General features: G+C 41.8%; 6 protein-coding genes, 1 long non-coding RNA gene and 1 pseudogene across 28 annotated transcripts; 5 read left to right on the forward strand and 3 right to left on the reverse strand.

Moving 5' to 3' along the window:
• Positions 1–365: 365 nt before the first annotated feature.
• LOC133492398 (triple functional domain protein-like) lies at positions 366–14,622 on the forward strand. 16 transcript variants are annotated; one of them, XR_009794779.1, is made up of 15 exons: positions 1,902–1,938; positions 2,025–2,051; positions 3,431–3,534; positions 3,639–3,719; positions 3,841–3,907; positions 3,984–4,093; positions 4,434–4,503; positions 4,604–4,693; positions 4,785–4,877; positions 5,356–5,461; positions 5,547–5,737; positions 5,811–5,906; positions 6,316–6,424; positions 13,620–13,961; positions 14,512–14,622. XR_009794779.1 is itself a non-coding variant. In XM_061820293.1 (14 exons), exons 4-14 carry the CDS (start codon positions 3,649–3,651, stop codon positions 7,794–7,796), a joined length of 1,176 nt encoding a protein of 391 aa, XP_061676277.1. In that variant the 5' UTR covers positions 366–818; positions 1,902–2,051; positions 3,431–3,534; positions 3,617–3,648; the 3' UTR covers positions 7,797–8,096. The 16 variants fall into 16 exon arrangements, 15 of the variants coding, with proteins under 15 accessions (XP_061676277.1, XP_061677849.1, XP_061670326.1 ...); XM_061820293.1 differs by lacking the exons at positions 13,620–13,961; positions 14,512–14,622 and adding exons at positions 366–818; positions 7,624–8,096 and having other exon boundaries at positions 1,902–2,051; positions 3,617–3,719; XM_061821865.1 differs by lacking the exons at positions 13,620–13,961; positions 14,512–14,622 and adding exons at positions 366–818; positions 7,624–8,096 and having other exon boundaries at positions 1,902–2,051; positions 3,617–3,704.
• Positions 10,476–13,610, reverse strand: LOC133503429 (transcription factor 7-like 1). Of its 2 annotated transcripts, XM_061826241.1 has the most exons (8): positions 12,239–13,019; positions 11,883–11,932; positions 11,736–11,807; positions 11,501–11,654; positions 11,313–11,411; positions 11,141–11,213; positions 10,699–10,719; positions 10,476–10,668 (listed from the first exon to the last, which is right to left on the reverse strand). In XM_061826241.1, the coding sequence occupies exons 1-8, from the start codon at positions 12,296–12,298 to the stop codon at positions 10,517–10,519; spliced, it is 681 nt and encodes a 226-aa protein (XP_061682225.1). In that variant the 5' UTR covers positions 12,299–13,019; the 3' UTR covers positions 10,476–10,516. The 2 variants fall into 2 exon arrangements, with proteins under 2 accessions (XP_061682225.1, XP_061681426.1); XM_061825442.1 differs by having other exon boundaries at positions 10,476–10,719; positions 12,239–13,610.
• A 2,345-nt stretch (positions 14,623–16,967) lies between the features above and the next one.
• Positions 16,968–36,624, forward strand: LOC133504041 (protein OSCP1-like; annotated as a pseudogene).
• LOC133504562 (uncharacterized) lies at positions 17,854–21,181 on the forward strand. The gene is made up of 3 exons (XR_009796072.1): positions 17,854–18,090; positions 18,271–18,348; positions 18,436–21,181. It is a non-coding gene; the product is annotated as an uncharacterized LOC133504562 (long non-coding RNA).
• Positions 36,625–36,852: 228 nt separating the features above from the next.
• On the forward strand, positions 36,853–39,071 carry lsm10 (LSM10, U7 small nuclear RNA associated). Its single transcript, XM_061825000.1, has 2 exons — positions 36,853–37,002; positions 38,543–39,071. The coding sequence occupies exons 1-2, from the start codon at positions 36,997–36,999 to the stop codon at positions 38,954–38,956; spliced, it is 420 nt and encodes a 139-aa protein (XP_061680984.1). The 5' UTR covers positions 36,853–36,996; the 3' UTR covers positions 38,957–39,071.
• Positions 39,072–43,559: 4,488 nt separating this feature from the next.
• Positions 43,560–49,892, forward strand: eva1bb (eva-1 homolog Bb (C. elegans)). 3 transcript variants are annotated; one of them, XM_061830945.1, is made up of 3 exons: positions 43,560–43,980; positions 47,283–47,427; positions 47,614–49,892. In XM_061830945.1, the coding sequence occupies exons 2-3, from the start codon at positions 47,361–47,363 to the stop codon at positions 48,078–48,080; spliced, it is 534 nt and encodes a 177-aa protein (XP_061686929.1). In that variant the 5' UTR covers positions 43,560–43,980; positions 47,283–47,360; the 3' UTR covers positions 48,081–49,892. The 3 variants fall into 3 exon arrangements, with proteins under 3 accessions (XP_061686929.1, XP_061687657.1, XP_061688493.1); XM_061831673.1 differs by having other exon boundaries at positions 47,286–47,427; XM_061832509.1 differs by having other exon boundaries at positions 43,563–43,980; positions 47,617–49,892.
• A 527-nt stretch (positions 49,893–50,419) lies between these two features.
• thrap3b (thyroid hormone receptor associated protein 3b) lies at positions 50,420–61,911 on the reverse strand. Of its 3 annotated transcripts, none has more exons than XM_061828880.1 (12): positions 61,520–61,911; positions 59,354–59,422; positions 58,854–58,997; positions 56,621–57,325; positions 55,462–56,079; positions 54,575–54,741; positions 54,304–54,412; positions 54,137–54,212; positions 53,342–53,505; positions 52,996–53,242; positions 51,734–51,901; positions 50,420–51,167 (listed from the first exon to the last, which is right to left on the reverse strand). In XM_061828880.1, exons 3-12 carry the CDS (start codon positions 58,967–58,969, stop codon positions 50,946–50,948), a joined length of 2,592 nt encoding a protein of 863 aa, XP_061684864.1. In that variant the 5' UTR covers positions 58,970–58,997; positions 59,354–59,422; positions 61,520–61,911; the 3' UTR covers positions 50,420–50,945. The 3 variants fall into 3 exon arrangements, with proteins under 3 accessions (XP_061684864.1, XP_061685695.1, XP_061684140.1); XM_061829711.1 differs by having other exon boundaries at positions 59,335–59,422; XM_061828156.1 differs by lacking the exon at positions 59,354–59,422.
• A 6,184-nt stretch (positions 61,912–68,095) lies between these two features.
• Positions 68,096–105,214, reverse strand: LOC133507852 (MAP7 domain-containing protein 1-like). 2 transcript variants are annotated; one of them, XM_061833781.1, is made up of 17 exons: positions 104,866–105,214; positions 90,279–90,488; positions 85,843–85,911; positions 85,652–85,672; positions 83,100–83,263; positions 82,598–82,706; positions 77,890–78,009; positions 77,092–77,240; positions 75,001–75,143; positions 74,345–74,559; positions 73,277–73,589; positions 72,212–72,392; positions 69,492–69,596; positions 69,356–69,406; positions 69,221–69,275; positions 68,845–69,063; positions 68,096–68,703 (listed from the first exon to the last, which is right to left on the reverse strand). In XM_061833781.1, exons 1-17 carry the CDS (start codon positions 104,921–104,923, stop codon positions 68,693–68,695), a joined length of 2,193 nt encoding a protein of 730 aa, XP_061689765.1. In that variant the 5' UTR covers positions 104,924–105,214; the 3' UTR covers positions 68,096–68,692. The 2 variants fall into 2 exon arrangements, with proteins under 2 accessions (XP_061689765.1, XP_061690569.1); XM_061834585.1 differs by lacking the exon at positions 85,652–85,672 and having other exon boundaries at positions 104,866–105,213.
• Between the last annotated feature and the right edge of the window lie 4,308 nt (positions 105,215–109,522).

Here is a 109,522-nt window from a genome sequence, read left to right on the forward strand (position 1 = left end):
CCCCCGCCCATTCTTATTTGCTCTTGCATCTTACAAACAGAGGATGTATTTTTTTGATTAATCCTTTGATCTGGTGTTGCCAAATCTCATGGTTGCATGTGGAAGTGTCGATTTAACAATTACTTTGGGTTGTTTTGAGCTGGGGCGACATGGTGTATAAGATTGAAAAGAGTTGGCCTCCCAGTTCTGAGGTCCTGGGTTCAATCACACCTGTGTGGAGTTTGCATGTTCTCCCCGTGCCTGCGTGGGTTTCCTCTGGGCACCCCGGTTTCCTCCCATACCCCAAAAACATGCATTAGTGGGACACTCTAAATTGCCCCGAGGTGGGATTGTGAGTGCAACACTTTGTCTCGATGGTGTCTCTTCTCGGTAACTGACAATTATGAATTTTGCGATTAATTTTGGTACCTTTTTGAAGATGCTTCCGTACCTGCTCCATGTGCTGCGTTACATCTCTCGTCGATTCAGTCAGTATCACATGGAGCTGCTGTTCAACTCAATCGGGGGATCCGTTATATGCACATTTTTTTAAGTTAGAAAAAGAAGTCAAAGGCATATTATATCAACTATTTTATGTTTTTCTTTTTAGCACATGCTTCTTTTATTTTAAAGGTGGATGGAACAACAACCTCAAAGTAGAACCAACAAAGCCCATTTCCTGCCTGATCATGGTTCAGTTTGGTGTTGGACCAATTGGGTCAGGCAACGCGGCAGCGCAACAAGACTGTGCCCGTTCCTGTCTGCCCTCGAGATGTCACCTGCGGTAGCAGCAGAATAATCCGGCGAGCATCCGTCCGCTTGCCTACATATCTGTGATTGTGAGCAATCATCACTATCCTGCTTGCTCAGCAGTTTTACCATTTATAGGTTTCAAGGAATATCACTTTGAGAGCAGTGTGGCTGAATGTGTCAAAAGATGTGTTCAACAGTGTTATTTTGTGTATTTTTGTGCATTACAGCAGCATCAAATAAAAAATCAAAGTTGTTTATTTTTCAAACAATGTCCTAAACTACAGGAGATTGTGCTTTTGTATTTTGTTTTTTTTTTTGTCATTTTTGAGGTGTGTTTATTTGTCGTCCTTTGTATCTTCACTTCATTCACAGGTGGGGTTCATACGAGTAGTTTGGACACGTGGTGATGATATTAAGAGGCGTTCCTATTTACTCCAGTTACATTATAAAGCCATTTCGTCTGCAATGAGTGACCATGCAACAACGATGAGGTGGATGAAGTACAATAAAATAGATAAAGCGAGTGGTATTTTGAAGATTAATTGACAAAACTACACCACAATTCCAGCCTATTCGAATCCACCCATTTTGCCAGCCTTATGCTGTTTATCGCCTTTTGCATTCCGGCATCAAACTGCCTTGTCAAAGTCATGATCACCAATGTTATCCATAAAACTGAAATGAAGGATTTTGATGGGGTGTGACCTTTAAGTTACCTTTATTTGAGGATGTTACAGTATCCAAATGCCAGGCATTCCACACCAAGTTAACAGATATGACATGCAATATGCAAGATAATTTAGTCAATACACGTGGATCCCGAACCTCTCTGCAGACTTTTTCTGTGGGTGAAAAAAATTTAGAGCGCCCCCTTCTCCAGCGAGTTATGATTTTTATTTTATTTTGATTGCGCCCCAACGCCAAGTTCGAAATGCTGCCACTCGGCACGTTTTCTGTAAATCCAGGCTGCGTCTCGTCTTCTGTTGAAAATACTTTATCTCGAATGATATGGCCCAATTTCCAGGTGGAGTTTTGTTATGAGTACAATGATTTACATTTCTTAATCGGATTCACGAATAGCAGATACTGTACATACTGTATATTAAGCATAAAGAGGCGCCAGTTGTGACGTCACGATCGTCCGATTTTTTTTTTTTTCTTCTTCTCAGGGTTAAACAGCAGTCGAAGAAGATGCCAAGAGCGGAGGTGAGCAGTTGCGCACTCAGCAGGGAGCGGCAGGTGGAAAAGTCGAATTTCATCGAAAGACCCACGTTTACGACCGCAATTCACAGGTATCCTCTGCATCTGAGCAGCTGAAGGTGAGTTTGCTCTCTCTCTCGGATTAAATTTGAACTTTAGTTGGACTTTTAAAGTTTTGGGGGCAACTCAGCCGTTGCCGTTACTGTAACCTTTGACGGTTAACTGACTTTTGAAAATATGGCAGCCACTCGAGGGAAATATTTCCATCTATATTTTGTGTCATAAATCAAGTACAGTAGTTTGTTTCAGACATCATTTTGACTTGATCAATTTGTCTGCGTTTTAATTTTGTCCAGTAAAATCTGTCGATAAAATATAGGAGTCGGCAACCTGTGACAAAAGCTTTATTAACTTTCTCTTACTTTTTGGGTACTTTCCCAAACTTTTATTTCACCAGATGTGCGTTTTGTGTCGTGTTAGCTTGTGAAAAATTTCCATCGTCGATGTGGAGAATGTGGGGTCGCCATGTTGCAGCTGCCTGAATCGGGCAGCCATTACAAATTAACCGTTCGAGCTGAGTCCTCGTTGAAGGAGCGTTTTTACGTGCATCCGTGTTGCGACCATCTGAAATTCAGTTTCTCCCAAAATACATTTGGACGAATAATTCGCTAATTCCCATATGATTTGGGGCGAAAGGGCGACGACACCCTTGACTGGTCACCAGTCAGTTGGTGGCAGGTACAGACACGGACAACCACTCGGGCTCACATTCACATCGTCACCGAGTGGAAACGAAATCCACGCTTAGTGCATTCAAGTGGGGCAAGTCACGAGAAATCGACGTTCGTTTTACATTTCTCTCACTCAAATTTAACATTTCAAAAATTGTATTATGGCGAGTCATGAAGTTCAACGTGTTTAATTTAACAAGATATAACTTTGTCATGTATTTTCAGACTAGTTTTCACCAAGCGAATTTAAGATGTACATACCCGTTTCCTTGAAGTAGGACTGGTCGGAATCAAATTGCAGATATCCTAAACTGAAGTTACAGGTAGTCTCAGCTCCGTGTAATTAACGAGCAGAGCTCCGCAACTGAATTAAACATATCTGTAACGATTAACCAAACGCACAGAATGATAAAATTGACATCTTTTGTCCTCGGCAAAATTTACTTGCAGATAGGCCATCTCTCTTTCACAAATACACCATTTAAACATAAAACTTGGTTACTTTTGGGCTGACATTGAGATTTGGTAGAGGAATTTAAGTCCCATTAAAGTGGGAAACCTATGCCCCCCCCCCCCCAAAAAAAAAAAATCATAGAAGGGGGCAAATTCTTTTAAAGCACTTTATATACAAGATCCATCACCCAGTGTATACATGCTTTGAATTTGTGATCCACCAATTCCATCCACTTCTTACAAGACTGCAAAAATCATACAGAGTAAGATGGTCTCAAGAAAATAAATGACGTTTTCTTTCTCTTGTTTTTTAGGCTCTCCAAATGAACAACATGAACAACCACAGGTCAGCCGTCCGAATGAGGGATGCCAAACGCGAACTTGATGAGAGGAATCTGAAGTTTTCACGCAGACGCACGTATGTGACTAATTAAACCATTTGAGAAGTTAAAATGTAGTTCAAAGATAAAGGACTGATTTATTGATTAAAACTGTTCTAGTGGTCCATGTTTTGCTGAGTAGCCATTGGTGGATGAATACAAGTGGAGGTCAGAATCAGCTTTCATGGCCAAGTGTGGAACAACAAAAGGAAGTTTTCTCCTTGTCAGTGCAATGGCACATGCAATATATTTGCTGGATTTAAAGTGTCCTCCTTTGCATCTTCTTTGCTTGGTTACCTCAATAACAGCATTGAAAATCATCCCTTGTTTATGTTTTTGTTTAGGTTTATCATGAGAGAGCTGATGGAGACAGAAAAGGCCTACGTGCAAAACCTGCGGAAGTGCATGGATGTGAGTGTCACTTCTTTTTCATGCATTAAAAAAATGTACAAGGAACAGAATTTAATTTTTGTGTCGCCTCATGCAGACTTACCTGTTGGAGATGACTGGCGGCAAGGAGGTGACCCCTCCAGGAATCCTCAATAAGCAGCACGTCATCTTCGGGAACATGAAGGATCTTTATGAATTTCACAAGAAGTAAGCATCAGTTGTGTCTCTTGTTTTATCAGGAGCTGTTTCTTCTCAAAAAAACAAAGCAAACCAAAATGAGCCGTTGTTGCTCCTGGTATCCAGTTGCTCCTCCCTGTTTTCGTTTTGCTCTTGGACTAAAAAAAAAAATAAAGGTGCTCAACTGTTCTCCATTCTCACTTGTAAAAAAATGCCTGACATTACAGAAATGATCACAGAGTAGAATCAAAGTTTTGTTGCACTTGCTAATGTTCTTGAATGACAACATTTATCCTGCTTTTGACTGTAATTGTACACCATTCATATTTTGAAAAATATTCATTGCGTTTCATGTCCTCTCTTTCCGTAGCATCTTTCTCAAAGACCTCCAGAAACATGAACACGTGCCAGAAGAGATTGGCCATTGTTTTGTCAAATGGGTAGGTGTCCTTTTCATAATAGCCAACATCATACGGATCCATAAATGACTCAGAAAAAAAACATAATCATTTGTTTTTTTTTTTGTTGTTGTCCTTACAGGCTGACAAATTCCAGATGTATGTGGATTACTGCATGAACAATGCCGACTCCACTCAGCTCATTCTGGACCATGCTGTAGACTATTTTGATGTAAGTTAAATGTGAAGGTGATCATTATGAGAACACAAGAATTATATTTCATTGTTTTACATGATTTTTTTTCTCTTTGCGGGCTCAACAGAAAATACAGCAGATTCACGACTTGGAACAGCCAATCTTATCCTACCTTATTATGCCCGTGCAGCGAATCACAAAATATCAGCTCTTGCTCAAGGTAAGCCCCCCCAACCACCACCACCACCACAAAAAAACATAAATTAGGTGAAAATTACTCAGCGAACCCCCCCTTTATTTCGGGGATACTATACATTCCAGACCCACCCACGAGAGGTGTTATTTCACACTATAGAAAGATAACACAGATAAAACAAAACACACTCGAGGTTTTTGAATGACCTTGTAAATTGTACTTCGGGGATTGGTTTCAAAAGACATGACACATGTTTGAAGATAATTGCTGAAAACATCTGCTGAGCAAATATATTTCTATGGCCCAAATTCCATGGATTTGGTAAACACGCCCATGTTGTTTTAACGCAGAGACAACAGATTTATTTTTCAGGATTTTGAAGCCTCATTTGAAAAACTTTGTGGGGTTTTTTAATCAGTCAAGTTTGGCCAGTTTTTAAATTATGGGATGTTCTGGATTAAAAACCCAGCAAACTCTCTAAGTGTCCTCCTGCTTTATTTAGGAGCTGCTGAGTTCCAGTGATGAAGGCAAGGTCAAGGATGCCCTGGACGTGATGCTCAGCATTCCCAAGAGAGCCAACGACGCCATGCATCTCTCCATGCTGGAAGGTAACCGAACACAGACAAGAAGATGACACATTTGTTCATTGTTGTGTTGTGATTTGCTCACGTTTTCTCCTCTCACCTCCATCAGGTTTTGCTGAGAACGTTGAGTCTCAGGGCGACCTGATCTTTCAGGAGACCATCGAGGTGTGGGACTCAAAGTGGCTGTTTCACAGGGGTCAAACAGGCCACCTCTTCCTCTTTCAAAATTGTCTGGTACTGTGCAAGGAAGTCGTGGATGGCAGTCGCCAGAACAAATACATATTCAAGCGCAAACTATTTGTAAGTCATCCTTAACACACACTTCATCAATGTGACATTCCGTATAAAGATTATCGCTGCATTGTCTCCCTAGACGTCCGAGTTGGAGGTGGAAGACCACAAAAGAGACCCCTGCAAGTTTGTTGTTTGTGTGGGACACACACGGTCGTCGAAAAAGATTGTTCTGAAGGTAAGACGCTCTTCCTCTCCTCCTTTCCAATAAACACCTTTAAGGTTTGAACCATGTTGGAGAGCCACACATCATACTGCAATTAAAATGTTTTTGTTTATGCGAAGTATCCATGCTGGCCATTTGTGTCTACCGTATTTCTTTTTTTTTGTTGTTGTCATCCTTAACCATAATTATTCTCTCGATGTGTTTGTGTTTACTGTATTTGGTATTTTTAGCACAATTAAAAATAAAATATTGAGTATTTTAATTGCATACAAACACATATGTGAACTAAAACTCCAGCTGATAAAAGATGCTCATGTAGTTTGTTCAGACTTGTGAGATCGACAGACAGAAACGACAATTTGCAAAAGCAGTTGATGATTTGCAAGTGGCTCAAACCTTCGATTATGCTCGTTCTTCATAGGCATCCAGAAGACAGAATCAGGAGGACTGGGTCAACCGGATCAAGGAGGTGATCCGAGAGCGCTCGGCGTACCACCACAAGTGCCTTGTGAAGGCACCTGACAGCAAAGGTAACAATGAGCTCAAAAAGGTCTCAAGGCACTGCGAAATATTCCCTTACCTTGTGATATGATCGGCATCCATTCACGCACTTTCCGAGCTGTTTATCCTCACAAGGGTCGCGGGAGAGCGAGTCAATATGAAATGTAATTTGCCCATTATTGTGCACTTGAATGCAGCTTTCATCGGGCAAGGGGGGGGACACACACCCTGAAATGGTCACCAGCCAATCAATTGCAGAGAAAACAGGAACAAACAACTCACTCACAGTCACACCTCAGGATAATTTTGAGTCTGTAATTCATTCATGTTTCGGGGATATGGCAGGAAAATGGAGTGCTTGGAGAAAAGCCACGTAGGGATGGGGAGAACGTGCAACTTCCACACAGAATGGCCAGGATTCGAATCCCATCTTCAGAACTGTGAGGCAGACGCTCTCATCAGTCGTCCACTGTTCCACCATATTATAGTCTAATATCATAGGCGCAGGTGGAGGGGGCAGCTGGGAAGCGTGAAAGATGTTTACTTAAGAGTAGTGCACTTATTTAGATCTTCATCCATCCATCCATTTTCTGGGCTGCTTATCCTCACAAGACTCACGAGAATGCTGGATGGGCAGGAGGCGGTGTACACCCCAAACTGGTTGCCACCCAATCGCATCGCACAGACAAACAAACAATCATTCACACCTGGGGAAAATTTAGAGTCTTAATTAACCTCCCATGCATGTTTTTGGGATGGAAACTGGAGTGCCCACCCAGGCACAGGGAACATGCAAACTCCAAACATGCGGGGCTGGGATTTGAATCCCGGACCTCAGAACTGTTCAGAGGACACTCTCACCAGTTGCACCGTGCCGCCCTTTTTTTTTTACATCTTGAAGTGCTTATTAGCCACGCCGAATCTGCACTGAGTAACACATTTAATGTGGCTTCACTTCAACTAACATTTAAGTTATTGGTTCACGTTGATTATGTGGTTCTGTAACTTGTGTATCATGTATTACCAAGTAATGCGTACGGTTAAGCTTTTCGTACCATGGATAAGTGTCATTACTTGTACGTGATGAGTGATATTACTTCATCTGGTGGAACAAACTAAAATACTTATGTGTAATCTCACTGAGTCACTGTTGAAATCAGATGCCTGTAATCAGGAAAGTAATCAAGATACATATCAACTCGAGTAAAATAACTGTTTCTTTTTCAAGGTACCCATGGCAACACCGGCCACCACGACGCTGCAGCAAAGAGGAAGGGGAAGAGAGTCCCACGTCAGTGCCCCTTCCTCAACCAGGCAGAAATCGACATGGGAGGGGTGTCTGGCCAACTTGGGGGACCCTGGCTAAAGTGTTCCAACCGTGGCTTATCTGTATATTTGTAAATTTATAAAATATATTTTACAAAATAAACTGCCATTGGCAAGTATACACAATGTTTTTGTCCTTATTTTATCGTACGTATGTTTGTGTGGACATGGATTTAAAGAAATTAGGATTTGGCACAAGAGCTTTTATCATCTTGTGTTTCTGATGCATTTGGCAACTCCCTTCAGAGGTTTATATATGATCAAAAGAAGGATGACACTTTATAGCTCTTAATATTTTAGAATTGTCCAGGTTTTGATCTTCTTCAGGCATGAATTCATCTCATTTTTACTATTTTAAAGAATATCACCTTTATGAACTAGCAACATATTGCAATAAGCAACCATTTTTTGGTTCCAAAAACTATTTTTTAAGATGAGTGCTGAAACCATATGCAAAGACTTAATAACAGTACAGTTCTGAGTTGTTGAGACAATGTGGCAGTGCAGACTGCGAGTATCATTTTTGTCCACTTGGGGTCACCTTGCTCACACAAACAGTGTTCCTGTTTTTTTTTTTCTGTGAAAGGTTTCTTCCATGCAAGTACTGTTTATTTCTTCATCTCTCAGGAATATATTGCCACTTTGTTGAGCTTTGCCAAACACTGCGGAGAAAAATCACCCTACCACTCATTTTGAGTATTTCAATTTTCCAATGTGCAGTTTTGGTCAGGAAGTCGAGTGATGTCAAGCATTATGTTGGGCACATTCCATCCATTACCCAAAGCAAAATGATCTTTCATGCTTAGTTTAAAGATGGAATACACGGAATGCGGGAGCATGTCCTGACGTACTTGGGTCTTTGTCTCGGTGAAAATAAATTTCATCAACAAAGAAGCGCGGATGAACCCCAATGTGCAGGCACCGAGCCACCTGCTCAGCGCCTCCAGAGTGGAAGAGAGTCCAAACCTCTCAAGAGGACTGGGACCAGATCCCAAGCGGTGTGTGGAGGCGAGTGTGACTGTAAATAGTCGGAATTTCTCCACCTCACACACTAGCTCGGGCTCTTTCCCTGCCAGAGAGGTGATGTTCCACATCCCTCGAGGCAGCTTCTTCAGCCGGGGATCGGATCGCCTCGGTCCCTGCCTCCAGCCACCTCCAGCTCGCACTGCTCCAGTCACCCTCAGGCCCCTCCCACTGGTGGTCAATTATTTTCTGCCAGCCACCCAGAAGAATAAAACAATTTGCGCCCCCACCCCACCCCCGACGATAAATATTGACATTTGTCTATGAAATTGTTTTATGTACAGCTCTGCATCACATTGTATGCATTCGTGGGCAGCGTCCCATTTTTGGGACGAGATTTCTAAATTAGTAAATGTCTGATATCTCGTATAACCATAAACGAAAAAGAAGTGTTATTTCCTTGATTGTGGCCTGTTAGGAGACTTTTATCTCAATAAGGCAAAAAATAAAAATGCCACCCTGCCCACGAATGGGTTAAAGAAAACAAAAAATAAACTCGAAAGAAATATAGTTCAATTTACAGCAAATAATAACTTTATTAACACTGTTATTTAGTCTGTAACAGAAAATATTTTAATCACATCAATTTCCCTTAAATTAAAAAAAATCCTTGTTTAAACTAAATATTTTGACCGACACTTGATCGTGAAAAATAAAATCAATAAATAACTTCAAATTCAGTTCAGCAACATGAATTCGAAAGGACAATATATAAAAGACTTTAACGGACAACACAAAGATGAATAAATCTTCTTGTCGGCAACATTCGGCACGTTTTCGCTGAAAATAAATCCAGCGACTGGGGTGTTATGTCTTGAAGTGGCGCATGAATTTATTTGGCTTCATGCTGCCAACATATTTCGACAAGTAAATACACCCGTCTTTCCGGACCAGTTAATTCTCTTTCATTCTATTATAGATTGAAGTGCAATTCATAAATTCATCCATATTTCAATTTTCTTAGCCGTTTGTCATCACAAGGGTCGCGGGAGTGCCGGAGCCAATCCCAACGGGCAGTCGGCAGGGTATACCCCGGACTGGTTGCCAGATAGTTGCAGGGCACACGAAGACAGACAACAGTCGCACTCACAATCACACCTATGGGCAATTTGGAGTGTCCAAATAATGGAGTGAATTAATGGTGCATGTTTTTGGGATGTGGGAGGAGAAAAGCCATGCAGGTACTTGGAGAAGGTGCAAACTCCACACAAGCAGGGCCGCGACTGAACCCTGGACCCCAGAACTGTGAGGCCAACTCCTGACTGCAGCTTCACCGTGCCGCCAGTGATATTTATTTCTGAAAAATATGTTTTTTCTTTTCTTTTCGGGTAGTAAGGCTTTGTATCAGAGGTATATCCATGGGTGGATTTATGACAAGAATTTGTTGATGAAACAAGATACCTAGGGTCAATTTAGAGTGTCCAAATAATGTTGCATGTTTTTGTGGGATGTGGGAGGAAACCGGAGTGCCCGGAGTAAACCCACACAGGCACGGGGAGAACATGCAAACTCCTCACAGGCGGGGTCGGGATTCATCCCAGTTCATGCTTGACGTGTTCAAGTAACCACACCAATACCGCGAATTACTTTGCAAAATGACAACATTATTTGGGACAGAAAAAAAAGTGTTGGTTTTCGTGAGTAAACCTTTTTTTATCCAGTTACCATTTGCATCACAAGTTTGAGGAAACACACACAAAATAGAATAAATAAAATACACACGTGACGCAATTGATGAAAAAATACGTTTATTTTTAAAGTTTGAAAGAAAATTATGAGCTCGTACGGCCATCCGCAACAACTTCCTGCACCTCCACTGCCTCCACAAGCCCGAATAAGGCCGAGGTCACGTCAGTGCCAACCCGCGAGAAAAAAGTGGAAACAAAGTCCTCGTTGGGCCCTGTTGGGGTCACTGGGGCCGGTACAGCCAAGTCTGGGGGTACTGGAACCGGTCCAGCCAAGTGTGGCGCATTCACTGCAAACATAAAAATGGACGTCAGACGTGAGTTATGAAATTACTTTCAAAATGATAGGTTGTCATGCTCACTTTGCAGAGGGATGAACTGTGAGGGGCAGTCAAGAATTTGGTTCAGAATGTAAAGGTTGCAGTCCACTTTGCACTTAAAGGCGAAATTATAAAAAGAGGTATTGAGGAAAATTTGGGCCTGCTTGAAAATTTGACGACGTATTTTTGGTAATGCGGACCAAACGCTGACACCAGTCGTACAAACCGTGGGATCTTTTTTTTACCTATTAATGTTACCTATCTATTTTTATGCGTAACCCTTTATACCAGGGGACTCAAACTGGTGGCCCGCGGGCCATTTTCGGCCCTCGATATACTCTAGGTAGATTGATGGTGACTAAAAACAGGTACTCAGATAGAGTGTACTCACGGCTGAGATGATTTTCCCTCAGATGGTTTTGGCTGCTGACTGCACGGCACCACTTCCTCTTTGGCCTTCTCCTCTAAACAAAAACAACAAACAAAAAGTAGAAAAAAAAACATTGGAGTAATTGGCTCCCCTTGGCTCCACTGTATCACGAGTAAATAAATCTGGGACTCACATAGTTGTTCCAGTCCGGGTACATGGCGGCGTGGATCCGGCTGAGCTGCTCAGATTTAATATAATATTCCAGCTGCTCAGCCAGCGACAGCGACTCCCACTGTGGACACAATCAAAGAGTCAGCGCGCAATGGCAAAATGACAGCAGACGAGCTCGGACGAGGACGTCATGGTGGCAAACACACTCACCATCTGACCCAGGAGGGTGTTGATGGTGGCGCTGTCTTCCCCTTCCGCAGAAGCCATGACAACAGGTCGCTGCTCTTTCATGAAGAGCGTGAAGGCGTTGGGCGGCTTCCTGATGTCAGGCCCGGCTCTTGCGGGGGCTTTTTTCGTTTTGGGCCTAAAAAATAAAACAAAGCTTCAGTACGTCGCGTCTGAGTATGGGCCGGGAAAGACGATTTAAAAAGAATACGCGACTTACTTGGAGATCGCTGGCTCAACCACAGGAGGAACGACACCCACGGGGACCAGTTTGTAGAAGGTCTGCCCGATGCTGAAGCGGGAAAAGAGCCAAGACGTCAAAACACGACACGAACAAGATGGAGACACCTGCGTGTGTGTGACTTACATGACTCCGAAAGAGACGTCAACGGTCGCAACTGGCGGTGCGCTGCTGACCTGGGGAACAAAAAAAGTTACAATTTAGTAATAACCAGTGACTATAATCCTTCAACGGCAATAATAACGGGATCGCGCAGTCAGATAATGAAGTAATCGAAATACATTGTCAGAAACGAAGTTTGATGCAATGCCTTTCTTGAACCGAAGCGTCGCGTGATCGCCCCCCCCCCCAAAAAAAAAAAAAACGGTTACTTGAGTGTATGAATTACGATGGATTATTACTGTATGTAAAAACGGTTTGCTTATGTTCCAATATTTTGCTACGTGCGCATTTTAGAGTCACGAAAGCGTCGTCTGCCTTACCTGCTGTTGTTGGTTGTCGACCAAATTCGGGCTCATCGTCTGCCAAGCTTGGTTGTCCATCTTCGTCTTCGTCTGCTCGAGGAATGTTCACGGATTTTTTCTTGATTCCGATTTATTAGGATTACTGGGACCGCCCTCATATGTCAATCCGCCAATCACGTCGAACCCTTTTGGTGACGTCAGTCGTCAACCTGCTGGAGCGATCCTTAAGCTAACTCGCCAGCTAACTAACTGCAGGGCGTTTTTTTTTTGTCGCTGACAAACCCCAGAAAAATAAAAAGGCCTCTTTATAGCCGAAAGCGACTGCATTTAAAATAGCAGCCAGATCGGGGTAGTGTCACAAGACAGTTTGTGTCCAACTTTTTCTCGAGATCGAAGCCTCCGAATGGAACCTGGATGCGTGGCCGACTTGGACCAGTCCTCGGCCTGATTCGAGCACCTTGAGGCACCGAAAGTGGAAGGAAGCTGCCGCGGGTGGGCGTAGTAGACTATAAGTTTCTTTCACATTTTAAAAATAAACCCGTGTTTTTTTTTCATCATTTGCTAAGTTTTTCTTCTCTCGATGAGTGTTTTTACAAGTGCATTTTATTCATTATATTTTGTGTGTTGCGATGCAAATGGCAACTGCATAGATAAAAATAGGTGACAACAAACGCACTTTTTTCTTCTGTTTCTTCATTTTGCAAAAGTAATTTTTGGGGTATCTACTTTTAACACGTGAGGCGCATTGCGATACCTTTGACAGCAGCGAACGTACCTGTAAGCCACTTCAAGACAAGTTCTATTCATTCCCACATGGGGGCACGGCTACCCGATTGGACCTGGAACGAGAACCAGCAAGAGGTCAATGTTTGCTCAATCTATTCAAGCCATTATCTGGTCCAATTTTGTGTGATATAAAGATCCCACGACTCGAAATGAAAACTTTCCAATATATCTCCACCTATATCGCCACAGTCGGTCAAATGCATCGCAACACAGCCAGTTTGATTAGTCTGGTGAGGTTCATACAGCAAGAATAAAATGTATACCTAATTCAAATAAATTAAACTTTGCAAAAACACCATGCTGCTTCATATCAAACAGCTTTAAAAGCACAGAAAGTCAAATCCTTTTTTTTTTACAAATGCATTATTAAGAAAATTCTAAATTTATCATCTTGAACAATACAAATATTAGTTCACAGTCAAGAAACTCATCAACATTTAAGATCAATGATGGTGTATACAGATGACAGAATTGATAAAAGACATTTGTAAACACATTTATAGAGGCTATTCACGTGTGGAAAATTGTAAAACATTTATAAAAAGGCAACGCATAGGTTATGAACAATTTGTAAAAACCTTTGAAATAGAAATTAATTTATATTTTCCAGCCAGAATCAGGGTGGCGAGGAGGATGCCTCAGCCGCTTCAACCGCATCCCAGGCAAGCCTTTCAGCTCCATGACTAGGGCAGAGGTCAGGGCCACCTCGGGGTCCCGCATCCAGTCCAGCGCTCCATGTTGATGAGCAAGAGGACCTCACCTGCGCAGATCAGGGCCCATCATGCAGGACAGAAGTGCCTGTTGAGGAGGAGAGGAAGGACCCCTCGGCTGCCTCCAAATGCTTCTCACTGCCCGAACGAGGCAGAGGTCGTCGTGTGAATGACTTTGGGACTCACGTAGTCAAGGTCCAGTCAAAATAATCCGGCTGAGCCTCCATCGCGGACATCATCAAAGTGTCAGTGCACATATGGAGAACAATGCCAGACAAGCTAAGCGAAAAAAAACCTACAAACACATTAAGACACAGTTATTGAACAACATGAAGTGTGTGAAAATGCAAATATTTAAGGCATCATACACATTATATGATATTTATATATAGTCATATTATTCTTAATTAAATGTACTCTGACTTGAAATACATTTTTGCTTCTCTAGCTACCCCTCCATTTCCTTCATCAGTCACTCTGATTTTTATACAGCGGTAACGGCAAATATGTAAAAAGGCGGCCAGCTAAATCCTTGAAAAAAATCTTGAAAACTTGGGCTAAACACAAGACATGTACCGCCATTTGGCATTTGCTCCAATTTCACAATATGTTTGAATGTAATACTGCTGTGAGATGAATTGAACTAATTTGTGTTTATCAAAAAGAAAAAACAACTCAAAACGCTACAATTAAGAGTCTCACGGAAGGTCTTTTTTTCCAAGCCAAATCTTCCTCTTGTTTCTACTCTGGCAAGTTTTTTGTACACTCGTTTTGAACATTGTGTCTCTGAAAAAGGCGTCCACGTCGCAAGCCCATGCGAGAAGACTCACCATATTGTGATGTCGCCAGAAGGTAAAAAGATGCCTTTTTTCTCAATGTGTTTCCCTCGAAGTGTACTGGACAAAATGTCGGTCATGGTCGTTGTCAGTTAGCTTAGCTCGCGCGTTAGCTTCGCCATTGCTGCTCCTCTCGCTAGAGGAATGACGTCACCCAGAGCAGCTCTTCACCGTGAGATGTTTTGGCGAGTGGAACCGAACTTTAATAGTAACGGGATAATGCAAGTCGATTCATACATCAATCTAAAAATGTGCACATGGAGTATTTTAGAACATGTCATCAACAACATCGTTTTAAGTCTTTACACAAAGCTTTGTTTCCGTCTTTTTCATTCTTCGATAAATCCACAAGGTGCTCATTTTACACCTGCATTTGCTCTTTGGGCGGAGCTGCCATTTTAGAACGTTTTTCATTTGGATAAAAGGACAGAGACAATTCATGTAAAATGTTAAATACTGAAAACCTTGTACATTTCAGGTCATTTATTTTGATTTAAAATGCATAAGAAGGGGGGGGGGACTTCATTTTGGTTCCACGTGTACGCTTAGTTGTTGGAGGAAACAGTTGATTGAAACACTTCAGGAGCTGAGTTCGCGAGTACTGTACTCAGAAGAGAAAAACAGTTTTTTTTTTCATAATATTGTGAAACTTTATTCCCTTTGGCTCAATGTGGCCAAGCAATGAGGTAAATATTTTGATAGCTGCTTTCATAAATCTTTCGTTGACAGTCCACATTTGTGCGCTACTTGAGTTGCATGGTTCTGAGGGCATTGTTGGAGCAATATTTGGACAGATAAAGCCATATTTATTTGCAGGACTGGATGTGCATTGAACCCTAGGAACGATTTTAGCCTTGATTGAACTCGAAAAGAATAACATTGGGTTTAAAAGATCCAATCATAAAATAATGGTGTTTCTTATTTTGCATTTGAGGAATTATAGTTACCCATTATTACTAGTTATAAAATTGTGGTTTTAGGTGATTAAGGTGTGTGTGGAGGGGGGGGGGGCAGATCACCAGTGCACTGTTCATGATGAGCATCAACCACCTTCCTGTTTGAGTGATGTAACACAATTGTATACAACTTGTGACGTAGAAAATATCAAATGGAAGTATTTTTTTTTTAAATCCTTGAATGTTTGCTTTTGGCACACTTTTTCAACATGTGTCTCTTTCTGTTTGTAGAATAGTGAAGACCTGCTCGTGCGTGGAGGTGTCCATCCTCATCAACAGTCACTGGCAAATTCAAAGTATTCTCTGTAAAATGTCTTTCCTGGCACAGCCACGCAGAGGTGACACACCGATGCTTAGTTTTCCAGTTTGACCAAAAATGAAAAAATACCTTTTAAAAAAATCCCCCAAACGCCCTCATGGTGTTCATGAAGGAGCAACAGCTTGTTGTTACGGCCGCTGTGCTGCGCCAAGACATCTCCATGGTGAAAAAAGTCCTGGGGCAGATGGTGTGTTTGCCACAAATACGTCCCTGTCGCAGGTCTGTTGTCATTTTGCAATTGTGCGCTGACACTTTGATGACGTCCACAGTGGAAGTCACTGATGCCCAGCGAGCAGCACGGACACTTCCTCAAATCTGAGCTGCTCAGCCGGATCCACGCCACCAAGTACCCAGACTGGACCTGCAGAGTCAACTACGTGAGTCCCAGAGTCCTTTAGTTATGATACAGTGGAGCGATAAGAGTCAACAATAATTTCACAGATGTTTTTGTGTGCGAAGAGACAATGATTTGCAGACAGTTTTGGTCATTTTGACGTTTGCAGAGTTCTCTTACATGTTTCTAGCAATGAGGTGCTTGTAAGTATGTTGGCATCTGCATTTTAATTAGAATTGGGATTTTGATAAATATCGACAAACATGTTTGTGAATATGTAGTGACAAGAGATGTTGCAAATTTGTCTTGTCTAGCCTTGGGTTTTTACTCATTTTTTCAATTTTCTCAACAATAAATGAGGTCACTGTATTATCTTTGACTTTGCTTAATCTATTTGGTGCATGATTTTATAAGAGACAATGCTAGTCATGCGCAATTTATCCCAATGAAAATTTCTCCCTTCCAGGCTCAGTGCATCGCATGAGGCCATATCCCAGATATGACGTCATTGTGAGGTTGAGTGTGACTGTGGCTGATTCTTATCCTGACCACCTGTTGCATCTTAGTGTTTTCTGCAGAGGCATGCTTGAGAGGAGCAAGGAAACAAGCCGCAAAACATGCCCTTACAAAAAAAAGGATGACAACTTTCGAGAAGTGGAATTGTCTCTGGACCGTGTCATATTCCAGGATGTCAATGAAAACTCTCCCCCTGGTTTTGATTAACCTCAGAGGGGAGATGCTTTACATACTGGACCGACGCCTTCAAGCTCACAGCACTTCTGAGGGCAAGTCTGAAAAAGGTAAGATGAAAACTTGTCTCTTCCACTCATACAGTGCAAAAAACATTCTAAATCGAAACATTTGCTTGTACTTTTGAATGTTTAACAACTGTTTCCTATTTTTACTTTTTTTTGGGAACGCTGCAGAAGTGTAGTCTGAAAATGACAGAAAAAGAGGTACAGGCAGTATGCTAAAGCAGGTGCTCTCTAATCTTAGGTTGGGCGTCTATAAAATTATTAAGTGCAGACCTGCATGTAGACATGGAGTTCGCCAGAACTTCAAAGATTGCCACAGGAATCCTGCTCCACTCCATTTTCATATCATTGCTCCATGCCCAAGAAGGTTCAGGCAGTGCTGCAAAAACAATGGTAGCCACAAAAAATACAATATTGCTGTTTTGTGGACAATTTTAACATTTTCAGCTCTGGGTGTATTCACCTTTGTTGCCATTGGCTTAGACATAAATGGCTGTGTGTTGAGTTATTTTGACAGATCAGGAAATTTTCATTGTTGTACATACCGTACACTGACTACTTTACACTGTAGCTAAGTGTCATTTCTTTCACTGTTGAACCATTATTTACAAAAATGTGAAGCATGAACTCACTTTTGTGCCATAGTATTTGGGACGAGTCACTATATTTTGCTGTCGCTTCCCGTTGATAGTGATGAACGACGTTGTCAGGACCATGTTCAGTAAAGCCTTCATGGACAAACTTTTGAAACCTCAACTGCTATATTCGCACATGACAATGAAAGTTTTACTGACTTGCTTGGCGCACGTCTTGATCATGAAGCTGAACGCAGTCAGCATGGGGATGGTATCAATGACATGAGAAATCGTTCTCCGTATGGAGAACATACGTTCATGATTAAACATACTATTCAATGAATACCTCTATGAAAGTAAGTCAAAACTGACTGCGAGAACAAACCAGTAGCATAAAACTGGCAAAATTTCCCAGGTTGAACATATGTTCTGTCTGTTCTCAAACAGCTCTATAAGCTGATGATCATGGCTTTCAAGTATCAAGTCTTCCACTGTCCGCGCCCTCAGGACCTGCTGTTCATCTCATACAATCACGTCGACGCCATCAGGGAATTTGTGAAGGACAAAGTGGATGAAACTCAGATCATAAGATCATTGAGGTAGACCTGATCCACAATGCATGAACCCCGTGTTTATCACAAAAGTTTTGGTCACATGCTCACAATGGCTGACAACCCACAATCTACTGAGACCTCATACAGTATATAGGCAATTCGAACCTTAAAGATTGTCCAAAGCTGCCATTTTACAGTACATTCATGACATTTTTTTCACTACAGGGAAATCGTCTATGACTGCAGGTGAATTTCAGCTTCTCCGACAAACGCTGGTTACATTCTTGCAGGACACACATCCGTGTGAGTTCCTTGCTGTCTAAGTGAACGCTTTTGTCAGATGAAATAATCAGAGTCAGAGTCGTTTCTCCACTGCGCTTTCTCATTCAGGTGTCAGTTTTCCTCAAAAACAAAATCCAGAATCCCAATGGACGGTTCGCCCTGTCAACCACAGGCCCGGTGCCTCATGGAATGGATGTTCCTGGGATAATTCGGTGAGAAGATCATCGTTTTACAGAAGAATTTATGTTATTTATCCCAAACGACCATCACGTCTTTCAGGACATTTGACAATAAGGGGGCGAGAAATGCAGCAGAGCAGGTTCTCCTCAGGTGTTACAGCCTCCTCATAAAAGATGCATCAATCGGCGGCCTACATGGAGACAGAGTCATCAAACTGGGCGTGAACATGTCGTGCACCTAAAACCACGTTTTATTTTTATTTTTAAATCACGCTACATGTGTGGCTAACCCTTCTTTTCCTGTGTTTCTTCCAAATAAAGGTACAGTGTACATTTTGGAGGCAAATCATCCAAGGTTCCCACAGTGAAGGGAATCTGACAGTAAAACTCTACACACTGGTTTTGTTATCTTCAGTGCTTGAGGAATGTCAAATGTGATCACATTTAAAGCATATAAATGTAAATTCAAGGTAGCGCTACACCAAAAGCACAGTTTTGTATGTACCTTGTTGCTGAACAGCCTGGGAGATGCTGTTCAAATGCTGCTGGATGCTCGTGTTGTTGTCCCTTTATTTATTCATTTATGTATTTATTTTTTAATTTGTTTATTTATTTATTTTTTCATTTAGGAAAAGTGCGCTTGTCCCCAATTTTAAGAACAAAGGCGATGTTCAGAACTGTGGGAATTATAGAGGAATAAAGTTGATTAGCCACACAATGAAGTTATGGGAAAGAGTAGTGGTGGCTAGACTCAGGACAGAAGTAAGTTTCAGCGAGCAACAGTATGGTTTCATGCCTAGAAAGAGTACCACAGATGCATTATTTGTCTTGAGGATGCTCGTGGAAAAATACAGAGAAGGTCAGAAGGAGCTACATTGTATCTTTGTAGATCTACAAGAAAGCCTATGACAAAGAACCAAGAGAGGAACTGTGGTACTGCATGCGCAAGTCCGGTGTGTCGGAGAAATATGTTAGAATAGTACAGTACATGTATGAGGGCAGCAGAAAAGTGGTGACACGTGCTGTTGGTGTGTGAGAAGAATTTAAGGTAGAGGTGGGACTGCATCAGGGTTCCGCGCTGAGTCCCTTCCTGTTTGCGATAGTAATGGATAGGTGACAGACGAGGTTAGACTGGATTCCCCTTTGACCATGGTGTTTGCAGATGATATTGTGATCTGCAGTGAAAGCAGGGAGCAGGTGGAGGAACAATTAGAAAGATGGAGGTACGCACTGGAAAGGAGAGGAATGAAGATTAGCCGAAGTAAAACAATCCAGACCCACGGAGAGTGTGGTAAGGAAGTGAAGAAACGGGTCCAAGCGGGTTGGAACAGTTGGCGGGAGGTGTCTGGTGTTTTATGTGACAGAAAAGTATCCTCCAGGATGAAGGGCAACATTTATAAAACAGTGGTGACGCCGCCCATGATGTACGGATTAGAGACATTGGCGCTGAAGAAACAACAGGAAGCAGAACTTGAGGTAGCAGAAATGAAGATGTTGAGGTTCTCGCTCGGAGTGAGCAGGTTGGATAGAATTAGGAATGAGCTCATTAGAGGGACAGCCAAAGTTGGATGTTTTGGAGACAAGGTTAGAGAGAGCAGACTTCGATGGTTTGGACATGTTCAGAGGCGACAGAGTGAGTATATTGGTAGAAGGATGCTGAGGATGGAGCTCCCAGGCAAAAGAGCGAGAGGAAGATGAGGTTTATGGATGTGGTGAGGGAAGACATGAGGGCAGTTGGGGTTAGAGAGGAGGATGCACGAGATGGGCTTCAATGGAAAAAGATGACACGCTGTGGCGACCCCTAACGGGACAAGCCGAAAGAAAAAGAAGAAAGACTGCAGTGATACTCATGATTGCCTGATGCTGTTTAAAGTAACTAAACATCACGTAACTAAACGTAATGTAACTTAAAGTAACTAAACATAACGTAACTTAACACAAAGCATATAGCAAGTCATGATACCCACTACAGAAGCTGAGCTGCACTGCGTTTGTTCACAGAATATGGCTGTGGGTTGAGTGCCAGGTCGTCCCGTGAACATTCTTTGTGGGAACCCCAATAATTGCCTCAGCACACAATGGAACATAATTAGTCCTGCCTTTGATAAATATCATTTCTATTGTTCGTTACGAGGTGAAAAAATTGTGGCAAGCTTTCATATTGTGAGGGCCAGATAACTTTTTATAGTTATTGTGTTCCGCCATGACTGCTCATATTTTCTGTCATTGTGTATGTTTCTTTCAGCTTGTCCCTTTCAGGGTTTCCCCAGTGGATATGAACCCACAACCCTGATTAACCAAACCAGTGCTCTAACCACTGAGCTACGGGGCCTCACTCATAATTGTGTCACTCCAGTTCTAATTTCGGGATTTTTTCCATCAACTGTACAGTATGTAACAGTGATGAAAGTCCTCCGGATTTTTGTCTGATGTTCCTGTTGCAAATGTTTTGTGAGGATTAACAGCGAGATATGAATAGTTTAAGCAAAAATAACTTACAGAAAGCTTTTTGTAACATTAATGGAAACTCGAGGCTTGCAACAGAAATCAAATTATACAGCTATGATTAGTTTTTTTGTGTTTTGGATGCATGTTCCATGTGACCAATAATACTGTAGTCACTATGAAACTAGTAATTAAAAGTGGGTTAATAATTGTTCTGTTTTGTTTTTTGCCTGCAGGTCAGTGGTGCACCACAAATGGTGAGTGTGAGCTAACGTGCTATGATGCAAATAACACACATAAATATCATGTAATGTGGATGATGCCTTCTCATCTTCACACACTTCATGTTGTTGAATAACTGTGTCTTAATGTGTTTGTAGTTTTTTTTTTTTTTTGTGTAGCTTGTCTGGTGTTGTTCTCCATATGTGCACTGACACTTTGATGATGTCCACTATTGTAGGAATAATTGTGATCACAATTATCATACATTTGCTTCCAATAAATAAATGCTTTGCTCTGGCTGAGATAACGTGGCAGCCTCCTAGCAGGAGATAGCAAGAACAAAAACATCTAATCATCAGAAGTGTTAGAACTGCTGCCTGTTAAAGAAATGATGACCACACATGTATTCAGCAATCTTCCACACATGCACACGCACATGAACAAACATGTACACCTTGTTTCAAACTGTTTTGCTTGTTGTCTCCTTTTTGTAACATCCATGTAAATAAGGGGCGTCTTAAAACTAAATAAATAGAGGTGCCGAGGAGAGGATAATCAGAGAGTGCAGTGGTGAATTGTACGAGACAGTTCCTCTCCTCTCTCCTCGCGAGACTTGAACTGGTGTCTTTGCTTCCTTTTTTGTCCTGTTTAATGAATGTCTGATTGGTGAACCTGACATTTACTTGGTCCTTCGAGCCGGATCTCAAGATACCTGAGTTTTCCAGGGGCCGAGTCGACGTCCAGGCAAAGACCGTGGCCACAGCACTGGAGACCCTTTCCGGGACTGGGCCTCGACTTTGCGCCTGGAGGCTGAGGGTTGACGAGAAGCCGAAGGAAGTGAAGACATCTCTGGTGAGTAGGAAACTCCCACACTCATGAGGAATGAGTGAATGCGCGTCTGGGTGACTGCGGCAGAACCAAACCTCGAGAATACTAGTCAGTGAGTGGAGGTTCGCTACCTCATTTGAACAGGAAATTGAGTGACAACAGTTTGAGAATGCAGAGGTAAGAATTCTCCGCCACTTGTGGAAGAAGCTTGAGAATTACCTCAAACGGAACATAATTGTCACCCTGTTCAGGGGGAAGTCAGTATAGTCACCCTAGGTGAACCACTGACTCCAACAGGGGAAAAACAAATAGCAAAATAGTTGATAGCAAAATAGTTGAAACACAACATCTGAAAAAAATAATAATAATGATGATGTGTAAGGACTACAAGTTTGTAGAAAGCAAATGTCCTACTAAAACAAAACATCTAAATTTGTGGATAACACAATATGACTTTGCTGGCCAGCTCATCATACACACAAAAAATATATATAGTTAACCTGCAGGATAAAATAAGAGAAACACAAACACACACGCAAAAAAAAAGAAAAAAAAAAAGGCTGGACTCAATATGATGTGAAAACGGCCATAAAAGGTATCACATCTCATAAAGTTGATGTAACATAATTCAGGGAACGCAAGACTTGAGAAAATCTTACCACTTAAATGGTGTGGAAGTACAATAAATTTGGATGACAGCAAAGTACTTTCTCACAGCAGCAGGGAGTTTGAGGGTTAATATCGCACACCTCTGCTAGATTTAGAAAAAAAAAAAATTGTTCTGCTATTGGAAGAGCAAAATAAAATAACAATGAACCATTTGAAGAATATATAATTGGAATGACTTCATGTTTTAAAGCAAACAGAGGCATTCCCGCAGATCACACTCCAGGGAGTGTGTATCAAGGGCAATTAAAAAAAATGCTCTTCATGCTAATTCAAATAATCCTACGAAACAATGGATTGAAAAACATTGGGGTGACAAACCGACTGGCAGCCTGTAACATTACGTTAACCAAGCACTACACGCAGAAAGAGTGCTACAAAATAAAAAAGAGAAAGTTGAAGGAGAAATTTATAGCGCTTTATGCGAAATATTTAATAATTGTGGCCACAGATGAGGAAGAGAGCAGCCATCTCCCCATCAAAAATGTCACAACTAATGCTCCCAAAATGCAACGCTTTAATTTGCCCCGTACATTTTTTGGGAAGAGATGGCTTGCTGAAACTGGGACTGGGCTTAATTCCCTCTCTGACGGGAAAAATAGAAGTAAAAAAAAAAAGGAATTACTGGGAGGACAGTTAAATATCTTACAACATAGGAATCCAGGGCTCTATTATTACACCTTAGATATTCCAAACAAACCTCCCACAAGAACAGGAGATTTCTTGCTGCAAACAGCTCAAGACGTGATTGAACAACCACAAAATGACGTAGGAAGTGACTCATTGCACGTGACTATGTAGTATAAGATACTGTAAACTTATAACAACCCATACCAGAAAAAAATCACGATTATCTGTACTCAGATGGTATATCAGTTGTGGTGACAGGAACAAGACTGACTGACAAACTAAATGCACTACACAAGGAATGGACACCACCACACAGGTCATTACAACAGGAGTGGAAGAGTTTGGGACAATTTGTTTTGGTAGTACAAAATGTTCCTGATTGGACAGAAAAAGAACCAGATTTGGATTGGGACGACTGAACTGTACAGACAATATCTTATTGGACAGTCTTAAACAATCTGTTTGCACAGATCCAGAGATAACACCAATGCCATTAATTGATAACGAATGCAAAAAAAAATAAAAATAAGAAAGTTGGGGGATTCTGTGTATCCATTAACTTTGTTTGAAAAACAAAAAAAATGTTTTCTAATGGCGTCTCACTAGGAAATTTCACATGCATCAATTTAATAGGACTAGAAACAAATTGGGAATTTTATCAGCATTGATGTGTAAAGCCATTTTTGTGCCATTGTCATGGTGGTGCGGCAGTAACTGTCTTTTTAATTTTTTTACGCCGTATGCCTTTCCTGATGCAACCCTTCTGCATTTATTCGGAGAGAGAGCTGGAGCTAATCCCAGCTAACTTCGGGCAGCGGCAGACTACACCCCGAACTGGTCGCCAGCCAGTCGCAGTGCAGATGTCGACACCATCACTGAGCGGGAATCGATCTCACACTGCCTTCAGTTGAAATGTCCCTCTGAGGGACACCCGAATTACAACGTGGCCCTCAAGAGAAATGAGTTCGACATCCCTGCACTACACAAAAAAAAAAAAGTAACAAGTTACTGTGCTTTAATAACCTTATTACTACCATTTTTTTATTCATCCTATGTCTGTTTATGAATTAACATCTACTGTACATGCAGTTTTATCCGAACACTGGCATAAACTGAGCAAGAGCTGAATGACATGGACAAAATAGCAGAAAGAAACCTTACACACTGTAAAAGGTCATCTCAGCTGAGTCACCCAAGGGGAAAGGTGAGCAAAGACCAGCATACGGTGGGTGCAGATTTATAGTATCTGAAAATACCTGAAGGCTGGTGAAGATTTAAAAGACACTTGACTCATTTAGGGGTGACTTGGTCGACATGACTTCAAAATGGCTAAATAATACGATAGCATGTTGGGCTGCAACATTGATAGCCGGAATGATATTTTAGTTCATATGCTACTTTTGGACACCTGTAAAGCTGACAAAAATACATAACAACAGAACCAATAATTATACTCACTCAAATATGCTTACCTCACATAAGATAAAGAAGCGCAACCTCATTTCAAATAACATTGGTAAACAACTATGCAGGAGTCACCGAGGCATGAGAGGAGGACTCCAAGTGTGCCTCCCAGTGAATCAGTTCAGCACTTTTTCAATTCCTTGGCAGAGTCTAATTGCTGGGGATTCCATCTATGGGCTTATGCTAAAGGAAACCCCCACTTTCTTCTCACCATTTGCCAATTTAATGCTACCTTAAACCCAAATGACATACAAAAGAGTATGTATACTATGGAGGGAGTATTTTAAACGAAAAAGCCTGAGGAACATTTTTTCATTATTATGATTATCTTTTTTTACAAATAGGAAACAAAACTGGTTGTTATTAATGTAGAATGCAGCTAACAAGGTTAACTATAGTTACATCACATGCATGGGCCCTAGGCCACTAATGCGTGTCATTCCAACAGAAATCCCAACACAATGTACCCTGGAGGTAATGACTAAAACAACTCCTAACACCACTTGTCAGAAATGGAAAAGTGTTTTTCCAACAACTAAGGCAGTAAATGATAAACTGATATTTTCTACTAATGTTGCATTGGCTAATTTCTCCTGTGTTAGCTTTACAAGGACAGATTTTAAGGTGGGAAGTCTCAACAAAACATGGTGTCATGATATCCATCTGCAAACTGCCCCACTGCTCCCATGCAGCGATTTGTTGTGGTGGTGTGTTGGTCAAAAGTTGTATGACACACTGATAAATGCATCAGGAACGTGTGGACTGGTATCACTGCTCTTATCTGTGACTGTGTTTCCATCAAAAGCAGAGGATATACAATTGGCCAGATCCGTCTTTCGACCTCCCCTTGGGTTCTCCGTAAGGCGAAGGTCCTCTTGGAAAGATGGAGATCTGACATACATTGATGCAAATGGCATCCCAACGGCATACCAGATGAGTATAAGTTCGTCAACGAGATTGCTGCAGGATGGGAATCTATCTTGTTATGGATAACCCAGAAAAAAAATGTTGACAGAATCAACTGCATACATTACAATGTACAGAAACTAGGTAATTATACGGAAGCAGGCTTTATTGCCATAAGGGAACAACCAGCTGCAACCTCACTCGTGACACATAGCGGTCGACATGCTCCTGGTCGAGAAGGGTGGTGACCGATCAATGTTCGGTGACCAGTGTTGTTTATTCCAAATATAGCACCTGATGGGTCATGCACAAGGGCCATTCAAGGCCTCCGCACCCTGAACCACTAGATGAAGGCGCACTCTGGTGTAAATACATCAGCCAGGTCTGAGTGGTGGAAAAAAAAAAAAAAAAAAACTTTGGCAAATCTAAAAATTTGGTGTTCTCTGTCCTAGTTTCTATAGCTGTTTGCGGCTATTCTTGCATTGTGTGGATGTTGTTGTATTCCCTGCATGAAGGCATCACTTAACTAACTTATAACCACTGCTATTGCCCCGACAAATTCAAAATTGGCACATATATATCCATTATTGGCACAACAGAGTAAAGACAGTGATATTGTTGACCACGATGATGACGTAATGACTTCTCTTCCAGACCTGTTCTCTGATCCAGAAGATTACAAGTAATTAGTGCTATATTTTCCTCCGACTGTAAGCCGAAAGGGTGATCTATTAGATGATTTAAGGATTTGAGCAAATGTAGGATAAACAGAAGGATAATGTAGAAATAATTGTAAATAGTATTAAGTAACATGCTTCTGCCTGTAATGAAGAAATGCTTTGCTCTGCTCCAATTCAGTTACTGTTTCTGCCTGCAATGAAGAAATGCTTTGCATGGACCTGGCCTCGGGCTTATTCGACCACCTTGAGGCACTGGAGGCTGAGGAAGCTGGCGCGGGTGGCCACTAGACAATGAAATTTCCAACACATTTTCAAAATAAACCTATATTTTTTCATCAATTGCTTCATCTTTCTTTTCATTTCTCTCTCACTGAATGTTTTCACAAGTGTATTTTCTTCATTCTATTTTGTGTGCGTTTCCTCAAACTTGCAATGCAAATGCCATCTGAATAAAAGTAGGTTTACTACAAAAACAAACACACTTTTTTTCTTCTGTCCCAAATAATGTTGTCATTCTGTAAAGTAATTAGTGGTATTGGGTGATTACTTTTAACACGTGAGGCACACTGACACTGTGGGCCACTCCAAGACAAGTTGTTTTCCTTCCCACAGCATCAGACCTTATCCAACTTGCGGCCATGGCAGACTAGCAACTCGCAGCTTTCCAGATCTGGTGGAAACTTTAGGGGAAGCGTCCTGACAGCCCAGCTCGTGAATTTTTTGTGTGTCTTCGCGGTGCTACGTGGCGAAATCCAACTGCCCCACTTGAGAAAGATAAAAAAAAAAAAAAATCTCTTGAGCCATGCAGCATAAATCCAGCCATTTCGTTTTTTACCACCTTGGAACACCCTCCCTGGTCATGCCAAAAAATCTGGTATCTCAAGTCATCTTTTTCCATTGAAATGAATAGAAATCTATACCAAAACATGCAGGATTAAAATGGAATAGATCTCATATTGTTAAAAATGGAGAGTAATCCCCACTTTTAGAACGTACAGAATTAAAAAGTTGCAGCTCACATTTTTAAGGCACACCATGCAGCATTTTAGAAACTGAGTGCGAACGCGAACAGGTTAAACCACCCACCCATCCATTTTCTGCTTATCCTCACAAGGGTTGCGGGAGTGCTGGAGCCTATCCCAGCTGTCATCGGACAAAAGGCAGAGTATACCCCAACTGGTTGCCAGCCAATCGCAGGGTATATGGAGACAAACAGCCACACTCACAATCAGACCTAGGGGCAATTTAGAGTGTCTAATTAATGTTGCATGTGTTTGGGATGTAGGAGGAAACCGGAGTGCCCAGAGAAACCCCACGCAGGCACAAGGAGAACATGCAAGGAGAACATGCAAACTCCACACAGGTGGGGCAGATCAGACAGATCACGCAAGTTTCCACTTAGATTGTTCAATAAGTTGTAAAAAGGGAAAAAATACTGTCCCTGTTGTCTGATTTATTGTTTGAATTAGTGGAAAAAAATGAAGTTTTATACATTCCTTACTTGCTTCGGGCTGACATCATATGTCAGGCAAGTTCTCCTCATTTAAATGCCATAAATCCATCCGTGGATATACACGCCTCTGATAGAAAGTCTTACTACCCTGCTCCAAAAAAATCTTTCATTTTCAGAAATAAAATGCACTGGCGGCACGGTGGGGCTGCTGTTGGCCTCACTGATTTGAGATCCAATCCCAGCCCGCCTGTGTGGAGTTTGCATGTTCTCCAGATAACTGTGTGGGTTTTCTCCTCCCACATTCCAAAAATATGCAACATTAATTGGACACTCCATATTGCTCCGAGGTGTGAATGTGAGTGCGACTGTTGTCTGTCTCCACGTGCCCTGCGATTGACAAGCAACCAGTTCAAGGTTTAACCCGCCTCCTGCCCGTTGACAGCTGGGATTGGCTACAGCACTCCCGCAACCCCTGTAAGGATATGCGACTAAGAAAATGGCTGGATGGATAAATTGCCCTTCATTCAGCAATGAAAGAGAATTAACTTGTCCGGAGAACCGAACTGCTGACCACCTGCAAGGCCGAAACATCAGATCTCATCTTGGGTGGATCTGTGGCGACATCTAGTGTTAAAATGAAGACATTGTAGACTATGGACTTGTGTAGATTGTGGACTTGGAGAAGGCAACTGTGTCCCTCGAGGAGTCCTGTCGGGGTTTCTTCGGGAATATGGGGTACCGAACCTCCTAATACAAGCTGTTTGGTCCCTGTCCGACCACTGTCAGAGTTTTGTCCGCATTGCCAGCAATAAGTCAGACTTGTTACCGGTGAGAGTTGGACTCCGGCAAGGCTGCCCTTTGTCACCGATTTTATTCATAACTTTTATGGACAGAATTACTCAGCGCAGCCGAGGTGTAGAGGGTGTTCGGTTTGGTGGCCTCAGCATCATATCCCTGCACTTGATGCACAGATGATGTGGTTCTGTTGGCTTCATCAAGCCGTGATCTCCAGCTCTCACTGGAGCGATTCGCAGCCGAATGTGAAGCGGCTGGGATGAGAATCAGCATCTCCAAATCTGAGACTATGGTCCTCAGTCGGAAATGAGTGGCGTGCCCTCTCCAGGTAGGGGATGAGATCCTTCCCCAAGTGGAGGAGTTCAAGTATCTTGGGGTCTTGTTCACAAGTGAGGGAGGAATGCAGCGGGAGATCAACAGATGGATCAGTGCAGCGTCTGCAGTGATGCGGATTTTGTATCGGTCCGTTGTGGTAAAGAGGGAGCTAAGTCGAAAGGCGAACCTCTCAAATTACCATTCAATCTACCTTCCTACCCTTACCTATGGGCACGAGCTGGGCTGTGACCGAAAGAACAAAAGCCCAGATACAAGCGACCGAAATGAGTTTCCTTCGCAGGGTGTCCAGGCTCTCCCTTAGAGATAGGATGAGAAGCTCGGTCATCCAAGAGTGGCTCAGTGTCGAGGCGCTACTCCTCCACATTGGGAGGAGCCAGATGAGGTGGCTGGGGCATCTGATTCGGATGTCTCCTGGACGCCTCCCTGGTGAAGTGTTCCGGGCATGTCCCACCGGAAAGAGACCCCGAGGACGACGCAGGACACGCTGAAGAGACTATGTCTCTCGGCTGGCTTGAGAAAGCCTGGGGATCCCTCCGGAAGAGCTGGAAGAAATGGCTGGGGAAAGGGAAGTCTGGGTTTCCCTACTGAAGTTTCTTCCCCCGCGACCCAAGCCGGAAAAGGGTTAGATAATGGATGGATGAATGTAGATATTTAAAGTCATAATAGTTATTATTGCATATATACTCCACAAAAAAGTGGATTCTATCTTAACGCAGATGAAAAACTCATAATATAAACATTCAAAGTATTTTTTTAAACATAGGTGGTGTTAGGAACTTGAATTAGAGCCAGGAATATCCACAGTTGGGATGGAATTGTGACATTTTAATGAGGAAAGTGGATCTGATATTGCTGATGTCAACCTGAAGCCTCAACTTTAAAATTTTTCGCAGTTTGTATTTTTTCACAGATCTTTACAATTGCTCAGACTACACCTTAACCGTTCAAACCTGTTTCACCACAAACTTAGCATTATATAACCATTGCAAAGAAAGAATTTTGCACTAGTGACAAATCAATTAGTAGTCTCATGACTCACATCTCAGAACTGACAGATGTTTTCAGAATTATCTTTATTTGCAGAATATTTTCAGACTTGAGTTTTTGAGTTTCATGATAGTAACAGTGAAGTTCAACTCAAGATCGGCAATCAAACCAGAAAGGACGACACGTGTCCACACACAGTCTGATATCAGGCTTCGCAGTTCAATCAAAGTGAGTTGGGACAACAACTTTAGACTAACAAATACTGCCCACAGTAACTCGAGGGTTAGAGTGCATCCTTGTGCAACCAGATTTATTTTATTAAACTGAGGTCAAGGATTTCCAGCTGCTCCACCATGCCGTCAACTTGAGTCATATTATTCTTCATTAAATGTAGTCTTCAAATACATTTTTGGCATCTCTCGCCACCCCTCCATTTCCTGAATCAGTCACTCAGATTTTTATGCAGCGGTAATTGCAAATATAAAAAGGCAGCCAACTGAATACTTGACAAATCTTGAAAACCTGGCCTAAACACAGGAAATGTACTGCCATTTATTGAGCAATTGCGCCAATTTCACAATATGTTTAAATGTAATACTTCTGTGAGATGAATTGTACTAATTTGTGTTTATAAAAAAAAAAAAAAAAACGATAACACAACACTAAGAATGTCACCGAACGTCTTTTTTCCAAGCTAAATATCTCTCTTGTTTCGACTCGAGCAAGTTTTTAGTACACTCATTTTTAGATTGGGTCTCCTCAAATGGCGTCCACATCGCAAGCCCATGCGAGGAGACTCACCATATTGTGAACTCGCCAGAAGGTAAAAAGATGCCTTTTTTCTAACCCTATTTCCCTCTGAGTGTACAGGACAAAATGTCGGTCATAGCCATCATCAGTTAGCTAGCTCCCTCGTTAGCTCCACCATTGCTTCTCCTCAACGATTGACGAATGACGTCACCCAGAGCGCCTCTTCACCGTGAGATGTGATGGTGAGTGTAACCGAACTTTGATAGTAAAGTTATGATGAAAGTCGATTCATACATTAATCTAAAATCTGCACATAGAGAATCTTAGAACATGCCATCAACAACATAGTTTAAGTCTTTACACATATATTTGTTTCTATGTCTTTTTCGTTCTTTAATAAATCCACAAGGTGCTCATGTTACACCTGCATTTGCTCTTTGGGCGGAGCTCTCATTTTTGAACGTTTTTGATTTGGATAAAAAGACAGAGACATTTCATGTAAAATGTTAAATCCTGAAAACCTTGTACATTTCAGGTAATTTATTTGGATAAAAATGCATCGGAAAGGAGGGGAACTTATTTTTGATTCCACGCATACGCTTAGTTGTTAGAGGAAACAGTTGATTGAAACACTTCAAGGAGCCGAGTTCGCCTGTACTGTACTCAGAAGATAAAAACAATTTTTTTTATAACATTATGAAACTCTATTCCTTTGGGGTAATGAGGTAAATATTTTTAGATCTGCTTTAATAAATCTTTCGTTTACAGCCTCCACATTTGTGTGCTACTTGAGTTATATGCCAGTATTTTCCTAGTTCTGACGGCATTGTTAGAGCAATGATTGGACATGTAAAGCCATATTGGCAACATTAGAACAATTTTAATCTAGATTGAACTCGAAAAGAATAAAATTGGGTTTAAAAGATCCAATAATAAAATAATGGTTTTTCTTATTTTGCTTGTGAGTCATTATAGTTACTCGTGATTACTAGATATAAAATTGAAATTTTAGTTTGTTAAAGTGTGTGTGCATGTGTGCGTGTAAGCGTGCGTGTGTGCGCGTGTGTGGCAGACCTCCAGTGCACCATCAATCACCTTCCTGTTGGTGTGATGGAACACAATTGTATACAACTTCTGACAAAATATCAAATGTAAATAATTTATTGAAAATGTTTGAATGTTTGGTTTTGGCACACTTTTTCAACATGTGTCTCTTAATGTCTGTAGATTAGTGAAGACCTTCTACGAGCTGGTGCCTGGATGTGTCCATCCTCATCAACAGTCGCTGGCAAATTCAAAGTATTCTCTGTAAAATGTCTTTCCTGGCACAGGCACACAGAGGTGACACACCGATGCTTTGTTTTCCTGTTAGACCAAAAATGAAAAAAATACCTTTTATAAAGAAGCCCCCCAAACGCCCTCATGGTGTCCATGAAGGAGCAACAGCTTGTTGTCAGGGCCGCTGTGCTGCGCCAAGACATCTCCATGGTCAAAAAAGTCCTGGGGCAGATGGTGTGTTTGCCACAAATACTTGCTCGTCCCTTGTCTGTTTGCAATTGTGCGCTGACACTTTGATGATGTCCACAGTGGAAGTCACTGATGCCCAGCGAGCAGCACGGACACTTCCTCAAATCTGAGCTGCTCAGCCGGATCCACGCCACCAAGTACCCAGACTGGACCTGCAGAGTCAACTTCGTGAGTCCCAGAGTCCTTTAGTTATGATACAGTGGAGCGATAAGAGTCAACAATGATTTACCATCTCCCTACAGGCTCATTGGATCGCATGAGGCCATATCCCGGATATGACGTCATTGTGCACCGGCCAGTGAGCTGGAGCGTGACTGTGGCTGATCCTTATCCTGACCACCTGTTGCATCTTAGTGTTTTCTGCAGAGGCATGCTTAGAGAAGAGCAAGGAAACAATCCACAAAACGTGCCCTGACAAAAAAAAAAAAAATGATGATGGCAATTCTAACGTTCAAGAAGTTAAATTGTCTCTAGACCGTATTCCAGGATGTCAATGAAAACTCTCCCCTTGGTTTTGATTAACCTCGGAGGGGAGATGCTTTACATACTGGACCAACGCCTGCAAGCTCACAGCACTTCTGAGGGCAAGTCTGAAAAAGGTAAGTTGAAAACTTGCCTCTGCCACTCATACAGTGCAAAAAACATTTTAAATAGAAACATTTGCTTGTACTTTTGAATGTTTAACAAATGTTTCCTATTTTTGTTTTTTTGGGGGGGGGCGTTGCAGAAGTATGGTCTGAAAATGACAGAAAAAGAGGTACAGGCTAAGGGTGTATTCACTTTTGTTGCAATTGTCTTAGACATAAATGCCTGTGTGTTGAGCTATATGGACGCATCGGGAAATTTTCATTGTTGTACATACTGTACACTGACAACTTTACACTGTAGCTAAGTGTCATTTCTTTCACTGTTGTACCATTATTTACAAAAATGTGAAGCATGAACTCACTTTTGTGCCATAGTATATGGGACCAATCACTATATTTTTCTGTCGCTTCCCGTTGACAGTGATGAACGACATTGTCGGGACCATGTTCAGTAAAGCCTTCATGGACGAACTTTTGAAACCTCAACTGCTATATTCGCACAGGACAATGAAAGTCGTACTGACTCGCTTGGCGCACGTCTCGATCATGAAGCTGAACACAGTCAGCATGGAGAAGGTAACAATGACATGAGAAATCGTTCTCCGTATGGAAAACATAGGCTAATGATGAACATACTATTCAATGAATGCTTCTAAGAAAGTAAGTCAAAACTGACCGTGAGAACGAACCAGCAACAGAAAATTGGCAAAATCGCGCCCATTACCCAGATTGAACATATTGTATGTTCTGTCTGTTCTCAAACAGCTCTACGAGCTGATGATCATGGCCTTCAAGTATCAAGTCTTCCACTGTCCACGCCCTAAGGACCTGCTGCTCATCTCATACAATCACATTGACACCATTAGGGAATTCGTGAAGGACACTCCAGCCGTTGTGAACAAAGTGGATGAAACTCATAGGAAGCTCATTGAGGTAGACCTGATCCAGAATACATGAACCCCGTGTTCATCACAAAAGTTTTGGTCACTGGTTCACAGTGGCTCACAACCCACAATCTAATGCAGGGATGCTTAATGCATTGATCGCGATGCAGTCTTGGTCAATCGTGTGGCAAAAAAAGCCCATCAACCAATGGTCCCTCTAAACTGCGTGCGTGCCCAATTGTGCACTGCTGACGCAGTCTCTTCGCAGATATTCTGCATTGCGCACAGAAAAAATGAAATGCAAATTGAAAGTATAACATACAGCTATTCAATTTCTGGCATTTTTCATTGTGATTCAATGAGTGAGGGATGACTGGTTGCTACATCCAATGGCACAATTCACGTACATACTGTAAAAAATGAAAAGACGCCACTAGTTTCTTTTAGGCAGCACACGGCACTTTCTCTAACAACAACTGCTGCTCCGCCGTCGTCTCTTTTCCTAGTTTAACTTACACCCGCCCATCCCCCCTTTTCAAGACGTATACTCACAATTAGAAGTGTTACAGTACTTATGCAGCCCATCAATATGTTTTATAGTGGATGAGATTTTCTCTTTTCCGAGTGGGAAATTTCTGGTCTGAAGCCAAAGTAGAAAGTGCAGGATGAGATGGTGTGTAATTTTAAAATTCTAACTTGGCACAGCCTGATCCAGGATGAAAGCACAGACAATACAACGCACAAAAAGCTAAGTCTGTATTTTAAATATAGGAGGCAAGATAACATTAACCTTAAAAGGGTTTGGGAGCATTATCATCATCATCAATCTCCCCCACACCTCCCACCCCGTTGTCCGAAGCTCCCGAGAGGCTGGCTGCTTGAAAAGTAGATTTGAGGTAAAAAAGTCTGGCCACCCCTGATCTAATGAGACGTTATATAACATATATTTAAAGACATCTTAATCTAATAAAACATTTTTAAGTATTCCTCAGTGTCTGTTCTCACAGTTTTGCAAATAAGTGACAGTGTGCTTGTCTTATGCTCTTAATATTGTCACTCCCAGTTAATATATACTGTAAAAGTGGAGCATAAAACAAAAGAATTGCACAAGAAATTGTTTGACCAAACCGTATAATTTCACCAACTGAAAGGACACTGGCTAAATGTTATCATATAATCTTGAGTGATATTCTTTTTGAGTGACATATAGGCAATTATCAATATAAAGTATGTCTATAGCTGCCATTTTACAGTACATTCATGGCAAATTTGTTTTCACTGCAGGTATACTCGTCTATGACTTCCAACTTCTCCGACAAACGCTACTTACATTCTTTAGCAGGACACACACATCCGGGTGAGTTCCTTGCTTTCTAAGTGAGCGCTGATGTTAGATGAAATAAAAACACGGCGTCATTTCTCCACTGCGCTTTCTCATTCAGGTGTCAGTTTTCCTCAAAAACGAAATCCAGAATCCCAATGGACGGTTCGCCCTGTCAACCACAGGCCCGGTGACTCATGGAATGGATGTTCCCGGGATAATTCGGTGAGAGCATATCATTTTACAGAAGAATTTGTTATTTATCCCAAACGACCGTCATGTCTTTCAGGATATTTGACAATAAGGGGCGAGAAATGCAGCAGAGCAGGTTCTCCTCGGGTGTTACAGCCTCCCCATAAAAGGTGCATCATTCGGCCTACACGGAGACAGAGTCATCAAACTGGGCGTGAACATGTCGTGCACCTAAAACCATTTTTTATTTTAACTTTTAAACGACGCTACATGTGTGGCTAACCCTTCTTTTCCTGTGTTTCTTCCAAATAAAGGTACAGTGTACATTTTGGAGGCGAATCATCCAAGGTTCCCTCAGTGAAGGTAATTTGACAGGAAAACTGTACACACTGGTTATGTCGTCTTCAGTACATGAGGAATGTCAAATGTTATAACATTTAAAGCATATAAAGGGAAATGCCAAACATTTAAAGCACATAAAGGGTACGCCAAAAAGCACAGTTTAGTACGTACCTTTTTTTTTTTGTACTGCGGTGATATTCATGATTGCTTGATGCTGTTTAAAATAAGTAAAGAAGTTTAACTAAGAGCCAAACCATATAGCAAGTCACGGCACCTGCTACAGATGCCGAGCTGCACTCCGTTTGTTCACAGAATATGCGTGTTGGTTGAGTGCCAGGTAGTTCCATGAACATTCTTTGTGGGAACCCTAATAATCGCCTCATCTCACAATGGAACATAATTACTCCTGCCATTGATAAATATCATTTCTATCATTAGTTATGGGGGAAAAATATCAAAGGACAAATTGTGGCAAGCTTTCATATATGGGCCTTAAATCTGCATGCAGCATACTCTTTGGACACGACTTTCTGCTACAGTATAACCACTACAACCTTTTATCTCCACCATGCCACAGACTGAAACCTCTCCCAACCCACTTGCTAAAGAAGAGCTCAACCTCCTGGCCCGTCTGATGGGCACTGTTGAGCTTGAGGATGTCTCCGCCTATCAAACCGGCTTTCATATCAACCTGTTAAATTTGGACCAAGAGGAGGAGGAGGAGGAGGGGTAAACGTTTTAGTTCTTATCTGGCATCTTTACCATGATGTGGGTGTTTAATTTGTAACTTATTTTGTTAAATAGAGGAGCTTCAGGTGGCCCCAAGGAGTCATTTGGAGTGATAAATATACAAGCCCTGCAGGTAATCGCATGCATCCATCGCGTGTTTCTGTACATCCGGCATGACAGAAATGTTTAATATTTCAGGATGAACATTCAGCAACTCAGCTGGCTCAAATCACCGGCCTTTTTGCAGAATGTGAGGAGATGCCAGAGGATGTGAACAGCAACAAAGGAGATGACCTGCTGGCCATGATGGATGACCTCTGACTTTTGTGATATGTTAATATTCAAATCGTGTCTTCAAACCACTTTTCACTCTCCTGCAGTTTATCTCCTCTAAATAAAATTTTAAAGATTATTCTAAAAAAGTTTGAATTCATTTATCGCCATTATTGATACACAGAATCAAATATGAATTGGCGATTATTGCTCTTTTAGAAAATAATAGTCCCAAAGAACAAATCTTTTACAACAGAACCTCAGCTTGGAAAATGGATAGAAGTGCAATTCCAATTGAACGAGCCCCTGCAAGTTTTCCAGTAGCCTGCAGGGAGCGATGTTGTGCTAGTGGACCAGAAGTTGATGACGTTTAAATACGCGACACGTCACTTGATCTGTATCCGGAAGTTTGGCATTCTCCCGCTAAGGCGTATTTTGTGCGTATCTTTCCAAATGGATTTAAGTGCAAACTAATGCAGGTAAATGTTGCATGTTATGTATACATGGACAAAATTGTGTTTTATTTTTCTAGTTGTCGTTGCATCGGTTAAATATGAGTCACCGCTACCTCATGTATAAGAAAGAGTCAATTGAAATGCTAATGAAGAGGAAGTTAGTAAACTTAAAAAATATTTCACCAAAAATCAGCAGCGTTCTGCTTTATTTGTACAGCTTGTTCCAATTTGAAATAGGTGTGTTTGTTCTCTTACTGGTAAACACCTGGAAAAACGTTTTTTTTACTCTATGACCCTTACACATGTACTACTCACAGAAAAAGTTAATGATTAATATATTTTCAGATTCAGTTGCAGGATTAACCTATAATACACACGTATTAGCGGTGCCTGAACTAAGTACCACCTAAAAAAGAGATTACAAAAAACGTAGCTCTCCCAGTACCACTATCATCACCAACATGAAAATACAAGTGTCGTAGTTTTGTGTTCATCTAACACGAGACAGTTTCTTTTAATCCTTGAAAAAGTATTTCAATTTATTACAAGTCATTGCAACATTATGCAGTTTGAACAATGAAACCGTGCTCAAATATAGGAAAAATGATTAATTTAAATTGTATAGCACGTACGTTGAAAATAAATACATCCATCCATCCATTTTCTTCGCCGCTTATCCTCACAAGGGTCACGGGGCGTGGCGGAGCCTATCCCAGCCGTCAACGGGCAGGAGGCGAGGTACACCCTGGTTGCCAGCCAATTGCAGGGCACATGGAGACAGACAACAGTCTCACTCACAAACACACTAAAGGGCAATTAAGTGTCCAATTAATAATGCATGTTTTTGGGATGTGGGAGGGAACCGGGGTGCCCGGAAGAAACCCACGTGGTCACGGGGAGAACATGCAAACTCCACACAGGTGGGTCCAGGATCAAACCCGGGACCTCAGAACTGTGAGGCCAACATTAGGCCAGCTGAGACACTGTGCTGCTAAAATAAATACATACTGTACCTAAATAAAAGTTTTAAAAAACTGTTTAAAGATTAAATGCAAATGTACTAACAGAACTGTATTGGCAGTGACTATTTCACGTACCACCATAGCGAGCTTATACAGCACTTGTGGTACAAGCACGCATTAAGAATCACTGCACTATAACCTAAACATGTGAACTTAATTTCACAATGCGCATTTTCAACTATTCAATGTTTCAGTATTTTTTGCACAACTTGGTGTTTTCTACCAAACAGTGGAATCGAAAAATTCCTGACAGATGTTTGATCTTGGGGATTTAGTCCAGGCTTATACCCTGGACTTGTCAAAAGCCAATATTAGAATTTAGATGGTAAATATAGATGAGTGCTTCTGAAAGTGTTCTGTGTGCACAGTGCTGCTAACCACTATGCCCACTGTGCTGCCCATGTTTGAAACAACGTCAAGAGCCGACTGTGCCATTGCTGGTTACATTTGCAGTGAAACCTCCCTTGTTTGGCTAAAGAAGTGTTTACACATCTCACTGGTATTAAATTAAAGAGCGCAGCTAACCTTGAGGCTTCTCGCAGGAGGCCATGGAGTCAGAGAGGATTGACGCCCCGCTGTTGAGCCAAACAGAGAGTTTCAACTCCATCCGGGAGCGCACCATCGCAGAGAACAGCATGGTGGTCCTGCTGCAGGGCCTGCGCGGGGAGGTGACCACCGTGGACCTGCGGAACGAGAGCACGGCATGTGGCCGGGTGGTCAACGTGGACGCGTTCATGAACATACGCCTAGAGGAGGTCCTTTACCGTGACCCCAAGGGGCGCTTTACTCACTTGCAGGACCTCTTCGTCACTGGCAGAAATATCCGCTATGTCCACGTCCCAGACCACATGGACATCATGAAGACAATACACGGTCAACTGGCGAAGATCCACCGTGTCCGCAACTTCGGCAGAGAGGGAGGAGGCAGAAAGGAGTTTGCCAAGAAAACAAACTGAATGAACTGAACTTTTTTTGTTTTTTAAACACCAAGTAGATCACATCTTGATTTCAGGGTTCCATTTTATTTTTTCCCTTTGTTTAAATATTGACAATAAAACCTTACTAACAATGGAGGCCAATATTTTCATTTTACTCAAATCATTGATTCTTCCCCCCCATCTTAAAGTTCATGGGTAACAAATTATTCCAGTTTACTTTAAAAGTCTAGATTTAGGCTTAGATTTTACAATATACAGTGAAGAAAATGAGTATTTGAACACCCTGCTATATCGTAAGTTCTCCCAATTAAAAATCATGGAGGGGTCTGAAATTTTCATCGTAGGTCTGTGTCCACTGAGAGAGAGCGAGAGAATCTAAAACTAAAAATCCAGAAATCACAAAGTATTATTTTTTTACAATTTATTTATGTGGTACAGGTGCAAATAAGTATTTGAACAGCTGAGAAAACCAATGTTAATATTTGGTACAGTAGCCTTTGTTTGCAATTACAGAGCTCAAATGTTTCCTGTAGTTGTTGACCAGGTTTTCACACATTGCAGGAGGGATTTTGGCTCACTCCTCCACATAGATCTTCTCTAAATCAGACAGGTTTCTGGGCTGTCGCTGAAAAACAGTTTCAGCTCCCTCCAAAGATTTTTTTATTGGGTTTGGTCTGGAGACTGTCTAGGCCACGCCAGAACCTTCAAACGGTACTTACAGAGCCAGTCATTGGTTTTCCTCGCTGTGGGCTTCATTGTCATGTTGAAAGACCCAGCCACGACCCATCTTCAAGACTCTGACTGAGGGAAAGAGGTTGTTCCCAAAATCTCACAATTCATGGCCGCGGTCATCCTCTCCTTAATACAGTGCAGTCGTCCTTTCCCATGTGCAGAAAAACACCCCCAAAGCGTGATGCTACTACCCCCATGCTTCACAGTAGGGATGGTGTTCTTGGGATGGAACTCATCATTCATCTTCCTCCAAACAAGGTTAGTGGAATTATAGCCAAAAAGTTCAATTTTGATCTCTTCTGACCACAAAACCTTCTCCAATGACTCCTCTGTATCATCCAAATGGTCATTGGCAAACTTAAGACGGGCCTTGACATGCGGTGGTTTAAGCAGGGGAACCTTCCGTGCCGTGCATGATTTCAAACCATGATGTCTTCGTGTATTACCAACAGTCAAAATTGGAAACCGTGGTCCTGGCTCTTTTCAGGTCATTGACCAAGTGCTGTCGTGTAGTCCTGGGCTGATTCCTCACCTTTCTATGGATCATTGAGACCCCACCAGGTGATATCTTGCATGGGGCTCCACTCTGAATGAGAATGACCATCATGTTTAACTTCTTCCATTTTCTAATGATTGCTCCAACAGTGGACCTTTTTTCAACAAGCAGCTTGACAATTTCTCCGTAGCCCTTTCCAGCCTTGTGGAGTTGTACGCTTTTGTCTTTGGACAGCGCTTTGGTCTTGGCCATGTTACAAATTTGAGTCTTACTGATTGTATGGTTTGGACAGGTGTCTTTGTGCAGCTAATGACCTCACACAGGTGCATCTGATTCAGGACAATACATGGAGTGGAGGTGGACTTTTAAAGGCGGACTAACAGGTCTTTCAGGGTCAGAATTGTAACTGATAGACGGGTGTTCAAATACCTATTTGCAGCTGTATCACACAAATAAATCGTTAAAAAAAATCAGACATTGTGCTTTCTGGATTTTTCTTTTTAGATTATCTCTCTCATGGTGGACATGCACCTACGATGAAAATTTCAGCCCCCTCCATGATTTCTAAGTGTGAGAACTTGCAATAAAGCAGGGTGTTCAAATACTTCTTTTCTTCACTGTTGAAGTTTAATAAAATAAAAAAAACAGTCCTATTACAGAACAAAAACCCTTTGTAGATACAAAGTGGAACCATTACAATGATGCGAAAGGACGGGTGTGTCCAGTACTTGCTCTCGTTTATGGGCATTGAGTGTTGCTGGCGTACGCCACAGAGCCCGTTTGTCTGTGAAATCAGTTTGCGAGTGCTAGTACACCAAGGAAAACATTCGTCACGGTGGTTACCACACTGATGCGGGCCAAAAAAAAACAAACCTGCAGTTCTGCCTCACCAACATTCCTCCCCGATGGATCGGCAAGTTGTCAATCACCGCTGCTGCATCCACTAGACGGGATGGGGGTTGCGTTAAAATGAGCAGGAGCCGGTGAAAAGGAAGAAAGTGTTTCCCTTGGAAAGTGCTGTGCCAGTGTTCAAGTTTGAACGGGAATTTGAGGAATTTGCAAGAAGGGCGATGTTATTCTTACTGGGTGTCAGGAAGAGGGCAAGCCTGATAAAACACAGATGCAGCTGGGAAAGATCAACCCTCAAAGGATGTCATTCCAAACCCGGACTTAAATCGAGAGGATTATGCCTCAAAACCTTTGGGAATGTCCCTTGGATCACTTGGATCATTGATTTGGATGTGGTCTCGGTGTGTGTTTTTAACCACGTTTTTTTTCTCTCTCTCTCTCCTGGTTGTATTTTCCTGCGAGCCAACCTTGAGATTGTGCGATTGACAACAGGCCACATAATGAATGCTTACGGTCAATGCCGCGCCACATCATCGCCGCTGCTCAACTCGGAATAGAACTTGACACGGATTCAGTCGCGTAAAGAATACTTTCACAATTCCACAGTCTTCCCATGTGTTTTCCAAATGGAAATACGTAGACACGTTCATCTGTGTTATAAATTGGTCTACTTGAATGTAATCTGACATTAATTGTTCTAAAATGGTGAATACACGCAAATAGAAAATTAGCCAATTGGTGTCTCTTAGCAGCATCAAAATGTTTGAGATTCAGTTGGGGGATATTTATTTTTATTGATTTTGTGTGTGAGTGATGTAATTTCACAAGATTCCATTTCCTCACTGGCTTTCACATTCCTGTGAATGTGCTGGCCTTTGAGTACACAGTGACATCATCGCCACTGTGGAGGAAGGCGTAAAGATGGCCTTCAAATAGCGTTCAAAAAAGTCTTTCACTCGGGTAAATGTCTATCCAGTTGTAGAAGGACTAAGCAATGGATTTATTTTCCTGAACAATGGACTAATTGGTCTGTATCACTGTCCTCCCGCCGCTGCGACACACACAAGGAAGGATGGACAACCCTGGAGTTGAAAACCCATATATTCGTTATATTATGTCTCATCATTTGCCCCCCTGCTATGTTTTTAATTGACAGTTTATCTACAGATTTTTTAGATTTCTCGCATGTGGGAAAGGAGACCAGCTGCTACATGTCATTCAGGCGTTCACTATTAGTGGGGCAAACGATCTGACACCGGGTGAATTGTGCCTCACAATGATAGCAGGACCCCATATTGAAGGAACATTTTGCTGTGAACACTCAGTCGCCGAAATATTGTCAAGAGCCAATCAGGACAAAGCTGGTTTCTAGATTTAAATTGAGATGAGCAAATCCAACGAGTGCAAAGTTAATTTACATTTCTAGTATTAATTAGATTTCAGGCGGCACGGTGAATCAGCTGGTAAAGCGTTGGTCTCACAGTTCTGAGGACCCGAGTTTGATCCGGCCCAGCCTGTGTGGAGTTTGCATGTTCTCCCCGTGCCTGCGTGGGTTTCCTCCGGGCACTCCGGTTTCCTCCCACATCCCAAAACAATGCAACATTAATTGGACACTCAAAATTGCCCCGAGGTGTGATTGTGAGTGCGGCTGTTTGTCTCGATGTGCCCTGCGATTGGCTGCCAATCAGTTCAGGATGTGCCCCGCCTCTTTCCCGTTGACAGCTGGGATAGGCTCCAGCACTCCCAATGACCCTCGTGAGGGTAAGCGGCAAAGAACATGGATGGATGGATAAATATTAATTGCCAGTTTAAAAACAAAAACCAAATACAATAGCTTGATGAAGGACATTCTGGCCATTTCAACCCAAATTACCATGGAAACCAATAAAGGACATTCAAAAGATGATCCAAAAAAATATATGAAATGGGACCTTTAAAGCACGTGGGAAGAGTAAAACTTGAAGTTATTTTTATATAGGTTGTCTTTATCACGGCTTATGTGTGTCTGGAATATATCCCCTGCAATACTAACATAACACAATGGTATATCCATCCATTCTCTTATCTCTCCTAAAAACTACTCTGAGATATTTAAACTATGCACATTTGTTTCTTTCATAACAAATGAGTACTATTGTCTTTGTAAAGGCAGAATAGTGGATCCCACTTGTATTAGATGTCATTTTTATGTCGGTGTCACCAAAAGAGAATCTGGTGAATCAGTTGGCAAGTTTAACTTGAGTTTGGAACCAAGAGTGCAGGAAGTGTGAAACAGCACAAAGTAATTTAAAATACGGTTCTATTTCAGGGCCCTTTCTGGAGTACATGTTCTACATTACCTTCCTCAGTGAACCAAACAATTCCACCTGTTCAGCTGATCTGATCCTCTCTGGACAAATTAGTACATTCTATAGGACAGCACAGATTTTTCCCTCTCTTCCTCGATTAAAATTCAAAGAGCTCAATTAATCCACCAGCCCCCGTAAGCGGCGGCAGCAGCAGCAGGGCCCGGTGCCCAAAACAGCCGACTAGCTATTTCCTGTTCCACCCTCTTGGCTCTGCAGCGAACAGACCTGTGGTGTGTTTGCAAGCAGTAGTGAGTGAACACATCACCTCACCCCGGTCAGTAGGGGACAGCAACTTGGAAGTCAGTGTGGTTTGCTTTGCGTGTGTTTTTGCCTGCGGTGAATCCACGAGGGCTCACTTTAAAATCGAAGAAAGGACCTCATTTTCATCAGGAGTTGAAGTGGCTGGGTGTCCTCCCACTGAAGATGAGGGGGAGTGGAGGTTAGGACTCCTGGAGCAGCAACATCACCTCCTTTTTCCTCTTTTCTGGTGGCGGCCGTCCGTCTCACTACAGAGCTTTCCTGTCTGGGGGAACAATGACCACTCGGCGTTTGCACATGTGGACTCCTACTTCAGTGGACCTTCAGTAAGAGAGTCCCGACGCACATCTGGGACCACGGTGAGTGAGCTGCCCAAAGTTTTAAAATATGCTTTAAATACCTGAACAATAGAAAAAAATATAACTTATCTTTATGTGTTTTTTTTTTAATTGAACAAGACATCAGACTCACCACAAATTATCCTTGCAGCTGACAACATTAAAAAAATTATTCTATTCAATTCTAACCCTAACCCTATGGTTGGGGGGGGATAGCTTGCTTCTCCATATCAGTTATTATTATCTGGGAGTTTTGTTTCACTTTAAAGACCCCAAAATCTCAATCAATCAAGATTTGATTTTTATTGAAGTGTTTTTTTTTTTTTTTTACGGGCGGGGGCGGTGGCGCAGCTGGTAAAACGTTGGCCTCACAGTTCTGAGGTCCTGGGTTCAATCTCAGACCTGCCTGTGTAGCGTTTGCATGTTCTGCCCATGGCTGCGTGTGATTCCTCTGGGCACTCTGGTTTCCGCCCACGTTCCAAAAACATGCAACATTTATTGAACACTCTAAATTGCCCCTAGGGGTGATTGTGACTGTGTCTGTTTGTCTTTATGTGCCCTGCGATTGTCTGGCAACCAGTTCAGGCTGTACCCCGCCTCCTGCCCGTTGACAGCTGGGATAGGTTCCAGCACTCCCCGCGACCCTTGTGAGGATAAGCGGTGAAGAAAATGGATGATCGATAGATGAATGTATTTTTTCGTTGCGTCGTCATCCACGGAGGTTGGATAAAGGAAGCAGGCAATTTTGGAAAAATTACGATGACAAAGTATATACAGTAGATTTGTTTATGAATGTAGGATGTAAAAGTAGAAAGTTATCAGAAAAAATATGAATTCTCCCCTAAATTACATACACGTGAAAAATCTAGGCGGCACGGTGAAGCAGCTGGGAAGCGTTGGCCTCGCAGTTGTGAGGTCCCGGGTTCAATCCCGGACCCACCAGTGTGGAGATTGCATGTTCTTGCCGTGCCTGCGTGGGTTTTCTCCTGGGTTTCCTCGCACATCCCCAAAACTTGCAACATTAATTGGACACTCTAAATTGCCCCTAGGTGTGTCCATTTTCTATACTGCTTCTCCTGTTGAAGGTCACAGTGAGCTGCAGTCTTCCCAAGCTGACTTCAGGTGAAACTCTGACTAAAGTCTGGACTGTTTGGAAGTCAATCACAGAGCCCATATTTAGACAGACAACACCATCAACGATATGGCATAAATTTATGAACAACTATTGTGCACATACTATATGTATATTAGAAGAAGTGTACATTCATTCATGTTCTATAGTGCTTTTATCCTCATGCTGGAGCCTTTTTGAGCTGACTTGGGGCAAGAGGCGGGGTACATCCTGAACTGGTGGATAGTATTAACATTTGCAGGCTTTGGGGTCTTTTATTATAGTTCCGCTGACATTTTATTTGCTTTTAAAATTGCCTGGAGGACTGGATGGAGGAGGTTCCCTATCTCGATGCAGATAATTAACAACCGGCAACATTAACATGTTCCTTTAATTCAAGATTTCGCTGGCAACGCTTGACATAATTTGAAACCCCAACAGGCAAAGTGCACATTCATGTCATTTCTTATTAATACCTCTGCCCTTCTAGTCAGTTGTTGAATACAAGATTGACTGCTGTAGAAAAACAAGACTTGGTGGCAGTGTCTTCTGCTTTCATCTTTAATGGGATTATCCAGGCCGGAAATGCGGGAGGGTTGAGCCAGATTGCGTTATATGGGGGTCACATAAACAGCTGCAGCTGCTGTCTCACGGTCCCGTGCAAAGGTCCAGTCAAGACCCTTTTGGGCTAGCCTGCAAATGCTGGCTGTTTCATTTGTCTGCCCAAAACTGTATAAAAATGGATGTCTGTCTCCATCTAGTATTTGTGTAAAGCGTTTCCTGCTCGGACAACCACAAACTGCCTGTTTGTGTCGCTCTGTGTAAAAATACACTAGTTTAGGGAACAATACAAAAAAAGGGAGGTTCATATTTGCTGGAAATGTGTCTTTCTGTTGGAAATTCCAACTACATTGTAGTTATCACTTTCAATTTAAAGTTGAATATTTGGAGGAAAACTCAACTTTAGAAATGACTCATATTTGTACAACCGAACATGAGACAGCCTGTTAGCTTAGCCTAGCATAGAAATAGAAATGATATTTGTAAATCTCAAAGCTCTCTAAAAACCCCTTTCTAACCATGAATTTAATGAAATCCAGACACAGATGCATACGTACATAAAGGGGTTCCTTGGTTTATGCTCAGTTACATTTATGACCTAGAAGTTCATTTTTTATCAAATACCGTAATTATATTAGCTGCCGTAGCAGTTGTACTCCGAAGCAAGTAGCTTTGTCATAACATTGTGGTATCCTTTGCTTTCGCTACTAACTACTCTGACTGTAACACTTGAGCAAGCTAACCGCAGGCTAGCAACATTAGCCTCCTGGAAGACATCTGTTATCACAATTTTTAAAAAAATGTGAAACTATCACTATCAGCAGACATCACTTCACCATTTAACTGTCAACCTCGCATCGTGTGATAAAGTTGAATAATTTAAAGTTGAAAAAATTATCTGGAAACCACCGCATTTGGGGATGGTTGTCACTTTTCTGTAAGCGTTAAATGACGGTTTGAGGAGTGGAGTTGTTGACCAGCAATCATTGTTATGATGCCAGAACGCTGTAATGAGGGAAAGTTTTTCTGGGGGTCTGCCAAGAGTCATCAGGATAAAGATCAGGGTGGGTGAGTGAGTCGAGCTGCCTAATGGCAGTGACTGGAACCAGGCGAGAGTTTTGTTCTCCCTTGAGAGAGAACACAAGATGAGGGGGAAAAAAGTCTCAACTCCCAGATACATTATGTTGTTATTTTAATGGCACGGCCATTGTAAGGGGTTGGGAAATACCCCATCATGTTTACATTTAACTTTATTGTCACCGTGGGACCGTTGAGAGATGGCGTTATTGACATTACGCTGCAATTTGGGGTGAAAATCAGTTGGTGGGGAAAGGTCACACTCAGCAGAAAAAAAGCCCATAACCACTGTTGTTGGATATATTTTCAAAACCTTGGGAGACCATCATGTCACGGTTGCTGTGTGAAACAAGAGCCAAAGTGGAGCTGTTTGACACAGGAAACTGGAAATGAGTCCCCTCAGGCACTGATGTCATAAATATAAACATCCTCATTGGTTGAGGTCCGCGTCGCTGCTGAAAGCTCAACATAAACACAATGTCCTCGATTCCTGGTCCTGTCGGGAATGTCTATTTCTGGTCGAAAAGTTGCAAAAAAGTATGCGATCGTCTGTGCATGTGATTTTGTCCGACAGTAGCTGAGGGTCCCGGAGTTCAAGGTATAAAGAAGGATCTTGGAGATGCTAGAAACTTCAAGGCCCAGTTAAACCAAGATGGAGCCAATTAAGAAAGACATGGAGCTGCTCAGTAACAGCATGGCGACATACGCTCACATCAAAGGTAATGTCTCAAAAGTTGTACGTGGACTGCCGCCTGTATGCCCTCTATGCGGAATTTTGGTTGCTTTGGGCTCTTCATCCTGACATGTTCACTGGCTCTGCTCATAGCAGAAATGAGCGCCTAATAAATGAATACAATTACAATACAATTTAACAATAATTGTGTGCATTTGTGTGTTTGTCCAAGCAGCCAACCCAGAGAGCTTCGCCCTCTACTTCATGATGGGCGTCTGTTTTGGTCTGCTCATGGCGCTGTGCCTCTTGGTGGCCGGCATCACCTGCAGGTCTCGCCGCCGCGCCGGCAGGCCGGCTCCGTTGCCTGAGAGGAGGCAGCTGAAAGAGTCCAGCGAGGAGGAGGAGGAGGAGGAGGAGGAGGTGGAGGACGAGAGCATAGCGGAGGAAGAGGAGGAGCAGAGCCGCAAAATGACTCTTGTGCCGATGGACGAGCACAGGGCCAAGTCCAACGGCACACTCAAGAGCGTCGATGTGTTCGCCTCGGTCGAGGAGCTGGAAAAGGCCCGGCGTCTGGAGGAGAGGGAGCGTATCATCAGGGAGATATGGAGGAATGGACAGCCCGACATCCTGGTCACTGGGACTGGAACTATTGGACGGGTCCATTACCACTCGTGTATCACACCAAAACCCGAACAATAGATGAATAGTGAGCACTATTTTTGTGTTCACTTTGACCATGATGACCAAGGGGTGGAGCTTGAGCCCTGCCAGAGCCCAGAATGTGGGGAGCAATGAACGTGCTTCTGTTATTGGAGGCACCACTGCATATTTTGTGTACTTGGTGTATGGATTTATCATCCTCGACATCACCACCCTCCCCCACAACGTCATTAAGCAATAAAGTATGTGTCTATTATCAAAAACTAATGATAATCTATGGGTCCACCAAAACGTTATGCGTCCCTATAAACTGTGTTCATTTTGGCTTTGACTTTGGGGTGGGCGCAGATGTTGGCATTTCTGCATCAAAGTGCCTCTGCACGATAGCGATTCAGCAAGGCCAGTCACTTGAAAGTGAATCTGAATTTTCACCCAGCCAATCTGATCATATCACAGGCAGAGAAACTCGGGCACTGATTATGTAAATCAGGAAGACTGGTGGTAATTTAATACATACCTGTCAACTCGTACGGTTTAGCCGTAGTTCATACGTATTTTGTGGTGAATATATATAATCTATATCACAAATCATACGGATTCAGAAAATTTCCGTCAATATGGATGGATGCTGTAATTTCCAGCTGAAGGGTCAGCATTTAGAGTTGGTGAAGAAAGTTACACATGAATACAATTCTGAACACAGTTTGATTTTGGGGCAACTGGATGGAAACTACGAGGGATCGTTGCATTTGTTGTCCTAAAAAGACCGCACCATTGAATTCATTTGGGTTTGTGATGTTCTGGGAAAGCCTTACTTGGGCATCATTAAAGGAAAATAAAAGCGGCCCATAAACTTTATTTAGTTCAGACCGCAAATGTTTCCAAATGGGTAAACTTCTTTCAGCAGACTACCAAAGAACCTCCAGCCCCCAGCGTTGTTTTCCCAGCATTTTCACAGGCCGGTGTCACTGACCCTTACAAGTCCATGTTTCTCTTTCCACCCAATTCCCAGCACCCCCCCCCCCCCCCCCAACAGCATGGCTCTCTAGTCAAGACATGTCTGTTTGGTTCTATGAAAGAGCCATTTTCGTCATACTGGATACGTTTCGAGCTTCCCACAGTGAATCCGAGTTGACGTCCCGGGAGAGGGAGTCGATTTTCTGTTGGCACAAGTCCTCCTCTGACCCCCTCGCTGTGAAAAGCTTCATTATGCCGTAAGAGGAAGGCGTGGTTGTCATGTTTTGAATCGCTGGGGCCGATGAAGAGATTACTGTCTGCACAGAAAAATCCTCAGCGTCACGAGGCGCTCGTGGCGCACACTGATATTTGGTTCACTATTGTGTGATTTATATGATTACCGCTCACATTATGGTGAGCTCTGGATTGAGGGAATTGAATTTTTAGCATGCTTTTAAAGAATGGCTTCTATGGTCCTCTGCAGAATTGCTTTAAGTGTGGAGGTTGGTGAAGAACGGCCCGCAGGCCACATGCACGACACTTTTTTAATGCGGCTCACTGAACATTATATTATCTAAAGTACTGTAACATTTGTTCCATAAATTTACCTTCTAAAATTGGTTTAGATTTTTAGATTCATTTTTCTAGTGCATTTCAAGAATTTAAAAAAATTGGGTATGGAAAATAAATTTTAACTATTAAAAAAAAAGTATGGCACATTGCAGTCAGTTCAGATTTTAGATTCATTTTTCTAGTGATTTTCAAAAATGTAAAAGCTTGGGTCTGGGAAATAAATTGTAACTATAAAAAAAAAAAAAGCAAAGTATGGTGCATTGCAGTCACATGCCAACTCCAAAAAATACATTTTTGAACAAAGTCCTCTTCAGTGTTATTCAAAACTATCTTTATTTTGTAATTAAAGCTCTTATTTTGGATCTCAGAAGGTTTAACTGATGTGAGCTAAAAAAAAATTTCTTAGCATATACATAAACAAACATTACACTTACAACGCATTTCCAATATTGAAAAGGAAATTTATTGAAAATTAAAAGACATATGACAGCGCTTCAACAATATAAAAGTTGTCAGCTTCATATTAAATCAGAAAACAAAAATCCGCATTCCCACAGTTGCTGCCTACTTGCAGTATGGAGAGCCAAGATTTGAAAGTAATTTTTAAAAATGTCTCTCTAAAGGCAAATTAGTTTGTCAATTTTAAGGGTTCTATGTCTGCTTTCATAAGACTAGACTGACATTTAAAAATACTCCTCCAGCCCCTTGGAAAAAAACCCAAAACATTCAGCTTGTTTTCCCCAAGTATTAGTTTGCAACTGTGTATCTAATTATGTAACTTTGCGTGTAAATCAAAACTGCAACAAAAATCATCCAACAGACAGGTAAACCGACAGTGCAAGTATACATATGTCTAAAGCATAGCAGTTTTATTTGGGGTGGACCTTTTACATGAAAACACACATCGCCAATAATCACAGATGAAGTGGTATTATAGTACATATATTAAAAAAAATTATTTTGGGAGGGCTGAGATTATTTTTTTCTTCCCCAAAATGGCAACAATGAGCAACTACTGATTGGTCCCGTGGGAGAAGCATTAATTGCATTCATGCAGTTTTAACACCAAGATGTTGGGGGGTACAGGAAAATGAGCATAGGTTTCCCTCAGCTTCAAACTGCAAAAACACTTACATGGAACTGTATTTTTCCAAATCATCTAAGGCACAAATATTTTGGGATCTTTTTTTTTTCTCTCAATGACGCCTCAGTAATTAACAATTAGCCGGTGTATTCTTTGAAAACATGACATAAAAATTGACCAATTTCTTCACTTGAGCTATAACAAAAATTAAATGAGACGAAAGAGGAAGATAGATAACGGGGGAATTTTACAAGTGTGCCAACACGTGGATACGACGACAAAGGTGCGTTTTAGGTTTTCATGCCTTCGTCAGCATTCTTGGTGTCTTTATGCTCCGCCTCGATGTTGTCGTCTCCCATCTCCGGCTGCTCCGCGTTCTGGAACATGTCGTGGGCCCACTTGGGGCTGCTGCCTCCCTTGCGGTACACGAAGCGTCCCCGGCGAGGCATGAAGGACCCTCGGCCCCGCCCGCGGTTGTCCACCCAGTTTTTCTCGCCGTCGCGGTCGTCGTGCTGCAAATGAGATGCCCGTTAGGTCACGGGTTGCTGACAACACGATGACAAAAAAAAAAAAAAAAAAAAAAACCCAGAAACCATAGACCAACTAACATTTAGTTTAGATGTTTTTTCATTTTGTGGCTTACATGTTGGGGATTATCTCCCTCTGGTGTTGACTAAAATTTAACATCAAACCAGTGGAAATCAGTTTAGCAGCCTTCCAATGTATGTCGCTATAACTAGGATTACCCTACGTTGACATGATGGTTTGAATCCAAAGTTGGAAAAATGTTTTCAAACCATCTTGTAAATGTAGTTATGATAGTTAATGCAGCATGCCATTCGCAAGGCAACCAAGAGAGCAGTTGTCATGATTTTGAGTTGACTGAAGAGGGTGATGTTTTCAAAATCAGCCTCCTGAGATGGATGAAAGTTTATATGAATTCCAGCAAAATGAATCACTTCAACCGGTGGAGGAACATACAAGGTATTCTGGCAACAACAGCTAAACACAAAATTATTTAACTCCCCTTTAAATCTACAATAAAGGTCCATGTGCAGACGTAATGTTCTCGACTCACCAAGTAATACTTCCTGCTCTTGGGTGTGTACTCAGGATCCCATTCCTCCTCTGGGGGGCGCCCTTGAGGGTTCATGTTGGCAGGGTTGCCATTGCTGCTGCTGTTGTTGTTGTTGTTGTTGCCTGGATAATTGCCCCGGTTCCATCCTCGTCCTCTCATCCTGGGGAACTGAAATGGGAAGAGCAAGTTGCATTACAGTCAGACGTTGTTGGTTCCGTTTTACTCGGCTCACATAAAGGGGAAACTTGAAGTGAGCAGACGCCGCGTAAATGTGAGTCTATGCAACTCAACGCAACTAAAAATGGCTATCAGATGAAGGCCAAATAAAGAGCAGGCAGTTCACTGATTTGGGTAATTATTTATGTCGTGCAAGAACTACGTAAGAGAGTCATCATGATCATCAGCCGCAAAATCTTCCTTAGCATAAGAAGGTGTGAACAGAGCAAGGACGTTTAAAGGGGAAATCCATTGGTTTGCATGAAAAATATACCCAGAAGGTCGTGTAATATGTACTCTTTTTTGACAATGGGAGGTTAAATCCTCTCTCATTTGATAAGTGTTTTGAAAGGATTGTTATTGACAATTACAAATTTTCAGGGACGCTGCCATTTTCGCGAGACTAAGGAATACTACCATACACATCAGTGAACGGCACAGCCATGAGCGGCTCTCCAGACGGCAATGATGCGCCGCCGGAGCTTGCTCGTCAGACTCCGCGTCATTCCCGTCCAAAGAACCATCCGCGGCTGCCAGCCCGGAGCTCCAGGGGCCTTTGTTTACCCACTTATGTCGCGCGTAGGACTCCAAGTAGTTAGACTCCGCGTCACTCCGCCCGAAGAACCGTGCGAATATTCAACAATTACAGCCACAGGTTAAAATCTGTATGGAAGTATTCCTCCGTCATCCCGATCAACCAATACTGCCATTTCTTCATCAGACGAGGCTACATCAGAGAAATCAGCACTGTGCATAAATGGTGTCCCATGTAATTGAGCCTTTGTTGCAGCACTTAACACGTCACATAGGTCATGTGACTCGCGAAAATGGCAGTGTCCCTGGAAATTTACAATTGTCGATAAAAATCTTCTCAAAACACAATTAAATGAGAAAGGATTTAACATTACATTGTCAAAAAAGGTACATATTACATGACCCATTGGATACACTATTCATGCAAACCACTGGATTTCCCCTTTAAGAAAAACATGAGATGTCAGTACCTTAGTGACAAAAACCGAAGAAATGCACGGGCAGTCACTTACAAATCCACGGCCTCTGCCTCTTTCCACGTGCTGGCCCTCAAAATCCCGCGGGTGACCTCGGTCCCCATGGCCACCATAGTCCCGCGGAGGGTAGCGCTGCTGGTGAGCGAAGCCCTCCTCAAAATGCTCCGGCCCGTCTCCCATGTACTCCTTGCCTCTGAAAGTTGGCGGCGCGGAGGGGAAAGGAGATGGAGACGATGACGAGGAGGAGGAGGACGGTGAGCGATCCCGCTTCTTCTTTCCTTTCCTGTAAACAAAAGACAAAGATTGGGTGTGAGTTTTACAAGTGATGGGAGAACAAATGTATTTATTTATTTTTTGACACCATGAAGCATCGTCCACTCACTTGGACTTCTTGTGGTGCTTTCCAGATTTCTCAGAGGACCTCTCTTGGGACCCTCCGGGACTCCTGGCGGCCTCGCGTCTGTACTCCTTCCCGGCAAACCTCTTACGCCTTTCAATGTCCAGGCGAAGGTCCATCGTGTCCCCTTTGAACTTTTTGCTTGAATCCTGCGGTGAAATGAATTTAGTCGTCAAAAGGCAGCAGTTGTCAATACCCGAGAGGCAGTTATGAAACATGACTCAAGCCCCGATGCTGGTAATAGATTTGTGAGGTGAACGCTTCGTGTCAATACACTTCCAATTGGCTCACATTTATCAGGTATCGTATCGGAGACCAAACGTGTACTCACGGTTTAAATAAACCGGTGTGCATTTCAGTTACAGGCTGTAATTGGTCACAGTTCAGTTTAAAACAAGTAGCACCGACGGAAACCAGCAGCATGCATGTTTCACTTAAAAGTGAAGAATTGAATGTTACAGCAGTTTTGTTGCTTCATTTGTTTCTTTTCAGGGAAAGATACTTACAAGGTTAAGGCATTGATAAGCGTCCTGTGAGAGGCTTGGACTCAGGATCATAACTCCCTTCCTTTTAGCCTTTTGCTTGGGGTTGGTACATACCCAATCAATAACCATATCTCATAGGGTGCAGGCTCGCTTGGCACTTACAAAACACAATTGGGCTCTTTTGATTTAGAAATATGCATCCTTTGAAAGAAAAGCACAAAGCTGAACACTGCCGTTTGGGCTCGTCTCAAATTGGGCTGTGGAAAATGTGTCAAGTTGCTAAACGACAGGTCACCTTGAAGCTCGCTTCGTCCATATCCTCAAACAGGTGAGAGTGCCTCTTAAAGGCACTGGGGGAAACATCAATTCTCCTAATAAAAAAAAAAAAAAAAGAGAAGAGAGCGGGTAACATTAAAAATAGCGGCTGAATCCTTTGTTTGCAGTCAGCCATGTTGTACAAACCTGTGGATTTCTGGACTCTTCCTTGGCTTCATTTCTACCTCTGCAGCTTTTCTTTGGTACATGGCGAAGCGCTCACTTAAAGTCATGTCTGAGGAGGGGAAGTGCTGAGCTGCAAGAGCACGAAAGAAAAGGCATTATAACACGTGAGCGCTATTAGCATGCTTTCAAACCCAACATAGGTCACTACGAATGCATTAAATGGCTCACAAAATGAAGTCCGGCTCAGGGAGTCAAAAGTCCTGCAAGCCAGAGTGTGTTAGCAGCACTGTACCTTTGATGTAATGCACAATGGACACTATGTGCTGAGCAAAAAGCTCAGAGGGGCTGCTGCAAAGCTGAGCGGACTGAATATTCTGGAAGATTGACCGAAACTCTGGATCTTTCTTAGAGGGATTCAACAGATCTCTGGACAGGAATCGATTCTTAGCCGAAGAGGAGCTGAGAGAGAGGAACGCGAGATGACAATGAATATAAACTTTTCTCCACAAATGAAGCGACTCACATTTCTTGGTTTGTCAATATTTTATTCTATCTTTTGATGAGATTAGGCCGAAGCAATGACGGCTATAAAAGTAGTCAGCGTAGCAAACAGGGCTTCTTGACAAAGAAAACTCTAAATTGTTTTTTTTCCCCCTTGCGGCCAGAGCACCTCCAAGCGTATCTCATTGATTGGACTCGCTTCTGATAAGCTCTTGGAGAAGTTTTTCATTTTTTCCAATCCTGTGAATTCTACCATAATCATTCTTGTATAATGGACCCCTACCCCCAAATAATTTGTCAAAACTCAATAGTACGCATTATACATAGGTTTAGGGAAAATGAAAAAGTGTTTTTTTAATAATTGGGTACCACCACCTCAAAATGATGAAGCTGTACACTTTGATTTTGTTATGCCACCGCCACCTAGAGGTCACAAAAAAGGTGTAGCCTACACTTTATCACTGAACGACAATCACTAATTTCTTTAGTTAGGTTTGGTTGAATGATAATGCTTTCCTGAAATTTCATTTGAATTACATTTTTTGTGTGGTATTAGTATTTTTGTGATTTAGATCAAGATCAGATGTAAAGAAATAAGAAATTCCAAAGGGTGCACATTACTTTTTCCTCAAATTGTATGTTACCAAACAACTTAGTAGCAGATCCGACTGGGCCTACCTTGGCATTTCTTCCAAAGAAGCAATTTTCAGTTCGAAGTCCTCCCTGGACGAAGCCAGACGTACGGGGGAATCCTCGCGAGTAGGAAAGGCCCCGGGGAAGAGTGGCCTGTCCTTGCCTTTAGAAGTCACAGCAGGGGATGGACTTCTTTTGTTCTTCTCTTTCTCCTTCTCCTTTTCTTTCTTCTCCTTCTTCTTGGCCTTCTCCTCTTTCCTGCTGTGTTTGCGGCTCTGATACATCTCTTCGACCATTTTATCCAAAGCCTCGGTATCATCGTCCCTGCGGCTTTTCTCCTTCAGTAATGGGTAGGAGGTGGAATAGGTTGGCTCATCCCCCCACTTCCCAAATATATCCCGGGTTGAAGGCTTGGATTTCCCGCTGCTGCCTTCCTCCGTGTCCCTATCTTTCAAGCCGTGAGCCTTGAGGAACTCCTCCTCCTCTTCATCGAAGAACGGCATGGTCTTGTCTTCCTTGGAGTCACCAAAAGAAGGAACGGAGATGCTGAAGATGTCTCCAGATTTGATGCCTTTCTCTTGCTCTCTCTCAGCACTACTCTTCTCGCTCTCATTACCGTCTTCCTTCTCAACCGACTTTTTGGTTTTGGTTTCGGCCAAGAACCTAAAAAAAAAAACAAAAACAAGCAGCTTGAAAATAGAACACTTAAAAAACTAGAAAATATCCCCGCTAAGTGACAGAACAAAATGCATCTACGGCAGTCTAATTAAGTTTATTCTGCTAAAAATTGGCAAATCAAATCACCTGTAAGGGTTGCTGCATCATTAGAAAACAACAAAAGCGAACATGTAGGTTTTGTAAACAACCATAGAAAAGCAATGTAGCAAAGTCTGAGCAACGTGACTGTGTGTTGGGGGGGGAAGGCCATCCCTGCTGCAAACAGTACAGATGACGAGACAGTATTTATACTCACGTAATGTGCTTCTTTCTAAGTACGTGGGATTTCAATAAAGTTCCTCTCAGTGCACATCATAGGACAATTGTCATACTTAAAATCAGGAGTCCTATTCCATTTTAACCTGATGATTCATCCAATGAGCTTTGGAAAAAGGCTAAAATATTTGAAAGAAAAATGACATTTTGCTGAGAAAATAAAGAAAGCAGGAATCCCATTGAGTTGGGATCAGAGATTAAGCAGACATACTTTTTGTAGGCAGCAGAGAGCACCGTCTTATCTCCAGATTTGGCATCATCCTTGGAGAAGAAGCCGAAGCCACCGAAGGAAGCGGTTTGCCCAGATTTGGAGGGACTGTCACCAGCCGCAGCTTCTTCCTTCTGCGCCATCTCCGAGCTCACTCGGCTTGTGTCATAGTCGATCCATTTACCTCCTGATGCCTTCTCGATAACGTTGCCCTCCCCCGACTGCTTCTCTGGTTGGTCCTCTTCTTGCTTCTTTTCAGTAATCTTTGAGCTGGGTTTGCCCTTGTTGCGCGGGCATGGGGTGGAGGAGCGCGACCTGGAAGTGCTGGAGGCCCTAGAGTGTTGGGACTGCTCGGAAGACGAGCGATCAGAGTGACGGGAGTGCGAGCGACTGGCGGAACGCTTGCTTGGCGTGTGGGACCGTGAACGTCCTCTCCGGGGGCTGTGGGAGCGGTTGTCCTGGTCACGTTTGCGGTCGTGCCAGCCTCCGCCGCCACCTTGCCAGTTAGACTTGTACCCATATCCGCCTCCCCTGTTCTGATAGTGACCACGAGGGTAATACCCTCGATTTCTCCCACGAAAGTGGAACGGCCTTCGATAGCCGCGGTTGTAGCCCCGGTTGTAGCCCCTGTTGTTCTGGTAGTCCCGGGAAGAATAATTTCGGTAGGACATAGGAGTGCGGGAACGGGAGCGGGAACGGGACCTAGAGCTGAATTAAGAGAGGGAAAAAAAAATTTCATAAAGGTGACAGAGAAACTATTTGTGCAAAGCATTTCTAACAGGTCAGGCAAAGGCTGAACTGTTGTACAACCTTGATTACAAAGTTGTTGTTTTTTTTATTTCAATTTAAAGCAGTGCTGCACAACTATTATTGAGCAAAGAGCCTCTCAAATATTTACTCTCTTATTTCAGTTTCTTCTCTTTGTAATATTACAATACAATAGCCAAGACAATTCAATTCAGTTTGTCCTTGACAATTGCTGCATGTTGTTTGTGGTTCAGTTTAAAAAAAAAAGGCGGTCAATGTTGTAGGACTGCTCAATTATGGCCAGACTAATAAAGATTATTTTGATTATTTTAATAACCATTATTAATCATTTTTATTCATTCATTCATTTATTCATTTGTGCAAAAGATTTTATTGCACCACTTTTGAACAAAAAACTAAATTTTAGGTGCAAAATCAAATCTTAAAAGCTGAACGCATGCTAGATAAAAATCCCCCCCCCCAAAAAAAATAATAATTCTACTTAACCAAGGACCTATTGAATAAATATGCTGTGATAAAGTGCCATCCTAACTTAATGGAAGTAAATACAATTAATTCATAGAAAGCAATATTAATAGGCTTTAAGTTCCATTTTTCTACTTGGCCATCGGTTAAAAAGTTGTGATTTCCCTCTCTATTTACACCTGCAATGTTTTGATGGCCGAGCTGAAAAGTTGCAAGTAGCTGCTACGATTGTTAACGGCGTGTAATTGTGACTTTAAAGTTAAAAGTGCAAAATGCCATTTTAGAGTTTACTCTGAAGTCGGCCTCAGAGTGCAGTACTGGTCTTAGCAAAGCCTAAAGTATTCGTTCACCCCCTGGTGGCTGGCTGACCAGGTTGCATTTTAAAAGCAAGAAATTAAAATCCAATTAATTATGCAGCCCTAATCGATTGCCATTTCAAATTTCCTAATAACGCACTTTACCCGTTACAGCGCGTTGGATTTTGCGTGTATGGGTGAATCGCCAACTGTATTCACTAAGTCGTCGATAGCGATGCAAAGCTACAGCAACTCTATACTTAGTTTAAGGGCGCTACAACAACAGCAAGGTTTGTTCTTCACCAAAAAACTTCAAAAATGTAATTGCATGATTTAAAATGTTAAAACTATAAAAGACATGAAAGTACTTTTTTTTACGTTTGTTTGCACCAACTAGGGCAGGATATGCATGTGTGTGAATGATCTGAGTGACACCGATTTTGTCACAAATCGAGCCAAGAAAAAAAAAAAAATCTAAATTGATGTGAAGCTACAGAAAACCTACTTTTGGTTTAAGTCTGATATACATAAATCAGATGTAAATTCAGATCAAATGGCCATTAAGGTGACTAGCCCACCCATTGAGTCACTTTGGTGAATTAATTTTTTTTACAACAAACCCAAATAATAAATCACAAAACTTTACGAGGATGTAACAACTTCAAACTACATTCAGGTTTTGAGCAGATCATTAGGACTGGCGTTACCTGTAGCGACGTTTTCTAGATCTTGAGCGGGAGCGGCTTCTAGATTGAGACCTGGATGCAGATCTAGACCTGGACTTTGATCTGGAGTTGGAGCGGGTGGGAGAGTAGGGAGCCATTTTAGCCCTTATTCCAGATTAAAAATCCCTGAAAGTGAAGAGAAACCAATCCACATTTAAGGTGCTGTGCAACGTTGCAGTCGCTATTTGCCCACCAAATGTGTAACAGAGGAGTCAAACACCCGGGGAAAGTGCAAAGGTTAAAAACGTTGAGCAACAGAAGTGCTTCAAACCAACACAACAAGAAGTGACCCATTTTAAAATCAGGTCTGTAAAAGATACACTTGCAGAGCTGCTGACAGAACTGCAGCTCGACACACTGTCACCTGTCAGAAAAAAAAAAATTGCGTGTGGAGCGGGGGAAGGGGACACACAAACACCCAAAGCCCTTCATTTTTAGTTTTCCATCAGGAAGCACACGTGACCTTAAACTGTCAGATAAACCTGAAATCATAACTGGCGTGGTTATGACACAAAGAGGCCAGCAGGTTGGAAGGAGAAATGCTGCAGCAGCTGGAAAAACATGCAAATTTTGGACATGAGGTGGCAGCACACACGTAGTACTGCTGTTAAGACAGCACTGGATAAAATTTACATCTTCTAATTTCATTTGGGGTCTTTCATCTGCAACAACCACAAAAGACATCTTCATGTTGTCAAGGTGGTGTGAATTATGCACAACTGTCAACATGCAACAAAGTGTGTACATTATTCACTCGTCAGGACTTAGGGGGAAAAAAGGCACACTATAAATACAGCTAATACAAGTAATTCTGGGCCGCTGTCTGCTTTGGTCATATTTAAAAAAAAATATTTTAGGCAACATTGAAACAAGAAACAGGTCCGAACTGCTGCTATTGTAAAATCTATTACTAACCTTACACGCAATGTTAGGTAACTAAAGAGCTATTGTACATCCATAGGACACACATGAATTGATGTTTCATACAGTGTACATATATTTAATGTACACCAAATTTAGCATCATATGCATTTACCAATCTGTCAATATTAAACTTCCTATAATGTACTCTTTGGACAAATATTACTGTAGCACAATTAGAATATAATCACAATTTTACAAAATGCAATGATTTTTTTTATAAACTCAAATCCTCATGAATGTTGCTGTTTTAGTTTGTGTTTTAATGCTTCGTTGGTTTCACCTGTGTATAACTGAAAATATGTGTGCGAATATCACTAGTGTGACTAAAGCAAGTTAAAATCTGCTAACTTAATACTAACACAAATTGCAAAACACTATGATGGACTAGCGAATAGCATTAATGTTGCTGTAGAAACCTACAACTATTCAAACATAAGAAGCCCAACAACAAAGAAAAACAGCAATAATCATAGGTGGTTTTTTTTTGATTCTGTGAAAAACGAGTTCTATTTTTTTTTTGCCACCACCTATTTTCATGAATCTGTTTGCGTGAATCACATTGCCCGTTTGGGGGCTATAAGTGTTGTAAGTGTAATTTATTGCATGTTCTAAAATTGTGTTTTTGAACATTTGATTGGTGGTTCAACACTTGTACGTGGTATAATGAGTGAAACTTGACATGTTTAATATTTGTTTTCAACAATATTTGATTAAAATAATTTATTTAAATTGGAAGATCTATGTGCATTACTCAGTCTGAAAAAAAATGCTATCGGTGCATCCGTACCAGAAAGGTCTTAGATTTTAGTAATATTTACGTTTTGTTGCAGATTTCCTTTGACAGAGTTGTGCCAAAATGGCCTTTGTGCTGGAATGTCCAGACAACAAACGGTCGCTATGGGCTTGTTGTCATGACGCTCATTGCGTATGGTCCACAAGACCACTGAAGCAGTTTAAAAGCACCCTTAACCCCTTTAACCCAGCTGAAGCGGACTTCACGAGGGCGTCGTTGCATGGTGGATAACATTGAGTGGCCATTTTGAGTAGTGGAAACTGGCCAAGACTCGCATTCATCATTTACACACACAGACAAACTACTTTGTTTTCATGCATGAAATGGTTGTCGGTATAAGCCCTGCAGGTCCTATGCACGTCTTTAAATAGAATGAATAAGGACAGGCTTTCAATAGCGGATGCGTAACCAAACACCAAGCCTCCATTCAGCATTATAAGCTGAAGAGGATCTAAATCCACCATTTCGACTGCGAGAGTCTCAAACAGCCGTGCCGTGTACAAGCCAACACAAGCTCCTTGCAATACGCGCTTTAAAGACGCAATATTCTGACGCCAAGAGGACATCAAGCAGCTCTTCTTAGGGAAAATCAGTTGAACAACAACAAAAAAAAGGATAGACGTACGGAATGTGCGTATATCTATCGACTCTTTTGTCATCGTGGTAACACGTGGTGCAAAGACTATACCACGACAAGATCAGATGCTACGACGTATTAAATGCATAGAGAAGCAGAGTATTGACAAAATAATGCACATTTGTTACAAACCATTACTCGATGGTTAAATTATCGATGCAGTTCCAGACTGCGACATTACGTGTTTCCATAAAATACAACCCGTGACTGAAAACCTTAAAACGCTCTTGAGACTTCTTACGTAAGCCATTAAACATTTGGAACACAAACGCCAAACGGGAGAGGTGGAATTACCTGCGTGGGTTTTGAGAATGATTTGTGGCGAATGCGCGCAGTGAGCAACCTTTTTAGGCCGCGCTTCGTTCGAGCTCCTCTTGCTTCCTTCCTGTATTTTTCCGTCCCGGGTAGAATGTAGCAAAGAACCTAATGAGCTCACTGCTAGCAGCAGCAGCCGCAACACGAAGCACGCGAATAAAGCGGCACGTCTTCGTCCCAAAAATACGAACTAGGAACACTGTACCAAACTACTTTAAACATATAAGAGGCGAAAGCATGTTTTCGCTATCCGATTGGGCCTAGGGTAACTTCGACGATTCGAGCGTTCTCGGTAGCAGACCGTCGACAGACAGCTTAGCTCAGGCACGCAAGCGACCCAAGTCTCGCGAGACCTATGTGACGAGGCAACGCGAGTGATGATGACACACAGTACTTGTTCCTTATTTTAAAATGGAATAATACTTTCACATGAGCTTGTATTTTTTAAATACAATTATTTATGCTTGGTTGACAGATTATTATATAAAATATAGGGATAACAAATAAACAGTTTAAAATGAAATATTTTTATACTTTTTTAAAAATAAACAATGTATTGGATGATTCACGTGTTTTTAAATTTCAATCCTTTTTTTTTCCCTCAAAAAAAAACAGGAAATTATTTCAAATTCAAAGCAGAGAAAATTCACAAACCGAAATCAATTTTGATTCAATAACTGCTTTGGTTGGCAACATCATAAAATAAGAAAAAAAATGTTGATAGTTTTCTCAAGTAAAAACAGATGTTTGCAAATGAAATACAAAGATATTCAGTCTGTTTTCACGGAGGACTCTAGAAATCTGAGAGTATTTACTTCTGTAATAAGAATGAACAATTTTAAGTTCAACAATGTGTAAAAGATAATCAATTGTCAAAATAGTCGTGGATACATTTGACGATTGATTCGGTGTCAATTAATTGGTTAATTGTTGCACCTCTAATTAAATACTATATATACCATCCATCCATCAATTATCCAAGCCGCTTATCCTCATAAGAGTCACGGGAGAGCTGGAACCTAACCCAGCCAGCTTCGGGCGAAAGGCGGACTACACCCTGAACTGGTCACCAGTCAGTCACCGTCATTGAGCGGGAATCGATCCCACGCTGCCTGCACCAAAGTCAGGCGTGTGTATTACTACACCATCAGTGACTCTACTATATATACTGTAGTATGTAATGTTTTTTTTCATTTTACTAATATATTTATTTTATAACAGATGAATGAACCAATTGTATAAATGACTGAGTCTAATTGATTTCTGGATTTATTATTCTCCTTCTAATTCCTCCAAGGGATACTGTAAGTACTTCAAACTTTGTGTTGCAGACTACATAACGTACTCAATTCCACACTTTCAAAGTGGTGCGCAAACAGCCCTGAAACTCTTGCTGTGCCTTGCTCAAGGGCACTTCTGCAATAACCACCAATTAGAGTAGCATTGATCCCTCCAAAACCTAAGGTTGTCCTTTTTAATTTTTTGGGGGCGGGTGTTCAGCGAGACTTGAACAGTGAACTTCCATCTGCAAAGCCCAAGTCCCCATTAGCTAAATACGCCCAGTGGCGTTAGTACTACTTACATGTTCTAAATACTTAATAACTGCGTCATGGCTGCTGTAATTCATGTCCACCTAACAGTTAGGGTGGTTGTAACACAACTGCATCTGCAGTTGAGTTTGGTTGCCTTGGCAAAATGCATGTAATCCTTTTGTCAATATGTATTTAATGTAATAAGAAGTATTTTCAGTTTGACCTCGGCAGAGTCTCAAATGTTGTACGACTTTGGTTTTCGGGTTTGCTGACACAATTTCAGGCATTGCAATTAGTTCATTCAACCCAGCTCAGCTCCTCAATGAAATCATCGACTGTGTTTTTGTGCTTTTGACTCGACATGTCATCAGCCGAGGTGTCAAAAAAAGCGCTGGGCCGAGTCCGCTCTCATTGACCTCCAACCAAGCTTCTTATTAACGCAAGCGTTTGACACTCGAACGCTCCGTGGTTATTATTAACAGTGACAAGCTCTCCTTTGGCTTCTTTGTCAGACCGCACGTCTCCTTGTCCGTCACTCACCGTTATGGGCTGTTTACGGTCTCGCTCGGAGGTGTGGATAGCGATCAGGAATGATGACTTTGACCGAAGAGGTCAATTCCAATGTTTACAAAAAAGGTCTGTATTCTACATTATTTGTCTTTTAATGCAATCTAGTGGTGGCAAGTGATATAACTTGATTTTTCAGGTACTCTATCTGAACATTCCTTAAGTATACAGTGGATTTTTTTTTATAACGGCGCCTCACTTTTCTTCCCTACATTTGTAAATTATCCCTTACTTTGTCAAGATGGTCTTACATACATTTTTCTACTTCCACAGATGACAGCATGATGTAGTCGTCAATGGTCATGATAATTGATTGATTTATGGACTGACCGGAGAGTTATAACAAAGCAATGTATATTTGAACACAAACGGTAGGGCAACAAACGTAGACAGATGATATAATATTACTCAAAACGATTTATTCTGAATCCTCTGCAAAGTATGACTAATATAACAGTGGCTTAAATACGAGTATTGTAATTTGTGACCATTATCATGTACGTTTATCTTGATAGCTGTATTGTACTGCGCCAGTTGAAACACAGTTGCTATGACAAAAGGCTCAGTGTCCACTGAATTAAAGCAAAACATGCCAAAAACTGCCTTTTTCTTTATAGTCTATTAATTTAGAAGAAATACACGTTGAAAATAGAAAGTTCTTACCTTGGAGTGGAGAGTATAAGGTCGCTGCCTCAACTGAGGGACAAGCACTTACTGAAAGTGTGTGTGATTTATAAATAGCCCCCCCTGACAAGGCCCTCTGATAAAGTGACCACATGCATCGGGGACAACAAATCCATGAGCGAGCACATAGACATTTTGTCATCACATCAACACCCCCTTACTATAAGAAAGAACATATCAATACAGCTATATCATTCTAATACTACTCAGTGCAATAACATAAACTTTGTCTTTCTTCCCCGACTTGTTTGTGTTGCAAACTTGTTGAAATAACTTGGCCGCTCTCTGAGCCTTAAAGGTCAAGTGTCATGAAATGGATGATTTTTTTTTGTATTTTATTGATGAAAAAACAGCAGCCGGTATGGACCCATCCGTTTTTTCACCACAAAACATGATTTTGACGTATATGGCTTGTTGTAACTCCTGTCATGAAAATCCTCACAAAGGATTTGTTTTCGACAAGAAGTAGGAAGTGACGTTGGAGGGAGGTGCGCCCTAAAGCGGACACGTTTGTTTCTATTAGTTTTGCCTGTGGTAAAAGAGCTCGTTGTTCCTCGCTGTTCCTCCGTGTTAGCCAAAATGCCGGATCGTTGCATTGCTGGATATTGCTCGAACACTCAGGAGGACGGATTTACCCTTCATAAGTTTCCAAGAGACCCGGTTCGTCGTGAAAAATGTATTGCACTGGTGCATACGACGAAAGCTTCGTGGGTTCCAAATGACAGGTAGGTGTGTATACAGCTACTAAAAAAAAAATAATAGTTTGGGGCGGACCGCGTAATCCGTCTCTCATAACGTGACAAAAGATCCATGTACGTATGATGACAGGGGTGCTAAATGTGTCGATGTGCGTGTCAGACGGCTTCCGCTTGCGGCGAAGGCTGCCGCATTGGCCTCACCGGCGAAGGCTGCCACGTCGTGCCTCGCGGACGAGCATGGCTTTGGCCATGCTGGCTCATATATACTGCCTGGGAGTCTGTCGCCACCGCGTCTGCCGGTCACAGCTTCGGCCGGGGTGGCTCATTTTCGGCAACAAGGTGGCTTATCATGGCGCGGAGCCGGGCTGCTTTACGGCGTTGTCGTCGCACGCAGCTGAGTGCGCCATTGCCGGCAGCGTTGTTCATAGCCTCCGCCGTCCACGATGAACAACACTGCTGATGGCGGCAGCGATAAACAATGCCGCCGACAATGGCGCACTCAGCTGCGAGCGACAACAACGCCCGGCTCGGCGCCGCGATGAGCCACCTCCGTGCCACCCCAGCCGAAGCCGTGATCGGCTTGTCGCACCAGGACCGCGGCGTTGTGATCGCTAGCAGCTGAGTAGGCTACATACTGTCATACTGTCGGGGAGTCTGTTGTTAGTTAGAAGTGATCCGCATATCATCTAAATATGGCCCGAAACAATAAGGTAATATTGCCGCAGACACTCGATTGTGAGATGTTCTCTTCTTCAAAAAGCGCTTCTGTGTCTGAAGGGGCGTGTCCCACAGTAGGGGGCAGAGTGAGTTTTCAATGGCGAATGTCCAGGGTGATGCCACGGACAGTAAATGCAGCCAATATGGTGACAACTTGGATGTTGAATGAGACTTCCGCAACTTTGCGCATGGATGACGCGCTCTCCGCTCATATTTATTTTTTCGAATGGACATTGAAGTGAATGATGTTATATGTATTTTTCATTTCAATATCTATTTTAGAATGTTTATAGGATGACACTTGACCTTTAAATTGGTTTATGAGGGTAAATATGATATTTTTCTGATTCGGCATAAAATGAAAGTTGCCATTTTTTAAACACCTAAAGCGGCATTAGTTTGCTGTATTGTGTACAGTACATTGTACGTATGTCATTGCTGTAATCAATTCCAAAGACAGTCAGCACATGTTACCCCACAGTTGGGATTCGGCACACATTTCCAGCTCGTTGGCAGGTGCCAAAGACGGACACCGTGAAACAAGGCCCACTGTACTCTGGTAGGAATTTGGGGGTAGTGGCAGATACAGTATTAAAAGCTCACAACAGCATATAATTTCATTGCTAACAGGGAGTGGGGCTGTAAATCTCATGTGCTGACCTTCAATGTGCAGCTGAGGTCATTGAACGTCTGTGCAATGTGAAGCAACAGCCAGAAAAATTCAGAAAAAGGTCATCTGATCAACACGGATCCAATTTTAGTCACACAGCACAATCTAACGGAATTGGCTACAAGAGCAAATAATTGCAAAAAAAAAAAAAAAAAAAAAAACCCAAAAACTAAGGCTGATTTTAGACTCAATTTGGGTATGGCAGCTGCAAGTGGAAAACCTGACTCCATTTTGTATCGGTGCTTCCATCTAATGGAATGTAAACACTACTACATGTACACACTAAAGTTGGCTTCAGCAAAGGAAAATTTCCATTAAAAAAAAAACAACTAAGCCTCCTAATAGATTTATCCAGTGAAGAAAATAAGTCCACTGTGAGAGAGATCATCTAAAAAGAAAAATCCAGAAATCACAATGGATGATTTTTTTCAACGATTTATTTGTGTGATACAGCTGGAAATAAGTATTTGAACACCTGAGAAAACCAATGTTAATATTTGGTACAGTAGCCTTTGTTTGCAATTACAGAGGTCTAACGTTTCCTGTAGGTGATCACCGGGTTTGTACACACTGCAAGGAGGAATTTTGGCTCACTCCTCCACGCAGATCTTCTCTAGATCAGACTGAGAAACACAGAATTTCAGCTCCCTCCAAAGATGTTCTTTTGGGTTTAGGTCTGGAGACTCGCTTGGCCATGCCAGAATCTTGATATGCTTCTTACAGAGCCACTCCTTGGTTTTCCTGGCTGTGTGCTTGGGGTCATCGTCATGTTGAAAGACCCAGCCGTGACCAATCTTCGCTCCTCTGACTGAAGGAAAGAGGATGTTCCCCAAAATGTCACAATTCATGGCCGCGGTCATCCTCTCCTTAATACAGTGCAGTCGTCCTGTCCCATGTGCAGAAAAACACCCCCAAAGCATGATACCACTACCCACATGCTTCTCAGTAGGGAAGGTGTTCTTGGGATGGAACTCATCATTCGTCTTCCTCCAAACAAGGTTATTGGAATTATGACCAAAAAGTTCCATTTTGGTCTCATCTGACCACAAAACTTTCTCCCATGACTCCTCTGTATTATCCAAATGGTCATTAGCAAACTTAAGACAGGCCTTGACATGCGGTGGTTTAAGCAGGGAAACCTTCCGTGCCGTGCATGATTTCAAACCATGATGTCTTCGTGTATTACCAACAGTCACCTTGGAAATGGTGGTCCTGGCTCTTTTCAGGTCATTGACCAAGTCCTGTCGTGTAGTCCGTGGGCTGATTCCTCACCTTTCTATGGATCATTGAGACCCCACAAGGTGATATCCTGCATGGCCCTCTACTTCGATTGAAATTGACCGTCATGTTTAGCTTCTTCCATTTTCTAATGATTGCTCCGACAGTGGACCTTTTTTCACCAAGCTCCTTTGCAATTTCTCCGTTGCCCTATCCAACCGTGTGGAGTTGTACAATTTTGTCTCTGGTGTCTTTGGACAGCTCTTTGGTCTTGGCCATGTTACAAGTTTGAGTCTTGCTGATTGTATGGGATGATTTCTAAATGGGAGAACTTGCAATATAGTAGGTGTTCAAATCCTTATTTTCTTCACTCTAATAAGGATACTCAGCTGTACATTTCCTGTTTCTCAAAATATGAAGCACAATCTACCACATTTGCAAAAATATAAAGAATGCAGATACCGAGGAATTCCCTTTCATAAAGCTTTATTTCACAGATCCCCTGCGGCAGGAGGCCTATAGGCAGCCAGGCTCATGATACATTTACATACGCTTGTCTGTGGCCGGTCCATACGATGCTCCTCATGTTAAATAATTCAACATTTCAAGACAAAAACAACAAACACACATTGTTCAACTTAACAACATCAGAACAACGGTAATAATAACAACCATTGTCAAACAGGATGTCTTTTTTTTTTTTTTTTAACCTCAGGGGTCTTATATTGTATTTTCAAAAAAATTCAGTCATCTTTAAGGTGCACTGTAAAATCTGCATGTGACATTTCAATAAAAGTTGCACCAGAACACATTGAAGACAGAGAATACTGAATGATATATATATTTTTGTCATTCTTTTGGATGAGTGTGTCCCCTCCCCCCACTCTGTCCTCCGTATCAGATCCTGCATGTTGTCATGGAGTCAGCACAGGCATGTTGTTTGGCACACAATTTTTTTTTTGTTTCATTTTCATTTTTCACTGTACGTATAAGCAGTTGTGGTGTGGCATGAATTTCTATGCTGCAGCGGAGACATAAGGCGAGTGTCCACGGATGTGCTGGGGAGTCACAGGACCTCTGCAAGGGAGAGGTGAGACACATGATGGAAAATACTGTCGGTTTTAAATATCGCCATACATTAAAATCGATTCAACAAAGTCAACTCCCCTACAAATGCCTTTTCCCCGATGGCTAACCCAATCTCTTTTGCTTGTGTACCTGCTACGTGCTGAGGCTTCATGGGGCCCGCTTTCATCAGGAAGGGCTCTCCTACCGTGACCAGACCACTCTGGGAGGCGGTGGGGTTGGAGCCGCTGTTCAGCTGCATCACCTGATCAAATTCGCCGTTGGCCGACACGCCGTTCTGATGACCGGCGGTCTGGACTCCGTTCACGACGGGACCGGAGGAGCTCGCGGCAGGTCTCAGCAGGTTTTCGCCTTAAATATGAAATGGATAGATATGGACAATAATCATTAGGGCTCCTCATCTACTATTTAGTGCCCTGTATCGGGTGTTTTCCATTTTCTCGAAAACTACTTTTGATTTGACTGACATGGGAACTATGTTGTCTACTAAATACAAATCTCTAGCTACCTTTACTGAGGTCTGTGTCTTTTCCATCAACCTGTGGCGATGCCTTCACATCCTTCTGTAAAGAACACAATAAGTAATACATGTTTTGACAAGACAACACTTGACTTGGTCTTATTTGAAAATAACAACACCAACTTTTTCTCCGGCATCGCTCTTGCGAGTCCTCTTCATGATCTCCTCAAGACGCTAGACACAAATAAACAAAAATTTAGACGTGGCTTCCTCACGATAAAGGACTACGATTACATTTTGAGGGTAAGGTTTTCTTTACCTTCTTTCTCTCTAGCCGCTCCTGCTCTTCTTTTTGGAAGTGTTTCTCTCTCTCAATGCGCTGCTGCTCGGCCTCTTCGCGCGCTTTGGCCTCGGCCTCCTCCCTCTTTAATCACATTAAAATAAGGACATTTTGCAAGGAGCTTGTTAACATAATGGAATTTTGGCTTCACTTCGCTTGCGCAGAACTTGCAAATCCACACAGGAATGTGCCGAATATTGAACCCAGAACCGAGGAATTGCCCATACTATCCTGCTCCTCTGATCTTAATCCTTCAGTTGACCTTATAACAAAATAAGCCAAAAAAAAATCATCTTGATGTACCGTTTATCCACCTCTTCATTGATTTTCTGTACAGCTTATCCTCACTAGAATCATGGGTGCCCTGGAGCCTGTTCGAGCTCTTTTCAGGCAAAATGTGTGGTGTACCATAAACTGGTTGCCTGGCAACCGCAGGGTGCATAGAAACAAACAACAATTCACACTAATTTTTCCACCTACAGGATATTTAAGGTCACTAATTAATCTACCAGGCATATTTTTTGGATATGGGAAGAAACCGGAATACTCGGAGAAAACCCACCCATGGGGAGAACATGCAAACTCCACACAGGCAAGGTCAGATTTGAACCCGGGTCTTCAGAACTGTAAGGTAGATATGCTAAATATATATGAATACATTTTATAAAAAGTTATACAGTATATACCATTATATATAAAAATATTTTAAAAATTACGAGTTTAAAAAAATTACGAGTATTCTCATAACATTGACTTTAATCTTTAAAATATATTTTTGTCCTTAAAAACGTTTTTCTTTAGAAATATTTTTTCTAAAAAAAATGCCTTTATTTTCTTATTACTTCAAACTAAATAAAAAGTTGAGAAAATTTAATATATACAATGACGACATGGCAAAAAAAATATGTCTTTCCCCAAATTACAAACCTAATATGGTAATGACAATGATAAAATGTTTGCAGGATAAAGCTAAATTATTATGGCAATATTATGATTTAAATCTAAAAAAAATATCTAAATTAGATTGATTTTAATTCCAATCATTCATATCTAAAAAATGAAAAAATATCATACGGACAACTTTAATCTCGTTTTATATGTTTTTTTTCTTTTCAGTTTGGCCCTGATCTGATACTACTGTATATTTTATGCAGCTCAAAACATTTTTGAAAACCTCCCCTAGGTGGCAGCACAGGGTCAGCCACTTCTGTAGCCTTCAGGCCATGGCGGTTGTATACACACTACATGACTAATGAGCTCTATTATATGGTTCACTGAGTATTTACAATCAGCGCCAAGCAGGCACATGTGCTGAAGGGAGTTATGTCATCAAATTTATCATGCATTCAAACTGTTTAATTTTGTTATGACCATTTTATAGGCAAGCTAAAATACAGTAGAAATGGGCAGGTATTTCATATTTATAAACAGAGCCCCACACCTTGGAGAAGATAGATAAGATCCCAGCCAGTTTCGATCATTGTTATGTGGGACAACAGATCCATTCAATGAGTAGCGGAAAGCCAAGGATAGCAAAGAGTGAGGGTCATGGCGGACACTGACGTCGCTTGTCTGCCCATCAGCCCGCCGCGGGCGTTAAGGCGAAGGAGACAAGCACCACAGGCCTGTCACTATCTCCTCCATCACAATGGCTCCCTGAGCTGGCACTCAGCGCTGTTATGGAGGTCACCAGCTGGCATGTGCCCGGGCAGACAAGGGGCCATCTCTGACTATCAGGGCTCACGCGCGACGAATATAATCCGGGACAGCAGTGCACATATTCTCCCCTTTTATAATCTGCCCAGATGCCAGACAGTGCAGGGCAGGCAGCTCAGGCAGCCATCCTCCTATGCATTAAGCAGCCCAGATGGTAAATGGCCTCCCGGCACCCTGGGGGTGATCACTGGTTTCCATGAGCGTTAATGGAAACGTGATGGCTTTACAGTACCAACAGTATTTACATTTTCACAATTTTGGACACGAGCAGCGGCCACTAGTTACCTCATTTATAGCTCAAAGGCAAAGGAAGCATCATATGCAGCACAAAGCATGGGGAGCTGTGGGCAATGTGCAGTATGTATGACAAACACTAAAGTTATAAAGCAATAAATGGCATGACAACAGTTATTGCTATTTTATTAAAAGACAATAAATGACATTTATGTAAAGAAAAAAGGAAGAAATGTAGGAATAAGATGTATAGTATCTTTTTGGTTTGTTTTAGGATTGTTTGACTAGTGCCATTTGATTAGTTCCATTTTTGAGTTTTTATTTTTACTGAGGCGGCACAGTGTGGTGACTGGTTAGAGCATTAGCCTCACAGTTCTGAGGACCGGGGTTCAAATCCTGGCCCCGCCTGCGTAGAGTTTGCATGTTCTCGCCGTGCCTGCATGGGTTTTCTCCAGGCACTGCGGTTTCCTCCCACATCCCAAAAACATGCAACATTAGTTGGACACTTGAAATTGCCCCTAGGTGTGATTGTGAGTGCGGCTGTTTGTCTCCATGTGGCCTGCGATTGGTAGGCAACCAGTTCAGGGTGTACCCCACCTCTTGCCCGAAGATAGGTGGGATAGACTCCAGGACTCCCGCAATCCTTGTGAGGATAATCGGCTCAGAAAATGGATGGATATTTTTACTGTGCACCATCACGTATTCAAAATAAAGCCGCCATGCATCTATTGCTCGGTTCGAGCACTGACCTGTTTCTGCAGCCTGTCGTTCTCCTCCTGCTCAGCTTTGGCTCGCTCCTTGGCCTCCTTCTCCTCTTCAACTCGCTGGGCTTCGTCCCTCAAATGCTGCTGCTCAGCCATGAAGCGGGCCTCCTCCTCTCTGCGTTTCCTCTCCTCTGCATCGCGTGCCATAGCCTCCTCCTTGAGGATCCTGAAAGGATGCATCCACTTTACACAGCATTCTCGTAAACAGTAGTGGAAAGTACCATACTTTCCGACCTATAAGCCGCAACGTTTTTCACACGCTTTCAACCCTGCGGCTTATGCGGCTAATTTGTGCCTTTTTTGTAACGGCGACAGGGGGGCACTCGAGCAGAAAAGGTAAGAGTGAGATGGGTGGAATATATGTGCTTAGGAAGTGACTATTACCGGTATGTTATATCTTTTAACTAGCCCTGTTAACGCTGTATCAGCATGTTGCTGCTGTGTTACTGCCGCGTGATTTAGGTATGTTTTTTTTCTCTAACCGGCTCTGTTAGTGCTGTGCGAATGTGTTGCTACTGTGTAGCTGCCGTGGCTGTTTTTTTTTTTTTACTGGTATGATTTTTTTTTCTTTTACCAGCCTGGTTCGTTTTACTATGTTTTTGCCAGGTTAAGCTAAGCTAAGGTATTAAAACTTTGAAAACTCTGTGTACCATCTTTCTTTGTAAATATCTTGTGTTTCAACATGGGTTTCAATGTGGGACTTGCGGCTTTTACACAGGTGCAGCTTATGTATGTAGCAAATGATATTTCCTTTACAAATCTACTGGGTGAGGCTTATAAACAGGTGCGCTCCGTAGGCCGGAAATTACGGTAACCAAGTACAATTACTTGAACAGATTTTTCAGGAATAACTGTTGTGTTTCAAATCTTCCGATGACTTGTACTATGCAGTTGAAAAGAGATATCTAATTTCTACTCATTCATGGAGTTGAACAAGTACTCCTACCTTTCCCAGTGTTTTTAAAAGTATGCAAAGTATTCAGTATGCAGTGTGAGTATTAATGTCACTTCCACATACGTTAGGGCACATATTGGATTACTCTTACTGACCTATTCTTGTGCTCCTGTTCTTGCCGCTCCTGTTCCTCCCTCTCCCGCTGCTCCCGCGCTTGTCTGCGTTTTTCGGCCAGGGCGCGAGTGGCCTCCTCGGGGTCATTCGTGCCAGCCGACGGCCTGCCAGTCCCTGTGACTGAGGGGGCGACGGTGGCGGCAGGGGTGGCGAGATTGCTCGCGGAGTTGACGACGCGAGAGGAAGCCGGAGTGGGGAGGTCTTCTTTCGCCGCAGAACCAGATGAGGCCTCAACAGCTGGTGGGCTGGGGGTAGGCGATGCACTTGGCGCAGCGGCCGACACATTACTGGAGTCTACATGAGAGGAAAGAGAGGTTAAGGTGAGTAAAGATGGTTTACAATCAAAGAACAAATGTTCTATGAGGGTGACTAATCCACATATGCAGTATCATTAAGTATTTTAATAATGACAACCAATACAAGAACTACATTACAGGAAAACACTTGAGTTAACTGAAATTGTGTCAGAAATATGAATTTAACCATGTGTTATTTTTGGGAGTTACACTTTTCAGTGATCCTTAACCCTAACATTAAATTGTGAGGTGTTTGTTATATTTTACGCTTTTTATGAAGCCATTTCAAGAAATTTCAATATTAGAAAAAAAATGTAAATATTTAGAAAACACAAAATATTGAGCTGCATATCAATAAAATATACATTGCCCTTCATATTATTATAACCCTTAGCAACTAACTGAACAATATTCTTACTCTATGTGTATGCCCGAGTAAAACAGACAATGGAAGCCATTCTCAATATGTTCAAATATTATACAGTATGCTCATGAAAATAACAGAAGGAACTCTCAATGTCGTACAAAAAATGCAACTGTACTCTGTATTTGAACTTTTGGGGACCTTGCATATGTGTGCTTCACAATCAATAATCCCCACCAATATGTTTGACTCAACAATAATTTACCCAAAACAAATTTACACAGCACTGTTTGCTGTATAATGGACATGTTGCTGTGCAATATGGATGACAGCCAAACACTGAAGTCACCTTGAAGGATGAGTATCATCACCATGGCTACCACACTCACCCTTTGGTTCTTGGCTCGCTTCCACGACGACCGTAGTGACCGTCTGGGGCTGCACCCTGGCGGGTGTCTGGGCCCGTTTGGGTCGGGTCTTGGAGCCAGGAGGCGGTGTCTTCTTACCCATGGGCATCTTGGAACCCGGCGCCGGTGCCAAAGGCGATAAAGGACGACTTTTGGGAGGAGCGGGCGACGGAGGTCTGGTTCTTGGCTTGGGGGTGCTATGATAGGAAACACACAAGCGAGGGAAATAGTGATCTCGAAAGAAAATGAGATAGCCTCACTGTCAAGAAAACCAGTGAGGCTCAAGGTACATTTCGTGCTTTAAAAACAAAACTAGGTCAAGTGGAAGCGCATGTGAGAGAGACTCCACTTTGTGTTGACAGCATGATAGCATCAGTTGATAAAAGCCAGTTCTGTCCAGGAGCTTCTCGGTCTCCCTTAAACACACGACGTGCTCGTGCCCACAGTGATGCCTGAACAATGTCCTGCAGAACCTCTTTCAGAACTCACATAAGAGATTCTCAAACAATCTGTTAGGAACAGCCCTGCTCCAAGAATAAATCATTGCTTCCTATGCCAGACAAACTGTTCAAAAATGTGCAAAAGGGATCCCCCCCCCCTCCATTCTCATGGGATAGTTTGATGTATAAGGGCAACACCTGGACTCCGGTAGGGATCTCCTTGTGTTTGTGGTGGGCGATCCGGTCTGTCTCTTCTTCTGCACCTTCTCTTTTGTGAGCGCGCTCTTCTCTTTCTCATTCTCTCTCTCCTTGTCCTTCTTCTCTTTCTTCTTTTTGTCAACCTTCGAAGGGAACAACAACAAAATGGGAAGTTTCTCGAGGGAATACAAAAGCAGCGCATTCCCTGATGCAACTAGCCATTGGTTACCTAGCAACACAGGACCGCAGGTTTTATTCAGATCAGCCTTAAAACACATTTTAATCATTGTTATTCATATCATATTCTTATTAGTCTTCTATTATACTTCACAAGGATGCTCTGAGGGTAAACTTGCTCTTAGGCTCACGTCTTTATATGCAAACTCACTCTTATTGACTTCACTTTGCTGACTGTGTGAAGACGCAGCCAGCGGCAAAATATATTTTTACCAGGCTGCAATGAGAAGACATCCATATTCAGCAGGATAGTCCCACTACTTTATATTGGGACAACGACCGCATAGCTCTTAAATCATTAATATTAAATGGGTTGAAACTCAGACTACTGTTTGCTGGAGGGACATCAGTTTTGTTGAACTGTCTTTGAGCAACTATTCAGGTACTTTTAAGTAGTACTCATTGAATTTCACATCATTATTGTCAATACAGCTTTTCCTTCTTTACTCCCTCATATCACAAAACACATGGTTTCATGACAAGATAGGGAAGATTGTGGCATCCATTTGATTAAACTATGGTTTTGCCCTACAAGGGGTGAATCCTTTCCTTTGCCTGCATAACCTGTCGAATCCATTTACTCTTCAGTCTGCGTCTAATACTTGTAACCCCCAAAAAACTAAACAATAAATGAATGTTTTAAAGTTTGTAAAGAGACATTTTCCTCTCAGCTGGTAATGTATAAGGAACTGTACTGTAACAGATATATTGCATTACTTGTAAAGGGGAAGTGATCACTCACTTGTTGCCTAGCAACATAATGAGCTACTGGCCTGCCATTTACTCACAGCATGGAATACATGTCGAGGCATGAGATCCAATAAAGGTCATTTCCAATATGTCAAATCATTAATTTCATGGCCTTTTGGACTTCAATCACACGGGAAAATGGATACTCATTAGCTCTTTCTACAGATAAAAACAATAATGTCTTAATCACAGTAGGAATAAGATAATACTGTACAGTACAAACTTGGTTCTCGACCACAAAGCGTTCCACGAGGTTGTTCGAGAAGTGATCTGTTCGAAAACCGAATCGATATTTCCCATTACAATTAATGGAATAGCAAATAATGCATTCCAAGCCTAAATAAAAAAGGGCTTTTTAAAGCATTTTTTTTAGCTTTTCCTGATAATAAATAGTATAGTAGCATAGTAGAAATACGTGTATATTTTAAATACTTCATATAATAAAATAATTTAAGAAATATATTTATTTTTTGCTTAAAATGTATGTTTTAGTAGTAGAATAGGCGAGGCTTGGAGTGCATTGCCGTATCTGTAGCGACTCAGCCCTCAGCCCTGTAAACTTTTTATTACTGTCAAAAGTGCAGAATAACTTCAAACAACCAATAATGAGAGGGAAAAAAAAGCAAAAAATTACATATGGAATAACTGCATCGTGTGTGGTTCAGCTGGTCGGGCCGCGCACGTTATGTTACTTCCGTTTTTTGGGGGTGCATTTGAGTACTGGATTTTCGTTCGGAAAAGGAAGCAAAAAAATCTCTAAATTTTCTTTGAAAAACGAACATTCGTGAACTGAGTATTCAGTCTATATCCTTTATTGAATGTTATTTTTCTTATTTTGGTTGCAGTTTGCAGGAGTATTAACTGCACTAGCATCATGTGAAGACTGAATATATAAAAGGGCCTAAATATATAACATAACGCAATGTAGTTGAACACTATTGCAAACTACAATGCCAATATTAAAAACATTTCTGAATAAATACCTCTCCTATGATGTCAATAAATTAAATACAGAGATACGGATGTAGCTTTTGTATTGATATCATTAGATCGTGCAGGTGGTTAGGGAACAATGACTGTATAGTAACAAAACTCAAAACCTACTGGTGTGGAGTTTCGTTGTCGTTGGCGCTGGGTGATGTCGGGCGTGCTGGCCGAGGAGAGCCTCCAGCGCTCCGCTGAGTTCTGGTGCTGGTGGTGGGAGCAGGCATTGAGGGGACTGGCTGAAGCTGAACGGGAGCAGTGGTGAGAGTCTGAGCGGTGTGCAGACATGCAGAGACAGGGGGTCACACACATTTATACACACGCCATGCAGGCAGATACATCGGGGGTCATAATGCATTACAATTCACCTCACAACTATTTTTGTCATTAAAAATCAAAATACATAATGGAAAAAAAAAAGAGGAAATCATTCATCTATCCAGCCATTTCCTACATCTGAGTGACGGGTGAGTTGGAGTCTCTCCCAGCTGATTGGGAAAGAGACTGGGAACCCTCTGGACTGGTTGCAAGACGATCATATGGCACGTACATATACATATAAATAACAACTTGCACTCACATTTCGACTGAAGGACAATTTAGAGTTTTCAATTCACCTAACATGAATGTTTTGGGGATCTTGGAGAACCCAGGAACAGCAAGACAAACATAAGAACATGCAAACTCCACACAGAAGGGCCGGGATTCAACTCTCATGAGGGAGAAATGCTCATCAAATGTGTATAATATGCACCTTTGAACAAATGCACACATAGTGACAAAACCACAAGCCCCAAAGGATTATTGTGAAAACCTCCATTAAGTCACGATTTGTGAAAACCTCCATTAAGTCACGATAAATGGTGTTCACACGTTAGTAATGACAAACACACGCAGGCGGCGGGATGTGACACTCACAAGAGTCACTGTTGTTGAGGAGGGTGGCGGCGCTGCGACTGCGAGCCAGGAAGGATAGCGTGGGCGTCATGAGCCGCTCCACGATCCTGCTCTCCCACGGACTCAGGCGCAGGCTGCGGGCTGACACAAGAGGGCGCCGTCAATATCAGGTCAGGGGCAGATCAGCTACACTTCTCACAAAATGTCTGCAAGGGATGCTGATGTGATGTGGATGTTGATATGTGACCTAATTAAGTTGTCAATACTGAAAAAGGTAGCAAGAGTTCTAATTTGAAAATTCAGGGCTGCATATGAGTGAAAAGTGAAAGTGAAAATTGTCCCACAACACTTTTCCAATGAGAGGATTACAAATTCAATAGCACAAATGATTGAACGGAAGGAACCGCAAATAATCTCACGAGCTTGTGCAGACAATAAATCACAGCTCACAAAATAAAGCTAAAAAGCCAACCAAGTGGACCAAAACGCTTTGCAATACACTAGTATGGGGTGTGATTAAGTTCAGAACAAGTCCATCCAAATAGTCCACGGGTCTTTTGTTGACATAATTATCCCTTCTTAGCCGTTACTCATCCAGAGATATGTAGTCGACGTAACAATTATTTACTTACCATATCCAGACATGTAACATCTTAATCTACTGTATTGACTTCTTTAATTTTGATTTACATTTCTTTTCATTTCTCCTCAATGTTTCCCTTTATAATTGTTTTTACTTTGTTGGTTCTTTCCATATAATTCAGTATATAATTCAGTATAAGTGTATTACTGTGACCACTTAATTACCCCTCACAATATATAGTATCTATCAAACAAAAAAAATGAAAGATTTCATTTTTATGTTGTGCATAGTTACATGATCGGACAGATGACATTATACAGAAGAATGTAGAATTGGGATGGTATTTGCCACTACAGACACATCACACATAACAGAGAGCTTACGGTACAACACTCCAGCTCAGAGTATACGTGACTGTTAGTGGTCATTTCAATAATTTGTCTGTCAGCAGTTTTCACTCCCTCGTCATCATATTCAACAGTGAAACACAAATGAATCCGCACGGCAGATTTGAATAAAGCCATTACATGTCCAAATGTTCGTCTCTCAAATCCTCCACCCATGCAAGTGATTTTCCATTTTACCATGTCTGTCAGATGCAGTTTGTTTCAAGATACAAGTTATAATTGGAAGTGGGTGAATGTGCACCAGGCACACACGCACAAACATACACACACATCAATACAAAGTGAATTCAAAAGTCAAAACATTTCGTTTAGTAGGAGTACACTGTCACATGCAGAGCCCACTGTCCTATCGCTCGTGGAAACCAGAGATGATTATTCAATTCATATATGTCACAATAATTACTAAAATGGGTATTTCATGACTCTGATCTGATTAGTCAGTAATTTGTAGAATCTCTTTTTTTCTTCTGTGGAAAAAGGTCATAATGCTTTAGAATACCTTTAAGATGCAGTAATTAAACAGGCATAATGTCCATGGCTGAATTTGTGTTTTTGTTTTGAAATGCTTCATGCTGCGTTGACATTCCAAAAAAAAGTATGCACGGGAACACCCCTACGATGTATACTGTATGTGTAATGATAATGCAATTGCACCGTGTTTGTGAGCGTTCACAAGCAAATGTGAAATGACTTTTTGGATCATAGATTGCTTTCCTCATTTAAGAACACAGCCTGTCACCTTCGCTGTGTGTTTTACGACTGACCAACAAATTGACTCGGCCCCTGTTGCTAGGCAACCGCGGTGTATCACTGACTACTGTCCTCTTTTTCCACTGCGGCAAGGAGACTACGTTTAGCTGGAGTCTGCTGATAGTCTTCTGTGTAGGTAGTGTGGTGGCTGCCTCTGTGCATAAATGGCTGCAGACTCTCAACCCTAACCTCTTCAATATTGGTACAATAAATGATAATTATTAACCCTGGCTTTGCAGAGATGTCAGATTTCGGTTCATAATTGCCCTGTTCTCTGTGCAGAGTAACAAAGCTCTGCATAGGTAACAATCAAGCATGAAATCTGAACCTCCAGAATGTCAGAGTGGACGACTGAGAGCAAAATTGCTGATTACATAGCAAGAAAGACAATCTCGAATGATACATGTTATGTAAGACTTGGCATATCTGAATGTAGCAATCCAAATAAAAACATTTGAAAGAGTGGCTCTGAAAAAAATAAAACATTACCATTTTCCCTGTGAGCATATAAGCATGCCGAAATCCAGCAGCACCATGTAAAGCCTCAAAAAGGTCTCATCATGAACATCTTGAACAACATTAGTTGGATTCAGTCCGTGTTCGACAATACTGGTTATGTCAAGGAAAGTTTTGTTTTGTAATAAAGGAAACCTGAGGTGAGGGAGTGATAACATTTAAATATCATGTTGCCTGTTCCTTAAAGATCAAGTGTCATGAAATGGATTGTTTTGAGTATGTTATTAATGAAAAAACGGCAGCCGGTATCGGCCCCTCTGTTTTTTCACCACAAAACACGATTTTGATGTATATGCCTTTTTGTAACTCCCGCCATGAAAATCCGCTCGCGGGATTTGTTTTCGACAAGAAGCAGGAAGTGACGTTGGCTCAAGCGGACTTGTTTCTTTCTATTAGTTTTACCTGCGGGAAGGTAGCATGTTGTTCCTTTGTGTTAGCCAAAATGCCGGCTCGTCGCATTGCTGGATATTGCTCGAACACTCGGCAGGATGGATTTACCCTTTATAAGTTTCCAAGAGACCCAGTTTGTCGTGAAAAAAGGATTGCGAGAGCTTCGTGGGTTCCAAATGACCGGTAGGTGTGTATATAGCTACTATAAAAAATAATAGTTTGGGGGGGACCACGTACTCAGTTTCTCATAACGCATCAAAAGATCCGCATACGTATGACAGGGGTGCTAAATGTGTCGATGTATGCGTCGGACAGCTAACGTGTCAGGCTCGGCGGTGAAGGCTTCCGGGTTGTGCCTCGCAGACGAGCATGGCTTCGGCTGGGCTGGCTCATACATACTGTCTGGGAGTCTGTTGTTAGTTAGAAGTGATCCGCATATCATCTAAATATGGCTCAAAACAATAGGGTAATATTGCCCCGGACACTTCACTCGATTGTGAGATGTTCTGTTCTTCGAAAAGAGCTTCTATGTCTGAAGGGGCGTGTCCCGTACGAGGGGCCACAGCGTGTTTTTAATGGCGAATGTCCAGAGTGACGTCACGGACAGTCGATGCAGAAAATATGGCGACCACTTGGATGTCGTCGAATGACACTTCCGTTCCGCAACTTTGAGCAAGAATGACATGCTCTACACTCATATTTATTTTTTCGTATAGACATTGAAGTGAATAATTTTATATGTATTTTTCATTTCAATACCTATTAAAGAATGTTTATAAGGACGACAGTTGACCTTTAATGAACAGAAAAGTACTTTCATGTATTTTCTGCTACTTCAATTCACTTATTGGAAGAAAAGTTCATATTCACCATCAATACCACCGACCACCACCACAATAACAAAAAGCCACCAACAGAGACGTGGAGGGAGACGCCACATGAAAATGCCATGAAGAGATGTCAACGTATAAGCTGCTGAAACACAGTATCGCAAAGCATGGTGCTATGACTTCAAAAGTGAAAGAAGGTTGAGGTTGATCCAAAATGCAGAAATGCGACTCAAATCAAAGACAACCAGACCAGATGAATCAACTAAAAAAAACCACAATGCATACAAGACTGTGAGTGTTGGGGAGCTGTGTGGCGAATGACCAGTCACCAAGCACAGGCAGGCAGGCAGGTCACCAGAGACGACAATGATAAGAATGAAAGAAAAACCAAAAACCAGATTAGGGTTTCGGGGGAAGGGAAAGTGGAAGGGGATGAGGAAGGAGGGAAGCCTGGCGGACACTGACGTTGGGTCGTCCTTACTTCTGTTGGGGGAGTTCCAGAGCGTGGCAGAGGACTTGGACAGCCTGTTGTTAATGACAGGGTCCACCTGTCTTGGCAAGTTGACCGTGGAGGCTGAGCATCTGCCTGCACCGGAGAGAACGCAACACACAAAATCTGTTCACATGAGCACCGGAGTGCTATGGTCCACACAGAGATGGCGCTGCCCAATCCCTTATTCTGGATTATATCCTTGAAAGCAATGCACCGGTCCACGAGGTCACATCGCCAATTCATTATTGCAGGGAGGATCAATCGGACTTCCCGCTCAGAGGATGAAGGGACATTTTCAGGAACAAGTCAGGAAAAGGTTAGGGTTTGTGAGAAATCGAGGATTTGCCTTAGTGCTGCACCACAAGATCACATTATCAAGATTTTTTGCCGTGAAGGTCACCAAAAGGAGAGATAAAAAAAAGCCACTTGTCACATTTGCAACAACTGTATGCAAGAACAAATGACCTCACAGAACCTTGCTGTTCACTAATGAAAAAAAATATTAGTTTGCCCCTTTCACCAGTTTAAAAGGGAGAAAGGACGTAGCCACAGGAATTTCGGTAGACAATTCTCAGCACTGAGATCATGTGTGGGACCTCTGGTACTCCACCCTCCCAACCACATACGCCTTCTGAAACTGTTTCCTTGAGTTGCGTCAGTTGGACGACTGGCCTCAGACGAGTCTGTGCAAACGTTTCTCAAATTCAAGCCCCGACGCTCAAGTCAGGATGCGATATCGTCATTTGGCACAAAAACTTACTTTCCCTGCGGGAGGTCTGGTTGAGTCCACCCGCCCAAGACCATCTCTGTTGACGGATCTCGGCCCACGTCTTCTTTGTCGACCTCTTGATGGCTGACTCATATCGCTCCTGCGCCACAAAGACCACAAACGGTCAACCTCAATTTTATTTACTGAGAGTGCAAATTTAAAAAAAAAAAAAAAAAAAAAAAAAATCAGACTCGCCTATTTTGGTCCATTCTAAGTGAACTTGAGTTTGTTTTCTCCCCTGTTGTGATTTGTCCATGCAGGTGTAAACACAGTTACAAAACTGGAGAACAAAACTTAGACTCTGACCTGTTCTAAATTTACTCACAAATTCAACAAGGATATCCCTGTGACACATTTTAGGTCACTTGTTTTTTTTTTTTTTTACCAAGTTAAAAAGGACTAAACCCATCGATGGATTGGTATCAGAGAAATTATAGGTGTGAGAGCACTCTAAATGTTGGTTATTAAATGTACCTGTTGCCATCAAACGCACCTTATTCTTCTCTAGTTTCTGCTTCTGTTTCTCCTCCAGAAGAGCTCTGCGTTTTTCAGCCTTCAGTCTCTGTTCCTCCAGCTTCTTCCTGCGGTCCTCCAGCTGACTCTCTCTCAAACGCCGGGCCTTCTCCTCCTTCTCCAGCCACTGAGCTTTCTTTGCCGCTGAAAAGATTACCAAAGACACAGGGGTCGGTCATATACGAAACCCACGTGCTCAAGGTATTAATGACCACCAAAAGTTTTCCTCAGATGGAGAACTACGCCTAAAGAACGAAAGAGTCAAACAGATGGAAGGTTGTTCTCTCACACCAATCTTTGCAACAGTAAATATAGGTTTCCTGCAGAGCTTCAAAGGCTGCTTTAGCAGATGCTGGTCTTGACACAACCACGGCTCATTTCTTCAGGGAACAATTAAACAGCAATCAGCACTCTTAAATTAAAATTTCTTTCACGCTGGATAGCAGCTGTCTGTGCTTATGAGCCTCGAGCTCCGTTTCTAACAAGTGGTACAGTTTGGGTTTGTTCCTGTTCAATATGGGAAGTGTTCCAAAATAACTTCTTGGGATTTAACTTTGCCATTTGGGATTTTGCAGACATTAGCCTCCAGATATCGGAAAAGCATAAGAACAACTGGAATGAAGCGACATTGTAGGATATGGTGTGTCTCCAACAAGGAGTCGGATGAATATCTGACTAATATGTGTAATAACTGTACAGGTTTTTAACAAAATTGGGGTAAAAGTACTACTTTAAAGAATTCTTTGACAGGCATCCTTCCATTGGGGTACCAACTGCAGTTTTCGGGACTTAAAATGGCAGAGCTAGACGCATAACAATCTGTAGCTTGTTTGACAAATTGAGTCGTGGAAAGTCAGATAGGATCAGTATTTACACATTTAAACCATACTGTGGTGAGATTGAAACCGGGTTTTGTGGTTCCTCAGTGTACCAATGATGAAGGTTTAAGGTCAAAATGAGCAAGTGGGGAATATTGACCTTTACAAATGTTCCCACTGTTTTCTATAAACTTTGTACATATTACAGTTGCGAGTGAGCTCGGCCCTATCCCAGCTGACTTGGGCAAGAACCAGGGTACGCCATGAATTAGGCGGCAAGCAGTCACAAGGCAGCGATATTTCCCTGAGTTTAGTCGGGTTGAACAGCATTACAAATACTTTGTAATGCTAAGTCCGGAGGAATGTAGCAGCGTCATGCCAAGATAAGATTTTTCTTCCATGCAGTGTTCTGCAGCTCTTCTCTGTTAAAAAAGCACCAATGGCAAATTCTTTTGGTAATCCAATTGCTGGGAGAGAAAAAATCCCATTATGCCTGCAGGATTACTGCAAAATTGTGGAAAATACATCACAGTTTAGCTTGTGTTTGTACTTATAGGCTTCAGGATAAATCATCAGTCCCCACCGAAAGCTACCTTATTTGGGGGTCCTCAAAGGGTCCAAAATCTGTCATGGGTGCTTAAATTGGAAAGCGTCACTCATATGACGATTGACAGATTACTTAAGAAGACAGACTTCAGCATTTTTGCATTGATTTGTAACGATCCTTTCTTAGTAGGAGATTAAGTGAACGTGATCCTTAACACCATACCACCAACACTGGAAGTGGTACAAAAAAACATAGTTCCCGAGTTGAAAATGAGAGCTACTCAAGCAGATTAAACCTTTGAAAATGATGATTAAAAAAATACAGTGGTGTGACAGCAGCATGACCACACTTGCAATGATAATGAATGTGGTAATTAAATCTAATCAGTCTGAAAGGCCTCGTTTCAGATGACATTAAAGCCGGCTCATCTTTTATGCCCAAGGCTCCATAATATTACTCATCTTTCATTCTTCTGGGAAGATAAGTCAGATAGTTTTTTTCTTCCTTCATTTAAAAATGGACAGAAGAGGTCAGGAGTCACATAAAGTACCATACCATGTGTGTTTCTTTCGTCTTGTCCCTTTCGGGGTCGCCACAGCGTATCATCTCAGATGAACGCATATATATGTTTGGCATAATTTTTACGCCGGATGCCCTTCCTGACGCAATCCTTCTCAGGGAGTAGAGGCCCCAGTGGGATACGAACCCACAACCCCTGGTTTACCAACCCAGTGCTCGAACCACTGAGCTACGGGGCCTCTGTAAAGTATCATACCATACCATTTAAAAAAAAAAAAAAAAAAAAAGGTGAGGTAAAATCACACTGGAAAAAAGGTGCGAAAAAAGCATTGCCTTAACTGTTCCCATAAAGTGGGAAGCACATATTAATCAAAATCCTTGGATCGCATAATTAACTTAAGTGGTGTGTCTCAAGATTTTTTGCCCACATGATTTATTTTCCATTTCCAGCCAAAAAGCCATGATGGTGGTAGACTGAAACATGCATGAGGTGGTAATGAAAAATGAAATCCAATGAAAAAGGAGGTCACAAAGATTAAAGATTAGAAGAATATACTCTGGAATGGGAATTACCCCAAAAATGATACAATTTCTTCCCCTGAATGATATGATCGCAGATATGTTGACGGTTTTAGTGAAGCACCTTACCTTGCAGCTGTGTTTGCTGTTCTGAAAGCCATGCAAGGAAACAACAAGAAATGTCAATACCCATCAGCAGAGAGCCAGAGAAGGGACCATACATACAAGAGGTTAGAGTAGGGCAGAATAAAAGAAAAGCATCAACTTGGTGACAGCACAAACCAGTTCATCGTATGATGTAAATCGACTTTAACTCTCACCAATATATCTGGCTCTTTCCTCTCTCCTTTGCTTGGCGAGCTTCTGTCGCTGTTCTGAGTTCAAAGCATCTGTGTGAGAAAAAGAAAAAAAAAACAATCTTTTAATCACTACGGGGTACCCAAATATTTTATGCTACATTGTATTATCATGCATTTAATTTTCAGCCACCATTTAATTGTTGATGATAGCCTTTTTTCAACTTGAGTGAAAGTTAGTTGCATCTGATGGATGTACTTGATGTACTTGCGGTGATGTGGCACTAGTGTAAGTGTGGCGCTAATGTTAGCGCACCTGGTTATAATCCTCGGTACTAGAAAGAGTTTAACGCTAGCGCTGCGCTAAAGCTGGCGCCGCGTTAATGCTAGCATCGCGTTAACGCTAGTGCTGCATTACCGCATAAACGGCAAGGTTGAAAGCATATGAAAAAAGTCGCGGCTTGTCGGCTGGAAATTACGGTAGCGAAAGGGTGTTTCAAATACGACCCGCGAGCGTTGAACTGTGTATCTAGGCTTATAACCAGGTGCCATTTTTTTTTTATTTGCTACTTGCTTTTCTTTTTTTAATTTTAAAGCCTTCTCTGGTTATATCTAAATTTCAATGAGTTCATTTTGACAAGAGAGAAGCGCTATCAACAGTTGTGGCAGGATAGTTTCAGTTAAGTCCATCAAGCTGGAATGAGTTGCATTTTTGTGATATACTATAATGTATGCATTCTGACTCATTGTTGTGAAACATTTAGAACATTGAGCATGGTAATGACACCGCTACATAGTTGCTTAAACAACAACCTTCAGTTTGGAAAAAAAAAAAAAAAAAAAAAAAATCTACTTGATTGATTAGCTGGGGGGATTCAAGCCATTTTGCGCAGGGCCCATTTTTGCACACTCCAAGTTTTAATAATTCTTCAAGGTCAAAGCAGCTTAGTTGCTGGCTACAATGTTGATGAACCGCCACTAAATTCAGATGGGAATGTAATTTCAATGTCTTCCATGCTCAGTCTTGCCACTGGCTGCTCACCGAGCTCTTTTCTTTTTGCGATTTGCATCTGTATTGTGTCATGTGTGCTGTGTGAGTCAACCAATCATGTAATGTGCAGCACTTTATCGCCATCACCATGGCAACTTGGTTTTTAATCCCTCCCTCTCAGTCTTCAATTTGGGTCCGTTATGTTAATGTAAAGGATGCTCCAATCTCACAGATATACATAAAAGGAGTCGTCCTGCTGTGACCCCGCTAAATGTACCTGGCCCTCCCCCCACCAATCGCACCACAGTGCACGATACAGCATGTCTCCAAATCACAAATGATTTGGCTTTAATCCATTTGAATTGATTTGTGCCAAAGTACAAAATTATGTAATTGTATGACATGTACTGTATTGCATTAGACATGTTTGCTGTATTTTTATTTTATCATTAAGACAAAGGAACACAAATGCCTGCTTAATTTCTTTTCAGCCATTTTCATGGAATTTCTTTAATAATTTTGATGTTGGACAGCAGTGCAGGAGATCCAAAATGATGACTAAGTAACCTTCCTGGTGCACCAAGAGCAGTAAATAAAATGCTCACGCAACATTTTATGCTGCAACATACAGAAAAAAAAAAATCAGTAAAAAGGACAACTGAAGAGGATAAGCAATTCTATCTTTTTTGCAATTAATTTAAGACAGAAGTGGAATTGATTTGCCCAATTAAAAAAAACATTCAAAGTCACCCGACTGAAAGAGGACGCATCAAAACATTTTCTTTTTAATTGCCTGTGAGCAAATAGGTCCTTGGAGGCCCTGCCAACCAATCAAGTGTGAAATATCTTTCCTAGATAATATCTGAAAACATCTGTGAGCAACAGTTAAGATGATTTACACAATAATCACCCCACCAGTTTCTCTGTCCCTGACTTAAGGCCTCTTTATACTCGTGCGCTGACGTCACTGCGGCTCAAAGCGCAACCCACACGAGTAGTTTTGAAAATGTGTTGCAGATCTTCTCCAAGTCAGAGGTGTCACTATTGTTTTCCATACCCTAACAAGGAACACAACAACAATTGCGACAGTGGGACGGTGTCTGCTTGAACAAATGGACCTAAACGAGCAGATGATACGTTTAATTATGCTACAAAATCAAATCGAGAAGGCGGCAGCATAGGTCGTACAGTATATATAGCAGAGGGGAACGGTCACCACAGCATGTGACAAAAGCGGGCCAAGCACAGCAAAAATTTTTTTTTACTTGTCCGCAGTAGGCTACGCAGAGGTGCTGTGTAGGTCACATGATGCAATGCGGGCATTGTCAGCCATGGGAGTATAAAGTGGCCTTAAGGCTAAGGGCGCTGTCTGAAACACCAACAGAAAATCAGGGCCTATTTACAGCATTCCCCCGCTATATTTCAGTTCATCATTCATGTCCAACTACTATAGAGCTCGTGCATGTGACGTTACAATTTTCACAGCGCCATATTGACGGTCAAAAAGAGCTGCTCAACAGTGTGGGGGATATTGAACCGGAGCAGAATCTACACAATGCCCGATACGTGTTGTGTTGTTGGTTGTTACAACAGACAACACAAATATTGAAAGAGGTCATTCTACAGAATACCAGGTGAAAAGACCAGAAAAGGTCGATGGATTTCAGCAATTAAAGGTGATGGATGGTGCCAAACTAAATACACACGACTATGTAGCGATCACTTCACTTCAGGTAGGAATTATTCTTCTCAATCTCAAATTCCCAGCAAGTATTTATAATGCGAAGTTTGCTCATTTGAGAACAATGCGTTTAAAAAAAGAAAAAAACAACACGGAGTCGTCTCCAACATACACGGAAGCGTGTTGTGGCCACATGTTAAACTTCGGTAAACCTCTCCCCGACAGACTTTTTTTTTTTTTAAATATGCACTGTTCTCAAATGAGCCCAGTGCGTATTTAAAAAAAGAAAATAAACTGGCGGTCACACAGAGGTTTACGTAGGTTAATGTGTGGCCGGAACACGCTTCCATTTTTGGGGGCTGAAGCCTATCCTAGCGATTTATTTTCTCTTTAAATACACATTGACTCATTAGAGAACAATGCATAATTCAAAAAAAAAAAGTTTGTCACGGAGAGGTTTACGGAAGTTTAACGTGTGGCCGTAACATGCTTTTTGTAAGGAGGAGGCGACTGTCTTTTTTTTTTAACGCCTTGTTCTCAAATGAGCCAACTTGGTATTATCAATCGTTCTTGAGAAACGCTACAGAGGACCCGACTGGCTTGTCCTCTTTTTTTTTCCGATCATTGTTAATGAATGAGAGTTTGTGTAAAACCAGGGGTCATTTATTTAAATATTAGTATTTGTATTGAATACTATCTGAAAAGATCGATTGATTTCGTCAAAGGTTAACGTGTAGCCACAAACACGTCTGCGTTTACGAGCCGTCTCCCCGTTGACAACAGATCCAAACTTTCAAACGCTTTCAAACTTTTCCGTGTAAATCTCGACGATTTACTCACCAGATACATGTGTAGATCCAGTTGTCCAAGACAAGCGGAAGTGGGTTAACAGTTTAATTTCTTATCGGCGAAAACATCGACTTCGGCATTAAATATGGGTCCTCTATGCCAAGTGTCTCTCATTTTTCCAAGTACATTCATTTATTATCACTTTCTAAATGTTTAACGGTATTGGACAAAACTCTGGGTGTAGTGTTATAAGACATATTTTCGTGTCATCTCCAACCGACTTCGCATTGAGCAATGCATTGCTTGCTCATCAGTATGGCCAGTCACGTGACTTCGGTGACCTAGGTGACCTAGGTGCGGAAGCTCCATATCACAGATTTTGAAGCCATTGTTTTTCATCGTTTTTTTTACAGCACAAAGTCTGCATTTTGCATGACTTCAGCGAAACATCTCGTCGCGCTATGTCTTGCCAGGCACCACTGAGCTCTACTAGAAGAGATGCAGTGTAATTAGGACGCAAGAAGATGGTCAGAAGGTCCCCAAACTCTGAGCTTCAGTAATAGTTGTGTTTTGTCGTACGCTGTCGTTTGTGGCAATTTGTGTTTATATATTTATATTTATGTTTATATATTCTGCATTAGCCTCTGCAGGAGATTCAAATTTGATGTTAGCTAGACCTAGCAAACTTTGGTTGGGCGAAATTATATGGCCTGGTTGAATATTTGAGTATTTTAATACACAATGTTAACTTGTTTTGTTTTACATGTTAGTTTACCAGCTTGAAGCAAGAATGCTTGACCTCTTATTTGGAAAATTGAGTTTTGCCTTGAACATAAGAGGCTTTCTGGTAAGGTCATCAAAGGTTGATTTTAAAATCTAAATGCATAACCACATACATTTAACTGATCCATATCCAATATAACTGTAGTTACATTTACTGAAGACCAGAAAGAAAATATTTGCACAAACGCCCAAACAACAGCCATAATTGTAGCTCACCTTTCTTGGGCTGAGGGCTGCTGCTAGTTCCTGGGGCCGACTTGTCTATCTTGCACAAAGCATCCTTCTCCGTGGGGGTTTCTGCTTTGGTGCAAGACTCAATTTTGGGGGAAAGGTCCGTGATTGCTGAGTCGTCTGGCGTCAGAAGCACGCTCCCCAAACATTTGTCATCACTATGGATGGACTGAGAGTCACCTTGCAAGGGCAGAGCTGGGTGAGAAAGGCAGATGAAAAGAAAATGAGAATTTTCATTCTCTGAGAGATGGTAACATCCTATTATCTTGGCTCAGATGTCACTTTGAACACCTAACAACTTACTTAATTCATTGCTGACACACGTTCACTGTCTAACCTCAGGAGCTCAGAGCAACTTCATTATCGCAAACACTCAAACCTCAATAGTAATCAATAACTTCTCTTTCACGCGTCATTCGCACACACATCAGCACATCTGCCGCAAGACTGCAAATCCCCCCAGTCCCTTTCAGCTCTGCAAAAAACGACTCTTGTCAGCATTGTTTTGACACACCAGAACGCATATAAAACTAACAACACAAATTGATGACATTCACTCCCACTAAAACAACTAAGTCCCTCAAATGGAATGGATCATGGAATTTTAATATAAGAAAACACACCCACTGAAATAAGTTGCATGAAAACTTCAAATTAAATCCAAACATTGTAATGAATACAAATAAAAATAATATTTTGGCATCCCATATTTCAGATCTTTGCAAATTTAGGGGTCAGCACAGTGTGGTGTTGCTGCTAAATATATAATTTCATCGATAAACTTTGTCATTGAAAAGTTCAGACTAGTGGACATTTACTTCTGCTCTCCGCAAGTTATGTTTCAGTGTGTTGCGCAGACAAATCCAATTTAAAAAAAAAAACAGGTTTGGCATAGTCAATAAATCCAAATTCATTCAAAAAGGATACCGTATTTTCCGCACAATAAGGCGCACACCATTATAAGGCGCACCTCACATGAATGGCATATTTTAAAACTTTTTCCATAAATAAGGCGCACCGGATTATAAGGCACATAGAATAGACGCTACAGTAGACGGTGGGGTTACGTGATGCATCCATTAGATGGAGCTGCACTCAAGGCTCAATATTGATCCATATATAAGGCGCACCGTGGGCTTTTGAGAAAATTAAAGGCTTTTCGGTGCGCCTTAGATTGCGGAAAATACGGTAATTTAACTCAATTAGGGCTGCACCTATCAAATATTTTTAGGATATTTTGAAATCTAATATTTTAATTTTATTGTAATGATTAACTACAACAGTATTCCAGCATTTGACTTTTTTCACATGACAATTTTGAAACATATTTCATTTAGTCTATTAAGATTATTACAGGCGGCACGGTGACACAGCTGATAAAGCGTTGCCCTCATAGTTATGAGGACCTGGATTCGATTCCGGCCCGCCTGTGTGGAGTTTGCATGTTCTCCCTGTGCCTGTGTGGGTTTTCTCCGGGCACTCCGGTTTCCTCCCACATACCAAAAAAACATGCAACATTAATTGAAAATTGCCCCTATATATGATTGTGAGTGCGGCTGTTAGTCTCGATGTGCCTTGCAATTGGTTGGCAACCAGTTCAAGGTGTACCCCATCTCCTGCCCGTTGACAGCTGGGCTAGGCTACAGCACTCCCTGCGACCCTCGCGAGGATAAAGAGCAAAAAAATGGATGGATGGATGGATGAAGATTATTACACAATGTACAACATTACATCCAACATAGCATCTTATGTTAAAGTTACAACTGTTCAACCCAAATAAAAGATAGTGACGACATATTATACACATCCCATATACTGGTAATTCAAATATTCTGGCTCAAATTCAGTAAAAAATGTCCGTGACTCATTGATGAACAAAGATCCAGCCATAAGGTCACTGTGAAGAAACCAGAAAAAGCTACCAGACATTGATTCCCTGCTCTGATTTTTTTTTTCTCTGCAGACCAGCTGATCCGCTCAATGACCTCACTGCATGCGCCGCCCCTTGCATGTTTGTTTCTGGAGGAAAAGAGTTACGAGCTGTGCAGTGGCTCACAGCGACAGAAAATAGAAGTAGAAGCAAAAACGAGGTGATGGAGCTATTTGCACACTTCCATGAGGACACACTATGCGATACTTCCTGAGAAAGAAGAGCTGGCAGACAAAATGAGGAAAAAGTGTCCGGTGAACACTTACCAAAAAAAAAAACCAAAACACAAGGTAGAACATAAGAGATGGACGCTGCGAGGCTGAAGGCCAACTCTCTAGTCCGTTTGCCAACAATGGGCAGATGGAGAGTAACACGCCCACCCAACCACATAAATTACAGATTAACACTGGGCTTCTTTCCAACGCACCCCACTGTACGGCAGTAATGAGGAATCGTGGGAAGTAAACTTGGATCCAATTTGTTTGGATGAGACAGGAACAATAGAGAGGGGAAAAAAGCTGTTCACAGAAGATGGCTAAAACTCTTGTCGAGAAAAAGGATTAACGTTTGGCAAAAAGAGGATTGCCGTACTCTTCCTAACTTGAGGAGATTATTTGCTCACTGTGGGTGACTGCTTTTGTTGGCTTAAACACTTAACCCGTCTTCGGTCAAGAAGGGACACAGACAGTCCAAATAAGGTAATTTATAAACCTCTCAACTATTCAAACAAGTGGAGTATTGAGAGATTATTGTGAATAAAGGTTCGGGAATTCTAGTCAAGCAATCACAATGGCCCTTATTTACCAACACACCATATTTGCACAATTTTTTTTACATTTGTTCTTGGAAAGATCATTAGGAAAACTTCTAAGTGGGATTTAATACATGCTCTTAATCATTATAATGATGAGGATAATGGTATTTTGAAGTCTGTAATATCCAACTATATAATCATGTGAAGAACATTTCTCAACCATCACTATATTTACACACATTTATTGGTGGTTTCTGAGATTGGCCGGCTACCAGTCTAGGGTTTACCCATCTCTTGCCCAAAATCAGACAGGATCGGGTCCAGCTCAACCACGACCAGATCGAGGACAAGTGGAGATAGAAAATGGAGGGATGGATATTCTGTGGTTTGTCCCCGGCGTTTTCAGTAGAAACAGATTTTAGTTTAGCACTGTTTAATAAAATCATCCTGGATTGCCTGATTTTTAAGAACAGCTTGACCCTTTCCCAAGGTATAATGTGTAATTTTCTAACTCTGACTGGAAACAAAGAAATCACAAATTACGTCGCCATGAAGTACAGCAGGCGTCCCCGTGATAAGATGCGCACAAAGGAATCGAAGAAAGGCTGACTGTGGTGCAATAAGACCATCCATCACATGATAGCGTGAGGCGACAACAGTCGGACAAGCACGGGTGTGGTTTTGTTTTCGATAACCACTACAGGAACCATAGCCACGTTAGAGGGTAAATAACAAATTGTCCCGCTTTCAAAACACTCCGTTTTTGGCTTGTCATTGTCCACGTTAGCCGAATTGCACCAGAGGGCGTAATGTGAGAAGAAATTGTTTACTTCGCCTACAACTAGAATTGCTGCTATGACCACACTCCATCACAAGTATTCATCTCATTCAGCACCCTTCTAGCAATACACTCACTCTCTCGCCTCTGAGCATGTCCAAACCATCGAAGTCTGCTCTATCGAACCTTTACTCCAAAACATCCCACTTTGGCTGTCCCTCTGATGAGCTCATTTCTAATCTTATCCAACCTTCTCACTCCAAGCAAGAACCTCAGCATCTTCATTTCTGCCACCTCCAGTTCTGCTTCCTGTTGTTTCTTCAGTGCCACTGTCTCTAATCAGAACATCATGGCCGGCCTCACCAATGTTTTATAAACTTTTCTCTTCATCCTAGCGGAGTTTCTTCTGTCACATAGAACACCAGACACCTTCCGCCAACTGTTCCACCCTGCTTGGACCCGTTTCTTCATTTCCTTACCACAATCTCCATTGCTCTGTATTGTTGACCCCAAGTATTTGAAGTCGTCCACCATCTCTTCTCCCTGGAGCTTCACTCTTCCTCCTCCACCCCTCTCATTCACACACATATATTCTGTTTTATTTTGGCTAACCTTCATTCCTCTCCTTTAGAGTGCGTACTTCCATCTTTCTAATTGTATGATTCTAAAGACAAGAAAAAAATGTAGCCTTACAAATTCCATACTAACTACTGGATTATATTACAGAAACAGATTAATTTTAGTGCCTTTAGTGCATTGCTGTGAACTATTAGCAGCACTATAAGTTGAGAGACAGTTCACAGCTATCATTTCCTCAATGTAAAAAAAAATATATATATATTATATCTTCACCAGGCAACACAACAGTCGTAAAGTAACAAAAGAGGACCATAAGGCCAAGAAGCGGATGGGATCACGTGTGGTCAAGCCCTCGTGACCGAGTCACAAATTCAGCGCACCCATGGCCCACTCCCTCCCCTCCTCACAGCTATCTCAGGTTTCTGTGTCACTGTGACAGACTTGGGGTTTATAAATAGCGACGGGCACCATACTGAGAATGTCGGCCATAAAAGGGGCAGGGCGTCTGCTGAGGCACCTTGGGAGTCGGCGGTGCAGCTAGCTGAGTATGGGCACAATTCCACCGAGGAGATCTTACTGAGCCACTCAGCATGTGTGGCAAGACACATCCACAACAGGTTTTGCTTGAGCCTAGCCTGGAGGAACAAATGCAAATGCGAGTAACGGACTAAAACAGACCATGGAAATAAGGGCCGGTATCCACATTTAACTGAAGCCACCCACAGATAACGAGACTCAGAGCTCATCCAGACGCCTCATGTTACAGGAAGAACACTCATTCTTTCCCGGAATTCTTTTAAAATACTCTGCAAGACAAACGGGTTATCTGTCATGTATTGAGGATAAGCCGGACGGAAGATGAATCAATTTTCTGGAGTTTTGTAAAAAAAAAAAAAAAAAAAGAGCAATAGGATTTAAAATTCCTTGTAAACTCAAAGAACTTTAACCAGAGCAGTAGCGAGTAAGTAAAATCCCAAGCCCAAAGCCTCGTGACAGAAAGCAGATTCCAGGTCAGCTTTCATTGGTTCCTCAATAGAGTAAAAATATTATTTTATTGATTCTAAATCTGGTTTTAAGGTTTGCTCAACTGATTTGTGTTCAGTTCCCATTCAGTGACTGTCTGGTTGGATAGGTTTTCTCCTGATGGTCCAGTTTGCTCCCATATTCCACAAATGTTAGCTTCATTGAAGACTATAAATTCTGCAGCGTTATGAATGTGAGTGTGAATTTTTGTTTATTATACCCCAAGATTGAGTGGCTAGGCTCCAGCTCCCCTGTGATCCTACAGAGAAAAGCATTATTGATGGATGGCGATGATATATATTCATACTAAGTGAATGGCAAAATTTCCTGCCAATATTTCGATAAACAGCATTTTACATTTTAGATGTCTTCCATTCAAGATACTGTCATTATTTTTTAGGGTCTTCTTACAGTGCCATGAAAAATAAATAATCAGGAAACTAAATGCCAGAAAATAAAGCCATATTAATATCAAAGTAAAACAGAATTTATGTGCATGAATGTGGGGGGCGGAAGAGGAAAAGTGAAGCTCCAGGGAGAAGAGATAGCAAGGGTGGACGGCTTCAAATACTTGGGGTCAACAATACAGAGCAATGGAGATCACGGTAAGGAGGTGAAGAAACAGGTCCAAGCACGGTGGAACAGTTGGCGGAAGGTTTCTGGTGTTCTATGTGACAGAAGAGTCTCCACTCGGATGAAGGGCAAAGCTTATAAAACAGTGGTGAGGCCGACCATGATGTACGGATTTGAGAAGAAACAACAGGAAGCAGAACTGGAGGTGGCAGAAATGAAGATGCTGAGGTTCTCGCTCGGAGCGAGCAGGTTGGATAGGATCACGAATGAGCTCATAAAGAGGGACAGCCAAAGTTGGCTGTTTTGTTGACAAGGTTCAAGAGAGCAGGCTTTCATGGTTTGGAAATGTCTAGAGGCGAGAGAGTGAATAGATTGGTAGAAGGGTGCTGAGGATGGAGCTGCCACGCAAAAGAGCGAGAGGAAGACCAGAGAAAAGGTTGATGGATGTTGTGAGGGAGGACATGAGGAAAGAGGGTGTTAGAGAGGAAGACGCACGAGATAGGCTTAGATGGAAAAAGATGACATGCTGTGGCAACCCCTAATCGGGACAAGCCGAAAGGAAAAGAAGATTAATGTCATAGGATTTGTTTCTCGTGTGTGTCCTTTTAAAAGACTCCTGCATCCAACCGGTTTTCATTCATAAACGGAATGGTCCATTTAATTAACAGGTGGTGTGCTGAAGCCCCCTTTGTGCCGTGTTAACTAGTGTCGTCAGTGTCGTCCGTGTAGTTGGGCATTTTGGGCATGAGCGTGTCTTTGTAATGAGCGGAGTGTGTTGTTAGATCTAGGTCAGGCCATTTCAGGAATCTCAGGCATCCACAACGCTACATCCACACATATACATGGGATATGTCTTCTGGACGGTTTGGCAGTCCCACCTAGTAAACGATCAGGCATTAATTATCTCTAGTGTAAAATATATTTTCAGGAAAATCATCAAGAGATACGACAAGCCGAAATGTGGATTCAAATCTAAAGGATGTGTCTGAATCGTGGTGATAGCACTTCCTGTGAGGATTCAAAACACGGAAATGCTCACAGGCAGCAAGTGTCCACGCCCAGGGGGGGGGGGAAGAAGAGGAAGAACATTCCTGAGTCGTTACAGCACAACAATGAGGACACAGGCCAGCTGAGCGTGTGACGTTCCCTGGCTATTCCTTTTCACATCAATTAGTACATTTTTCCTGAGCCGTGGCTCGTGACAAATAACAACACAACAAAACGGAGGGTCAATGAGTTTGAGATCAGGCTCGCATTGTGGAAAACAAACCAACAAAACAAAATGTCACAAACGCTACATTTGGAGGCCAGAGCCACAAACGCCACACGAACCTTTGAACCCTTTGACCGTCTGGTTGCAGTGTGAGAGTTGAGCAGAACAGCAGCGAAGTTTGTAATGGACATTAGGGTATGACAACAGTCAACAAAATGTGAACAGATACTTATCACTGTCACGGATGAAGAAATACTACTTTACTGTCATAGCACAGCATGTGTACCACAGGCTGCTGATATGCTGCTGCAGCATGCAGACAAAAAAAATTATAACAGTAGATTGTGATTGTTATTAAACCAACTAACACTTCAAACATGTTCTTGCCACGTTTGGTTGCTACCCAACACGGCAAATGTCGTTCAAAGGAACGTTTAATAGGATTAATTGAGGCTGATTTTAAAAATGTCAAACAATTGACCCCTCCGTACAGGGCACTTAACCACGCCTCCTGAAGTGACGGCACGCCACGTGCGCTGACGTAAGACAAACAGTAAAAATGGCAAATACAATACAATACATTCTGAACTGAGACAGACTCCATGCTTCTGATTTCATTCAAATCAACGATATATTATAGATTCTAAATACAATACATTCTTAACTGAGAGAGACGCCATGCTTCTGATTTCATTCAATCATTCACACGTAGCAATGTTATGCTAGCGAAGAACGTCTCATTCATTTATACGAGACGTGTATTTAAAGAAAGCGACACGTTTGTGCAGTCCGATCATCGCTAAATATCGCTCAACAAAGAATAAGTGTGTCAATCGATCACACGCAGCAGTGTTATGCTAGCGAAGAACTTCGAATTCATTTATACGAGACATGTATTGAAAATCAAGTATAGGGCATACCTTCGTGCAAACATATCTGTTCCGGTTGATATTAGATGGATTTAGTTGATGATGCGGAAGTTTGATCCATCGAAGGCATTTTTCGTACTGGGTCTTCGGTTTTGGAAAGGCTACGAATCGAACTCCACCAACTAGCCTTTCAGGATACCTGTCGTCACTATTACAAAGTCCATGACTACACCTCTTAACCATATTTTTTGTTAAATAACCCAAATACGCGATAAAACGCTAACAAAGCCGATACTGGACCATGCAATGTTGTCTGAGAAAATGGCGGGAGCAAAAACGGGTTTTGGTTTATGCAGATCTCTGGCCTCTGATTGGTCAGTGATGCGGATTGCGCAATATCCATGGAGGGGTCAATTAGCTTGAGGCCAGTCGGATCAGCGGGTAATTGGTCCATGTTAACTCTCTACCAGTAATCACTAAAACATAAATGATAACTAACTTGCAGGGCATATTTAAGTTCAAAGCAATATCAATTTATTTTTTAAGACCTCAAATGCTACAAGTGCGTGGCAGCTGTTGTCAAATCTTTAATCAGTGAGCAAATGTTTTGTCACATTTTTCACTCGTTCTACCAATATAATAGGAGTCTTATTCCATAGCAAACTGGAACCATATTCCATTTAAAGGATAACTACTAGAACACAAGGTGTTCAAATCAGATCTTAAAATTATCTTATGTCATAACAAGAGACATGCTGATTTTATATAATATAAATGTAATATTCTGTACTAGGCAGGACGGTGGGTCAGCTGGAAAGCATTGGCCTCACAGTTCTGAGGTCCCGGGTTCGATCCCGGCCCCGCCTGTGTGGAGTTTACATGTTCTCTCCGTGCCTGCGTGGGTTTCCTCCGGGCACTCTGGTTTCCTCCCACATCCCAAAAAACATGCAACATTAATTGGACACTCTAAATTGCCCCTCGGTGTGATTGTGAGTGCGGCTGTTTGTCTCCATGTGCCCTGCGATTGGATGGCAACCAGTTCAGGATGTACCCCGCCTCCTGATGGTTTACGGCTGGGATAGGCTCCAGCACTCCCCGTGACCCTTGTGAGGATAAGTGGCTAAGAAAATAGATGGATGGATGAATATTCTGTACTAGGGCTGCACTTTATTTTGTTTGAGCGTCGTCATTGCGATGTATGTGTTCACAGTAGACCGGGGTTCAAATCTGCCCTCACCAAGTGTGGACTTTCCATGTACTTCCTGTACCTACGTAGGATTTCTCCGGTTACTCTGGTTTCCTCCCACATTTCAAAAACATGCAAGTTAGGTTAATTGAGGATTCTAAACTGCCTGCAGTTGTGGATGTGAGTGTGAATAGTTTTTTTCTATGTGGCCAGTAACTGGCTGGCGACCAGTTCAGGGTGTACACCACCTCTCGATCAAAACTAGCTGGGATAGTATAGGATAACCCTAACCTTAACCCAACCCTAGTACAGAAAATAGATGAATGGATGAAAAACTGCTCCCTGGTAATCATAACACATCCATATGACAGCGCTTATAAGAGTCAAAACAGACTCTGAGAGAGGAAGAGAAAGGCAGGATGTGACTCTATTGAGAGGAGGAGTCTCCAGATGCTTTTAAAAAAAGAAGAGGGTTACCCAGTCACAAAGCTGTAACACAGGCACAGCATTGATCGAGATGAATCATTCATTATTCACATTTTCCTGGTTCACTCTTCTCTAGCTGGAGGTAGATACAAGGCCAGAGGTGGTCCAAATGGATCAACGAGAAGCTTTTTTTAACCTGACCAAAACTTATTAAGGCAGAGAATAGAGAATAGTTCTGGATCCAGCCAGAAGTGCAGGAGTGTCATTTGCCCAGCGATGATCTCATGATGAATTCATGTTCACATTGTCGCTATGGTGAGAAAGAAGATTTGGAAAATAAAGACAGGTGTTTAAGATTTTAATTCAATACATGGAAAAAAACAAGACAGCCATTGATGTCGCACCGATAACTACAAGCCTTCATAAAACTTTGAATACATCCATCCATCCATTCATTTTCCAAGCTGCTTATCCTCACAAGGATCCCAGGAGTGCTGGAGCCCATACACAAACTAATCCCATAATAATTACCCGAGAAATCTGTGGTTCATCAGTAAAATTGGGGTAGATATGACAGAACATGATACACTGCTATGACGTACTATGCAAGTAGAGCAAGCCAGTGCCCAGGACATGGTTAATTAGTATGCATTTTGCCTGGCGCATTTATATTAGTCCTTCGCTCGCACAGTCTCCCGGAGCCGGTCTGTTACTTCCGATATCCTTCAAAACATTGGGCTCTGTTAAAACAAATTTCCACTAAACTGTAAAATAAGATTCCTTTCCTTTCAAATTGTGACAATTCAATCCTTGACTGCATACAGCCTGTGCTCCCAACTTACATTTTCCCTCATTACCAATTTGAAGTTGATTTAAATAATCTGATGACTACATACTATATATAAAGTACGATTAAATACGTTATGATAACTCAAGACAATAAATTAACAACAATGAAAAAGGGCAGTCCCTAATATCGTAGTCCAAAGCACAAATCCTTTTTTTACTCCGTAGGGTCAATTCAAGCACAAATCTCATTTGTAGCAAATGCAGAATACAAACATAGAAAAACAGTGATGATGATGAATAGCTGCACGTCATGTTTGTGTCAGAAACGTAAGTCAAGTCAACACAAGAGTCAGCACTGTTGCCAGAGTTGACCTGCTCCCTCCCAACATTCTTGTTGAGGACTGCTAAAGTAGGGCATGGCCCTGTGTGGCTGACTAATGTTGGACCGGCAAGTGTGTTGTCAAAGGTGAGGTGATGAACTAATCTCTGTCTCACTTATTCCAGCCTGGCCACAGCATGTCATAGACACACTTCCAAATGTTGTAGAAAGTATATCACAGCACACAATGTGACTAGCAGCACAATTACATTTCTAACACAGCAATAAGACAAAAATGGGCCGATAAAGAGACTCCAAAGTTGTCAATACCAATGGCCAATTTGACTTGCTTGAGTACAAATAGGTGGTCAATGAAATGTAAATGTGAGGCGCTGCAAGTACTGAGGTTTTTGGAGGAGGTACAGCAGCATCAGGAGACTGCAGAGATAATCAATTTTGCTGGTGCTGCAGTAGATGCTGCATTTTGACTGGTTCAGTGCACTCAAAATAGCCAGAAAGGAAGTAAAGAGGCATGTGAAACAGCAAGACAATGAAGGTGAAGTGCAACATGTTTACAGAAACTGACCACTAGTGCACGTCTATGTTTTTTTTGTTATCCGTGCTAGGTTCATATTCAGAGCCTGACATCTGTATTCTAATAATAGAATCTGTGGATCTACTGACAGAATTGATGACCTGCTGGGTACGCATGAGTGGTTAAGAAGTGGACAACCAAGGCTGGTAGTGCTCCATGCACACATAATGTACGCATATCCTCGAGGCCGAAGCAGGAGAGTGCTGGTGCGTCTGTTTGCGATTCCCCTGAGGTTAAAACAGTGCATCAACACAAATGCCCAGCGTATTTACTGCACAGAACAGTGAGATAGCCACAGATACTGGCTGACAAAGTACAGGTGAACCTCCATGGGACTAAAAGCCATTACAGTACTTCTGGGCCAAGGTGAACTTCAAAAACGCATCTTTTGAAAGAACATCAAATGATAACATTCCATTGTGTGTTTGCAAAACTGGAATCAGATTAAATACATTTCTACTCATCTGTCCAATGTACAAAAACTTCTGTGTTTAAAAAAAAACAAGACCTCTTCCAGCAAGATTGAATAGAGACGTCAGGATGACTCTCAGGGAGGAGGATTTATTACAGGGTTTAATTTTTTTTTAGGTCTCGTGCTCAATTTAGCAAGTACCAGTCTGTCACAAAGCCAGTAAAGTGCTTTTCACTTGTACCTCGAGAGAATACAGTGATCATCATTATATACAACATTATACAACAAATAATCACTCAGTAAATAGGACTAAAAAGTATGCAACCACTGCCACAATAGCTAATCTCTCCGATGTGATGAGACGGCTCTATTTGGGCCTAAACTCTGCCACACACAGGAAATAATCCCCCCAAACAGGATTAATAACATCAATGGCAATTCGTTTTTTTTTTTTTTTTTTTTTTAAACCAGAGGAGGGGAAACACGAGTAATCTTTGCATAAACCCTAAGGAACCTCTTTCATTCTCCCTCCTTATACTCTGCAGCCGAATGGAGGCAATCCTCTCCTTTGCCTGTGCTGGCGTCACGACTAAGATTTATAACATCTGCTCTTGGCTTCGCTGTCGCTGACGTGGAGCGTGCACAGAGAAGCTATCCCATCTCCTCCTTTTCAACAATTTACCCCCAAACACCAGCTCTGCAGTTTCCAGTTTCTCTAGTCATTGCAGCTCATCCATTCCACTCCCCAAAAGTATTTCGCTCTTCCATTCATATACATGCCGCCATCCACACCCACGTCGCAAAAACTGTGCATTCCATCAGGTCAGAAAGCTGGGGTCGGGTTTATCAGATTGTTGGAATCCGCAGAATTCTGCATGCTGATGATACAATCCTGATTGTGCAAATATAATAATACAGGTGGCTAACGTTCAGCTGTTTTTGCAAAGTCTCCTGCCTGTATTTCCAAACCGGCCGTGATCTTGACACTGGGCCAAGAAAATTACGTCAGCATACTGTAGCTCGGGATCAAGCTTCACAAAAGGGAGTGAGTCCACGTCTCGTGATTAGTTTCACAGTGACGCATTTTACTGAAGACTGAGATTGTAACTACGGGGCAATACAGCAGGAGATGAGGAAAAATCACATCATAAGTCCAAAGGTTTCCTCTCTCCACCCATCACAATGCTCCTATTTTTCCCAATTGGAAGGGTTTGAGAAGCAAACTGATAACCCTCTGAAAAACAGTCCAAAGTTCCAAGATTTAAATAATACTGTCCGAGTAGGAAAAATTAGGATTGCCTCCAAACAGCTGTAACTCTGAATTTCTTTTAAAAGAAACAACAGTATGTCGTAACAATTGTTGTGACTATCAGGGATCGTGACGGTCTCCGCTTTGATAACTTGAGCATTATGATACCCTTTCAAACCTCTGCATGTAACACCAAACTGTAAAAAGAAAACGAACGCCAGCTAGGATCCGCTTCTTTTGTCTTCCCTTTGCTATTTTTACAGGACTAAGACTTAGAGAAAGGAGACACTGACAAAGAATGTTTCTGTTTATCTAGCGCCCCTGCCTTTTTCGATGCATCACATTCCTCGTAACGTCACATGCTGGAGCTCTCGGTCAGCAGAACCGCTGACCAAATGATCACATTCACGCCATTTGTATGTTTGTATATGTATTGTAGCACGTAAAATACTTTTTAGGATTACAGTGGATGAGAAATTGGATGCAAGATTCAAGCTCTGGATCGAAATCGGTGTCAACTGGAGTCTTTATGGATGAAGTTAACAAATTATTAACGTTAGGTTAATTGAGGGCTCTTTTTACACTTCACTTCACCTCTTGTTTTGTTGTCACAATAGGGTGGTCGATTCTCCACTTCAAAATCATACACTGGGAATCTGGAAAGACTCCTAAAGGTAATTTACTGAGAAGCAACAACAAAAGAGAATGAGGGTCTCCTGCATTGACATTTCATGGAAACATGGCCAATTTTATTCGAGCAAAGTCTAAGGGCAGGACGACAATGGAACATTGTAGAAAAGTGCAGACTGCAGACAACAATATTACAATGCACATAATCTCAATTGTTTATCAGCATCAACATCCAGTGCTAGAACCACACACATTCTTCTATACTCTATCATAAAAATCTGTTAAAAAAATAAGTGCACTGTAGCATTTAAAACTCTGTGTGCTACTACTATTTTTGGCAATGGAAAGGCTTTCGCGGTGAGTTAAATCGTGACAGAAGACACAACTAGAGGGAAGGGGGTACAGAATTTATCTGTCCTGTGACTGACGGGAAATCAGTGCTGTTAACCCCCTCCTCTTGTCCAAAGTCAACTGGGATAGCCACCAGCCCCCACTCGCCATGATCCTGTCAGGCAAAGCACACTGGAATATAATTGAGTGGGGGTATTCCAAAGCAACCACACCCATAATTAATCAACTAAAATACTTTCAAATGAGGTACTGGACACACAGAGGCCTTTTAAAAGACCCAAAGGAAGCCTCTGTCTCCCTGACTGATGTTCCTCTGAGGACCAGTCGGTGCATTGACTCCAAAAAAAGTGCAAACATACAACATGGCAACAGTGATCAAGATAACGCATGTTTGCTTGAAACAGGGGGAGGGATGTCAGGGGGGTGTCGTCAAGCAAGACGTCCACGTCAAAGGGAGATGGAGGTGAGATGTTTGCCTCACTCTTCACGACCCAGTTTTACCAGTGAAATAAAACGATTGGGTTTGGGTAGAAAATTCTCTCCAGACTCTTCGCGGGTGAGTGGGATGTTTCCTGTTTTGCAGAGATGGAGCTATCCGTCTGCAGTCAGCATCCCTAATGAAGACCAGTGCAGTATTTCCACTGCCCTACTGGTGAGGAGCTGCCTGCTAGAGGTGTTGGGGAACGACACGGGCACGCCAATATTTGCCAGTAGGGCAAATAGGGCTGTCCAAGTGTTGATAAAATGGGAAAAGACAACTATCCTTAAACATATATTATACACTTGATTTAACATGAAAAAACGACCTGTTTCATAATCGCACAACCACAACTCCCACTTTTTATTTTACTCCCCACCATGACCTATTTTGATCAAGTGTCGGTTCCAGTACTCACAATTATCTGTCAGTGTCAGCTTCTGCTCGAAATCATGTCCAAACTCCTTATAATCCATTGTTCTCCCTTCAGGCGGATTGCAGTGACTTTCCAGGTGCTGTCATTCCTCACAAGTCCCCAAGTACGAGAGCTACAACTCTCGGTCCTGATTCAGCCAAACACGCCCTTTCTAAAAATCCAACGCAGTGGTTCAGTGAAGTAGTTAAAAAGGAGGAGGAAAGTTCGATGTTTTTATTAGATTATAAAAGTGAAGCCGGTGTTTAGCTAATATATTACTAAGTGGCATTGAGCGGATGTACCGTGTCTTCTGTGGAAAATCCACAGTGGGAATAAAACGCCACAGTTTTGCCAACCGCAAAATGGTAAAGTGCAAATAAAAACAACGAACTTCCGGTTACGGTCTGCAGGCTACAAAGTTGTACTCGCTGCGTATTTTTACAAATAGCGATTTATAATAAATGCTATTGACACAACTAATACCGATATAAAAACATATGATTGATATTCATGTAAAAATACGTATTATGCTATATTTGATCGGTCTACTTTCATTTAATCGAGTGGTGAAATAATTTTATTTTGAAGATAAACTGTAACCTCCTGTCATTTTCTTTGCCCTCCAGTGACTAACTTGACGACTCGTGCTCGTTGAGAAACCGCATGCCGGAAAACTGGAATTTACCATGTGCTCGGGCTACTTGCGAAGTTATCATCTATACATTTCGAAAATTTTCAGAGGAGTATCTCTAAGTATTAATGGAAATATATATATTTGGGGGGGGCATATGTGTGTTTCATTTGGGTTGTAACTTCAAAGAAGAACGGTTTTATTCTCTTTGCTCGGGGAATGGTTTGACCCATCAGATGATTCCGAGCAGCTGAAAACAAGGTGACTTGAAAGCTCAGTGGTGGAATTACAACTACACGCCCTGGATAACCATTTAGAACAGGACAATTGTGTATCCCACAATAATTACGATTATGCTATATAATCAAAAGTAGATGGAATCTAATTTGCATTCAATGACAGAACACAAACAGCGCTGATAAAATGGAAACTAATTGGGTCCCAATGTGAGGCCTTTTTTCAGATGAACATAAAGCCACAAGGCATTATCCGCTTTGTCGTTCATATGATTTATGATGGCAATCTTATTAACTATTAATATGAATGTATTACCAATGCATAATGAGGTCTTTGTTACAAGGAGAAAATGTGGTTGAAGAGTTAACAGCAGGATGATATATTCACAAGTCACAAAGCAGTCTCGGTGGCAAATGACTACATTGAAACAAAAGTCTACCAGGAGATACAATTCGAATAAAATCATTTTTTGTACTTTTTATGCTCATGGGGTGGCAGGTGACGTCGGTTTACGCCAGCTGACTTTGGACAAGAGGCAGGGTACACCCTGGACTGGTCGCCAAACCTCTGGACAATTTAGTATAAACTGAATCGAACATGCATGTTTTTTGGAATGAGTTATGATCCCACGGTAAAAGCAGAAAAAGCCACGGAACCACAGGCGGTGCATATAAACGCCACACAGGATGGTCCAGATTCAAACTCTGAACCTCAGAACTGTGAGGCAGCGGAGCTAACCACCATTTCTTCAAAGAAAAGAAAATATATACTGTGTAAATTTAAATGTATGTTTTTGTTTCTCAACAAAACAGAACGGATGGTAAGTCATGTCCGATGCGTGCCTGCTTTTAAAAATAGACCATCCAGAGTCATGACCATTATAACTCTTTGGCTATTGGATTTAAAATGTAGATCAATTATGGATGAGGGCATGTGCACATGCGTGCATGTCCCTTTTCATCAAACTGAAGGATGGACTGCACGTGACGACACATGAATGATTGCATAATACATGTTAAGAAGATAAATATACCAAATGCACAGGATAAAACTATACTTCTGATAAGTTAAAAGCCTTCACCTCAACCATTTATTTTATAGACTAACCAGAGGCGGATGTTTCTAGCCTGTGAACGTGAAAACACGAATTGATTTGAAGTTGTTCTATTACAACTAAAGGAAGCAATCTAAACTGGTGCTTTCAATGAAAAATGATGTGTGTGCTTTATTGAGATTTTGAAAAAAAGCATTGGCAACAGATGTACTTTGTCTTTAGAAGAAATGCAAGGAAGTACCAATTGCCCCTTCCTTTCTTTGTCATCAGTGCATTAGAATACATTAACGTGGCTGTGTCTTGCTTCCAAATTCAAATTCAGATATCAGATTAAGAAGCACGCAATAACACTGAACACATCGTAACCTTGTGTTGTTTTCCAGCTGTTGCTGCTGGTCATATGTTGTAAACAAACAAACAAAAAAAAACAAACAAACAAAGGCTTGCATCTTCAAAAATCTATCCTTATGGAACCTGAAGGGGGTCTTTGTTGCTCTGATCATGATATTGAGATATGGATAAGAATTTCGACTACAAAAACAGTCTGAACTCAAACAGTCAAGTTGTGTGTATCTACATCTTCAAATGTTTTGACTTGCACTGTATCTAAGAACAACAAGTAGAAAAGAAGCCATGCAGGAACAACTGTGAGTCTGTACTCGGAGTTGCTACGAGGGATTTGAGGCCCTGTGAAAAATACCACTTAAACACCGCAAAGTGAAAATATTGTTACTTTTTCCTGTGGGTTCTTTGAATTGTCCTAACTTTTCATCCCCACTTACGGCGCACTTCTATATAATTTTCAGGAAATGTCTTTTTAGTCTAATGCTACGTAGCTGAGGTTGGCGTGGTTGCAAGATAAAAAGGATTGCTTAACAGTTTATAACAGTTTATAATGCACATGTATCCCCCCCAAAAATGTACTATCGTCTCTGAAATGTGTCCTGGGGAAACACAACAGTGGCAAAGAAACTGCTCGAAAATTTTGTCAACTTAGCTATCAACTAAAATTGAATATGATGGTCAAAGGCAATGTCAAGATCGAATTGTAATTATTTTTTTTACTCAGGCATGTCTCATTTTTCTTGTCAGATCTCAGAAGCTAAGCGGGTTTGGCCCTGGTTAGTACTTGGATGGGAGACCGCCTGGGAATACCAAGTACTGTAAGCTTCCCTCCCCGGCTCGATGCAGAGGGGTTGCGTCGGGAAGGGCATCGAGCGTAAAACTGTGCCAAACAAATATGCGTTCATCTAAGATGACACGCTGAAGTGGTGAAGCAAGAGACAGATTCCCCTTAACTTAACGACAGACTGACTAGGCTCCTTGAGTAAATCTTGCAACGAGTTTACGCGGATCTTTTTTCACCTCTCCCTAAAATGTGCTGAACACGGTGTACAAAAAAAGGCTGTGTTTCTGCTATGACATGTCCATACCCGTCTGCACCAGACTGCAATGCGGGGCGGATCAGAGAGACTACCATCATTCCACAGAGGCATGTATAATTGCACTTCGTCCACACAAAAGCAACAACAAAAAAAAAACTCAAGCCGTCTAAATCAAGACGGCCTGCAGTTCCGCTCATCTACATCCTCCTTTGACTGGAGAGAGGGCACGTTTTGCGCACATTAGACCAAAAAGCAGCGGTTATAAAAACCTCACTGTAAAAAGAAAAGAAAAAAACTGATCATAAGAGCAGAGGTATACTTATTTGGAAGGCTGAGGTCACAATCTGAACATAACTACAGCTGCTGCTGTGTGGGAGTCAAGCAGTTGTTGTTATGAAGAAGGTGAAAAATTTGAAAAATCTTGCGGACAGATGACGGTGTGGTTGAAATTGGATCACATTCTCATTCTTGAAGAAGGAAAATTGCAGGCGGTACAAATAAGAGATTGCCACCATTTATGCATGATCATCAAGCCAACATGACGCTGAAGCCGATGAACATTCTATCCTTCCAGTGTCAGTTTGAGGAAAATGTAACAAGCCATTATACAGCTACAATATGATGTAAAATGATTATTCTGGAAGCAAATTTGGTATACTGCTGTAAATCAATAATTCTCAACATATCGTGTATGTGCCGCTATGGTGGAACATGGACTCCCTTGTGTGATATGTGAAAAAAATCACTGCCTGAGTACAGTTCAGTTGTATTTAGCTTTTAAAATCAATACATTTGCATTTAATCTTAATCTCAATATTTTGTTTCCAAATAATTATTAGATAGCATTTTCATTGAACTTTTTTGTGCAATCGATTTCAATTGAAATACTATTTAAGTCGTATTTTTATGTTTATGCACATAATGCTCTGGACTATTACAATAATAAGTTTATATACATACATACATTTTCTTTTGCCGCTTATCCTCACGAGGATTGCGGGGAATGCTGGAGCCTATCCCAGCTGTTGGTCGCTAACCAATCGCAGGGCACATGGAGACAAACAGCCGCACTCACAATCACTCCTAGGGGCAATTTAGAGTGTCTAATTAATGTTGCATGTTTTTTGGGATGTGGGAGGAAACCAGAGTGCCCGGAGGAAACCCACGCAGGCACGGGGAGGTTCACCGTGCCACCAGTTTATATACAATGTCTAACCCTATCCCTATCTAATCCTTCTGAAATGAATATAAAATAAATAAACGTTGCCTGATCACTTATGTTTTTTAAAAAAATGGTACACATCCTACAAATGATGCTCAAGTTTGTAAACTTATGAGCACAATTTTACGACA

The sequence above is a fragment of the Syngnathoides biaculeatus genome, chromosome 1 (genome assembly GCF_019802595.1).
Source record: "Syngnathoides biaculeatus isolate LvHL_M chromosome 1, ASM1980259v1, whole genome shotgun sequence".
Lineage (NCBI taxonomy): Eukaryota > Metazoa > Chordata > Actinopteri > Syngnathiformes > Syngnathidae > Syngnathoides > Syngnathoides biaculeatus.

Coding starts and splice junctions, on each gene's coding strand:
- thrap3b (XM_061828156.1), bottom strand. CDS start 58,969: ATGGCTCCCTACTCTCCCACCCGCTCCAACTCCAGATCAAAGTCCAGG. Junction 53,506..54,136: donor TGGACGAAGCGAGCTTCAAG/GTGACCTGTCGT, acceptor ATTTCACCGCAG/GATTCAAGCAAAAAGTTCAA. Junction 51,902..52,995: donor GAGGCAGAGGCCGTGGATTT/GTAAGTGACTGC, acceptor TTCCCATTTCAG/TTCCCCAGGATGAGAGGACG.
- LOC133507852 (XM_061833781.1), bottom strand. CDS start 104,923: ATGGATTATAAGGAGTTTGGACATGATTTCGAGCAGAAGCTGACACTG. Junction 83,264..85,651: donor ACAGCAAACACAGCTGCAAG/GTAAGGTGCTTC, acceptor TAATCTTTTCAG/CGGCAAAGAAAGCTCAGTGG. Junction 69,597..72,211: donor ACGACAGGCTGCAGAAACAG/GTCAGTGCTCGA, acceptor ATGTGATTAAAG/AGGGAGGAGGCCGAGGCCAA.
- eva1bb (XM_061830945.1), top strand. CDS start 47,361: ATGGAGCCAATTAAGAAAGACATGGAGCTGCTCAGTAACAGCATGGCG. Junction 47,428..47,613: donor GACATACGCTCACATCAAAG/GTAATGTCTCAA, acceptor TGTTTGTCCAAG/CAGCCAACCCAGAGAGCTTC.
- LOC133503429 (XM_061825442.1), bottom strand. CDS start 12,298: ATGGACAACCAAGCTTGGCAGACGATGAGCCCGAATTTGGTCGACAAC. Junction 11,808..11,882: donor GACGTCTCTTTCGGAGTCAT/GTAAGTCACACA, acceptor TTCCCGCTTCAG/CATCGGGCAGACCTTCTACA. Junction 10,720..11,140: donor GAGGGAAAATCATCTCAGCC/GTGAGTACACTC, acceptor TTATGTTTGCAG/TGAATGCGCCACACTTGGCT.
- LOC133492398 (XM_061808236.1), top strand. Junction 3,908..3,983: donor ACCTGCGGAAGTGCATGGAT/GTGAGTGTCACT, acceptor CGCCTCATGCAG/ACTTACCTGTTGGAGATGAC. Junction 4,504..4,603: donor GCCATTGTTTTGTCAAATGG/GTAGGTGTCCTT, acceptor TTGTCCTTACAG/GCTGACAAATTCCAGATGTA.